At 40.8% G+C, this 122,428-nt stretch overlaps 6 protein-coding genes across 17 annotated transcripts; 5 read left to right on the top strand and 1 right to left on the bottom strand.

Moving 5' to 3' along the window:
• The first annotated feature begins 733 nt into the window (after positions 1 to 733).
• Positions 734 to 22,900, top strand: plcd3a (phospholipase C, delta 3a). Its single transcript, XM_020632646.3, has 15 exons — positions 734 to 1,058; positions 11,766 to 11,933; positions 14,785 to 15,013; positions 16,128 to 16,257; positions 16,736 to 16,961; positions 18,363 to 18,564; positions 18,651 to 18,795; positions 19,057 to 19,209; positions 19,311 to 19,463; positions 19,547 to 19,697; positions 19,849 to 19,965; positions 20,188 to 20,366; positions 20,708 to 20,843; positions 21,130 to 21,279; positions 21,369 to 22,900. Exons 1-15 carry the CDS (start codon positions 968 to 970, stop codon positions 21,509 to 21,511), a joined length of 2,373 nt encoding a protein of 790 aa, XP_020488302.1. The 5' UTR covers positions 734 to 967; the 3' UTR covers positions 21,512 to 22,900.
• Positions 22,901 to 23,826: 926 nt separating this feature from the next.
• nmt1a (N-myristoyltransferase 1a) lies at positions 23,827 to 32,615 on the top strand. Its single transcript, XM_020632651.3, has 12 exons — positions 23,827 to 23,959; positions 26,256 to 26,361; positions 26,540 to 26,684; positions 26,783 to 26,901; positions 27,461 to 27,552; positions 27,703 to 27,819; positions 28,423 to 28,593; positions 28,714 to 28,822; positions 28,914 to 29,084; positions 29,179 to 29,343; positions 29,451 to 29,588; positions 30,859 to 32,615. The coding sequence occupies exons 1-12, from the start codon at positions 23,856 to 23,858 to the stop codon at positions 30,877 to 30,879; spliced, it is 1,458 nt and encodes a 485-aa protein (XP_020488307.1). The 5' UTR covers positions 23,827 to 23,855; the 3' UTR covers positions 30,880 to 32,615.
• A 996-nt stretch (positions 32,616 to 33,611) lies between these two features.
• Positions 33,612 to 39,456, top strand: retsat.2 (retinol saturase, tandem duplicate 2). The gene is made up of 11 exons (XM_020632658.3): positions 33,612 to 33,838; positions 34,738 to 34,920; positions 35,124 to 35,365; positions 36,267 to 36,468; positions 36,547 to 36,744; positions 36,849 to 36,968; positions 37,662 to 37,800; positions 37,886 to 37,995; positions 38,089 to 38,258; positions 38,527 to 38,686; positions 38,772 to 39,456. The coding sequence occupies exons 1-11, from the start codon at positions 33,679 to 33,681 to the stop codon at positions 38,918 to 38,920; spliced, it is 1,833 nt and encodes a 610-aa protein (XP_020488314.2). The 5' UTR covers positions 33,612 to 33,678; the 3' UTR covers positions 38,921 to 39,456.
• Positions 39,457 to 39,608: 152 nt separating this feature from the next.
• On the top strand, positions 39,609 to 43,827 carry cdk21 (cyclin-dependent kinase 21). Of its 2 annotated transcripts, XM_020632659.3 has the most exons (8): positions 39,609 to 40,006; positions 40,289 to 40,521; positions 41,225 to 41,357; positions 41,789 to 41,956; positions 42,186 to 42,295; positions 42,418 to 42,468; positions 42,774 to 42,906; positions 43,114 to 43,827. In XM_020632659.3, exons 2-8 carry the CDS (start codon positions 40,292 to 40,294, stop codon positions 43,189 to 43,191), a joined length of 903 nt encoding a protein of 300 aa, XP_020488315.2. In that variant the 5' UTR covers positions 39,609 to 40,006; positions 40,289 to 40,291; the 3' UTR covers positions 43,192 to 43,827. The 2 variants fall into 2 exon arrangements, with proteins under 2 accessions (XP_020488315.2, XP_020488316.2); XM_020632660.3 differs by lacking the exon at positions 42,418 to 42,468.
• A 322-nt stretch (positions 43,828 to 44,149) lies between these two features.
• Positions 44,150 to 67,086, top strand: svilc (supervillin c). 9 transcript variants are annotated; one of them, XM_065964587.1, is made up of 33 exons: positions 44,150 to 44,288; positions 47,356 to 47,856; positions 48,861 to 49,016; positions 49,129 to 49,293; positions 49,744 to 49,778; positions 51,061 to 51,122; positions 53,417 to 53,562; positions 53,829 to 54,060; positions 54,204 to 54,754; positions 54,904 to 55,030; positions 55,778 to 55,825; positions 55,958 to 56,020; positions 57,382 to 57,465; positions 57,559 to 57,661; positions 57,744 to 57,776; positions 57,865 to 58,063; positions 58,317 to 58,483; positions 58,577 to 58,690; positions 58,776 to 58,912; positions 59,984 to 60,131; positions 60,255 to 60,418; positions 60,534 to 60,709; positions 61,778 to 61,922; positions 62,024 to 62,330; positions 62,428 to 62,573; positions 63,436 to 63,538; positions 63,622 to 63,826; positions 63,904 to 64,037; positions 64,128 to 64,283; positions 64,724 to 64,867; positions 64,954 to 65,057; positions 66,187 to 66,342; positions 66,556 to 67,086. In XM_065964587.1, exons 2-33 carry the CDS (start codon positions 47,579 to 47,581, stop codon positions 66,643 to 66,645), a joined length of 4,878 nt encoding a protein of 1,625 aa, XP_065820659.1. In that variant the 5' UTR covers positions 44,150 to 44,288; positions 47,356 to 47,578; the 3' UTR covers positions 66,646 to 67,086. The 9 variants fall into 9 exon arrangements, with proteins under 9 accessions (XP_065820659.1, XP_065820666.1, XP_065820660.1 ...); XM_065964594.1 differs by lacking the exon at positions 44,150 to 44,288 and adding an exon at positions 44,848 to 44,958 and having other exon boundaries at positions 53,832 to 54,060; positions 57,382 to 57,456; positions 60,273 to 60,418; XM_065964588.1 differs by lacking the exon at positions 44,150 to 44,288 and adding an exon at positions 44,848 to 44,958 and having other exon boundaries at positions 53,832 to 54,060.
• tmem98 (transmembrane protein 98) lies at positions 66,761 to 73,817 on the bottom strand. Of its 3 annotated transcripts, none has more exons than XM_020632663.3 (7): positions 73,704 to 73,817; positions 71,652 to 71,890; positions 70,809 to 70,940; positions 70,655 to 70,688; positions 70,456 to 70,571; positions 70,302 to 70,361; positions 66,761 to 69,950 (listed from the first exon to the last, which is right to left on the bottom strand). In XM_020632663.3, the coding sequence occupies exons 2-7, from the start codon at positions 71,780 to 71,782 to the stop codon at positions 69,749 to 69,751; spliced, it is 675 nt and encodes a 224-aa protein (XP_020488319.2). In that variant the 5' UTR covers positions 71,783 to 71,890; positions 73,704 to 73,817; the 3' UTR covers positions 66,761 to 69,748. The 3 variants fall into 3 exon arrangements, with proteins under 3 accessions (XP_020488319.2, XP_020488317.2, XP_020488318.2); XM_020632661.3 differs by lacking the exon at positions 73,704 to 73,817 and adding an exon at positions 72,327 to 72,538; XM_020632662.3 differs by lacking the exon at positions 73,704 to 73,817 and adding an exon at positions 72,400 to 72,537.
• Positions 73,818 to 122,428: the final 48,611 nt, after the last annotated feature.

The following is a 122,428-nucleotide window of genomic DNA, read 5'->3' as shown; positions in this document are numbered from 1 at the left end:
GCTGCACTCTAACCGATTAATAAAAGAAGACGGATAGGGAGAGTGCTCTATTTATTTATTTATTTGTAGCTTTAAGTAGGCCTACTTGTTTATTCGGAATCCCGAATGAAAACACGCTGTCTTTTTTTTTAACTACGGATTTATAAGATAGTTATTAAGACTTGTGAGTATCAGCGAGTATTTTTTTACAGTCTCTGGTATCACCATTAAAGAAAAAAACAAGGAATCATTTCAGCTTATGTAGGCAGCGATTGTGTGACACTGATTTATTAGACAATATTACCATGCAATAGTTGTCTTCAATTTACACACTGCATTATAGACGCAAATGCATGTTTCCAATAGTGTTTCCAGTTCAATTGATTAGAAATCCAAATGGTAAGAACTGGCCATTATATTAGTTTTTTTTTAGTTTTTTTTTTTTAGATGAGGAAGATAGGTCTCTGCACATTCAAGTGTTTTACCTTCAACTGGAAAGAAGAGACATAAAACGGCCATTGTGTGTGCTGGACCACACTATGAAAAGCGTCATGCTGCTTTCATTAAAAGAAGGATAATTATCAGGAGACATTTGGTCAAAGACCAGTGGTGTTGGGCTGAGTAAACTTAGCAAACATTATTTTGGACTTTCTTTTTAAGTGTGTGTTTATGGCCTTGACCATCCTGAGCCTGGGAGGAGGAGGTGGTGGGGGCTCTTAAAGTGTGGTCCTTGTTTGGAGTCTTATTGCGCACAGGCATGGTGCAACAGCGGCGGGGAGGGACTTTTTACATGTGCTCATAACTAGTGCTCCCGACACTCTCTCTCTCTCTCTCTCTCTCTCTCTCTCTCTCTCTCTCTGCTCGGGTCTCTTCTGGGTCCAACACAAATCGTGCGCTTGCGGAAAGACTCACCTGCACACGCAAACTTCTTGGAAGTTGTCGGGTGAGCCTCCGGTGGTGAAGTCGTGAGTTTTCACAAGTTGCAATAATGTTCGGAAGCGGGAAGTCACCGGCCACCAATCCCAAAGAGCAGAGGAGGAAAGTGGCCGAGAAGACGGTGGATCCCAGCAGGAGGCTCGGTAAGGAAACCTCCACAAAGCAAACTGTCTAATCCTGCTGTAGATAAAGATACCTCGATTTCTTAAAAAAAAAAAAACTTATGTAGCCTATGTACGAAGTGTCCCATTAAAGGCTTATTAGATCATTTAAGTGCTTAGAAGGACAAAGTCGCACTAAGTAGCCATAATGTAGCCTACACCTGTTGAAAAGGTTCGTTTTACACCCAAGCTGCGTGTTAGAGTGATAGCTGGTCTTTTAATGATAGTCATGAGGCTTTTATTTGACATTGTCCTCATTCTTTGCTTGTGTTTCAATAGTTATTCAGGCACTAATAATGTGATATTTGCATCCTCTTAAAATAGATGATTGAAGTCGTAACTTTCCCTGGCGACTAATAAGTCAGTGAACTTACATTTAGCTCATAGTAAATGAAATGTTACCCTAAGTTGTCTGTCAGAACAGAATATTTTGATTTGTTTGCTCAACTCTGCCCACTTCAGCTGTGTTTGAGTTATCAGAGAGCTGTGTTTACTGTCTGGCCATGTGCCTGTTGCCAGGTTGTAGCCCAAGTTCAAAGGTCAAATAATAGGACTACAGTGGATATAATTTGAAAAAAAATAAAAAAATACAAGTTTAATGAAGTTTAAAAAAGTGGAACATAAGTATGTCCAATAAAGAGGCAGAGTTCAGTGTGTAATTCAGAAAGTGACTGACACATCAAACACGTGTGTATGTGGGAGTTATAGTTGAAGTGATCATGAGGTTATGAAGAGCTGATCCATTAGCCAACTTCATGTGTGTGTGTGTGTGTGTGTGCACGCAAGCCATCTCAGCTCATAGTCACAGCCCCCGCCCCCACCCCCAAAAAACAGGCCCCTGCTGAGCACAGACAGAGCACCTGTCAGAATCTGTGGCATGAAAAGACTGTGGATGTCACTAAATCTGGACTGCTGGCTATGCTATTAACCTATTCTTCGATGTTAATGTGATTGCCGCTAACTCATTATAGTGCACAATCAGTGCAGTATATTTCCACATAAAGGTTCTGAAATTCCGATAACTAATAAACCCAGGACCCATTTTACACAAGATGCTTGTACACATGAGCTTCAATGACAGATCGCCGTTGCCTTGATGAGGAAAAATAAACATAAAATTTGTTACAAAGACAAAATTACTGAGTGAAATTATGATATGCATGTACACACATATATACATATAGTATATACACACATACACACACATGCACACAAAATAAAACCTACAGACACATGTTTTGTATCTCGTATACTGATAGGCGATATCTGGTCATTCAGTCTAATTTCCTGAGCCAACGGTTCCAGTGATAACGCAAAAAGGAGTGGAGAAAGCAGGCAACCTTGACGGGTACGTAAGGGAAACGGTGTAGACGTAATGTTATCTGTTTGAACGACTGCATAAGGATTGGTGTCAAGTCATTTTATCATACATGTACATTTTCTACAGAATCCAAACTCCTCAAGAACCGCCCATAGATAATCCCAACCCACCCTATCAAAGGCTTTTTGCGCATCTAGGCTAAAAACCGCAGTCTTCCTTTTAGAAATCCTGTTTGGTCGTAATGAATTAGTTTGCCTACATATGGCTCCAGTCTTTCTACTAAAACTTTAGCAAAGAGCTTTAATTCTGTTTTGATCAATGATATCGGTCTATAACTGCCACATTTGAGAGGGGATTTGCCTTTTTTAAGTAACGCTGAAATAAGAGATGTATTTTGGTCGCGATGAAAAGATCCAATATCAAGGGCATAATTTAAAGAATCTAGGATGAGTGGTCCAATAATATCCCACAGTTCTAGAAGAAGCTCAGGAGGCAGGCCATCAAGGCCTGGCTGTTTTCCTTTCTGCATTGATTTGAAGGCCTCTTTGAGCTCTGAGAGGGTGAGTTGCGAATCGAGGGAGTCAGCCTCCTCAGTAGTTAACTTCGGGAAATGAAGTTTTGACAAACATGATTTAAGGTCAGTCAAATCTGGAGTAGATTCACCCTGACACAGATCTGAGTAAAAGGATCTAAACGTTTCATTTATTTCATCTGGATCATAGGTAAATAGATCCTGATGGAGTTTGAATAGCAGCGATGGTGGAAAATGATTCATTTTGTTTTAATCTGGCAGCTAGAAGTCTGCTTGCGCTTTCACTCTGACTGTAATATGTAAATCTAGTACGATGAATTATAAATCCAGCTTTTGCTTGAAGAAAATTGTTCAAATTTCAGTGTAGAAAGAGTTGATTGTGCCTGTTCCGAAAACCAATGTTTCTGTCTAGTTTCTAACGTATGTATGTCACCCTCTAGTTGTGTGATTCTGCGTTTCCTTGATTTATTCTAATGAGAGGCAAATGAAGAAGATTCTCCTCTCAAAAAGCATTTAGTTGTTTCCCAAAGTATTTGTGGCGAAGTGGTTAGGGTCAGTAAGTCAGTGTTTTGGAGTAATATTGTGTTAAAGCGCCATCTACTGGAGTGTCTAGAGGCACTCTGACCAATATGAAAGCTATACATCACTGGGGCATGATCTGATATTATTATTGGAAGAATATTGGCAGATGTAACACAACGGTTTAGGTAGGGGGAGACAAATATGTAGTCAATTCGAGAGTATGTCTTGTGTCTAGCAGAAAAGAAAGTATAATTTGTAGTTGTCGGATTAGCAGACATAAACTTCTGCTACACTATCGAAGAAGTGCAGCGTCCCATTATGCTTAACCTTCAGGGTTGCCGGATATCTCAGAAACGGGCGTAATCCTCTGTTGGCGATCTGTTTTCCTCACCGCATCAAAGGCTCTTCTCCTCTGGGCTGTCTCTGTGCTGTAGTCCGGGAAAAACATTAGCCTCGACGTTGGAAGGTCCGACCTTCATATGACGCCTGGTGTGTCGGCGCTGATGGAAGAGCCCTGACTCCGTTGAGGATTTTCTCCCTGTCCTGATACCGGAGGAGTTGAAATATGAGCGAAAGTTCGGGGACGGTTGGACTTGTCCTGGGCAGTATATATGCGATGGGCCCGCTGAATCTCAATCTTTTCTAGAGGGGATCCATTCGGTTAATTTATCCTGCAGAAACTGAATAGCGTTTTTTTACCTTCTGCTGACTCCGCTAAGCCCACGAGTCGGATGTTGCATCTCCGTGATCTGTCTTCCATCTCGGCTATTTTCTGGTTAAGTTTTAGCACGTCTTTCTGAAGGCCACCGACATTGTGTTTGACCGTACTAGCAACCGTCCTCCCTTGTAGCTTCCTACCGAGTTCGGCTCGTTGAGTGATATCCTCACCAAGTTTGGCAATGGCAGTGTTCGTGCTTTCAATCATTGACTTGAGAGTTTGAATTTCACCTGAGAGCATATCCTCTACTGCCAGCTTAACTTTTTTGGTCAACCGATCTTCTTGCTCTTGTAATGCTACCAAGATGGCAGCATTAGATGGCTCGTCAGGCTGTGTAGTCCTGAGGCTCTTTCTTTTTCGTCGCAGGTGTATCCTGAGACAATTTATTTCTCGTCGTTTCTGTGCCCGACATGTCGCGGATACATCCACAAATAACGTGAACTATAAAAGTCTCTGAATTGCAGGATGTTTTAATCAATTTTCAGACTTTTGACACGGAGCTCGGACTAAGCGTTCATCACGTCTCGGCTTTATTTAGCCTTATGATAAATGATTCCCTTGGGTGCTTTTATAACACAGATTTTTTTAATGAATGTTGACTTATTCCTCTACGTTATACTCCCAATTGTTTTATGTTTGCGCAGCATTGTGTGTCCAGACTGTTGCATTGACCGTGCAGACCATGTCTAAACTTCAGTGTGCAGACACTTGTTCAAGCATTACTGATGTTTCAGTTGGGAATCTGTGCTGCACACAACCTTCAACTCTTTTTTTGAATGTTCCTCTAATACTTAATGATTAAGCCAAATGAGGTCACAAGCACAACCCCCACTTCATAGCACAGTCATAAATCAGAAGGTCAGGCAAACATATTTGAGCAGCTTTACAATCCTTACGTCGTTAGAGGAAAGCAGCATGTCGTTTCTTTCATTGAGGATTCTTTTTTTTGTGTCACACAGTGTCACAGGACTACTCTTGTTTGTTCAGAGTTTCTCGTTCAGTCTAATCCATCATGTCCTGAACGTTAAACCTTTAACGTTAAACTTGTGTCCTTGAGTTTTGATAGTCTTGAGATAATCTCAGTTTAAAAGTCAGACGATATATGGATAAATCTATTCATTGTGAGGTTGTGGATTTGGTTCCAGACAGAGTCAGAGTTTGTTGATGGTGTTGTTAACCCAGGAGCTTGTGACAGTCACACACAGTAAAGTGCTAAGGCTTGGGAATAGACAAACAAAATCCATGATTTAGCTGTGTTAGTTCAAAGTTTACATATGGTATTCACTGTGCAGTCCATATCAAGTCTATTTGAAAAAAGAAAGTAAATGTGTATACAAGTATTCATACAGTATATAAAAATAATTGTTCTTATGGCTTTTGCTAATTGTATTTACACTGTTTTTTTTATGTTTGGGTGCACAGCACTTTGGTCCGCTTTTGTGTTTTTAAATGTTCATTATAAATACATTTTAATGAGATAAACACAGTTTTAAACGGATGTTATATTTTAGTAGTGAAGTAATGCGTCTCAGATGATGTAAAGAGTCTCACATGCTTTGTGGACGTCTTTTGAGTAAATGTGACCTACTGCGCAATCTCTGGATTCCGTTTGTGTGTGTGTGCCAGTCATATCTTAAAAACAAAGGAACAGCCCAGTTTGTGGATAATAAAGGGCGTATTTTCAACTTAAAAGCTGGGTTTAAATGTAGTCAAAAAAAAAAAAGAAATTGAACTTCTTATCATGTTTCCACCAACAGCAGTTTGTCTAATTTACCTCTAAGACAATGAAGAAGTAAATCAAAGGTCAAGTCAGATCCATGGATATCCGTAATCCAGGAGAAATCCAGGAGAAATCTCAGTAGCCAGAGGAAAGATCACTGCAGCTGAAGAATTTATGGTGTCCCAATGATTCAACCATTTTTCTTTAAACGTGATCGAGGGAGCTAAATGTGAAATCCTGTTATCTTATTAGACAGGGTAAATATTTGACAGGCAGCAGGTATTCAAATGATGAAAACTGGGTGGACAGAATGAAACTATAAACTGCACACAACAACTGTGTGGTCATATCTTGCTTATTAATGAGTATCTGAATGATGCATCACTCATTAGGAAAGACAAAGAGAACGTGTGAACTGGAAGCTGCATATTTCCGGCTGAAAACAAAGAGGCTGCTTTGCTTTCATGTTTAAATGTTGGATCTCAGAAAAAAATCCTGAGCAGAATTGCTGCTGTATTACAAATAAAAATCTGTTCCCAGATCAGGCCATGTCACAAAGCATCACAACTCAAAAGTCTCTTCAAGCTAAGATGGTCTTTCTCCTCGGAGGTTGAGATAATATCCCTTCCATTAAAGACCGCACTTGGTATTAAGAGATACAGAGAGGACTGACCTACATAATGCCTGATCTGTCTTGTGGGAAGACAGAATAGAGAAAATTTAATTGACCCTCCGCCCGTATCATATCGACAACACCCTGATATGCCTATCTATATGCATGTGTAGAATCCTTGCTTGCTGGCTCTCATGACAGTTGTTATGCTGAGAGAAATGTGAACCGTGTCCCAGGAGGAGCTGGTATGTGGGCCTGAGTGAAGAGGACTCATGCAGACACAATCTATTACTGACCAGATGATATGGTTATTTTCTTTCTGATCCTCCTCTCAGTTGGAAGGCAACCCGCTGCTCTGAGTCTCAAAACACCTTCAAGGAAAACATGAGGTTAAGTTTGGAGATTTTCCCCACTTCTGATTCACTGAATCCCTTTTGTAATTGTTGCTTTTAGCCATTTGTTAACTATTAATTGAGAGTTATACAAATCTAATGAAGTATTGGTTCAGATATTCATGGTGCCCAGAGGATGAATACTAGTTACTTGACCAGGTGTCTCATTTATAACCGTTGCGGACGCACAAAACGGGGTCTGAAACTGTGCTTTACGCCTTTTCCCACGCAAAGTTTGTGATCTATAAAAAACAAACCTGCCGTTAAAATGTGCGCACCGGTAAGCAAACTGTGACCCAGGCGTACGTTCATTTTGGAGGGCATGGGAAATTGGCGACACAGACGGTGAAGTAGTGAACTGAAGCCTGCAGACACATATTGATGCCTCTTCCGCATTTTATTTCAGTAACGTTTCCAATAAGTAACTTTCATTATGACAATATATAAACATCAAATAAAAAATGAAAGTCCACCACATACATGTTGCATCAGCGCTGTCTAACCTTCATTATCCCGGACGGACCTCAGAGGACCGGACTTGTACACTAATGTAATCACTGATGTAGAGTTAAACATTAGACTAACACAAAAAACCATAGAGCCACCAGTTTTCATTAATATCTTTCAATGTCGTGCATTTATCATCAAGTGTGGTTTTTAGTTTTAATATAGATGCCTGCGTCAAGACCATAGACTGTAAAAATAGACGCACAGAGCGGTGGCTTCACACATTTCACCTTCTCGTTACTCAACATGTCTTCATCAGCTGCACGTATTTATTCTGTAAATAATTCAAGTGTGGACATAAAGTCGGGTCATCTCTGACAGGATCATTAGGTCTATATGTCCTCATAATTAGTCACAGAGCAGACGGAGTTTCCCACGGGAAAAAAAAGGGCCAACAATCAAACGTTTTTGTTCGTTGATCAAACTTTTGATGAACAACATGATAGAGTGAGGCAGACTGCTGACTGACGTGAGCACTCTGACAATATGAAGAAGTCAGTGTGGGTCCCGTAAACATGTAAACATTGCAGATATTCTCGTGCGTAATGATGAACAGTGGATGTTTTGGCACATAGGACGGCGTGAATGCAGCAGCGACGTGGTGTCGTTCTCTGATTTTTCTTCAGCAGTTTGTCATCCTCCTGCTGCAGTAAACTACCGATATGTCCATTTTATCCTTCGCTTCATTCACAAACTCCTCCGTTCCTGGGTCAGAAAGTCTCGTTTCTTTGTCTAAACTTTCGGGTTTCGGGTTGGAAACCTTCGATCTGCCCCCTCGTTTGTATGCGTTTTCATTCACGAGCGGCTTTGCATTGACTGTTCATGGTTGTTTGTGGGCGTGTAGAGGGCGGAACATGGGACTAATCTAGGTGGATCGTGATTTATAAAGGGAATATTGCGTGCAGGTGTGCGTACGAACTGTTTTATCTGAATCATTTTGTGCGCACGCCATTTCCGGCTTTTTGGCGCACGTACATTTTTAGTATGGATTCTACGCACTCTTTTATAAATGAGACCCTTGCTGGTAGGCCTACTTTTATTCAGTACTACTGATCGGATATCAGCTAGTTTTTTATGCCAAACCTGAAGAAAATGAGGAGTAGGCTATGTGAGCGTGTTTACATGCTGGTTGAAGTGTTCAGCTCAAAGCAAGCAGCTTGCATGGTTTTATACTCTCCATCTTAGAACTGTCTTTTCTTTCCAACACTGCAAACTCTCCTGTTCTTCTAATTTCTCTTCTGAGCCGTGTTGAATGGCTGCATTAGAATACATCAGCACGGTTGCTAGCCAGTCGGCAGGGCCTTGACCGTCTGATGAAGAGGATGTCAACCAGATTTTCAGCAGGAGGCGATGAGGAGAAAACACAATTCAGCTCTGTAGCCTGAAGAATCATGCCCATCCCTGCATTTGCTGCCACATGAATAGGCTTTCAGAGGCACTTAGTGTATCAAAATAAGGCCACATTTTGCAGACTTGTGCAAACTTGTTTTGTTGTGGTTGGATGATATTTCAAAACCATGCAGGTAGGAATTCAAGATTGTGGTTAAGGCTGAGAGGCAACAATAAAAGGGAAAGCAGCGGGTTGAGACAGATAGTTAAGGCTGTTTGGGCAGCTTAGCGTGGTCAATGACCTGCAAGTTAATCGGGTCCATGTGCTCTGCTTGTGAGAATGCTTTGCATGTGGTAACAGCTTGGAAAAACAGGGTTGTTATGGATGGAGGGTTGGTAGTGGGATTTCTTTGTGTTCGACCCTGATGGGGAGAAATGCTCGGCTGTAGTTGGTTTCGAGTAGGGGTGGGTGATCGGGGGGCGGGGGTGGGTAGTGCAGTTTCTGTTGTGTTATAGCTTTGGGGGCCCTCTGAGGAACTTTAGCCATTTGGCACTGACAGTATGAGGAGGGTGATTTAGAGGGAAGAGAAAGACAGTATGCCAAACTGAGTCCAGACAAACCTTCAGTGGTGAACGGAGGAGAAAATCACATGACAAAAGTGAGTGTTTGTTTGGACCTCAATCAGTCCTGACACAGAAAGTGGCTCAGAGAAAGGTCCCGTTCATCCCTGCAGTGAGAGAGCAGAATGTCTTTGATTAACACTTGTTCTTATAAGCGGTATATAGGACTTATTTTGTCATAATACACAGCAGTCTGGATCTTAACTTAACTTGTGTTTCCATTACAATTTAGCCAACAGTATTGTGACAACGTGACACATGGTTTAAGAAACATAAATAGATGTATTCATTAACTTAAGCCAAAACAGGATACAGTTCCTTACATGTTATTTGGAGATATATTTATATAGCCTCAAACTAAGTAACTGGGGAAACATTTTCAGAGGATGAACACACTTTTTATCATTTGAAAATCGAGCCCTGAAAAACGTCCACTCCAGAGTATTAAATTACACCCAGGCTCACCGTGGGTCCGTCATGCTTGAACTTTTGGAATCAGAGTCGGAAAGCTGCTGTGTCAACACTCTCTGCGTGTCCTTTCAACTGCAAACCTGCTAACCCAAATCATCTTTATTGCTCGAGGCTTTTTGTTGACTCCCTGTGTTTGCCAATTCTTTTCCCAAGTGACCTTAAAAGTTTTGGTCTTATCAGTTAGATTATGCGACAGTTATTCAAAGGCAGAGAAGACATCTTCAGGTAGATGCTCCAACACACAGTCATTATCTAAGATATTTCTAGTGTAAAATGTAGAGAAAATCAGCTCTATATATGATGCAATGATTAATCTGCTTTCATACTCCAAAGATTGACTCATCAACCATGAGAGTAATCATGTGGGCTTTAGTTCTTTATTAAACCAAACGAGCTCATGTCGACACAGCCTTGAGCTTGCTAATACAAAATATCATGCACATATTCTTCATTATTATTTTCTAAGAGCTATATCATACAGTACATAAATGGCTCAACTTCAACTTTCATGCAGACCCCTCAGGCTTCCTGCTTTCCTCCTTTATGTTCTCCTACATTCTCTGATACTTTCAGCGCTCTGATCAATTCATATTTCGTCTCAGGCTCTGAGTTTTGTCTTCTTTTTTTGATTGCATTTCCATTGATGTTAACAGCTAGGGAACACTAGTATGACCATTACAGCCAAGCATACGCTTTGCAACTTTCCATACTGTAACGCTTTCCTGCAGTCTGCTGGCCCTCTTCGCCCCCAAAGGAGGAATAAATCTACAAAATATCATGGCTGATTCACATCTCGGCTGTCGATTTCTCTCAGCTTCATCTTGAACTAACAGTACAGAGTTCATTTTTTTTTTTATAACAAAAAGAGAAACATGGCTTTGTTAATACATTTATAATTCACTCAGCACACCACAACCTTCTTTTTGACCAGCATGCACTTTTTGTCAATTCCCTCCAAGGTTTGTATATAAAACACAGCCTTGAGTTTGGGTATAAGCAAAGAAGGGATGACTTAATTATTACCTTCAACTTGATGAATGTGGTCAAATAGGTCAGGTTCATGTAATGACTCTATGAGAATGGGTACATTTAAAAAGGTAGATTATCTGCTTAGGTCTGAAGAAAAACAGAAAGTTTGATGAAGTTGAGTTTAGAGAAATGAAACATGCCTCCCTGTGCCTGACATGTTTATTTGGTCTGACAGGAACAAAACTCTCAGACTACAAAACTCCTGAAGGAACTGATCTGTACATGTTTGTCAAGATAATGAACAACAACTGTTTTTGGAGTTCTATAAACTTTTTCTATAAAAGCTAAAGTTAATAACCAAAACCTGCTGTATGAGGAACAGGTCAATAACATCTTTTAAACAACACAGAAAAAAAAACATTGATGCTTTGATTTCCTCCCTGATGGATTATTGTTGCTTTCTGGGCATGAAAGCATGCTAACGTTAGCCTTTAACCTCAGCTTTAGTTTGTGTCCACGTTCTAATTTAAGACTGTGAACCTTGTACAACATGCTGCAACATGGTTAGCATCCTGATGTTAGCATTTAGCTCAAAGCAAAATCATCCATAAATTCCCGCATTGCTATGCTACCCTAACCAAGTGTGACTGCTTAGTAAAGGCTATATTAGGTGTTAAAATTGCAAAACGATAAACACTGCTGAAAATGAAACTTGTATGAAAGTGTATTATTATGAGTCACATTCAGAGTATATTGTGCTGTAGAATAAGAACAGATAGAAGGCAATAAGGTAGTCACAAACAGACAGTATGCACCTCATTAGTATCGTAACATTAGGCTAGCATGGTGTCAAAATAGAACGACACATAAGCAGGTGTGACTCAATTGGCCAACACATGCTGTCAAAGTGAATCACATTTTACAGTAATAGTTCAAACTTAAAACTGTTTTGTGTGTTTCTGTGTGTTCTCCAGAGATGCAGGACAATGAGGACATCCGGTTGATGATGCAAGGTTCCAACATGGTAAAGGTTCGCTCCTCAAGGTGGCAGAAGAGCAGAAACCTGCGGCTGTTGGAGGACGGCCTCACTGTGTGGTGTGAATCTACCAAGAGCTCCCGCAAAGCCAAAGCCCAGCAGACTTGTGAGTATGGCTTAGGGTTGGCTTTATGGCCATCGATAGAGTTAAGAAGAGCAGTAATAAGAGCCCCGTACGTGAAAAGAGAACACTACTGGGCAGAGGGAGAATTTAAGGTGGAATAACAGCAAAGGCAGTGAGGTAGTTAATTACAAGAAGTAAGGAGGGGCAGGAAGGGCATCGCAAAATCTGGAAGCGAGTGTGCTCATGAATAGGAACTGGCTTTGATGAAAAGAGAGGAAACTTAATTGATATCAGATTAGTAGGAAAAAGCTTATCTACATAGAAGATAATATAGAAACGGCCCATCAGGCCCTCGACCAGCCCAGTACACTCTTGGATGTGAGTCATTGGGCTCATTCAGCCAGCTTATTGTTCCGAGTCGTTCCGCTATTTTATCTTGGCTCCATCTCATGCCCTCTCCTCTACTTTCCTCTGTAGCTTGTTTCCTTAGTGAGTGGGGAAACTAATCAAGGGCTCTGCAACCTGCCTTAATAATCAGTGTAATTTATATCAAAAATAGCCATTACATTTCTGCAATACAATGCACTAACAAAATAATCTAGAATGTTCTTGGTGCCTGGTACTTTTTGGATATTGTTTTCGTTTTATTATTTGACAATTCAAACTACTGTTTTAAAAGTTAACAATGAACCTTGTAACAAGCAGGTAGGGCAGCATGCAGTCACCTGAGAGGCAAAATCCAGGGTATAAAACAGACTCATTAAATGCTGTGAGCACATAGTAAAAACTGAAGGCAACTGAGTTGATGTTTCGATTTTGGTCAGATCAAACCTCCTGGATTTATGTGGCTGTAAGAGGACACATTTCTGGAGATCCTTCAACAGATAAACTAAATCAAAACTTTCATCGCCTTATTTCCATTAGCATATGAAGGGGAAAGAATGAAACTATCAAAGCAAAGTAATTGTGAGAAAAGAAGTGAAAGGAGAACTTAATTCTCATGATGCTGTATTTCTCATTGTTTTTAACTACAAGTCAAGTGTAACCTTTTGTGGGATGTTGTCTCTAAACTGGGTGATGCCTTTGAAGAAGTTGAGAATGTCACTGTGCAGAAAATATATTTTCTTCTTCTACAGAAGAAGATTTAATAAAAAAAAGAAGACACAGATTTAACATCTTATTGGGTTGTTGGAAAAACAGGTTAGGGCAGAAGAGCCTGTGGTTTCAGCTTCCTCATATTTTCCTTTTTGACACAGTAAGGTATTTTAAAAAAAAGATGGCAGTCAAGAGTAGAGCCAAAGTGCAGACTAATTTTAATAAACCTGAAATGTTCTGTACATTTTGGGGATAACTCTTCCCTTAGAATCAGTGCTAAAGATAAAGCCACGTCATATGACTTAACCAAGATCCATTTCTCGCATCCAGTTTGATTTTCTTCTTCGCGGCTTGACCTTTAGCTTCCCCACCTCTGCTCTGTTTTTACTGACCATCCTGATGTTGGAATGCAGTTTAATGCTAACCCCTGCTGGCCTTGCAGAGCGGCTGGGTGGGTGGGTGAGCTGCATTTTGTTGCAGCGGGAGGTGAAGGGTGACTCGATTGTGCTGCAGCCGCACTAGAAATAGACCCTGGAGTGGTGGCGTTGCAGTGTCTGTAACACTCCTTACAATGTGAGTGTGGAGCAGATTCTGATAATGCAAACACTGGCAGGCGGATGAGGAGCATATCTGTGTGTGTTAGTGTGAATACAGAATTCAGACTTGGGTTAGTTCCTCTTTCTGGAGCTCCAGGCGCCTCTCCAGGTCCAGTGTGATCTGGTGCATGCAGCTAAGTTTTCTAATCAAAAGCACTTGGCACAGAATGCAACACTTTACACTCACACACACACACACACACACACACACATATACATGTTGCTTTTGCCATGTCTCTGGGATAACTACAGAACAGGAATGTTGAGTAATTTTGAAGAGGTGGACAGCAGAGGCTTAATGATCTCCAGCAGGAGAATGAGGCTATTGTCAGAGCAGGCACTGCTTTCTACCCAGCTGAGTGATCACCACTCTGCAGGCATCCCACAAAAGAAAAAAGACCAAGCTGTGTGTGCATCAGCTAGTAGACAGTGTGGTTTTGTTTTCGCTGTCTTCTCTGGGGAACAACTTCTCAGCATTTGCGAGATACGCAGAAGTTTTAGATCCTGCATTAGATCAAGTATGCCTGCCGCTTTGGTCCAGACCGAATTACCCTGATCATTATCGCATGGTTTGCAAAGAAGTTCCATACATCATGTTAACAAGAGGATAAACCACACCCTGATTTATCAAGCTTAACCAACAGCTTCTGTGACATATCTCAACATACATCGTAACGTTTCGATTTGATGAAGTCCCAGACGCTGAACCCTAAATATTTGACTGCCTACCCTACCTTTAACCTTTACAGTACAAGCTAGCAATGTTAGTTTGTGAGTGTGTTAGCATCCTGGTGTTAGCATTTAGACAACACTACCTCACAGACTAGCTAGCATGGTTGTAGACTTTTAATTCTGATTCAGTTTTGTCATACATTATAAATCAGCCCCATAAATCTATGAATAAACGAGCCATGTTGAGATGGTAACTGTTGTAAAACCCATAAAAAGCCCTGCTATTTACTGAGAGAGATGTTAAGAGTGATAAAGTTGCGGGTTAAAATTATCCTGTTGAGGACTGCGTGATATATTTTATAATCTCGTTGCTATGAGATTCTGCTCGGTGGAATTTATGAATCCTGCAAAACTCGTGATGTTTGACCTTCAACATTGCTCCAAGTGTTGTTGTGACCTCCTGCTTAAGCTGTATTAACTCAACAACCTTTTCTTTTTTTTCTCTCTGAACTCGTCTGCCCCTCGTCCAGTCGCAGTGACAGAAGTGGAATGTGTGCGTGAAGGCTGCCAGTCCGAGGCGCTGAGGCGTCTCTCAGGGTCGGTGCCGGAGAACCAGTGCTTCACAGTGATCTTTAGAGGCGCCAGGAAGAGCCTGGACCTGCTGTGCCCCTGTGAGGAGGAAGCTCAGCGCTGGGTGCGAGGGCTCCGCACTTTAAAGGAGCATGTGGCCAACATGAGTCAAAACGAAAAACTGGACCAATATCCTGCTCAATTTCCAACACGCGTAAATAATAAATATAGTGTTGCTGAAGCAGCATTGCTAAGGGTACTGACTGTGGTATCAAATGTACCATCCCACGTCCACAGCATAGCTAAGAAGAGCTGTAATGACTTGTTAAAAAAGTCCTGCCTAAATATAGCAGACCATTAGTGAAGATATCAGGTAGTGATCGTCTCTGCCTCATGGTTTATTTCTCTCTCAATAACTGTTTATATTTCAGCATCTGAATCATCAGGATCATGTTTATCCTATCTTGTCACTGTGTTTGTTATGTATCATACTGTCGATTTCCAGCAGCCCGGTGACTCTTAAACAGTGTGATGTCAATGTGTGGGCTTTCTCTGTTCCAGTACTATGAGCAGGTGACAGAGACCTAAAATTAGTGTCTTGTTGCCATCGACTCTTTTTTTTTTTTTTTTTGCAGAAGCATTGCATGAAATTGATGTGGCAGATATCAGCTTAACCCCTCCGTTTTATCACTAGCTACATACTCAAAACTAATTCCATCCAGTTCAACAGTCCTGTCATAAATCTTACCTGCAGGAAGGCAATGTTGAGGTCGTTTTATAATTGTATTGCTTTACACTGACAGGTGTGTGTTTCATTTTGTCCACCCCGTTTATAGCAATGAGGCTTAATAACAGGAACACATCTATGTAATTTACAGTTTAACAGCTTCACAAACAAAGGCCTTCAAAACGATAATGAAAGTGAATCAACACCGCTCTTAAAATAAAACAACAAAACCTTTATAAAGGGAGAATTTATTGAAGGACTTTTGTGTTAGACCAAATTAGTATAGCTCTGTGTACCCTATAAACTGGCACCTAATGTATAAACAATAGATGTTTAATGTGACAGTAAAAGTGTTAAAGGGATTCCAATGGCAAACTAAACGATAGGCTCACATTTTTGGATTCTATCATAATGATGTCTGGCCAAAAACAACAAGTGTTTTATTCAAGTGTTTTGAATGTTCAATTAACTTGAAACTGAAAAAATGGTAGAATTTGACTCATAAAAAAAGAGTGTGGTGCTCCAGGACAAACAATAGGTCCCTTCTGTCTGAATTTATTCCTTAACCCTCCACACTTGGATCCGAGGCTACCTGAAACGAGCAGACCAGAACCAGGACGGCAAGATGAGCTACGACGAGGTCAAGCGCCTGCTCCAAATGATTAACATTGACCTGAGCGAGCAGTACGCCTACTGTTTATTCAAGGTCAGGAGCCTCATGTGTACAATATTCTACCCTCGTGGTCAGTAAATTTACTTAATATGAGCTTGTTTTACTGCGACATGCCGGAGTCTGGAGTCTTTGCTCAATTACCAAACCAGCAGCTAAAGGCAATAAGCAGCCCCCCCTCCACATCTTTATCCCCTCTTACAACAAATCAAGCCAGTTATTTCTTTATTGCAGGGGATTACTGCCTGCCATGTCCCTCAGCACTCTATCACCGCTACATTGTTGGTTTTTATGCGCCTTCCTGATGCAATTTCCAATACTGACCCTCCTCAGAGAGCAATATTTTTCATTTAAGTCTACACAGCTGAGTAAATTATCATGGAGAGTCTTTCCCCATGGGGTTTTTGAACCACCCTCAAAATAAAAGCACAATGTGTTTGATGTGAGAATATCTTTCTCTGTGTGTGTGCAGTTGTTTGTTTTTTTAAACTCCTACTGATCCCCTGTTCCCCAGAGGTGTGACCGATCAGGTGATGGTCGTCTGGATCATATAGAGATTGAAGAGTTCTGCAGAGAGCTGCTGCGGCGGCCAGAGCTCGACTCCGTGTTCAGACACTATTCAAGCAACGGCTGTGTTCTCGCCACTGCTGAGCTGCGAGACTTCCTGGGAGACCAAGGAGAAGACGCCTCACTGAATCATGCTCAGAGCCTCATCCTCACCTATGAGCTCAATGACTGGGGTAGGTCCCTAACGTAGTCATTACAGGCTTTAAAGAGAGAGCCCACTAAATTTTCACTTAAACACAAGGGTTTAGTGCTGCATCTAGACTGACAAAACAGTGATTCATCCGCTACCTGTGAATGCTACCCTGAGTTCAAATGCAAATCAAATGCCTCACAATAATATGGTGCACTTTATGTTGTTAGCAGTTTAAGTGTTTTGTTTAAGTCAACCAAAGTAGTGAGAACGATTAGCAGGAAGCTGATATATTGAAAAGCGGCTTTCACACTCACACAAACTCAAACTGAACATGGTATGTTGGGAAAAAGTAGTCTGGGTGCTTTAAAATTTTACACCTTCATGTCAAACAAGTCATGGTCAATGAGAGACAAAAGTGGGAAATTTGGATGATTATAATTTAGATTAAAAAAAGGGACACACAATGTCATATACTGTATGTGATATCATAAATAAAATGAATCTTACAAAACATGCACTATAAGACATCATAGCAAGACTATTCAACATCATTTATTTGTTTATTTATTTAGGACAATGCATATTTCGCCACCTAACAGCAATATAGCGCTATGTAGACATGCCAAAATTTGAACATAGCTAAATTTAATCTGTAGTCCTAAAACAGACTTACAAAATTAATAAATTCCCGTATTGCAATTACAGGAAACCTCTTAAGACGGTCTACAAGAAAGCAAAAAAAAGCTCACAAACAGTTTTACATTCAACATGGACGCACTTGTTGGATCACAAAAAAAGACCTAGCCTAGGACTAAAAAGGCGGGTAAAACATCCTCTGATGCTAATTGCTAAGCTGCATTTTATCATTTAGCCTACTATAACTCAAATGTAAAGATTTGGTTACAGTGGCGAAATTGGAGTCATAACATTTGGTGAACTGACTCATTTATGATTCTTTGTACAGAAATGTGATTTGCCCAAAGTTAGCTAACATTAGCATACATTATGCTAGCTGTCATATAAGACACATGGGGGCTATTCTCCTTGTGTTTATATGACTAAACAATGCTACATTTGGTATATTATTAAATTAACTGTTATTCATTTTGTATGTTTCCACCCAAAGTTATATAGTATTTCCTAAGGTACACTAAATTACACTTATGACTGATACGTTTCTAAATATAATTGTAAGATGACCTGCCCTAAATTCCATCTTGTACATTAAAGTGCACATTTGTAATCGTTATTTTTAAATATTTATAAAAATAGATGTTTTTGCTAATGTTTTTTAACACTTGGCTAAGTAGATAGTATCTAAAAAAATAACTAGCTAGCTGCTAACTCATTCCCTTTGAGAGAAGGAGGCTGTCAGTAATTGCTATTTATATTTACGTTACCATGTCTTGTGTGACTCAGTTTAAATAATCATTCATTTCAGCTCAGAAGCACCAGTTAATGACCCAGAATGGCTTCACTATGTACATGCTGTCCCGGGAGAATGATGTGGTTAACCCTGACCATGCCAGAGTCTACCAGGACATGAGCCGCCCTTTGGCGCATTACTTCATCTCCTCGTCCCACAACACTTACCTCACCAAGGACCAAGTTACTAGTGCCAGCAGCACTGAGCCATACATCAGGTTTTTAGACGCTGAACATGAACAAACAGCACACATTTCACTTTCCTGTAGTGTTTGATTCTAAATGTGTGTAATGTCACTGACAGGGCTCTGAATCAGGGCTGTCGCTGTGTAGAGCTGGACTGCTGGGATGGAGATAAAGGCGAACCTGTCATCTACCATGGCCACACTCTCACCTCCAAAGTGCCTTTCAAGGAGGTTATTGAAACTATCAACCAGTATGCCTTTAAGGTAATAGGAGCAACACATTTTAGAGTGTAAATCCTCAGCTGTGGCAGAAAGACTGCTGCTTCTCTTTACTGCTAATTAAATAAGTGAGCAGGAAATATATACGGATTGCCTGACTCCTCGCTTTCACGACCTACTTGGCTCTTACACAGCCTGCGTTATTTTGTTTTTACAATGCTAGGTCCTGCATTGCTATTATGTGATATACCGGTAATTGCATTTTAATTACTTGGCATACAAGTGATACTGTGTTTCTCCCTACAGGCGTCCCCATACCCTCTAATCCTGTCCTTGGAGAACCACTGTTCTGTGGAGCAGCAGGCCGTCATGGCCAAACACCTCCGCACCATCCTTGGTAGAAAACTGCTCACCAAGCCCCTCAGTGACCAGCCTCAAAAGGATCTGCCTTCTCCTGAGGTACAACACACACAGACATACACAGCTGTATCTCTTTTTCCAACACCTCAGGCTGTCTGTTTTTCTAATGAGGTAATTTGTCCCCCAAACCTTCTGTGCAGGAGCTTAAGGGGCGTATTCTGGTGAAAGGGAAGAAGCATACTCCTCACCTAGGCCAGCTGGGTAAGAATGGGAGCTGTGCCAGCTTCTCCTCGAGCTCTGAGGACGAACTAGCAGGCAGCAGTAAGAGCACGCCCAAGAAGGATCCTGCAAAGGTCAGCTCAGGGAGACTTGAGAAGCTGTTAAAGAGAACTTTTTAGATAGTTAAGCAATTATTTTATGTGTTTGTCCTTCACAGGTCTGTGCTAAACTGAGCCCCGAGCTGTCAGATCTGGTGGTGTACTGCCGGAGCGTTCCCTTTTGTGGACTTGAAAACATAACTGAAAAACCTCCAAATGAAATGTCCTCCTTCTCTGAGAATGATGCCCTGAAGCTCATCAAAGACTCGGGTACAGCACTGGACATAATTGCATCCTGACATGATAGAGAGAAAGTCAAACAGATTTTGAGGAAATTTTTCTGCTGCAGCTGATTCTTCTAGAAAATGTAATCAGCCTCCAGTGTATCATGACATGTGGTTTTCCATCTTTTCTTTTGCAGGAAAGCTTTTTGTGCGACACAACAGCAGGCAGCTGAGCCGGATCTACCCCTCCGGCCAGCGCCTGCAATCATCCAACTATGATCCTCAGGAAATGTGGAATGGTGGCTGCCAGATGGGTTAGTACTCCAGACTAGAAGCGAGGATGCTGCTCTGATGGCAGCAAATTACGGCAAATCATTTGAAAAACATTATATGGTCAGTTAGTGCCAGAGAAGTGTTATACTGCTTCTCATTTCTGCAGATTGCTCCTGCATTACAGGAAGCTGTAATTCTGAATTTATTGTAAATTGTGTGATAAGTCCTGCCCTTTTACTGACTCCTCTCTCTGGGCTGTGCAGTGGCTCTGAACTTCCAGACCCCTGGGGAGCAGATGGACCTGAACCAGGGACGTTTCCTGCCCAACGGTCGTTGTGGATACATTCTTAAACCCGGCTTTCTGTGCAGCCCAACGTCAAACTTTAACCCGGAGATTACAGGAGGAGGCCCAGGTCACATCCCCACCCAGCTGACCATACGAGTGAGTGATTATCCAATGGCTCCAATCCATTCATCATAAGTCACTGTTTTATGCAGCTTTGACATTATTGTTTATTGAGACCATACTGTAAAATGTATCTGTATTTTCTTTGCCTCCAATCGTTGTCAATGAAATGTATGCACATTGTAAGTAGCTAGCTTAATTTATTTTCACAATTCTACCAATATATGTTTGGGGATCAAAGCTTCAAGTGTCTAGGTGTTATTTTTTATTATAGGCTTTACAAATGGAAACTTATACAGCTCCGAATTTATATTGTTGAGTTGCCCAACAGAATTCAAAAATTCAAATTCAAAATTCACTAATTATATCCTTTTCAGATAATATCCGCACAGCAGCTGCCAAAAATCAACACAGAGAAGGCGAGCTCCATTGTTGACCCACAAGTGTGGGTGGAAATTCATGGTGTGGACATTGATAATGCAAGAAACAAAACCCAGCGCATTGACAACAACGGTAAATCTGAGGCTGCTTAAAAATTAAATTAGCAATAATGCTCAAACATTATGTTAGTAAATGTACCGTTTAAATCACAGAGCCAGTATCATATTTCTTTGCCCACCTATTAATATTGTAAAATCATGTTGTGCTGTATAGCATGTTGCTTGCATGATGCATTTATCAGTGCAGCTCTTTTAAGCTCTTTTATTTTTTGGGAGGAGTATTTTCTGTCAAACGCCATGATTGGCTTCTTTGGAAGGCGCTGGTCTATGTATTTACAGCTCTTGTGCGCCCTCTACAGGTTTTAACCCAAGATGGGACTGCACCCTGAGCTTTCAGCTGCAGGTCCCTGAACTGGCCTTGGTTCGGTTTGTAGTGGAGGATCACGATCACACTGCCAAAAATGACTTTGTGGGGCAGTTCACTGTGCCTCTCACAAGCCTACGAACAGGTGCACATAGAGACCATTGTGCAGATGAAAAAACAGAAATCACTGTGTTGTGTTGTTAGTAAAGTGTGTATTTGACTCTTTCTTCTCAGGTTATCGACATGTTCATTTATTGAAGGCAGACGGTTCCAGTCTGTCCCCTGCCACACTCTTCATCCATGTCAAAGTGAGCCGCAAAGGAGCCCCCATTAAAAGTGTGTCTGAACGGATGGCCATGGCCAAAGGCAAGGCATGACCAGCATCTGAACATGAAGGAAAGCTGCATTGTCACAGACAGAGTTTTGGAAAATGGAGCTCTAAGTGTTGTAGGGGAGAGAAAGCAGCTGCTGCTGCTGCTGCTGCCAGACCTTGAGTGGTACAATTTACACTGATCCACTTCCCAAAGCAGACAGAAAGATGTCATTTATCAGAGAAGAAGAAGCGCACAGCCTCTTAGCAAATGAAATGCCTCAGGCCCAGTAATGAATCCAGAATACACTGTTGGAGTGTCTGGTCCTGTCAGTACTGAGTGCTCTGAAGACAGGGGACTGAGGATAGTGGTTTATAAGAACACTTTTTATGGAAATGTGTTACAAAATTCAATGAATGCTATTTACACTTGAGTATAAATGAATAGATTAACTCTTAATCGGTCAGAAAAAGAGATGTTTAATGTCATCTTTTTTGTTTTGAAAAGTATTGTAGTATTTTTACACTCAATTGTTAGCTTTAACATATAAGATTTATGATATATATGTGATATATTTTTTACAAGAAGCTGCACTTACTTAATAGACAGTCAAAAGTGCTAATAGTAGAAATTGAAGCATGACTGCCTGTAATTAAAAAAAGATTTATATCATGCTAGAAATTATTATTTCAGCACTAACTTTGGTGTCGTAAAGATGTCATGTTCAATGATTATCACAGGAAGTTGTGTCCTTCAACAAAATGAAGGTGGTTAGTATTACTTGATTCTCCTGACTCCTCATGATGATGATTTTTTTTGGGGCTTTTTATGCCTTTAATGGAGAGATAGGACAGTGGATAGAGTCGGAAATCATGGAGAGAGAGTGGGGAACGACATGCGGGATAGAGGCCACAGATGGGATGTGAACCCGGGCCGCCCGCTTGAGACGACAGTAATATACAGTATTGCCAGAATAAACTTGAAATATAAACAGTGTTAACTTTGATAAACGTTTACTAATGATAAATTGTTCAATCATGTCACACATTAGAAAATGTGTTCAGTAAAATTGTGTTTGACATTTTAGATGTTTGCTTGTAGCCTCTTTTTGTTGACAACCTGATACAACTATTTTGTTGCCAATTTCTAAACCTTTAATTCTGACAGAGAAAATAGTGGTTTAACACTTAGTGCACTAATGCTGCTACCTATCCATGTAGAATTTAATATCCATATATCACTCGTATAAGGAGGTTCCCTGACTTTAAATTGATGCATTAATGAAAGGAGATGCACATGAATTACTGTAATTACAGTTTTAATATACTATCAGAATAGGTTTCAGTAGCATGTTACATGTGTTGAGTCTTAAAGGTTAACAGAAATGTTGTGTGATTGGTGGTCAGTATTTTATGTACAAGAGAAAACACTGTTTTCATAAAAGCATTAACAACACATCACTGTGTAAGTCCTTTTGTTTGTGTTGTTGTGGATGTGACAAAGACAGATAGATGCACCATAGTGTGTGTGTGTGTGTGTGTGTGTGTGTGTGTGTATTATACTTCTTTCAAATCCATAAACTGCAGTAGTTCCAGTGAACAGTCTGGGGCCAAGGCCATGAAAAACCCATGTGTGTATTAGTAATAATATTTATATCATCTAAATTGTTAAGGTAAAAATCAAACACATACCACTATACTATTCTTCAGTTACCATACACTTTCAGCTTTCTTGCATTAAAGCTCTCACTGATCTGCAAGGTGTGTGAATGTGTGCTGAAGGTAATAAAATACTTTCAGGTAAGGGACTGCATTAAGTTCATATTATAAAATAGGCTGTAAGTAGGCTTTTAAGAAGCCTAATAACATAAATTGGCAAAAGACCATTGACATGAACAACCAACTCTCTTACCAACTCTGTTTAAGTATTAATGTAGTTATAAACGTTATTCAGTTAAATTTTGATAGTTTTGTCACTCTTTAAATACACAACATTGCAGTTCAGTTTTTAATAAATCGGCTTGCATTTTCTTATCTTTCAGTGTTGGCCAAAAATAATTTGATATGTGCAAATTTTATGTAATTTTTTTTATTTTATCACGCATATCCACCTCTCTATGTGCATCCTGTTCAAAGTACTGCTATAACTTAATGAAGATCACAGTGTCGCAATTATGTCAAGGTGTTATTAACCAGTGTTATTTTCTGGGTCAAAATTAATTCAAAGGCTTGAAGGCAATGCCTCCCATCACCATCCCCTTCTTTACATTATGCTGAATACATTGACTTCTGTGCAGCAGCGACTGGAAGACAACAGCGAAGACATTTCCACGACTGCTCTGAACCAATAGTATCGAGGCAAGTTTAAAGCCGTGGATGACACGCGGTGGCTCCTCACTTCCTGGTTGAAGATGGCGGATGAGAATGAGACAGCACCGATGCCGGAGAAAGAAGATGTAGAGGACCACGGACACTGCAGCGACTGTGAAAACGAAGAGCACCACTTTGAAGATGGGTAAGAAGCCGTGCCTTGCATCGGGGTGGTGTTAAACGTGTCACGCTGCTGTATACACAGTCAAAGCTAATTCAAGTTACAGAATCGGCGAGCAGTCCAGTCGGGGTTAGACAGCCATTGAAGGAAGTTGTCCCGCCCACTTGGGGTTACCTCATTGGTCGAAAGGGGCATTTTCTTGTCAGTGTTCTCGTATGATTGGCCGAGAGTGCGCTCCGTTCCTTGTGTGGGCGGGGCTTATCCCTGCTCTCCTTCAGTTCTCATAGCAAGGCGTAGTATGGGGGTAGAAAACCCCAAGTGAGATTTGAGCTGCTACATTTACTAAGTCTCAACATTTGAGCTCTCTTGTAAAACGTTTATTCATTATAGGGTGTGTATATATATATATATATATATTTGTCACACGTCGATGCCCATCACATGTGTCTGATTCATTTCATGGCAACCACAGCTGCTGTATAGCGAGTTAGCTTGCATGCTAACATAGCTGTCAAACCTCTATTGTCTGTAAGTGGATTTTCGGTGCAGATAGTAGCTAAAGCCAAAGTGAAACTAGCAAGACCTCCATGCCTTAAAACATGCAGTTTGCTGTTAGTACATGACTGAGCTTCTAATCACCCCCCCCCCCTTTTTTTATTGTATTTTTTATCAAGTACATTATGCAGGATCCTCGGAACAACCGAGCTCTGAATTTGAAGATTTGCCTTGCATTGGATTCTGTTAATGTTTACCAAGCGGTGACACACATAAAAAGGGGCACCATGCTTGTTAATTACCAAGGCGTGTCCTGCTTAAGACAACTGGGTGTGATGCATTTAGGTGCAAACGAAGAGAGTAGTTTTGCTTAGTCATTTGGTTTCCATCCCAACATTTTCGACGGCCTGTGACCTCTTAAAAAAGCACTCATACTGAACCCTCTCCACCAATTATGGCTAATGTGTGCAAATTCAAGCTTTCAACTATGTGGCCTAAACCATTCCCCCCCCCACCACACCCCCCCCACACACACACACACACACACACACACACACACACACACACACACACACACACACACACACACACACACACACACACACACACACACACACACCCCTTGTTTTAACTTAATTGTTTAAAAAGGTGTGAGCTTTGAGCACATTAAAATAACAAAAAAAAACACAAATCTGACAGATGAATAAGCATGATTTTGTTTACCTCCCATTGGAAAGTGACTACCCCTTTTTTTTTATTCTTATTATTTGTTGAAATTACTGCAAATGTGAGTTTTGCGTCTCGTTTCGAGCAACACGTGTAACATCCCTGCACCCAGCACACACACAAAAAACCACATGCATAAACAAAGAGAGGTTCTGGCTGTTAGCTGCTTTTACTCTGTTGAAATGGAAGCCGGTGGAACAAACTATTGAATGCTTTGTTTTCTATTGTCCCGGTCGCTCACTGACCTCTTGTACATACATACGTACACACGTGTAGAAACCACTTCCAGAGATCATGTAATTCACCATCTGTGCTGGTGTTACAAATACAGGCCAGTGCTTTGCCTCTCTCCTCTCTGGGGCACTAATGAGATTATCCTCTGTAAGTATGCGGTCTCTGTCAGGCTAGAAAATGGGATAGCTTTGTGGGGGTGTGTGTGTGTCTAGCGTCTTAGTGTTAAATGATCGACAATAGGGGGTTTATGAGGAAAGGGGGCAGCAGGACTATCTGTGTAATATGGTTCTTTCTTATGTCCTATGTCTCCTTTTGCGTCTTCCAAAACGGGACAATCATCTGATACAGGAGATGAAGACTGACATATTTTAATATGTCGACAGTGTTCTGCCTTAACGCGTGTCCTGTTAGTTTCTTGTGGCTTTGTGTTGAGCCTTGTCCTTGCTAAAACAGTTCAATTTTTGTACACAAAAAAACTCTGTATGTGTGTCTACTAGAAATACGTTTAGATCAACTAATTTAGACTTTGTTTCGCTCCTGAAAGATTCAATTATGTGTGGAAAAAAATAAAAGTTTTTCATGCAAAATAAAGCAGGGACTCTAACTTTAACTTTAGGACACTTGTATGTGTATATGGAGCTGAAACACTTCTGCCACAGACAGAATAATAATCTGTTGTTTTGCTAGATGATTGTTACATAAAGTTTCATTTCATGTCATTAATATCTACGATGGTTTATACGTCGTGCTGCAGGCATGTCACAGGAAGAGATTCATATGATTACTTTTCGACTGTGACTGGCGAAAGTTTCCTCGGGGATAGTAGACTAAAATACGGGCGCCTTCTATTTCTGTCCTGTTTCAGTGACAGGGGTCTGGGCGACGACACTGGTGCCAAGAAGAAGAAAAAGAAGCAGAAAAAGAAGAAGAAAGCAGGTGCCCCAGAAGCAGCTCAGGACCCCCTTGCCAAGGTGTGAATTCATTCATTTTTGAATAAAAGTGTGTTTTAGTTTGAAGAGTCACATGACTTAAGTTCAGGTTTCATCCCATACAGCTCACATTATAACTGCTCTGCATATAAAATAATGTATTCATTTTGAAAAGAGTAGATGCATGTCTATAATGAATTCATATTTACTTTCCAAACAGGTGAATTCATTGCCAGCTGATAAGCTCCAGGAGATCCAAAAGGCCATTGAACTGTTCTCTGTAGGCCAGGGTCCTGCCAAAACCATGGAGGAGGCCACTCGGAGGAGTTACCAGTTCTGGGACACACAGCCTGTGCCCAAACTAGGTACCACATTTTTCTCTAAACGTTTACACCCACAAGAAAGAGTATCGTATATTGATTGTTTTGTGCTGTGAGTCAGAAACTGCTTTGTGTTTCTTCAGGGGAGACGGTTACATCACATGGCTCCATTGAACCTGACAAAGACGTCATCCGTGAAGAGCCCTACAGCCTCCCACAGGGATTCAGCTGGGACACCCTCGACTTGGGGGACGCCGCGGTGGTAAGAGAGAAGAACACAGAAACTCATAACAAGAATGCACATGACAAAAACCATATTGACCAGTTTCATGGACTCTCAGTGCTTTTTTGCTTTGTATTATTAAAAAGCTTGTTGATTGATTATTTCTATGCCTCTCAGTCAGTGAAGTCAGTCATCCATCGCTGTCATCTCTCTTCAGATATGTGGTTGATGATGAAACGTTATAAAAATCAAGAGCAATACTTATTCAGAGAAGAGCTGAACTTTTCAACTTCCATCACAGCAGAACTTATCAATGTGTTTGTCAGATTTTGGCAATCTAATTAATAATTAACGGATAAGATAGAATCAGTTTTTTTTTTTTTTTTCATTAACAATTTAAAGCCTGAATGTGCTGAATTTGAATGTTTAGTGAGCTTGTACGATTAGTGAATGATGTACTTTTGAACTGTCAGAAATGTTTAAAAAGTAGAATAACTCCTTTTAAATTGATGCAGAACGGTTAAATAGGCAAAAAAAGAAATTCTACAGTACTCTCTTGTGTTTGTAAAGTCTATTTCTGTCTTTTCTATACAACCAGCTCAAGGAGCTGTACACCCTTCTCAATGAGAATTATGTTGAAGATGACGACAACATGTTCAGATTTGACTACTCCCCTGAGTTCCTGCTCTGGTGAGTCACTTTTGAGCTTCTGACCATGAGGTTAATATTGTGTGCTAGATGTTAAGTGGCATGTCAGGAGAACAACTACACTTAAATAAACCATGAAATATGAATATAGGAGGTTTGTCTGTTGCATTTAGTGACTGATCTCTGTCTTAGGGCCCTGCGGCCCCCTGGCTGGTTGCCCCAGTGGCATTGTGGGGTGAGGGTTAACTCCAACCAGAAGCTGGTCGGCTTCATCAGTGCCATACCTGCCAATATCTCTATCTACGACATGTAAGTGAACACATCTGGACAAGTAATAATATTATTTAACTCCATATATCTCTCGTCTACATAACATACAGTCAGTGGCCGTTACATTATAAACGCCTATTGCAGTGCTCTGCCATAAAGTCCAACTTAATGAAGCCTATGATGTGCTGTTCTGAACTGTGTTTTATTCACAAATGTTTGCTCTGTTGGTCTCTCTGTATTTATAGAAATGAGAAACATTTATCAATAAAATGTAGTCCAGTGCACAAGCTCATTTTAACGCAGACAAATCATTCATAATATTTAGATAGAGGAAAAAAAAAGTGAATGATATAAACCTTATTAAAGAAGAAGTTATGTCAAGGCCATTCCATTCAATTGAAATACATTTAATAGATGATAGAAGTGGCTGCTCAGTGTATTCAGTCTGTATTATTGAGCAGGAAACGCCTCCTGCATGATATGTAATTATAAGTCAGCTTATTTAGTAAGTTAAAAAACAGGGGTAACGTCCTGTGAAAGATGCGTAGTAAAAGTGTAACATTCTATGGATTAGTATATCCATTGTTTAAACATGTTTCTTAAGAGTTACTCACATGACAACTCCTCTTTTTGATCTTTTAGAGAAAAGAAAATGGTTGAGATCAATTTCCTCTGCGTCCACAAGAAGCTTCGCTCCAAACGAGTCGCTCCGGTTCTGATCAGAGAAATCACCAGACGGGTCAACCTGCAGGGTATTTTTCAGGCTGTTTACACTGCTGGAGTGGTCCTGCCCAAACCTGTGGGCACATGCAGGTGGGTCTGACGAAACAGCTGCCAATTAATGTGCACACACACACACACACACACACACACTTCTCCCTGCCTCATTTACTTTTTATTTTTTATTTGACTGTTTGTGTTCTCTTTGCGCAGGTACTGGCATCGCTCTTTGAACCCTCGCAAGCTAATTGAGGTGAAGTTCTCCCACCTGAGCAGGAACATGACAATGCAGCGCACCATGAAGTTGTATCGTCTGCCTGAGGTGAGCAAAAAAAAAAAAAACGCTTACATTTGACAGACACACATTTGAAAAACAAAACGACCTTGCAAAAGCTTAAGTTGTTCTCTCTCAGGCTCCTAAGACTCAAGGTCTACGGCCAATGACTAAGAAGGACGTGCCGGTGGTGCATCGCCTTCTCCGCGAGTACCTGAGCCAGTTCCATCTGGCGCCCGCCATGAACCAGGAAGAAGTAGAACACTGGCTGCTTCCCCAGGAGAACATTATCGACACTTACCTGGTGGAGGTAAGAAAATCTTCAACACATTATTATTATTATTAGACATTCATTTTTCTTATAATACATCTGTCTGAAAACCAATTGTGTACTCTCTTGACAGAACGATGGCAAAGTGACTGATTTCCTGAGTTTCTACACTCTGCCCTCTACCATCATGAACCACCCTGTGCACCGCAGTCTAAAAGCAGCATACTCCTTCTACAACGTCCACACCACCACCCCAATGCTCGACCTCATGTCTGACGCCCTCATTCTGGCCAAATCGGTTTGTTTTCCTTTTTTTTTTTTTTTATTGATGTGCATTTTCCATCGTACGTGTAGTTTCCAGGGAACTCATCTGTTGTCCTTTCTTGTTCTCATCACTTTCTCCAGAAAGGGTTCGATGTCTTCAATGCACTGGATCTAATGGAAAACAAGACTTTCTTGGAGAAGCTTAAGTTCGGCATCGGTGACGGAAATCTACAGTATTATCTGTACAATTGGAAGTGTCCCAGCATGGGCTCAGAAAAGGTACGTTTCATGGGATTATTATAGTGATGATGTCATGACCTCAGAGTATCTTCAGGGCAGCAGTGAGTATACGCTGATTTCCATTGACCTTTAAACACCATAGCATCATGTCTACAGGTCGAAGTGGGACGGTGCTGTGTGTGGGACTGATTGTAATGAGTCACACACTCAACAGTATATTCCTTTAGCCACCATTATTTAGGAATGTGAATCTTACGGATTGATTCTGAATTTGGATTACCGACCTTCTAAATCCCACAAGACTTTAATGATTCATGTAAGTGTTTCCAACACACGTATACCTGGGAGGGTCCCCAGGTATATTTGCCGACCATTTTTTCATTTTCTTAAGGCTTGTATCTAAAATCGATATATTTGTGGACGACCTGAATTCACTCTTCACCGTTCAATTTTGTGTTGTGGGTGGTGTTTTGTGTGCTCTGTCGGCTGTGACGTCTCTCATTGACGTGGTGTGATGTCTCTTGTTAAGTATAAACCCTCTAATGGCGTTGCTTAAATCGTTTCATGGAGCTGATTGCTGCAGATATTATTCTGCACTCTCATGTTCAGCCTCCCTACACAAGGCTCACTTATTTATTTAAATCAATCAAGAGTGAAACTTCTTCAGAAGGAGTCAGGATGTTTGTTCATCCACATTTACTGGTTATTGTCGATGTGCAAGGCAGCCATCTTGTATTTTGGACTTCCAAGTTCAAATAGAGGGCATTAAAAATTAGAGAGTGTAAGGTTTCATTTGCGTACGTTAGTCAGTAAATTTCCTATTCTTGTGCCAATGTTGGTTATGAAATGCTGAGTCACACAGTCGGCAAGTTAGACAAATTGAGGAAAATTGGGACAGAACTCAGGAAGCTCTTCAATCCTCTTTCTGGAGCGCCATCAGCCCTGTAGCAAAACTAATGCTAGCTGCAGCAGCTAGAACGCTCATTATATCATAATGAGAAAGCGTCACATTGAGCCAAAAGTTGTATGAATTAATCATTTTTTAACTAGTTAAACTTTCCATCCATTTTAAATGAATTATAAGAGGAGTAATTATTGATGCATACTGCTGGTCAAAATAAGGAAACATTGATTATAATAACAAATAATGGAAGGCCTTTTCCTCCTGACTGGTTGTTCATCATGTTTATCTTTTTACTTTGAAGAGGTGAAATCTTATTGATGATTAAATTGGTATTAAGTAAACTCTGCAGGAACGATGTTTTTTTAAACTGTTTCCTAATATCCTCATGTTTTTGTTTTGTTCCAGGTTGGGTTGGTTCTTCAGTGACATCCCTTTATGCCGTAAACAAGTGTCACCATCAGGCCAGGAGACGACACCCATCACACTGACCACGTGACGAGATGGACTGATGACTTCCTGCTACAGGAGTGGAAAAAAAAAAAAACCCACCGCCCATTTTTACTTTTTGACCTTCTGAACTTTGACCTGCACTACCGCTGCCAGGTGGGAGGCCGGGAGAGTCTTCCTGCTCTTCCTCCTCCTTTTGATCACAGGGACCTTAAGCCATTGTAGTTATCATCCCTAAACAACTTTATTTCATCTGAGAGTTGTCTGGACTGTACCAAACACACACACACACACACACACACACACACACACACACACAAGAACAGTTTGCACAGATTACTGTAAACCAAACACTCACGGTTGGCGTACCTACAAAAGATTAAAAAAAAATAAAAAAGAAACATGTAAATAATATCAAACATAACTGCCCTAACACACACAGACTAAAATCTATGGTTTCATTTTATTGCTAAATGTTGGAAGTGGTTTTTGCAATTAAAATAACACTGTCATCCTTCAGTTTTAGAGATGAAAAACAACAACAAAAAGATAAAAAAAAATATTTTAAAAGAATAGGCTTAAGAAGTTGAGGTAATAAATACCAAAAGTGGATACAAGATAAGGGCTTCTGTAAAGAATTCTCTTGTCATGTTTGACCCTGTGTCTTCTTTGATTTTTCTCATCAAACCTTAGTTTTCCAACATTTTGACGTTTTTTTTCACCACTGCTTTTTCAAAGACACCCATGCTAGAACTGCATTTGTTTTTTTTCTGGAGTTCTTATGTGTATTAACTGTCATGATGCTCCTCCACAGCTTACTGCACTAACTGAAGAAGCCCTGAAACACTCACTGATGACTCATCAGCTTAGGAGAAACAAAAAAAAAATTAGAATCTTTTTTTTTTTTTTTTTGTGGACGAGGTTGGACTGTCACGCTGCGGTTGAAGGCTTTCTGTCGGAGTTTACTCCACACTTTTATCAGCAGGGATCAGATATGTAATGACACCTTTTGATTTGACTGTGCTGCAGTTTCAATGTCCATCCTGAGGGACTCGTAAAATATGCAAGGACTTTGGATACCTTAAAAGTACTTTATGCAGATGTTCATGAAGGAATCACACAGGAAGTCTTAGAAACATCATGAAAACAGTTCTGAAAACTACCCCAGAAAGAAGAGCTGGAAGTTCTGGTGACTTGTTTACATGCACATATCACATCCGATGTTCTTTGCTATTTGAAGACGGGATCATCGTTAGCTTTAGTCTCACTCGAATTAACATCTCTGATTGTATGTTTTTATAAGCTTTACTTAGGATGTGACATCAGACACAAAAGTATAAATCAATATGGGGAAAAAAAAAAACTTGCAATGCAGCTTGCTTTCCACCTCGATGAGACATTTTCCCCTCTGCACGGATCATGTAGGCAACATCAGTCAGGATTTAGGATGGATTTTGAAACTGACCAAGAGCAGCAGTCTGGATTCTCAGCACGTTTTGGCAGAGCGGGGGATGATGACGATGATGACGATGAGGATGATAACGAATGGAGAAATCCCTTAAAGTGCAACTTATGTAAAATGATGGTTCTATTTGCATACACATGTAAAAAGAATAATGGGTTCCATTGTGTTCTAGTGCAGAAAGACTTTCAACATGCAGGTAATTCTTTTGTTTTCTTTTGAGCAAAGAAATAAAATCTAGAAGTTGCTGTGAGGTTTTTGCATGTTTTCTGTTCAAGAAGGAATTTCAACTTCAGGTTTGCACTGAGTATGCAGAAAACATTTTGTCCAGTCGACATTGCATTTTGCTATGTTCCAGTAAAGCATTGGCATAGAAATGTGGCATCAAAGACTACTTATTTTCTTTTGTTGTGGTGGACTTCCTCCATAGATAGTCCCTTTTCTTCAGAAATCAATGGAAAAAGCTATTAAGTGGACATTGAGCTAAAAAAAAAAAAAAAGTCCTAACACTATCAACAGTTTTCATGCCGCCTGCAGCAAAACTGTTTTTAAATGTTTGGCAAGTAACATATTCAGCTTTTGAGGACATTTTAATTTACTAACATATTCTATCATGAAGATTTGGCGATTCATCTGCGTTTTGAACTGTAGGTTTTACAGTCGAGGTGTTTCTAATAATAGATTACATAAGGGATTGTCTGTCAAATTCCAAGAAACCAGTTTAAAGGTACTCGATGAGCAGGTAGAGTAGGCCTAGAGAAACTACTACTGATGAAGTTATCCAATCTGTGCAGCACTTTCCAGGAAGTGTCTGTGCAGTGATTAGATAAAAACAGCTATCAAAACAGAAAATGCAATAGAATGAGTCAATGACTCACATTAAGGAATAAACATATATTTACTATACAAATCCGACTTAATAGACAATCATTTCAAAGAGGTAGGTTTAAAGAATTTATCAGATGATTGTGAAGGTCATAAGAAAATCATTTTATGTATATATTGCATGACTAGCACATCTTTATTTAAAGTTCACTTATATTTTTCAAGAGGAAAACTGATGTCAAGCGGACCTTTTGTCACGCTTACGTAATTTATTTTCAGCCTAACGGTACTTGCTTGGGGGCGTCGCTCCCTCAGTGAACTTGATGTTGATTGGTCCAATCTGACTGACGAATGCTGTAGAAGGCCCTGATTGGTTAAACTTATCAAGTGTTGATAATGTAGGCGGTATTTGGCGAGTTTCACGCGGAAGTGAAGGCAGTGGACGGAGTGGTCGACAAGCCTGCAGCCCACCTGCCCGATATCCTGCCACAATGTTGCTTGGTCTGGGGACCATTTGTGTCGTCTTGGTCATATATATATTAAAGTATGTCTTCTGGAGCTCCGGGCCTAATCCCTTTGAGATGGATACCCGTGAACCGGTGAGAAAGATGGTTCACGACCAGAAAGAAAAAAAAAAAGTTTTGAAGCAAGGTGAGTTCATTTAACAAGGTCATGAAATAAACTGTTTAATATATATATTTTTTATCTATTAACAACATTACTGTAATTTATTTTTGTCTTCTGCAGGGAAAAAAAAATAAATCGTTTTTTAATTCCTCTGTTTAAACCTAGAGCAAGTGACCAAGTGTCACTTAGGAATATGTCTTACATAATATATTGACATTATTCTAATTTAATAGAAAGTGAACAGTCCTGTCAAACCCACAGGACTATAAGCGGTCGAGTATCAATTTACAGTAAATACTTTTATAAACGTGACATCTGTAAAAACAATTTTTAGAAGAGGAACTTAAAAATATAATCTTATCTTGCTATGAAAATGTGTTAATGTTGTAAATTTTAGTATGTATATATAATGGCCATATTTTCATACAAGTTAATTTAATTGAAAGAATAACAATACACTTTATTTCTTAGGCTAAATAAATGGATTGTTGAATTAATTAAGATGTCATGAGAGTGATCTGCAGACCTATCTGAGATAGTGTCCCAAACTCAAGATCACAATTGTCTTGAGTCATGGTCGTGTTTCGTTTGAATCATGAAGCAACAGACTACATTTTCTCTTGTTATTGAGGGTAACCCTGGGGAAATCTATTCCAGCTTTTTTTTTATTAGTTAAAAAACGAGAGACTACACTTATGCCCTCTTATTTCTGTCTGTCCAGTAGACTTTCCAAAACAACAGATACTTAGTTTAAAAAGAGATAAATCAGGGAAAAGCAGTATATATATATATATATATATTTTTTTTTAAATGCAAACCTTAAACCAGGTAGTTGTACGTAATATTTCTCACTTTATTTTTGCAGGGTCATTTGTACCAGAGACATGTTGATATGTTAATGTTTTGCTGCCTCTTCTCTGTAGGTTTCCTGATCAGTAAAGTACCTAAAGACTTAGACGCTGTTATCATCGGCAGTGGTATCGGCGGTCTTGGGCTTGCAGTCTTGCTGGCTAAAGTTGGCAAGAAGGTCCTGGTCCTGGAGCAGCATGATCGGGCTGGAGGCTGCTGTCACACGTTCACTGAGAAGGGCTTTGAGTTTGATGTTGGTGAGAATGAAAGCTCTTGATTGTTTTTTGGTTTCTTTTTAGAAGACTTGGAAAGAAAATGCTCTCAAGGCTTCATTTAAATTGTCATTTTTTTATAATCCAGAGTGTAGGCAGAAAAAAAGTTGTGCAAACCAGTATTTTTCGGGCATTGGATAATGTTAAAACTCTGCTGTGTTTTTGCATTTTCTAATTTCCTCCCTCAGGAATCCACTACATCGGGGACCTCCAGGACCACAAGCCATTCCGCTGCATGCTGGACAGCATGACTAACGGACAGCTGCAGTGGGAGCCTCTGGAGAATCCTTTTGACCAGGTAGTGCTGGGACCACCAGAAAACCGCCGCCGCTACCCCATCTACAGCGGCAGGACCCGCTTCCCCGACGAGCTGAAAAAGTGCTTCCCTGGAGAGGAGAAAGCCATCGATGAGTACCTGAGGCTGGTCAAGGTGGGATGTTTCTGCATTACAGTGAATGGATCAGAAGGTTTAGATAAAATGTTACCAATGACTTTGTGCAGCTTTAATTCAAAATATTAGCATTCAGTGTTAAAAGTAAAATATTCAATCCGTGATAATGGAGTCCCGGTAGTTATTTAATTGAACACAATTACCAAATAGCCTTTTCTCCAAGTGAACAGTGTGTTTCTAAACTGCACTTTAGCACAAAGACGCAGCATTTTCCTGATTTCTGTTGGTGTTGTCACTGATATTGTTCAAGAGCTCAAGGGTTGGCGATTCAAAGGTTAAAAAAAGTTGGCATGGCAACTTTCCATCTGAGATATTGCGTAATATATTCCAGACTGAGTTGCAACAGAGGGATTTGGCTCCGAATGCCACTTTCTTTATCTTTGAGGAGCCGGTTATATCTCAGAAAAAGAGAACTCTGACATTTAGCACAGATGTCCACTTGGAGTCAAGGCTGAGCTGGTGAGATTGAGGAGGTCCGAGATCATCTGATATGGTTGCTGTAACAAAATTATCTTTTCTATCTTTTATGTATTACATGGGACGACTCCTACTTACACTATTGTTTTGTTTGGAGGAAAAACACATTCTTTCCAAACATTTTTACATACCCTTTCCTTTATTTTTTTTTAAAATGTATGTTTCATTTCAAACAGAAGAATGAAGTTGTGATTGGTTTAACCATCAGGTATGTTTGTCAGTGTAACACACACAGTGTTGCCGTGTTTAAATAAAAATGGCCTTTTTCCCTTTTCCATGCAGTTAGTACATTTTTTGTCCTTCCCCTTTATGCATTTTTCCTGCATGTGTGCACAGTAGTTTTCTCTTTTGTCAGTGTATCACAGCCATAATTTGTTCTTCTCTGTGTGTGTTTCTTCTTCAGAAAGTCGGACGGGGCATTTGGGTTCTCGCTCTCCTGAAGCTCTGTCCCGCTCCCTTAGCCAAGTTCCTGGTCTACACTGGCCTGGTCAGACGTATGTCCGCTTTCTTCGAAATGGCCCCCCGCAGCCTGACAGAAGTTGTCAACGGACTGACCGAGAACAAGGACCTCAGGGCTGTTTTCGCCTACATCTTTGGCACCTATGGTACGCCAAGCAGCTGTTCGATCTATGCATTTCTGTAGCGCTTTTCTCAAAGTCTTGGTTTCTCCCTCTAAACTGCAGGTAACATGCCTAAAGATTCCAGTTTTGCAATGCACAGCCTGCTCACCACTCACTACCTAAATGGTGCCTGGTACCCTAAGGGCGGAGCCAGTGAGATCGCCTATCACATGATCCCCATCATTGAGAAGGCCGGTGGTGCTGTTCTTGTTCGAGCCCCCGTCAACCGCATCCTGTTCAATGAGGCTAATGAAGCTTGTGGTGAGTGGGATTTCTCTGTTTTTCTGAGCACAGAAAGCAGCTCCCACAGAGAAGAAGAGACTCACTGTGTGTCTGTTTTTTTATTTATTTTTTTATGATATCAGGTGTGAGCGTCATGAAGGGTGACGAGGAGTTTCCTATCCACGCCCCCATGGTCATCTCCAATGCTGGCATCTTCAACACCTACCAGAAACTGCTGCCCAAAGAGCTGCAGACCATGCCAGGTAAGCTTTATATTTTTCATTTGTCATCCATATAGATTTTGTAATAAATCAGTTATAAATAAAGGGAAAAATGTCCAGGTGAAAACTTTCATGTAACTTTACAGTCCCATAAAAGTGAGAGATGCAACAAAGGATCATATCTGAGACTCTGATGAACGGTTGTCCTCAACTGATGAGTTTTTCAATTAACAATGATGGAACACCTTGTAGAAAAAAAAAAAAAGATCCCCAAGATAAACCTCGCAAAATAATCACAACATAGTTAAAACATAAAATAGCTTTGATAAAAGTAAGGCTCAAAGATTTGGAATGAAGAATAGTGTTTAATATTAAGAAATTAGAAATAAAATACATTCAAATAAGAGTAGACAACATCCTAGAACAAAGCAGGGGACTCATTGCTTGGAGATTTATTTTTTTCAGCAATAACTTTCTCTAATTTCTGTGTCACAATTTTAAAAACATAACAAAAACACCTCCCAGGTATTCATGAACCTCAAAGAGAAAAGTAAAACGATAAGAACAGTTTGTTATAATGAAAAGTTTAACAAATCATCTTGTCTCCAGAGGAAGTGTTCAAGTGTGTTCATCAATGATTCTCTAAAAGCGTACTTTTTTTTTTTTTCTTTGTGTCTTTGTGTTGTTTTTATTCTGTGATCTGTTGGTAAAGTAAGTGTCCCTCTTGTTATGCAGCCATCCAGAAGCAGCTGAGTATGATGAAGAACGGGGAAGGTGGCCTGAGTGTTTTTGTGGGTCTGAACGGAACCAAGGAGGAGCTTGGCCTGAAAGCAGACAACTACTGGATCTTTACCGAGAACAACTTTGATGAAATGTACGTTGTCTGGCGTCAAAAGAATATACTTTAATTTAGAAATGCACGAGGTTGATTCAACTAATTTACCTGATTACTTGTACAGGGTGGAGAAATACTTAAATGGAGAAAGGGAAGAATCTGCTAAAAGTATCCCTCTCCTGTTTGTGGCCTCGCCTTCAGCCAAAGATTCAACCTGGGAGGAGAGGTCACCAGGTACACAAACTTATTAACATACAAAGGAGGTTTATGCACATATGCATGTCTGTATTTACTTGAAACATTATCACATTTCTACCTTCATTTTAGGAAAGTCCACTCTGAGTCTGGTCAGTTTCGCCAACTATTCCTGGTTTGAAGAGTGGAAGGACGCAAAAGTGACAAACAGAGCGGAGGAGTACAAAGAGCTGAAACAGACGTTCATCGACACGGCTCTGAACGTGGTTCTGGATATCTTCCCTAAGATAACAAGAGACAAGGTAATCTTTTAGATGCGTTTCTGTTTATCATTCGTCTTACTCAGGTCTCTTCTCTGTATTTCCTGTCACTTTTGGCTCATACACTCAACTTCAAAACAATGTGGCTCACAACAATCTGACCTCTGAGTCATCATTTCCACTGTTACTAGAACAGTTTGTTTTTCAGCTTGTTTGGGATAGAAGTAAAGACGGAGACTAGGAATCAAACCGAGACCGCCTCAACTTTGTCTGGCCTCACTGTCACTTCTGTTTTTATGGTTCTGTGTAGATTGAGTACATCGACGCCGGAACTCCCATCACCAACACTTACTACATCGGAGCTCCCAAAGGTGAAATCTACGGAGCAGATCACGGCATCGGCCGCTTCAGCCCTGAACTCAGCGCCTCATTGAGACCTCAGACTCCCCTGAAGAACTTCTATCTGACGGGTAAGTCCGTCTGTCACTCACGCATCACCTTTTAAATTCTCGACAGGATGGAGTACAGTCTTTGAGCGGTGTGTTTGTGTCGCAGGTCAGGACGTGTTTTTGTGCGGATTTGCAGGAGCTCTTGCCGGAGCTCTCACCTGCGGCTCGGCCATTCTCAACCGCAACCTCCACCTGGATGCCATCGGCTTGGCAAAGAAAATGAAATTCATGAATGCCAAATTGAAAAACGAGTAACTACATGACAACATCGAGCAGACTGATCATTATACACTGTAAAATAATCCGTAATCAAGCTAACACCAAAGCTATAACTAGAACCGTGTGCACAGACTCCTAGAGTTCACTAGAAATAAATAATCTTTGCTCAAATAAAGTGGAAAGATGTTTTCCACATCAACTCAACACACTATGTATGACTTTAAATATGCATACCTACAATAACACAAATATGCATACCTACAATAACACATGTTTGAAATCTGATGTTTTGATGAATGATTAGTAATGTAAGACGTGGAATGTTTACGTGTCTGAGTAAGAAGCTGTTGAGCTTTAACAGTAGGCCTACATCTGCAATAATCGAAGCTAATATTACCTCAGTTGTGGATGCAATGCTTTTGTGAACCATTGCTTATGTTGACATTTATGTGCAGCTTGTTGTGTTTTATTGTATTCTCAGTGCCTACGGTTTTTGTTTTGCAGTTTGTAACGAGTTTACAAAGGTTGCTTCCTTTTTAAGATGAAAGGGTATAAACTGTATAAACATTGAACTGGTTGCAGTTTGTTTATTGTTACTAGTGTCTCTTAAACTGAAGCTAGCCGAGCGTGTTGTCAGTAAAGTGCAATAATCATTTATATTGTTTATTCCTTAAATATCCTGTGGGATTATAATAAAACAGACAATTTGACGGTAAAGATTATATTCATAAACAAGCTTTGAAGTTCTACGTTTTGCTATCATTTTGTTCAAATGAAATGCGTCCCTTCCCTTTGATCTTGTAAAAGTCTAAACAACCCACTGTCTTTTCCCAAACGCCACTTTTAATGTTTGTTTGTCTAATTTGATAGTTTATGTTGGCTGCACATGAGTGAATATGATGCACCTGAACGCAGCACGAGTTTACAGTGACATTGGTGGCTGCAGGGGAGCACGTGTACAAGAAGTGGGCTAAACGATGTGAACATTTTGAGCTTTCTGATTAGTTGGCGAATAAAAGGGGTGTGAGTTTTTTTACTTTTTTTTATTACGAGCTTCATTAATGCAGCGACATTTTCCTGCAGTCCGAGGTATGGAGGTGACAATGTGCCCTGCAGTCTGAGGTAAAGTACAAACATCAGAAACTGTTCGAACAATACAAAAACGAAGCATTTGTTGAATAAAACATTAAAGCTGGAATCTCGAGCAGGTGGTTATTACCTTCCTTTTAACATCTACATTTTAAACTTAATCAGAACCTTGTTAGCTAGCTTAATTACTTTATTAAAACCACAGACTAAGTGATTGAAACGTGTGGTCAAAGTCGGAGGTGACGTATTTAAAAACACTTAAAAGTGGTTGAAGTGAAAAGTTAAATTTTAATTTTTGTTGAATTGCATCGTAAGGTCATGGACGTGTGCACTAAACCTTTGTGCTACGAGCTCCTGGCAGAGGTGGGAGAGGGCTCCTACGGTACGGTGTATAAAGCCAGAGAGGTGGGGGGGAAACAGCGCCTCCTGGCGGTCAAGAAGTTCAACATCCGTGGAGACACAACAGAGAGCGGGATCCCTGCTTTCATGATCCGAGAGGTGGCGCTGATGCGCAAAATGAATTACTTCAACCACCCCAACATTGTCAGGTGAGTTTTTGTCGCAGTTTCCAGTTTACAAGTGTTTTTCCAAAAAACTACCAACAGTTATTCCTTCTTTATTGTTCAACTTTATTTAACAGTGCAATTATATAATGTGAAAAATATGTGTGCAATAACCTCAGGTGCAATAAGAGATAATAAGTGCAATAAGAAAACATATTTATATTTTCATTTAATTGTACAGTGTTCCCCTTGTTATTTTTTATTTTTTTGTATCATACAGTGCATAACTTCTGTACTGTTTATTTTAATTTACTTAGCTGTTAATACAACTTATTTATTTTTACTTTTTTGTACTCTTTCTTTTTTTTTTTCTTACAATGCTAGTCTATTTTATATATAATTTAAACTTTTTTGTAGAAGCTGACTCAGGGAAAAAACGCACAAGAATTCCAATGTACCTGTACTGTCCTGTACCTGTGCAAATTGCAATAAACATCTATTCTATTCTATTCTTCTTTTTTTTTTAAATACCTTAAATGTTGAAGGTTAATATTAATGATTTAAATATGTTTGTATTTCAAGTTGCTTTTTGGTGAGTTGCAAAAATCTATGTGCATATGGATAATTCAAAAGTCGAGGAGATACAAGAATAGGTAGAATACAAGAAAAAAAATAAACACCTGAAATGTTCTTTTTTTTTTTAACACAATTTTTCTTTTTTTTTGTTATTTACGATTTAAATCTCCAGGCTGCTGGAGGCGTCCACTGTCCCAGATGGCAGGAGCCTGAACCTCACTCTGGTGTTGGAATACATCGACCAGGACCTGTCCACCTACCTGTCAAACGCTCCTGCTTCTGGACTTAGTCGTGAATGCATCAAGGTGTGATCCCATCCCCTGACTTGTCCTATTTTAGCTCTGCGTGGGTAAAATATATTTAACATGAGACTTCACAGATCTCTTAATCAGATCATGGACTCATTCCAATATATTGGCAACCTGTTTCTCTTTCAAAATAAAATGCTTTGCAAAGGATCATTCACAGACCTATCATCACAAGTATCGAAAATTTAACTCAAATGTCAATCTGTGTTTTCATGTCGTATCTCTTGACTTTATATGCTGATGAAAATCCCCTGACTGCATAAGTTAATATATATTCCAATAAAGAAAAGGTGAATTTAAGGCACATTTTTGTTTTACTGACGAAATGTAACACATTTAGTCCACAAACAGATGTGACTGCTGAGGCCCCTGGTTTGCTTTAGAGACAGAGAAATAATTGCTGTTATTCTCTTGCTGTGTCTGTGCAGGATGTGATGCAGCAGCTGTTGCAAGGATTAGACTACCTCCACACAAACATGGTGCTACACCGTGACCTGAAACCAGAAAACATCCTGGTCAGCAGCTGCGGGGAAGTCAAGATTGCAGACTTCGGACTGGCACGGATCTACACTTTTAATATCGCTCTGACTCCAGGTGTAAGTGAGGCAACACATACTGTCATGTGATAAGATACAGCTATATTTATCCCTGAGGGGGGGGTGGGGGGTGCAAATGAGTACTGAAAATGTTCATTTTTATTGCAGCATTTCGGTCCTAAACCATTTGGAGCTTGTTTTTTTTCTTCTATATTTAACACTGCCTTCTTTCTCCTCTTCTTCTCTCTGAGCTGAAACATTTAGTCTTTTGTTGCTTGTCTGTGTTCAGGTGGTGACGCTGTGGTACAGAGCTCCTGAGGTGCTGCTCAACTCTGTTTACATGTCCTCTGTGGACATGTGGAGCGCCGGCTGCATCTTTGCTGAGCTTTTCCTCTTGAGGTAAAGGCGCTGAGTCTGTGTCTGGCTGGAAGAGATATGTGGCTCTAGAGAGTGTGACTAAACAAACTCTCGAGTTGTCAAAATAAAGATAAAGTTACACTCAGACGTCTGTTCTCCCACAGACCGCTGTTTAAGGGCTACACAGAGGTGCAGCAGCTGCAAAAGATCTTTGAGTGAGTGTTTTTTATTTTGTTCCTTCTGTGATACAGATAGGAGTTATGAGAACCTGCCTGTTTGCTCCAAACAAGCTCAGACGGGGATTATTAATGCACCACTGCTGAATGCAGAAGTTTCCCTACAAGTTTCCACCATGTCAGAATAGCAAGATACAAATACTGCAGTTTAACATAAGCTGAGAGTCACTGGCTCAAAAAGTTAAATAAATATTACCCCCAAGTGTTGAATTTTGTCACACTCATTCTGGCAGATTTTTTTTTCATCTGTTGGTCAGGTCATTGTGTTGCTGTTTGTTTGTCAGGGTGATCGGTTTGCCCAGCGAGGAGGACTGGCCCAAGGACAGTCCAGTCTCATACTCCATCAGCTACGGACCAAAAGGCTCCAACACTATGCTGCTGCACAACCTGGGACCATGCGAGAACAACCTACTAGCTGTAAGCACGCCTGTGTTTTCTTTTCATCTTAAACTTTTTTGAAGACACACCCTTCACATTTCACAACTGAAGAAACTTGTCTTTTAGCACTTTAAATCCTTTTTTTAAAATTGTGCAACTAGTGTTATTTTTATTGAAATAGTTGATCTGTATGTATGCTCACATGTGACAGCTGTTTTGGTAAAGTGTGAATCTTCTTACCTGCAGCAATGTTTGGCATTCAGACCAAGCCATCGCATCTCAGCTGCCAAAGCCCTGGCCCATCCTTTCTTCATGAAGCACTGAGGATTTAAACTGAAGCTGAGTTGGAAGAAGAAAAGCTTTTTTTTCACTTCCTCTGTCTGCTCTACTTGAAGCTTACCAGCCTGAAGCTATGACATCCATCTAAACAGAGAATGAGGGCTGTTAATATAACAGCTTTTAACATCAGATCAGCAGCCTCATGACACACTGTGGTCAGGTTTGAGGGGACAGCTGTTGAAACAATCAGTTAATAAAAATGCATTATGCCTGACTTATAAAAAAAAACTAAACACTTTGACTAACCACAGTAGAATGAAAAGTATGCTGATATAGTCCCATTTGGTAAAAATAAAAAGAAGAGACATGTATGAAGGATTTCTCACTCACTTTTTGAACTGAAAGAAGAGTTTAAAAATGTATTTTTTGTTTCGATTTTTTTTTTTGACAGTGTGTGAATTTCTCCTGAAACATTGCTGCTTTGGTGTTGTTGCATGTTACTTTACAAACTACAGATTTTGTTTTTGCCTTAAACTGCTAACAACACTATGAAGGGCACCTTTGAGTTGATAGGTTTGTTTACGTTGTTTCACCACAGCTTTTTGTATCCACTGGAGGACAAGGGTTTTTTTTATGTGAAGATGTTTATGGTGTAATCAATTGTATAGATTACACCTGTATTTATGTTTGTATTTACAGATTTTTTACAAGAGTTGCACTGTTCTTTCAAAAAACTTTTCTATAAATACTGTCCCTAAAACTGGTCTCTGCATTTTAACTTCTTCAGACAGCAGCTCGATTAGATCTTCTGGATTTGTGCTTGTGTGAAAAGTTACTTTAAAAGCCAAATAAGCAGACACAGTTACTGGATGTATAACCAGAATACCACAAGGTTTTCTCTGCAGGTGCAGAGTGTGAACAGTAGGGGGCAGTGCTGCCCACCCTCCGCCAGAATCTGCCCTCTTTAACTTCCTATTAGCTCATCCAGTTCATCTTTCCCCCTCTCACGCCCTCACCTCAAATGTTTGTTGTCAGTGAGGTTTTTCTTGTCTCTAGATGTGAGTCATGTTTAAGTTAACACAGGAGATAAAAGAATGAAGGAGCTTCACCGGCAGACATGCAACTCTGTGGAAAGGCAACAGGTAACTTTTCAATGTATTTTTATTTATTTATTTAAATTTAGAGTTTAAAGTAAATCTTGATTCTACGGGGTTCTGCGATGAAATATTTGATACTCACATTTAACTTAGAGTTTTATTCATCTATGAATTACATTCAGTACAGAAGCAGTTCAGCTCTATTGAAAGGCTCAGGGACCCAAAAACAAATCAGAGCTGGAATTGGAAACATCGCCAGGTTTTTTTTTCCCTTCTGTTAGTTATTTGATGGCAAATTGATCAAAACCTGCGTAGACAGCATGTTCTGGCTGAGCATACTATTAGATAGAATATGAATCTTCAAGAAGCTTTAAGCCTTAGGGCCACACTTTCAGGTGTTTGTTGATATTTGATTGGTACACATCTCGATGACATGAGACGGAACTTGGAGTTACGATGATGAAGTTTTAGCTCTTGAGACTGCAGCTCGGGTAGAACAGCGTCGGTTCTGCTGCTTCCTGGACTGAGGAAGGGGCTCTCCACGGATTGTCCATCTATTTATACTCCCCGCTTAATTCGGAGCCTTCGTCCTCAGCTGCCAGTGTGACTACATTTGGAGCGACAGTCCGCGTGGGGAGGGACCGCCGGTCTGGGGGTGGGGGGGGGGTAGGACTGCGGGGACTTTCATGTCCACTTCACGCGGCGTACACTGCATGTAAGTACACAATCAACTTTATTCTACACCCTTTGTCTTAAATGTACAGTTAAATAATCCATCCGAAGGTCGACTGGCGCTAAATTGTAAATATTTGATCACCAGTCACTTATTACGGGCACTCTTCTGCTGACCAGCTGAAGCTCGGGCTTCACATTGAACATGGAGGTCATGGTGTTTAGTTACAGTAGCCTACAGAGTTTAATGTTATATTGTAAAGAAAAATGTCCAAAGCGGCAGAACAGGTTTTACGCACAGTTTACGCATGAATTACGCATGCGTAAAGCTGCAGGAACTTTTAATGTTTATAATGTTTATACGTTTATTCACCGTGTTACTCAGATTACTTTGAGTAACACGGCTTTTATTTGGTTGATAACTTTATTTGAGTTCAGTGTGAATTTCTGTAGATACTCCTGCATGGATTGATCCATTATCAATATTTTTGAAGCCCAAACATTTCATTGGTCTCTCTGTATGTGTATGTCAATGTGTTTGAATTAGAAAAGGAATTGTTACTAAATGTTTGTTCCCACATTTCCCTCTTTATCTGTTTGAAATGTTTAGAGATCAAGTAATGCATGAGGGGTTCCACAACTGCAGCTGCTGGTGCCTGTTGCACTCATCCTTATTTCACTCCTGGACAATGCAGGGCTGCTTAACAATAATAATAATAATAATAATAATGTATACTTTAACGTGCATATTCCGGGGAACATACTGGTATAATTGTCATTTGTGTTTATCTATTCGGTTCAAGTTTGAAGGAACGAACTCTTGAGAGTTTGATCTGGAATATTGGAGCTTATTAGAGGCCTTTAGTGCAGGCTGGCCAGCCAGCAGAGGAGTAGTTAGTTAGAGGTTTAGGTCTCAGAAAAACTAACAATCAGAGGGTAAAAAATGTCCAAATACAGTTTTATAGCACAGCACTGGGTATAGAAATAATTTGTAATTCAATTTAATTTGTAAACATTTGTGGAGGACTTGAGTTTATATCCTCAGATCAGCACTTGATCTGTTAAACCCTCTTGGACATTTTGATTCCACTTCCTGTGTGGGTAAAGAAAGGCTCCTGTGTGCTCATCCATCGGCTGTGTTTATGAGCTAGTGTTAACCACTTGTTGCTGGATTAGAAGCTCATGATCTCGAATGAGCCTGGATGGCATTCTCACCTCCGAACAACAAATCCTCCAGCTTGTCACATGGTTTTTTTTTCTCTTTAAGCAAGTGTGGCCAATATCTGCTCTTCCTCGTGTTCCACCAGCAAAAAAGCAGAAGAGCGTGGCGTCAGCGGGACTGAGGATGTTTGCCGTTTGCTCTCTTTCTAGGTTAGGACAGGGAGGGGATTTCTGCTCTGGGTGGCTGAATGTTTCTGTTCAAAGCACCTGCACACATGTTCTGATGTGCAAACACAAAAAAACAGGCTTGTTGAGCCTGTTGTCTCATGTCAGGGATCACTGAGTCTGACATTTACACTTATTAAGATTCTCTGTTATCATTTCGGATCTAAACTCCAAGTGTCAATATTTCTGCATTCCAGTGTAGCAGACTGGCAGCTGTGATGTTTCAATTGAATTTGCTCCATATGCGTTTCCAACACCTTGAAGAGAAGCAGCAGACACAAACTTTAAAGTGGCATCTTTTACTTTGTGACCTGTGTTGCCACCAGCAGCTTTCGGCCCGGCTGCAGATCTCTCCTCAGCACTAAGTCCACGGCTCATGTCTCTTTGTTCTGCCTCCATTGTGCTTCCTGCAGCAGGAATGCTGACAGCCACAGTTTTTGGAAAGAGGACAGACACACATGCAAACAGACTTCTATGTTTGTACCTATTTGTCAGCTCACGCAGTCACTCATTTTTGAGCCTAGCTGATGGCTACTTGCTGTCTTTAAATGCAAATCCTGTCATATCAGTTCTATATTTAAATGCAATTCACAGCCGCTTCAGGCTTTGTTTGTGTTGTTTATTACATCCAGGCAACCTTGTAGCAAACGGGGACTATTTTGGTCAGATCTTGGTGTGTTTATTTAAAGAAATTGGAAGCATACCTAATTTGATTTTTGCCGCTAATCTGACTGACAACATGCTTTTTCTTGACAGTCATGCAAGGCTATGTAGTTTGTTAGATACAATTTGAAAAAGGAAACCGTGACAGTAGAAAAGAGCAGCAGGTCTGCAGACTCAGTGCCACCAAAGCCTGGACCCAGAGAGGATTCTGGCTGCTGAGGTGTTGAGTTTCAGTGCAAGGGGAGATTCCTGCATGGCACTGAAGGCTGGTGAGGGTCATCTTACATTGACTCAAGCCGGAGGAGAGAGGAGACTCGAATGCATGATGCACCTTTTTGAGGAGTAAGTTAATATTCTGTGTATCATACCTGTTGGGTGCTTTCTTTTTCAGGGGGATGTTGTCTCACCTACCAAGGAACCAACTATTCTGCAACCACTGAGAAGTGGACTGCCAGCAAAATCTTCAGCTCCTATGGATCTGAAGTTTACCTGAAGAGTGTTTGGCCCGAGTGTTTTTCCTTAGCGAAAAGTGGATGAAGAACAACATACCTGCCTTGTGTTCCTGAATGTTTTACATTTATTCAAGGAGAATCGATTGAGTCTTTCTGAGGAAGATGGACGCAACAGAGATTCCGGCACTGGAGCCCAGATCGGAGCGGATTGCTCGCTACAAAGCCGAGAGGAGGCGAGAACTGGCTGAACGCTTTGGGAACCTGGAGGAGCTTCCTTCCAAGTGGGTTAGGAGAGATGGGAAGGAGGTCCCTGACCCGTCTACACGAGCCCACAGAGGGACACTGAACTCAGACGGCCTCGGTGAAAGAGTCAACGGCAGGAAACGAGGAGTGACAAATGGACTGGAAGTGGACAGCGCAGAGTCTAACCACTTAAGAAGGTGAGTCATGTCTGCAGTGTTGTTCACCTGAATCAGGAGAGTTATGCAAGTATCACAGGCTTCACTTAGGGCTTCAATTATATCCCACAATGCTGTGTGAACTCGTCTCACTTTACTGACAAAGATGAGTGCCTTCTTTACTATGCTAGGCTACATCAAATTTGTGTTTCAGTCATTCAATCGGTTCAATTGGTTAATATGGCTTCACTAGAGAGACAGTGTGTGGATAGAGCCGGAAATCAGGGACAGTGGGGAGCAACTTAAAGGCAGCCACAGGCTGGACCTGAACCCCTGGAAACAAATCCAACCCATCTAGTATCCGTACAGGCCATACCTGTAGTTTTTTAAGGAGGTCTGGGCCTCTCTGCAGCTCGGGGTCCTTGAGTCACCAAGTTGCTCTGCAGCCTTTTTAACTAAATCAGACTTAAAGCTACTGTGAGGAACCTTTTGTTAAATGTTGCAAACTTTGTGCACAGAGAGCAACATCTTGTGCTTTTCTGATCCTGTCTTGTACATGCATAGGTAATGTTTTCTAAAAATATACTCATGTCTACTTTTAACAGTCAAATCAATCAATAAGCTTGAATCTTTCAATGGAAGATGCAAAGATAGGCACTTCAGGTCAGCACAAAGGTTCCCCACTGATGATCTTGTTGGCTTTTATAGGTCATTTTGTGGCATCAGTATTAATTTCCATCGGTTTCATGGCAAGTTCAGTAAGTTCATAATTCTAAATCAGAGGCCTGACGTTTTCCCCTCATGTGGTCTGAGACTTTTTCTTAGAGCTGATCTGCAACACCTTTACAGAAAAAAAATAAATAAATAAATGCAAATATCTTTGCACCTTTCGCAATCAGAGCTCCACTTTTATTCAGCAGCTCTTGACGGAAAGGTTCAAGTTTTTGAAAACTGTTTTTCCGAGTGGGTGCCACACCCCCTCGTCCCCCCCCCCCCCCGACCTCCTGCATCATCGCCTCCCTTCCCCTCACCCCCACCCCCTCCAGGCAGGGTTCCCGGGACTCTGCCAGCATGCTGAGTGGGGAGGGTTGCCTTGTTCCTCTTGGACCTGATGCCCCGCAGCTCCACACTCGTGTGTCGGTGGGCCAGTTAAGGAGCACCCTCCTGCAGCAGACGGGGAGCGAAGCACAGCCTGACAAAGTGTATGATCACCTGCATGTGTGTGACCCAGCTGTGTACCTCTCTGATAGTATCCTCCCCTCACCTCAAAACCTATTCTCTTTCTACCTTCCGCTCTGTATATGTGAACACTAGTTGCCCTGATGTTGGGCATACCACGTCCTCTCTGGATTTGGCGTCCGAGGGGGGCCGGAGACGCACCCGGCGCTACCTCCCTGGTGGGTCAAGCAGCGGCCGTAAGACCAGCGAGCGTTTCAGGACGCAGCCGATCACCGCCATTGAGATGGAGGAGAGCGGAGGGTAAACGCTGTGTGCTGTGGTGTCTGCACATGAGACACTTTTTTTTCTTTTCCTTGGCGAGCTGCTGTTTGTAGTTTTTTGCTGACAAAGTGTTTTTTTTTTTTTTGTTTCAACTGCTTGTATTCTGAAGAGGAGGCTTTTAAATAGCCGATTGTTTATGTTAGATATTTGCTTTTGCCTCATAAAAGACTAAGTCATACCTCATTCTTACCTTAATGACTGCTGTGGTTTTGCATTTGTTTACCCTCCTTCATGATCTCTACGGTGCTGCTTTACCCAGCATGCAAATAGGACACAGTATCTTGATAGCTTGAAGCACAAAGACATGTACTGTGAGCTGAGAGAAGGATCAAAAGACAGCGTGCGGGAGCCGGGAGTTTAGGTTGACATCACCTCCCTGTTTGTGTTTGACAGATTGAGCTCACACTTTGCTTCTGCTCTCTCCTTCAGGCTGGTGGACGCAGAGGAAGAGGAGAACCGTGAAGGTAAATGACAAACACAACCTGATAACCTTTTGTAAGATATCAACAACAGAGAGAACATTAATACCCAAAATGGGACACACTGAATACAGTTTTTGGGTTTAAGAGCAGACTTCCAAAGCGTGGGATGTTTTATAACGCATCCCATTTTAGATGTTTAGTTTGAACAGGATGTTATTGTAGCTTCTTCAGATCAGAGATACCAATGTTGGTCCCTATGTATGCCATCTGGGAGATAGCTCACAGCCTCACAAAAAGGTCTCTTGTCATGGTGAATACTTTGTGCCTTTACTGTATGCGCTACAGCCTGCTTTCTCTGAACAAAATTCAAATATCAATTCACATAGATAATGGTTGTAAAGGGTGGCTCAGGGATCATGTGTTGGATTGTAATCAGTAGGGAAGCAGCTGTTTTACCACCAGCTTTAATGCTTTCTGTTGGACAGGCAGGTGCCAAACACCGGCGGTTAGCTTGTGCTCGCTTGCTAAATCATCCCCATTTCCATTACAACAAACGTAATATTCTTAGATAGCTTGAAATGTAGGTACAAGGAGGTAGGTATGATGAGTCAAGGAGGAGGGGCCCATTTCTTAAAAGCTGCAACAAACATGGCTACTTTTAAATTAGTGTTCCACTAAAAGTACCAAGACTACCTCTACATTTACCTTACAACACACACAAGTCTTACTTTCAAAATATGACTATAGGACATGTTGTTCTGTTTTCAGTTCTGCTGCTGCTTTTTAAGAAGCGTAGTTAAACTAGCTCATCATGCATAGAGCAAGTTTAGACTACTTTGAATATGGATTGGTGTTTAGTCGAGTGATTCCAAAAATCCACCAAGGCACCCGGCACCCACAAGGTGAAGAGATAAATCCGAGCGCCTTAGGTGATTAATAAGGGAGGGAGAATCCAACTTTGAGAAATGTTTAGACTTTTATTTTCAACATTGTATATTTGTAACATTTGGAAAAGTGACTCAATTGGAGAAGTTCAAGACAAAATAACTAAAACCCGGTATCAATCTAAAACTTCATTAAGGGATCCAAAACACGGTCTTGTATAGTTGTGTTTTAATAAGACTGTCATGTGTCCTGTTAGATACTACCTTTAATATGAAATGACATTGTTCACTTCAGCTGTCAGTAAATATAGTGGCGTTAAAACAGAGTGTTTCCTTCTTCTTCTTATTATAATTATTATTGAGAAGTACAGTTAGAACAAACTGTGAACACGGTTATTTGTAAATCCTGCTGACATGCTGATTTATTTCTTTTCTTACAGCTGACGTGAAAACAGATGACCGAGCCAAAATGAGCGTAGCAGCCAAGATGTCTTTGTTTAAAGTGAGTCTATGTTGGTCTGAGCTATGAAACAGGATCCTTGTTGCTGTTTACGACCTGCTGCTTTTCATTTTGTGTTCTGTTTGTCCCACTGTCTCCTGCAAAAAGTTACCCTGTGTTCAAACCGTAGAAATAAGTCTATTGATGTTCCCCGCGTGTGAAAGTGAAAGTGACAGCTTGGTACTTTATGTTTACTCACGACAAATAATCTGTTATCCGGGTGTCAGATGTGAGGTTAACTCGTCGAACCAGAATTACTCCCATTAGTTACTCCACGACCAGTAACCTTCTTGGGTCAGGTGCTGTCCTGTCATGTAGCAGCCAATCATCTCCAAATATTCACCTATCCATGAGTTCAGAAGAACATCTATGCTTGCAGCTTTAATTTGATTTATTTTCCAACATAGCATTTAGTTTCACTTAAAAAGTAGATTATTCTCAGACCCTAACATGACCCTTATAGTTGAAACGGACGACCTTATCACTTCCCTCCACTCTCATGTTTTCAAGTCGTTGGCCCTGTGGTTGCTAAGACAACAAAGGTTGCTTTCTGTTTTTCTGAGAGCCTGGTAACCACCAATCACACGGGACGGACTACATGCAAACCTGATATCAAGCTCTAATAAAGGCAGAGTAAACCCCCCTGTAGTATTAATAGGCAGGCTTTGTAATAGTCAGTATGGAACCAGGCTGTGTCTCCTCTCAATGAGTTTCTCTCTTGTTTATCTCAGTTTTTTCCTCTTTACCTTCTTTGTGTCCTCCATTAAGGAGTCTTATTTTTTAATCTTTTGCAGGGTACATTTGACAAAACTCCACTAGTTCCACAAATCATCCTAACTGCTGTCCAGAGATGACTAATAGGGGAGGGGAAAGTGTCTTCTACTTCCTGATTTAGTTGCTCAAGCGTGGACATAACTTGCATTTAGAGTTTTAGCTATCGTCGGTTGATCATACCCAATCAAACAACTTTGTTAATCCCATTGGGAGCAATTATTAGTTTTTGGAACAAAGACAAGGACTTGGCAAGGCTTGTACAGAAAAAAAAGCACAGCCACATGGAAATTATACAAGAGATGAATAATAGCAGGGGATGAATACTCGTAAATAAACCATAAATACCTGTTTTGTAGTGAAATAAAAGCTTCATTTTGAGAGACATGGTTTTCACTTGACAGGGACTCATAATGATGTGACAAAATCTGTCAGACAAATGTAGAGTTAGCCTCTAAGATGCAGTGAAATACAAACATAAAGATTGTGCCAGTAGTCTAGTGGTTAGTGGGCGCGCCCCATGTACGGAGGCTACAGTCCTCCGTTTGGCAGCTCAGGTTCAAATTCGACCTGTGGCTCCTTCCCTGCATGTCATTCCCAACTTTCTCTCTCTCTCTCTCTCTCTCTCTCTTTCTCCGATTTCTGACTCTATCCACTGTCCTGTCTCTAAAATAAAGGCTCAAAAAGCCCCAAAAATAGTTCTTCGGTACAGTTCTTGTTAGTGTATTTAGATACATTTCACCACAGAATATGTTCAGTGGTATGTTTCTATACCATTTTAAAATAGTTGACATTATGGACTGAGCAAAGTGTAGTTTGTAAAACAGTATTGAGCAGCGGAGGAGAAAGAGCTCGTTCACCTCAGCCGCTCACCTTTCAGTCTCGAGTCTTATGTTGAGCCAGTGCTGAGCCCGCAGAACACAAACCTGATCTTGTTGAGGGATGTGAATGGTCAAACAGGTGCTGCCCCTGGATCCATGCTGCAGTGTGTCTGCACGTATTAAAAGAAGGACTACATTTATAGTGCCGTTAATACACGTCTAAATCAGTCGTTTTGTCTCTACACAACACAAAGGCATGTTGTAGATTCTCTCTTCAGCTGTAACATTCCTTCATTTTCACCTCATGCGTAGTGTGCAGCATCAGGTGAAAATGTGGCAGCCACTGTTTAATCATTAGCACCCATAGCGGTAGTGTTATAATAAGCCTGCTGCTGCGTGGAGGCAGGCAGAGGTAACTGAAGCCGGCGGAGCTCTGGTTTCACTGTGACCTGTTGAGCTGCCATTTCTATCTGCTTTATTCACCCGCCATACGACCCGCCTCCCCTCCCTCCATCTGTCCATACAAATAGAACAGGAGAGGGACTTTTCACTGCCATTTTTGTGCTCTCCTTTTATTACTAATTTAGGCTGTTGGCTGAGGCTGATGTTTGACCTGGACTGTGGGGTCTCACCTGAATGAAAAAGACCACCGTCAGTCGTCATGTGTCTGATATTGACACAGTTTGTTCGTCTCCTCTTTTACAGGAGCTGGAGAAGTCTGCTGCCCCCGAGGCCTCGGCCTTTCTGAAGCCCCGCACAGGCAGTGTGGGTCATGAGCGCAGGGTGCGCCGTGGCAACGACCATCGCTTTCTGACTCAGCCTATCACCTGTGAGGAAATTGTGGCAATCAGGTGGGGCAGCCTAGAGAAACATCGTGAGGGAGATTATACAATCGGTGCAAGGAATACTCATTAAGCAGCATATTTAATTGCCATTTGGTCACATCCTGAGCACAATATGTTCATCATGGTAATAAAAAAAATAACATTAAACTATATTAACTCAACTTGAATACGAGGTTAGTCTTGGTAATAAAAGAAAATTAAAAAACTGAATATCGCCAGCATTTTCCTGTAATCATAAACTTGTTGAAACATCATGCCACTATGCTTCCCAGCAGTGCCCCTAAACCAGTCCCACCAGTGGAGTCCGAGTGCGTTCAGGCTGAGTCCGTGGAGGACGTCGATGAGAGCTGCAAACTGAGCATGAGTGAGAAGCTGGCCCTCTTCAACAAGCTGTCCCTGCCGGGGAGGCAGGCGGCGACCCCTGACGATGGGCCCTCCGAGAGACGAAGGCAGAAGGGGGCTCGGTACCGCACACAGCCCATCACAGTGGAGGAGGTCAACCTGGTGAGGAGATGAGCCGAAACAGCTTTTGATGAATATCTATACGGCTGTGATTAACAGACTGCAGCCTATATAACAGCACTGTTTCTTTGTGATATCGCTTAAATACCATTTGTTTTTAAAACCGTGTCCCCCCCCCCGTTCAGCTCCAGAAAGGCCCTGTTCAGCTTCCTGTCTTCAGTTTGACTCCTCATCTGCACGACAGACAGCAGGCCTCGTCTGTCAACCTAAAACCCAGTGAGCTCCGCCTCTCCCAGCCGAGACTGGACCCTGGTCCTGTGCACTCGGACCTTAGTAGCCCCACGCGGGAAGGTCTGCCGCGCTACGCATCGGAGCCAGGCCTGAGAGGAATCCTGAAGAAGACCTGCAGGACAGAGGCTGGTCGAATAGATGCGCCGCTCACACATGAACAAAACGGGGGAGGCGTTGAAGAGGCAGGAACACGAGCGAGGATGGAGCGCCAAGAGCTGCAGGAGATTCCTGTACCACCACGGAGAGAGAGAAGAGGGGCTTCAGGCGTAGAGACCGCTGCTCCGTGGAGGCAGAGGGCTCGAAACAGGAGGGAGACCATCGCCTGCACACCGATCAGAGTGCTGTCAGAGCAGGACGGGCCTCAGGACGAGGAGAGGCCCTGCCAGAGCGTGGCGCAGGACGTTTCTATTGTGGGACAAAACTCCACTACAAATGGCAGGGTTCAGTAAGTATCCACAACTGAGTTTGTGCATTGTGGTAATATGTCTGGGGGCTCTCTTAGCTTTTTCAGGATGTAAAATGAACTTAATACGGTTTATTTTCTAGTTTTGTGATGAATTCAGTGGTTTAAAGTATTTGTCATGTGTCCCAAAGGCATCAACTTGAGAAGGAGAGTGATGGGAATATAAATGAAGAAACCAGAGCGATGGGGCGTGTTCAGGTGACACCGGGAGACGACAGCGTGAAAATGCAGGAGATGACAGACACCAGCAGGTGTAAGGTAAGAAAACAATCAGAAATAGTTTAGAATAGTGTCGTCGCTTTGTCTCGGTGATGCGACCACTGCATTCTTCGATGCCTGATTGTTTGTAATTGGCGTCATTACGCCATCCATTTGGTCATGGAAGTCTTGCTTAAATGTTTGTATCGCCTTTATTATGTCCATATTAGAAGGGGTTCTCAATGTCTGAGCATTATCTGAGTTAACTCTTTCTGCTTGGCCTGCTACACCTCCGTCTGCGACATGCCTTAAAAGTATTCTGGAAACCGCATTTTGCTGTAAATGATCATGAGGAGGAGTGTGGTTGCCTGATAGAGAGGTTGTTGAGTTCACTTGGGCTGCCATCCTTAAATCCAGAAGTAGATTTACATTTGTCGTTCCAGTGAAACCAGATATGCCGCGTCTCTTAGCAACAGTGCTGTGGGTTTGTTAGGTGCTAAGTGTCTTGATTTCAGATCAGACATACCAGCTAGTGTTTATGTACTGAGATGGCTTCGACTGTGTGCGAACAACATAAGGAATGTAAACAGACAGATTATTTGTTTCCCTTTTTTATTTCTATTGATTGACCTCAGCTGTGCCACAGTGACAGAACATGTGTGTACAAAAATGTGTGTATTGTCTGAGTCTTCTTTTCCTATTATGTTCATTTTTATTTTATGTACACTTTTTTTTTTAAATATTTGAATGTGTTTCCTGTCATTTTTATGATCTGAACCCCTGTTTGTCCCATACTGCCCCCTGTAGGAGGAGACACAAAATGCTCACGTGGAGAGTGTCAGCGCTGAGTGCTGGGTAAGTCCCAAACTCATGCCATGAAATGCACAACACTCCATTATGTATCTCCATTACTAATTTGACAACAGCTTTAGCCGGCCCCTCTCTCTCTCTCTTTCTCTCTCTCTTCTAACTCCTCTTCTCTCGCAGGAACCCGTCTTTGCCTCTGTCTTTTCTAGCAGTACACCCCAATATATCATGTGTTTCAACCAGGTAATAGTCTGAGCCGCTGCATGGCAGGTTTAACCACTGCTGCTTTTTGGTTTGCAGTGATTTGTATGCAGTGAAAAGTTTTTACAGATGACGTGTGAAGATTCACTAACAAGTGATCCATCACAGCTCACAGTCCCAATCTTCCGTCTGATAATAGTGTTTCTCTTACTCGTGCCAGTCTTTGGTTCTTGTGGTTTCTGAATGTCTTTCATTGACCTTTTTTTAAAACTTGAAAATGTCAGTACCCACCTTTCATTAGGGATTTTAAGATTAAGCTGATATTGGGTATCCTAGTGTAGTACATGAAATCGGTCTCGGTCTCGAGACCGGCCTCGAGACCACTTTCTCTCAGACTGTGCAGGCTCCAGATTTTAAATCAAGACCACCAGTGAGAGTCTGTTTTTCCCAAGGAAAATGCCTCTTTCTAAAACAACAAATAACTTTAATTCACTCGTGGTTTGATTTTTATCCCCTGGTTACGGCCACAACCTTCCCAGTATGACGGTCTAAGTGAGTGACACGCCCCCCCGGCATACAAATTGATGATTTTTCATGGTTATTTACAGTCTTGGTCTTGTCTCAGCCTTGCCCTGTTTTGGTCTTGTCTCAGTCTCGGAGCATTCTGGTCTCGGATATGTCTTGGTCTTGTTTAATGTGGCTAAAACACTCAAGTTCCCTTCTTTGATAAGAGTACTGATAATAATATACATAATATTGGTTGAAAAACACTGATTGCTGACCTAATGCTAGCTTTGACTTGCATTACAAACTCCACTAACACCATGCTGTTGTTAAACTAAACCTGTTGACTTCCTGAGGGGCTAATTGGTTAAAGTATCAGATCAGATTGGTGTACCAATAAAGCATTTTAGTTGGTATCAGGGGGTGACAAAGCAACCAAAATCCTCCTTTTTAATAATGCATTCAGGCAACCTTTCAAAACATTTTATATTCTCAGCTATGTTTTTGTCCCAAAATCAAAAGTGCAATCATTGTTTCTGCAAGACGACATGTTAAAATCAGACATACATTGTCATGCTATGATATCGTCCAGTGACTCATCAGAATGTACTGTTCAAACTTCAATTGAAGCATGCATTTTAAATGGTAAACCCAATCCCTAAATCATTTTGCACTTTCAAACTGAAATGGTCTCGTAAACTTATCTCTGACAATTTTAGCGAACAGTGGACCCTGCTTGTGACCCTGTTTGTCGTTTCCAAATGAATCCCACTTGTAAAACCTTTATTCTGCATCATATGTTTTCCCTTGGTCATGCACGCCTGCCTTCACACCCCATTCTGAAGTATTCACACGTTATCTCACCAACCATGTTTGTCTCCTTTTATTTCCCTCTCAAGACGAGTCTTTCCTTCGAGGCACAGGAAGTCGCCTCTCCTACCAAGAACCCGATCCAGCCCCAGTGGAGACAGAAGGTGACAGAGGCTGGTATTACTTTTAAATCTTTTCATGGTTTTGATATGTAACTACGAAAGAGCTCATCTGTATCTCACTTTAACACATCTGCTTCTGTACAGGCTAACGGAGCTGAGGATGAGCTCCAGGTGGACAAACCCAAAGAAGTGAACGCCTGTAACGACACGAGACCTTCCATAGACGCTTCATTATGCACAGATGGAGGTTAGACCAGGACTTTCTCTACATGATTAAAAATATTTCATTTTTGCTTCTGTCTAAACTGTCTCGTCTGTTCGCCTAACAGAAACCTCCATGCAGACATTGGAGCAGTTTGAAGGTAAAATCCTGTGAAGACTCGTGAATATAAGGTGTTTTAAGTCTGCATTATTTTGAGTTTCTTTTATTTTTCCTGCCCCTCTTATCAGATCCGCAGACCTCACAATCCCCGGTGTCTCCACCCCATGTGAAGGAGGACACCCCTGTGGACGAATCAAATGCTTTTGATGCAGGTTTTTACGGGGATCAGTCACCTCCATCTGCCTGCGCCCTCCCGCCATGTGATGGCATCGCTGCTCCAGAGAGCGAGCAGGACCTGGACGTCCTGTGCCAGACCAACACACCTATGTGAGCCTGTTATTACCACAGCTTCTAGCATTACTAGACCTGTGCTATCAAGTTTTGCATGCAGCAATTATTTTCTTGAAGTTAGCAGACACTTTATATAACTTTAAATGCTTCAGGTACAATTGACCAATCGTACTCGTACTTTTACTTGAGTATCATTTGAAGTGTAGGACTTTGATGTTGAGCATATATCTTGTAACTCCTCCATCAGTGCTGACTCTGTTAAAGCGTGTGTTGTATATCTTCTTCGCAGGCTGACTTCCACTGTAGCGGAGCACCGGCGTTCGGTGCGTCCATCGCGTCGGACCCAGGGCTCCAGAAATCCTCTGAGGGCTCTGGCTGCCAGGGAGGACGTCAGGCAGGACTACATGGGAGAGAGAGCCAACAACGCTTCTGAGGAGAGGATGGAGGCAGAGAACAGTCAGTGGGACTCTTTTGCATGTTTCTTATGTCCTTTCTTTTACTTCGTCTTTCTAGTTTAGCGTATTTTTCTTGTGTTTTAATTCCACACAGGGTCCAAAAACTCCGATTCACATCTGGACAGACCAGGAGACCTCTCTTCCTCGGATGCTGTGACCACAAAGTCTTATCCTCCCTTCAGCAGGCTGATGCTCATCCACACGAAAGGTCTGAAAAGAATTTGGTTTATGCGGTTTATTTAAAGATGTCTTTGTGTCCAGGTCTTTTTTTTAACTGGTGCCTGTGGGGACAGGTAGGCGGCATGTCCAGGTGCGTCTGGTGGAGCCCTTGGTTCATTCACTGAACAGTGGAGACTGCTTCCTGCTGGTCTCTCCAGAGCATTGCATCCTGTGGAGTGGAGAGTTTGCCAATGAACAAGAGAAAGCCAAGGTACCACAGAGAACAACAGTATAACATTTAATGCTTCCTTTTCCAGGATAGCAGGTTGTTTGCATAAAATTACAGGGTGCCACGGTGTAATATGTTTACAGAGTGTAAGACATTTTGCATGAAGCAAAATAGAAAAAGAGAACATGTCCAAGAAGAAATTCATGAAACAGGACACTTTAAACCCCATTTTAGGCTCAACAGACCCCTCTTAAGCCTGGCATAAACCGTACAATTTCAGGTCTATTTTTGAGTTGCATGACTCATTTTGAAATGTGAATTTCAGCCCAATTACCCGGCGTCAGTCGTGCAGTGTACACTGATGCATGAAGGTAGATCACTATTCAAACAGCTGCTCCCAATCAGTCGGATACATTTCTGTCTCGTTTAATCTTTTCCTCGTATGGCTGCACCCAATCTCGCAGTGTGAGCCGAGCCACGAGCTGATTCCCTGACTCTCGGACCTTCCCCTGTTCTACCTGCACAAACTGACAGACAGCGTCTCAAATCACCATGGCAACAGCAGACATGCCCTTTTTCTTCCCCCCCCCCCCCCCCCCCGTCCTATCATGATAGAAGTAGGCCTGTGGCAGAAATAACTGCGGACCTCAAGTTGACAGGGAATATGATGTAGCTGCTAGTTAGCTTGTGTTTATTGGTGATGCAGAGTGTGTGTGTGTCTGTGTGTGAGTGTGAGTGTGTGACAAATGCAACAAAGTAAACTCAAAAAAATATATTGTAACAAAGTATTTAAAATATGCTCCAATAACAACATAAACACGATAAGCAATGGTCCCAAAAATTCTGTCAGGAGCCATGCAGGGCTAAAATAAGAAACTTCAGTTTGATAGCACCATGGTCCTGACAAAATGTTCAGAGATACAGCTACTTATAATTAAAAACATGTTAATAAACAATCAGCCTGTTAAGTCACTCAGCACTCTTTCTCAAAACATTTCTAAAAATGGTCTCCTGAATTTCTTTACCTAGTTGTCAGATGGATAGTTTACATTTTTGTGGTTGAATGCAGCTGTATTAGGTACCTTCTTCTTTTTTTTTTTTTTAACCTTTCAGGGCTCTGAGCTGGCATCGCTCATCCAGAGTCAGGGAGATCTCGGCTGTCAGGCCTCTCAGATCATCCACCTGGAGGAGGGGCTGAACTGTGACAGCAGCCTGGCTTCAGACTTCTGGAGCCTTCTTGGAGGACGAACACATTACAGAGGTTAGAGGTCTTATGTGTCCACTTTCAGGACTACTGTCTCATTCATCTGATCTTTATACAAAAACATACAGATTACACAACAAAACCCGATTTATACATAAAATATTTGGTGCTCAGATGTAGCATCTTCTTTCCCCACAGGAGCCAGTGCAGAAGAGGAGGACGAGCTCTTCGAAAGAGGCATAGCAGATTCTAACTGTGTGTACAGGCTGGTGGAAAACAGACTGGTGCCCCATGAACAGGCCTGGGCTTCCGTCCCAAGTGTGTCCCTGCTGGGCTCCGAGGAGGTCTGACAACTCTTCTGGATTCAACTGTTGCTTTGTCGTTCTGGTTTTGGCTAATATGTTGTTTCTAATTCGATGTTTTGTGTGTGTGTGTGTGTGTGTGTGTGTGTGTGTGCAGGCCCTGGTGTTTGATTTCGGCAGCGAGGTGTACCTGTGGACTGGGCAGAATGTTTCCCCCAGCAGGATGAACGTTGCTCTCCATCTGACTCACCAAGTGTGGGTCGGAGCTTATGACTACAGCAACTGTCGAGTCAATCCACTGGATCCCACACAAAGTAACCCTGGCATACCGCTGTGAGTTCTCTCAGCAGAGAGAAGCTTTTAAGTCCATACTTCACAAAGAAAAATAACAGCACATCAGGACTCATTACTGTAACGTTGGAATACATAGAGAACATTTTGGTGCACATAATAAAAGCAGAGGATGTAATTCCACACTGAAAACACAGCATACATTATGAGTTTACTGTGCATGTAGCAGAACTTCACATGTCAGCAGAAGATATTTATTACACACTATAAAACCAATGCAAATGCCTTGAAACTCCATAAAGCACATGGAGGAACCCAGGCATACAATATTGTGTTCACAAGACATGCAGTGAAATCCAAGCTCCACATGCTGACAGGCTGCAGCTGGCAAAAGACAACATTCAACAAGTGGACATAGATTTTTGAGGCACACAGTGCAAACATCCGTTCACAAGAAGAGCACAGAACAGAAAAGAGTTCTCACCAAGCTCTTGGAAAAGGTTAAAGGAACGCTATTGTCTGAAGTATTGTTGTCTGTAGCATTAAGATTTCCACTGAGTTAATGAACCCCGACCCGTCCATGAAAATCCAACTCCAAATACGAACGAAACAGAAATGTTCACATACTTTTTATCATATATTGAAGGGTACCACCATCACAATCCAAACTGAGACTTTAACTAAGTAGGTTTGCAAATACGAAGAATTTGTCTCTCTGATTGGTTGCATGAAAGCAAGTCAATAGAAGTACAATTCATAAAACTTTAATATTATTCATGTTTTATTTTTTTATTATACAAAATATGTCAAGTATTGATTTTAAAAGTGCAGCTAAGTTCAAACCCACAGTGCAAAAATACGCATATGACTAGGAATGCTAATTTGATTAGCTTTTTCACATATATGCTGAGCATTGTTTACTGAGCAGTAATACAAACTTGTTAGCATCCTTTCCACTTTGGATAATAATTCAAATGGTATTTTACTGCACGTACTCTGGAAAATGGATTCCCTGCTACTGGATGGACCAAATGATTTGTGTCAGGAACTGTATTTTTTAAAACTTTTTAGTAGTGATATGTGTCCTCTTACCTCTAACTCTGTTCACAGGAGTGGGGAGGGGCGTCCCAGCTGGGCCTTATTCGGCTGCGTGTCAGAGCACAACGAGACGGCTCTGTTCAGGGAAAAGTTCCTGGACTGGACTTTCAAGAGCACAGGCAGAGAGGAGGCTGCTCCTGTGAACAAGGAGATGCAGGTTTATCTCATAGAGCGACATTAAAAATCCACACTGCAGCTCACAAAATACCACCAAGGAAAATGTAATTTATCATATCATGACTATATTTATCTTAACAGCCTGTCACAGTTCCATCTGACCCATCGTCAGACCTTCTGAGCGCCTGCGACGCCAAAGCTCTGGTGTCAGGTGAGTCACTAACAGAAGATAGCTTGGTCCATAACGTGTTGGCCGGCGTCGACGTCCAGAGAGGGCACGGGGTCATCACGCTGGAGGAGGGACTTCAGATGGAGCTGAATACCATTGCTGTGGACAGCTGGCATGTCCAGGAGTTTGATGACAGTGAAACCCCCATAGAGAGCACGGGACAGCTTCATGAAGGAGACTCTTACGTCATCCGCTGGACGTACAGCATCAACACTGTCGGTCAGCCACATTGAAAAGAGATTTAACGATACATTTATTTCCCAAGAATGAAGATGTTGAACTATTAATCTTCACTCGTGTTTTTCCTCGGTTGCAGCGGAGATGAACGGTTCTGATGAGTGTGGCAGAGGGGAGAAAGAAAACACTGCCTTGTTCCTCTGGAGGGGCTGTCACTCAAGTGTAAGTGGGCGGGACACAGCAGCTTTCCTGTCCATTGGGATGAATAACCAGGAAGAGTCACAGGTAAAACCTTTGATGACGATAAACATGTATGCTGAACTACAACCCATAGTAATAACACTGCATGTTAAATAAAGGAACTCGAATGACACATCCACTATACTTTAATAGTACCACTTTATCGACTTAGTTTACCTCGTGACTCACAGAATATGCTCAGTCTATGTTAGCGGTTAAAAAGTTTGACTGATGCAACAAAAAAAAAAATCCTGACAGGAATCATAATTAAAGATATTAAGTATGTTTTTAATGGCTTTATGGTCCAAATTAGAACTTTTGGGATTTCTTTGTTTGGACCTTCAATAACTAAATTATGAGTTAAAGAAAGCGGCACCAGTTCATAGGACAGTGGATAGAGTCTGAAATCCGGGAGAGAGAGAGAGAGAGAGAGAGAGAGAGAGAGAGAGTGGGGAATCACATGCAGGGAAAGAATCCACAGGTCGGATTTGATTTGGATTTGGGGCACCCAAACTAACCACTCGGCCAGTGGTGCCCCGTTTTACTGCTTTAATGGGTAGAACTGCAACACCAGAAATGCAGCCTAACTGATTAAAACACTTGGGTTGCAGCTGTTTTTTTCCATTCAGTTGGAGAGGGTAGATGTTTGAGTTTTAAGGCTTATACGTGTGACAACCAAGAAGGTGCGAAAAAGGAATAAGTCAGGAGAAATTGAAGAGAATTGGAACTCTGTAAGGAAACAGAGAAAAGACAATGAAAAACAGGAATCTCGACAAAACGTCATGATTTTCACTGCAAATGTCACAAATCTTCTAACAGAGCTTTTTATTAATACTCTTGCTGTTATCAGTTACATCATAGTGCTTTTTCTAGTTAAGTCATGTGTTTGCTGTGTTGTTTTTCAAAGGTGGTGGTTCCTCAAGGAAAAGAACCTCCCTGTTTCCTGCAACTTTTCCAGGGAGGCCTGGTCATTCACAAAAACAAGAGAGAGGAGGTGTCCACTAAAACAGGTGAGGAAGTCTACAAGTATTTTCCCTTCCTGTTTTTTTTTTTGTTATTTGTTTAAAGTATTCTCCTCTGTCTCTTGTTGCAGAGTGGCGTTTGTTCTGTGTGCGTGGAGAGGTCCCAGAGGAGGGCTCTCTGTTAGAAGTGGACTGCTGTTGTTCAGGTCTAAGATCGAGGGGCTCTGTTGTGCTGCTCAGCAGCCAGCAGGGGGTGCTGTATCTCTGGAATGGCTGTAAAGCTCATGTCAGCACAAGAGAGGTCGGCAAGCGAGTGGTGGAGCGTCTAACTGAAATGTAAGACACATACAATGAGTAAGAAGAAAATGTAGACGTCAGAGACAATTTTAACATTTAAATATGTTTTTCATCAGGTGTCCACCCGAGCTGGGTCTGAGCAAAAGCAGCCCCGTGAAGGTGCAGGTGGTGGAGGAAGGTTCAGAGCCTGCAGACTTCTGGACAGCGCTGGGACAGATGGACAGAAAAGCATACGACTGCATGCTGCAAGGTAGAAGAGCGCTTTAGCTTTTTTTTTAATTCTCTCTGCACAGAAAAAAATCAGTCAGTTCAGCTTATTGCACGTCTTCTTTTGTTTCAGATCCAGGAAAGTATAACTTCACACCTCGCCTCTTCCACCTGAGCGCCACCTTAGGGAGTTTACAGGCTGAAGAACTGCAGAGCCCGACGCGGCTGCCAGGGCTCGTGACGCCGATGCCCTTCACCCAGGAGAGCCTGTACGCTGTCCCACAGCCAGGTGAGAGAACAGCCAACTATTCACATCAGACAAATAAGGATTTTCTCAAGTCATCCGTGATTAAACTCCTAAAGAACATCTTTTAAAAAAAACATGAAGATGATAAAACATATAAACATGAATCAACCTGGAACATTCTTTCATCTGTCTTTTTTTTTAATGCCCTCTGGATGACGCTTTCTTGACCCTCCAAGGAGAACCAACATATACTCATTCTTTTATCGCTTTAGCTGTCAGGCTTTTGAATGCTGAACAATTTTTAAAAAAAATGTAATTGTCTGAATGCTGCTGTGACTGTGTTTGTTTCCTTTATATTGTCTTGGCTTCTTCTATCTGTCTGTCTAACCTTTTCTCTGCTGTGTCCCCTTTTTCTTGCCACAAAAACCCATACTTATGAATCTAATTGTCCAATTTATCTATATTTCTTGTCCTTCCACCAGCCTTGTTTCTTCTCGACAACCGTCTAGAGGTCTACCTGTGGCATTGGGGTCAGCCCGAGCAGACGGAGAGCTCTGCCTCAGCCTGGAGCTGCTGGCACAACGAGCGGAGGTGTGCTATGCAGACGGCTCTGCAGTACTGCAAAGGTAAGAGGACACAGTTCAAAAGAAAGGGCTCAGGATGTAAACGGTTAGTACAGTAGTCATTGATTATTTTTCTCTTGTTATTCAAGAGATGAACCCAAGACGCCCTCCCCAGGCCTACCTCATCCTCGAGGGGGCAGAACCTCTCACCTTCACCAATGTGTTCCCCCGTTGGGAGAGGAGCCACACATGGGTATGAACACCATCAAGTTATAAGATCAGTTTTCATTTAGAATCACAGCCAGACTTAGAAACTTGTTTGGACATGATGTGTCACTCTTTCCTGTGGCAGCTGTAGACTGAGATCACCGGCTTCATAAAGATGGTTGGACAAATATTTAAAAAAAAACCTCTTTTTACAGTTTGTAGCAAAATAAGAGGTAAAGATGGGCAATTGAATAGGGTATTTTAATAACAAGTCTGACATATTACATTTTATATATATATATATATATATATATATGTCTTGTCCACTGTATAAATATTTGACATGTTGATCATATTATAAACTCTTTTATGAGCAGCCACTTTTTTGTCACATCTTTGTTGCTAGCAGCGTAAAGCATTTTAAAGAGATATTGATCCTGAGCCATGAGTTTGTCTCAGGTTGTGACCTTCTACAATGTGAAAATAAATCATTTTCTACCCCTAAACTTTCAATCTTTTATAATGTCAAAAAAAATATGAAAAGGGGAGAAAAAAAAAAGCAAAAGGTGTGCATTCTCTTACCTCAGAGCCTCCAGCATTCATCCTGTCCCTGATCGCCCCTTTGAATGAATTTCAATATCACAAAAATGAACAATAGATCTCTCCACCCAGGACACTGTGGACCTGAATTATTTTTCTCCAAATATCTCTAGCTATATAACAACATCATTTATTTTCTCTGATTTTTGTTTGATATTGACAACGTCGAGGTTTGTGCCTTTTTCTACTACGGTAAAGTTCACTACCTTTCAAAAGTTTGGAATTGCCTGACACAAAAGCGGTCCGCTATTTATTTAATAATATACAGTATACCCACCATATACATAATAAAAATCTTTACAGCTATAAAAAAATTGATCATTAACAATCAGACTTTAAAGGGGAAGAGGCGCCAGGTAAAAAAAGCGTAATCATTACCAATAGTATTTATTTTTTGCATCATAAAAGTGTGAGTAACTGATAATTCATGGTGAGTGAGTCACAGAGTGGAAACAAATTCTTCAAGCAAATTCACAAAACAGGAATATTTCTATTCTTTTGTCCAATCATAACTTCAGTCTCTTGTTTACAGTAATATTCACATCTCCATTTCTTTCCCTGTGTGTTGCTGTCAGGGTGACACAAAGCCGGTGAAGCTGACCTTGGTGCAGGACGCCCTGGCCCAGCTCATGAAGACCCAGTACCCCCTGGATGAGCTGCTGCGGAGCCCCTTACCTGATGGAGTGGATCCCCAGCACCTGGAGGTCTACCTGTCTGATCAAGACTTCCAGGTAACCTGACGGAGGAGCAGCATGTAGTGACGTGTTTCAACCAGCAGCCTGCAGTGTTCACCATTATTTGTATTGAATAAATAATGTTTATAATAAGATGATGAATCCTGAGAGAAGGTGCAGTCTAAGTTAAGAATTCACTTTTCATTCAATATGAATTGATTTTTTACTTTTTTTTCCCTTCAAAAATAAATCACCACGATTATGTTTCAGACTATTTTGGAAATGAAGAGAGATGAATACTTCTCCCTGCCGAGCTGGAAGCAAATTGATCTGAAGAAAAGCAAAGGGCTGCTGTGCTAGACAAGCGGAGGCTGACTGACACTCGTGCAACAGGGACTCCTCCTCCGCAGAGAAAGGAAGATGGCAGGGGGCTATTAGTACCATGTTGCTGCACAAATGACTCCTCGCAACGTCATACAAAGAGGAAAGGAATTCACTTTTATTTATGTCAAATTAGTATGAGTGTGTGGACCTCTTATCAGATGTGGATTTCTCCGTAGCTTTTGTTCAGAGCAACAACAGAATACATTTTTTCCTATGAAACTTCATTTTATCTGTACAAATCAATGAGAATTATAAAGAGAAAGATGTGTGGGAGTGAGGGAAGGAAATCAGTAACAAACTGTGGGATAAGGACGAGAAAAAACAAAGGAGTGCTTGCAAAAAAAAAGAAAAAAGATCAATGCTAATAAACAATGTAAACAAAATAAAAATAAAATGAAAGGCTAACCAGTGTCTAAATGTTTCCTCCTCGATCAATACCTCTTCATCAAACATCTCTGCGTGCTTACAGAGGTTTTGGGTCCCCCTGCTGATTGTCTTAAATTGAGTGTGTTTGACTCAATAACTCACAGCATTGTGTCACTGGCTGTGCTAATGTGTTAATTTTCCAGCCTTGTGTACCCAAAGCTTTGTGCCATGTGAATTGAAGACTAAGCCCATGTGCTTATTGAGGCTCTGGGTAATGCCTTATTAAGACCCTTCTGGGATTCACTATTAGCTATGCATGGAAGAGCAGGTACACATGCTCCAATAACATCCCTCTGGCCAAAAATGACACACTAATTCTGCCTCACCTCCATCAACACACTTTTGAAAACCTCCTCATAAAATAATATAGTTACATGGGGCCTACAGACATACTATATTTCTTCATAGTGTGTAAAAGCTCAATATTCCAGACAGAATAAACAACAGGACTTTACAGTAACACTTTAAACAGTTAATGGTGATACGATTAAAAAGTCTCAGTATACTTTGATATTTGTGTATGATGTTGTTCCTCCCCTGGTGGTCAGAAACCGATGCTGAACTCATTTAGAAAATGTCGCACTTGTAGAACTAAAGAACAGATGTTTTTCAAATCTGAAAAATGTTGACTCGTCATACTAACATGTAAGCAGTTCCATGTGGCTGAAAGCACAGCTGTGCTTTGACCCTAATGCTAACATCAGCATGCTAACATGCTCACCGGAGAATTCAGAAGTCCATTAGGCTTTGAAGCCAATTTGAGATCGTGACAATTTTGAGGTTGGACCACTGGCTCGTAAAAACCAGGAGGCAAGCTCCTGTGTTGAAAATGAAGCCAATGCAGAAGTGCAAAAAAATCTGCAATTCCTTGAGTTTCTGCTGTAAGCTGGCTCCAAAAGACCTGGAAGGCCCATAAAAGCCCCATGTTCAAATGCCCAATTTGAAAGCAGAAATCAACACGTAAATAGCCTGATTAAAAAAAATGAATTTAGTCTTACAGGTTAATGTCTTTATTGACACTATGCCCTTTTGAATTTCTGAAAGATACGAGTGATGCATAATTAAGGGTGTGACCGATCTGGCTGCAAGTGGCTGTGTTTAAGCGGTTTGTAAGGAGGCTTAAGGCCCGCCTCAGTTCCAGCCCTATTCCTGTTAGGATGTTAGAATGTTTAACATGGGCCCCCACCATGGATAGGCTTCCAAAACAGCCCTTCAGACACCAATGGGTGACTTCACTCAGACTTCATCCATTCTTTCATACAGTCTAAGGTAAAATGCTTAAATAGTCCTTAAATTCAAATGACATTTTTAAAGTTCTGTTAAATGCAGAGTCTCATTCCTCAACACAATAAACCCGCAGGAAAAAAATAAAAGAACTAGTAGGATTGTCTCGACCAAACGATGAGGTCTCTATCCGGAGGATCCAGGTAATGATGTCTTCAGACTTTTTATTGCCATGAAGTGCCACTGAGCAGCTTCATATGAATAAATAAAGTAATACCTTAGGAGCTGTATCAAATTCTCCACGAGGCTCTCAGTGACAAAGCTAACATGCAGATGTTTAGCAGAAACAAAGTTTACCATTGAAATGTTCATGTTTTAGCATGCTATCACAAGCTAATAATCCATAAATGCAAAGTTCAGGCTTATGAATGTCCTAGTACAAACAGAAGTATTGGATTTCTAAAACCTAACTTACTACTACATGATTACTGTTTGTTTGATTATCACTACCAGATTCCAGGACAATCTGAAGTCTTGATGAATATGATCCTGCTCATGGTGCCTGAAGAACAGTAAAGTGATCACTGAAGTCAATAGGAAACATCCACTTAGGACCAGTGGTGTACCAGAGTCTTGCATCAATTGATCTGGTGGAGTTTGTGATATTTCAGTGGAGGAGATACTAGTGTCTCTTTTGATACGAGCAATTAAACATAATATGCAGCAATGGCACATAAGGGCATAACTCAACTGGAAAAACATTTACTCGGCTGCTGATGTGGTATAAAAGAATGCTATCTGTGTCTGAAAAACTCCCAGACCGGTGATTCTTAACTAAGAGTAACTGTGGGATTGATTTTTGAGCATCTACAGGTCATGCTGATAACACAGACTGCAATTATGTCAGGTTGGTCTTCTATTAGTCCACTGAGATGGAGCCCTTTTGGGTTCACTGGCTAACTGGGTTTTTTTTTTTCTTTCTCAGAATGGATTAGCTGACTAAGCCTCCATGTGACGGCGAGATTGGATTTAGGCCCACCGCTGGGCGATGGCGCACTTTGGAAGAAATTTTTAAAAGCCCCTCACTTGCAGGCAGCTTACACCTTCAACAGACCAACTATTTAAAGATCTGCTGGAAGGTTACATACAAAATACACCACCTGTATGCAACTGTGTGAAAGCCAGAAAGCACTTTTCATGAAAATATGATTTAAAAAAAAATAAAAAAATCTAGGACAATTTTTGTGTGTTAAATGTCACTACGTCCTTCTGCACAGCCTATTTGCTTGATATTGAGTTAGGGGAAACATGCTTTTTCAACACCATCTTGCAGAATATGTGCCCGTTCATTGGTGTGAAGAGAGGCGGGGCATAATTTTCATGGCCTATTGCTGCCTTTCTGTGTTTATGATTAATATCTGTGTTGGTACTAGATGGCCTGCTCTTTCTGTGCGTCGACTCCAGGTATGTAACGTTCCGGTTCGGAGGCCAGGGCCGCCTCACGCAAAACCACCATGTGATCTTCAGCAGCGTGGAGCGACTGGTCGATCCAGTCCATACTGCCCGACATGTGACAGGCGTTGCGGGTGACAAGCACCAGGTGGCTGACTGAAAGGAGGAGAGCTGTGGCCCTGAGGAGAAGGAAAAGGAGAGAATGATTTTATTTCTCAGTTTTATGCAGGATGAAAAGCTTTTATTTTGAAAGAAAGGGCTTTTTACAACTAAGAACTTCAATTTCAATTCAAGTCGTGATAAAAACAAATAATTTTGAGTTATAATGTTTCCCTGAAAGCAAACATTTGCTGCCACACTTTAGCATTTGTCTTGCTGTCTCTTTCGCTCTCTGTTTCAATGTTATTACATTAAGGATAAGTCAAGTCAAGTGTGTGCTCTTTCCAGCTCAGATGCCAAATCAATCACATTAGTAGGTCCTTGCATTAAGTCATCACAGTCATACAAAAAGAGGCAATAAATGAGATTACCTGGCGTCGAGGAGGATTGGGTCCAGAGGAGGGTACATAGATCTGACAACGTCGTCCACCCTGAGGGAAGAGGCAATGAGGATATGAGGAGGTAGGTGAGCTGGAGTCAGTAATGTGATCATGTTCATTTTTTCTGAATCAAACAGTGTGTTACCTCGGGCTGATCCGTTTGGCTACAGTGATGATGTCACTCAGGCTGGCTGGTGCTTTGACCTTTGCCCCTGAGCCCATGGTCATGGCAACCAGCTTTTCGGTCAAAGTGTGGCAGATCTGTTCGTGGAAGAAAGATATTTTATAGTTTCTGCTGATTGGTGTAAATAAATATATAGACTCAAATGATGAAATCCTCTTACCTTTAAGATAGAAATGCAGTGAGAGACCAATCCACTGTTTAGGACAAAAAACAAAATCACTTAATTTAATTTGATGCATGACAGTAACTATGTATAGTTATTAATATGATTCAAATCTTATATCATGCAACAAAAAAAAGACAGTTAGACATACGAGGCGTCCTCTATCCAGTCCTCGTTCTCCAAGATGGCCTCGATGTGGGGGTTTGTGATGACCACATCGTCCAGCTCCAGCTCTGACAGCTCACTCTGGGTCTCCATGGCTCCGATCAGATCCACTGTGGGCCTGAAATACAGACAAATAAGGATCATTAACCAGAATCCAAATGGCAAGTAAATTCAAACCTAGAAAGCATCCTTCTTTAGATACACATAAAGCGTTGAGTGTGAACTACATCATAGTGTAAACCACGTCATAGGGTAAAGACGCAGTAAGAAGAAAATTCTTAATAGTTGAGGTGAATTTGGTCCAACTGCGATTGAAATGCATAAAAAATGAGGTGCCAATGTGGCTTAAGGATTAAGATGCTGACCATGAAGCATAACATCTCTGATCTGAGGACCTTTGTTGCAGCTTTCTCTGCCTTGCTTTCCAGCATCTTTTCTATTGTAGTTGTTTAAAAAACACCAAACATGCTCCCTAATAGTTTCAAAGTTTCTTCTACAGGTAAAATATTTTAACCATATTATAAAAGAATCACACAGTACATATGTAGACAGTGTAGAGAAACCTAAGACTAAGATTAGGGGCGCCGGTGGCATAGTGGTTGGTGCGCTCAGAGACTAAGGTCTTCACAGCGGGTGGCCCAGGTGTGAGTCCTTTCCTGAATGTCATTCCCCACTCTGTCTCGTCCCAGTTTCTGACTCTATTCACTGTCCTGTACCTAAATAAAGTCATAAAAAGTCCCAAATAATCCTTAAAAAAACCTAAGACTAAGATTATTTTGTTATATAGACTGATCCAGGTTAACAGACTTTGTTTTGATGATTTACTGACTTGGAGTCAAAGTGGTGCAGCAGGTCATGAGGGTGGCAGTAGCGATGTCTGCAAACCACCACCAGGGCAGCGAAGGAGGCCAGGAAAATGGTGGCCAACACCCCTATGGCCACGATCACCACCGTCTCCATGGCGACTCGGGCTCCCACAGCAGCTGTGGGCAGCAACTCGTTTGGAGGGGGAAACAGTCCAATCAGGGTCGGCCGATTGTCCGAGCTAAGTTATGGATGGGTGCTCATCTGTTGAGGAGAAAATAATTGGTGGTTTCAGTGTGATTGTGGGACATCAAACAGGAGAATAGGGACATTATCGCCACACTTCAGGACAATTCTGCAAGAACATTTCCATTTTTGTTGGACTACAATACCCCTCTTAACTGTGGAGAGGAGAACACAATCAGCAGCGGTTCTGTCTGTTTCTAAATGTGGCACACCTACGACATGCACATAAAAATGACCTTTATCTGAGGACATAAAAAGCTGAAGTGCACTTGCCCTTTGTTTGCGCTTCTTACAGCGAAATGACAACAGACAAATTGCTGTAAACTGACTCTTTGCTAACTTAAGGCAGACCACAACCACCAATGACCAACATAATATTTATTCTATTGAAGTTCAACAAGTAAACTACTACTTAAAATGAAAACTGTGTGAAAGAAATCCTGTTTGTACTCACAATATATCCAATCTCACAGTTGAAACCTCAACGAAACCCAAGCACAGAATTCTCATGAACTTTGACCTCCTACCTTCAGGGGTTTTCAGTCCCAGCTGAAGTATTCTTGGATTATCTGAAGTTTAATTCAGGCACCATTTTCCCACATTTAGCCTTCTTCTGAAAGTGTAAAGTAAAAACTGCCCTTCAGCCTGGTCTGGTCACTCATTAACCTTTCCTGCCCCACCTGATCTTATGTGTGTGTGTGTGTGTGTGTGTGTGTAATCTCTCTGGAGGAAAGCTGTCATTGGCTCTTTCGGTACACTTTAATTTATTTGTCATTATAAAGCATAGATACAGTTTCATTTGTAGTTACAAGCACAAATGACCCCAGCAGCAGCTGAACTTTCAACATTACAACATTGTGTAAACCTGCATTTTTGCCTGGATGATTGTGTGAGAGTCTGCCGTGGAATGCTGTAATTCTTTAATCTGATTAATTTGTGTTACACTCGCTGTATCATACAGGGCTTTCTCCTGTCTCTCTCCTGCCCCATAGCTTCTCTTACTGCTTCTCTTTTCACAGCCCGGTGTATCCGAATAGCCTGAAACGGCCTGCAGCTTGATTGAACACAAAGACAACAATGAAAACTGAGCGACTGGTGACATTTTAGTTACAGCAGGGACCACTTAATATTTCCAACATTCCTGAGGGCTGTCAGCAATCAATACCATAGACTTTCCCTTAAAGTCAGATTTGCTCTTTGGCTTTTAAAAACACATTTCACCCATTTTCTTTTATTCTGTGTAAAAGACAAGAGTAGTCCATCTCAACAGAACAACATTTTCTTTAATGCTTAAGATTCGTAGCCTCTCTAATACACAAAAAGTCCCTTGCATAGAGTCACTTGGTGCCTGAATTTAAGCTCTGAATGCAATTGGAACTTTCTTGACTAAATTATCTGTCATTTTTATTTAAAATGCACCACTATAACTGTGAGGTCTCACACAAAAAGACTGATCAATGTTACCCATGATCCCTAAAAAGAGTTTTAGGGATCATGGGTAACATTAGAAAGTCCCAGTTTTCTCTGAATCATTGTTGCCTACATTTTGCCTTAGGCTATAGAAACAAAACAACATGAATACAACTTTGAATAATTATTCAAAGCCATCTCAGTTGCCTTAATATATTCAATTGATAGAAACCAACAGGCAAAGTTTTCCAATGTCGCTGTATTTAACAAATGCAGACACTATGCCTCAACGTCCCCGTTATAGAAGATAGAGTATCCATTTCTCTACATGTCTACAGAAGATTTCCAAAAGTACGGTTAGACTATGTTTTTTTTTTTGCGCCCGAACCTGTCAAAACAATATACATTTCCAGTTACTTACCTCAACATTTTGTCCCTTTACTTTGATTCCTTTTGGAACTCTAAAAAAACTTTTCTACCCTGCACCATGCACGCGGAGACGGCACCGACATCTCCAAATCTGAGGCTGTGAACCATAGACTCTGTGCACGCGCACGAAAGCAGCGGATGGTAACGCACGAGCCTGAGAGTGATTGATGATGAACATACCTTTCTGCGCGCGCACTCTGCATTAGGGCTTGCGATACAGTCACTTTGCAAACGCATTTAGTCACACAAAAATAACAAATAAAAACACGGCAAAAGGTGTAAGTAAAAGTGGCGCCCTGAACACTTGGACGCCGCTTTTTGTCGTGTTTTTTGTTGTTGTTGTTGTTGTTGACAATTGTCGTTTGTAAAGTGTCGATATATCAGGCTCTTGGGGCTGGTAATACGCATATTACCTCGCAGCAATCATCAGTGCGTGCGTAGACTTGGCCACGCGCCTCTTTAGGTATGTTGTCGATGTGAGTATGTGTAAATGTGTTCATGTTTTATCCTGTGGGTTTATCCTGTGGGACTTTTGTCACACTGAAATCAGCACAGTCAACGCCAGGTGGCGTACACGGACCGCTGAACTGTTCGCGTCACACAAGAGGAAAGGAAGAGCCAAAACATTGAAACATTTCTTGCGTTGACTCTCGGTAGGCTTCTCGTGTGGTCGGTTAGGTAGCAAACTAGTGCTTAACGCTAAATGATGTGGGAATATTTTAGACATAGTCCTACTCATTTGTCGCTGTGTTGTTCAGTGTGCTCTGTGAAGGATTTTCAAGCACTCAGTTGGGAGTTAAAGAACAATGCTGGTCAGTTTAAGCAAATAAGAACACAGGTGTAACTAATTTAATTAATTAAGTAGATTTAGGATTGTTGCATTCTACCAAGTGTCACAGTAGCAAATTTATAGCCATATCTGCACCAACCAAAAAAAAAAAATGCAGCCAACCCCAATTTCACCAATTTCTTGTGCTTTTCCTGCTAAACCCAATCGTTTGATTTTAAGTTCTCAAACAGACTCAAATTGGGCCAAATTAACTTTTAAAGTGAACTTCCATGAGAGGCCCTTAAAATGCTCAGAATAAAATTAAAAATGTTTAATACATCAGATAAATTCAGCTAATGGTGATATCTCCAGAACAAAATCCTGTGAACCTGGAAGGCCAAATTATTTAGCCAAATATATCAATCCATAACAGTATGTTCTGAAAATGTGGAGGTATAAATAATAAAGGGATAAATATGAATGAGATAGTTGACATTTCAAGATGTCCTATTAGCCTGGTGTTAACATGATACTCCCTCCACTCTGCAGAGCCATCGGTCCACATGGGGGACGAGGAGCTGACTGCTTCTTTATCTCCACAGATGTTCAGGAATGTTCCACGTGAGTGAGGTATGACCAGCTTTTCGCTCGGCATTATATCAACTCATTCAACATTAAACCTTTTCATAAAGTAAAGTGGCAGAATCCCCATTGTTGCCATAGTTAATCCATCTTGGTTACACACTTCAGCTCGTTGCTTTTTCCTCATAAATTATAGCTCTACCTCCCCTTTTCCCTGCGTGGTTCACTTTGCTTTAAGCAGATCCATGCCACCAGCAGGGATAATTATCCCCTCTACAGCTGAATCCAGCATCCAGCATGAAAGCAGAGTACCTCAGTACAGAGCCGGCAAAAGCTGGTTAATGCTTGAGCCAGCCTTTCAGTCAAGGAAATGCATCATTAGGTGTGTCTGCAGCGTTCTGGTACAGGCATGTGTCTTTGAAATTCAGCAAAAAACAGCATAGTGTAGCACATATATGTTTATTCAACAGCCCCAGCTCGAAGAGAGAGTAGCAATATAGATTGTCGTAGTCTCGTCATCACTCCACTTATAGCGCTTCAACATGCATATCAAGGAAGCTTTACTTTGTCTTTTCTTCTCTGCTCTTTGACATACCGCTTATTGTTCATTGTTGGCTGGTGAGCTTGCAGTAGCACCATGCTCAAAAGCAGGTGAGTGTTATTCAGTAGGTGTATTTAGCAGCAGCAGAGCTTATCAACTGGTAACAGTCGATTCCCCCTGAGATTGAACCTGCCCGGCTGTAATTGAACTATAAACTGTCTTTGATGCTGCTGAGGTGGCAGGAGTCCAGTATAAGGAATAGTAATGTCTTACAAAGACTTCACCAAAGGAAATAAACAGCAGTGGTTATAAGCTCAATTTTTTTTACCAGGTTTGATGAAGGTGTAGATTAATCTATCAAAAAGCTTTTATTTATTCAATACTTGTTGCATAAAATATTTTAGCTTCATGGATTGTTTATTGCCAGCAAAGTGTGCCGAGAAAGTAATGTGTTTTAATTATGCAGAAGTCGTTTCAAGTCAACAAGAACCTATAGAGGGTCTCACTACAGGACCCCCTCCGCTGTCTTCCAGAGATTCATAACAAAACACCAGACGTGATGAGCTGACTGACCTGATATCTTCTCCCTAGAGAAGGGACGTCCACCTGCTATAAAAGCTTGACATAATGTTCTTCAATCACACTTAGCAAGCACATCTCTTTCTCGCTCCAAGGAGAGTGGTCTGGTGGTCTCACTATGGGTTTATTGACTCCCTTATTTCCAGACAAGCTTACCTGGAAGTCTTGTTATTTACAACCCCATTAAAAAACTGGAAGTAAGACAAGGTTACAGACATAGTATAGCTGGCACTTGCACATTAGGCAACACTTTTAGGAGAGTATCTTACACCCTGTCTCATGCAGTAGCTCAAATACCACCCGACGTCTCTGACGGCCAGCCACAACCATCAGTCTGTGTCGTCTCCACAACCACCACCGTCCTCATTCATGCACGGCCTGCTACAACCTCCACCTCAGCTGCAAGGAAGTGTAGACAACAGGAACGCGAGGAATACAAAGGAGAAACCTGCGTCTTATCCCATCTCCCTCTATCCCATTATTCTTTTGTGACATAACAATGAGTAAGGTCTTCCACCATCTCTTTTATAAAGCGTCTCGAGATAACATTTGTTATGGATGGGCACTATACTAATAGTGATTGATTGATTGATTGATTGATTGATTGAAATGTCAAGCATTATTCATGAATCCCATTGGGCCGTTAAGTTCCTTAATACAGGCAGAAGGCTTATAAAGGTTTTAAACATCTGTCATATGAGAGGATGCTGACCTGATATGGCCAGTCGATATATAGATCTATTTTGAATATTTTTTTCAACAAAAGTCTCATTTCCAGTGCTCAGTTGTCACTTTTCTCTTTGTAACCAGAGATAATAAGGCCAAAATTGTCATATTTTGAGTTTGTGATGACTTTTTTTCTCTGATAATTTACATAACAAAGAATTGATTCAGAAATGAATCAACAAATGTGTTCTATATTTTTAGTTGTTGCAATTGTAGGTTCTAAGTATGAAACTTGTGTGCAAAGCCCTGCAACTCTCTCCATCTCTAGTCTTACCCTTGTAGAGAAATAGAGTATCAAGAAACATTCATTTGTAATGAAGAAAAAAGCCGTTTTGAATAGCCCAAAGATAAATCGCAAAGTACTGGTGGATCTTTATGAGGTCGCGTCTTTATGTTTTCATGTGAAGAAAATGTTTGCCGTCTGTTTGCCACCCTTAATTTGAGCAAAAGGATTGTATTATAACAAAAATGTCCGCCTGTTCTCTCCTCCACAGCGTGTGATGGACAAACTGTTGTGCCAGTTGCAGTCGACGGGAGGGAGTAAATGATGCTTTCCCTAAAAACTCCCTCTTCATTAGATTCCTCATTATACCAGCCATGCATGCTACTCACAGCAGTGACGGACTGAACAAGACTGACTGAGTTAGTGAGTGTTTTTCTGCTTTTACTCTCAGACAATAAACAGTCGCACTCAGAAGTGATGATTTTACAGTGCGTCATCTGAGTAAAGGCTCACTGATCACTGCTGCTTTAGACTGTCTGCTGTTAACTGATCAGTGTGTGTACTGTCCCTGTGGCGTTTTATGACATCTGTGGCCTGTTGGAGTTCTGCAGGCAGCAGGGGAGGGGCATAAAGTGTGTGAATGTGTAAGAGGGAGGTCTTTTTTAACAGATGGCCTTAGAGAAGCTGTGTAGCTGGAGCAGCGCTCTGATGATTTATTTATTGCGTTTGCTCTCCCAATCACAGACAGTAAGAAACATTCTTGGCTGTCAGCGCCTGACAACAGTCTTTGTGTGTGATGACTGTTGTTGACAGCGTGGCAGGCGACTCAGATATATTTCCCTCATTCTCCCTAGCAGGTGCGGGCGTTTGAGCGAAAAATCCATCAACTCTGGCAGTTTCTAACTGTGTTATTCCACGTTGGTATGATGACAATGCTTTATTAAACGCAGTGTTTTCTGATGGTATCAACTTTTTCCTATGTTTTCTTCACCTTTTCCTGCATGAGATACTTCATCAGGGCTGGGACTGAGAATTGTTTTTGAAAATAAGAAGGAGAAAGTATTTCAATTTCCTTCAACAATTTATTTGAAGTAATGTCGGCCAGTCTGCTGGGAGAAGTGTTGTAGAAGCACATATACCCCCTATTGTATTCTGTGTGCCCATAGTCTTTGTTTGGCGGAGGTGGTTATGCTTCCCACATTAAAATAAAAAAAGATGTTTCGTTTTTTTCTCTGTCTTATCGGCTCTCTGAAGCTTGAGGCAAACCATGAAAATATCTAGTATCAGAAATGTGAAAGCGACACGGAGTCAACTCATGATGTTGATGAAAAGGCTTCAGTCTAAAAGATGCAATCCAAGGCAAACTCCAGATAAAAAAGAGCAAATGTTAGTATAATTTTTGGTGTTTGCATATGAGAGAGTGTTTTGCTTGTGGCTTGTAATATGAGATGGATTATTTGTGTATTGTGTGTTGTATTAAGTGTTGGCCTGAATGATGACACATGGGAAAACGTGGACAAACCGCATGGTCATCACAGGGTGCTTATCTATGATTTATCAGTTTCTTAATGATCCAGTAAGAGATGATTCAAGAGTTACTACTGTGACTCGAGGGATTCACTTCTGTAATAAGTGGACTGGAGATGCAAACGTTTTAAGGAGAATTTTCTTTGCAGAATTCAAAACAGAAAACAAGTACACTCTCTCATTCATTGGAGAAAAGAAGCCACCAAACCAGTGTGCAAAACAGACTGAACAACTAGACCACCTGGACAACATATATTGGTCGTGGCTAAGAGTGGCACTGCTGATGTTCAATAGAAAGCCGCCTATAGGCATTTCAAACTGGGAGGAGACAGAGAGAAAAGGGGCAATCCATATCAGTGAACCCCTCAGGATCTCCCACAAAAAGCTGAAGAATGAATCTGGGAGAGATGGGATTTTTCTTAGCCTGCTGTCATTTTGACCTGGACCCGTTTAAGCATCAGATGGCAGAAATAATAATAAGAATACAAAGAAGTGCATAATACCTGTTAGTTCTTGACATGAAGAATAATATTCCCAGTTTAATTGCCTATATGCCATTTTTAAATGGTCTAAGCTTTTCTTTTCTTTCTTTTTTTTAAACCTGGAAATGGATATGAAGCGTAATTTTTAAATAGAAACCTCAACACATTTAGTCTGGATGTATCCTGAGACTATGTGGCGCATTTGGGATTGCAGGAGAGCAGTTAAGAAGGCCTCTGAAGTGAAAACAAACAATTGATCTGAAGATCCAGCCTTGGACTATTGAACTGCTAAAACAATGTGTTTTAAAGCTTTATTTCGGAGCAGAGGGGAGACAGTAAAGACATCATTCAATAGAAGGTCGCACAGTTTATCTGATGTAAATGGTGTGTTCATTGTTCATATACTGCATGTGGCAACAATGCAGCAATGACGATTGTTCTGTCAAATAATACCTTTTATATGTATTTTTTTTTCCAAGAATGACGTAAACGCTGAGTCTGAATGTGAATGAACACACAGTATGACACTCTGAAAATGCAGAACATTTCGCCTCAGGGGTGCCACTTGTGACATTTTTAACTTTTAAAGACCCTGTTTTATAAGACCTGCTGGGCTCGCAAAGTTCTCTCAGCATTTCAACTTTTTAAAAAGCCAATTTCCTGTGAAGAGCGACTTAAAAATCTCTTGACTTTCAAAATGGGGCTCAGAAAAAAGAAGTCCAAAAGCCAAACAAGAGAGTTTTTCTAAATGTTCACAGCTTTTACCCCAGGGATCTTCAATCCCCGCAGCTCCACAGGCTTACACGGCTCTCTGTTTTATAAGCAGCTGGTTTGGAAAAGCAGGAAGCTCTCTGCGACTGAGAGCCATACAATGGGGCTGGGTGGGCTGGGCTCATATAAAGGCAGGGGGACTCAGCGGAGTATAGGACGTGGAAATGTCCTTGAGATTCAAAGAATCCTGGAGGCTTTTAGCCAAACAGCTCCAATGCTTTGTTTTTTCTCTATGAAATCTCGTTCTTGGCAGGCGAAAAGAGAAAAATAGCAAACATTTTTTTCTTTTGTGGCTTTTTCTGTGGATTACAGGGTGTTGGAGGCTACAGCATCTGGATGTGTATGCTGGTATTTGTGGATTATGTGTATTATCATTTAGAAAGGAGTTTAACTTTTAGAAAAATCAACATGGAACCAATATGGAAATTGGGGATTGTAATGTCTTATTTAAGAACAGACTATTTGATGACAATGTGATTTCCCCCCCCCCCATTTAACTGAATTGTGATATGTTTTAATCTCTTCTCTTTAATATTTATCTATTTTGTTGATTACTTGAATAAAACTCAATCTATCGTCCATCCTCACAACTTGTGGTTTTATCATCTTTTTAAAGCATTAACTGTCGGGCTAATAGCATCTTTTTTTTTCCTTTTCCTTGCCATATTGCTTATTTTTGCAGAATATATTACTAAGTCAATGACCATGTTGTTCTTCTGCCATGATGTCTGCACTTTTTGTAGAAAGTTGCTCCTTGTTTTCCTCTCAGGATGTTTGTACCACGTTTTCACAGTAGAAAAATTGAAGATGTTATTTTAAGGTACAACAAGTTGTTTCATAATGATCATTTTTGACCAAACCTCCCACTCATGTCTCTTGAGTGTTTGAAGACCATATCTAAAATGCTTTTGCTGCTCATTTCCCGCTCTGCTCCCCTAGAGCTGTACCTCTATAAAGATCCAAAAGGCCAGTAAGAGCTGCAGATTCCTGTGAAAATTCTCTTGTCGCTGAGCGATATGAGTGACCCCTTCACTTTGTAATGTGTTACATCATTTCAAAATAAACATACCTGCTTGAGGGATGTAATTTGTGGTTACAGTAAACATCTTATTCTTTCCTCTAACTGGGCTCACAAAAGTTAAACAAGTTCAAACTCCACAAACCAAGCCATCACTGTGAGACACACAGTATATCCAGAATCAAAATAGCTCTTATTCACGGTTGAGAAAAGTCACTCTCCAGTAACCAGGAAGAGTCTAGCTGAATCACTATCTCCAACAGACACACAGTCTGCCTGTCTTTACTTGAATTCAATAGTAAACTACAAAAAACATTTGAGCTAGTTCATTGATATTACTTTGATTATTATTAATGTGTATGTCCTTTGAGGACACTAAGGGCACTGCCCCAGATATATCACATGTTGAGTAGACAGGATTTATCATCGTTTTTTCAGCTATGTCAATTTAGGCTGCCCTTTAACCCCATTTGGTGTAAATGAGTTTTTCTTTTTCATCTTTATCCTAACCTTATCATCCTCAAGCAAGAAGCAAGTCTGGCAAGACTTGGTTCAGAGATTAACGCGGAATACGAGAGGTTGAGGTCTAGGTTGTCCCACATAGTTTTTTTATTTAAGTCACAGAAATTATAGAATGAAGTCACCCTGAAAATGAACTTTTGTTCAGTGTCACACAGAGCCGCTGGCTGTGTCACGCTGTCCATGTGCTCCAACCCTGTACTTTGTTCCTGCTCACTTCACATGAGCATGCTGGCCTGAAGGCAAAAGTGATATTATCAACAGGACATACTTTTAGTCAATTGTCTTCATTATTCCTCTAAACATTTCAGATGTTTCAACACCTCCAGGATTTTGTCTCTCCTTTAAACAGAATATTAATCTAACTAAGAGATATTCATATATATCAAATCCATCCACTCTTTTTCTGTTTTCTATTAAATTTGAACTGTATTTCTCACTACATCATTACTCATGATATTGCCACTGATTTTGTAAACCTCCCATCATTTCCAGCTAAATGTAATTTAATCAAATTGGATTCATTGGATTTCTCCGCTCTCCATTGCTCATCTCTGCAGCATTGACCTGAGAAATTGCTTCCTCTGTAGATTCTGGGACTGATTTTTAAGTAATTTCTTGCTTCCCAAAAGCTGAACAGGGAGAGAGAAGATGGGGAGAGGACAGTTTTATCTTTGTCACCGGGTAAAATTGATGGATCCACTGCTGTGAAATTTTCATACAGAGGGTTTGAGTGGATGGACACTTCACATGCTGGCTGAATTAGACTGAATTATCACCACAGAGTGAACCAGAAGCTACATTTACACTCTGTGTCTAAAAACAGTGGAATGTAGACTCTTGATATCATACCGACCCTGTGTCCGTTTGAAAAACATTGAGGTTTGCAAGTGTAGGGGCGGTAACAGAGACTTTAAAAACATGATGATGCAGGTATGAACAATTGCTTCCTGTTTGAGTCTAAAGAGTAGCCAAGTGTCTATTCTAAACAAGACATCACAGGTCTGAGTTTTGGTCTTTGCAGCTTTTTGTTGGCAATATTTTCTCTGAAACTTGAAACCCACCTTGGAGTTAGAAATCTGCTTCCTGTCTACAGTTGTCTGCACATTAGTCCGGGTACATAAACGGTCATGTGTCGTGGATTCTCTCTATAGCCACTATTACACAGTCAGATTGTTTTTCTAAAAAAATGTGGTTGAAAAGGATGACATATGGATGTGGACATAGCCCTAGCCTTTTTGAAAGAGATCTCTAGACTAAAGAAGTTCAGATATTTCTTGAGAGCAGACAGAACAGTACTAATAACCAAAACTGTCCCGATATAATGGCTTTAGTGTTGAAAGGGATTCAATCGTGGAACGTTAAGTAGGTAGAAATCAGAAGCACTTATCAGCAAGTCAAATCGATTCAGGGACCTGGTTCTTAAACAACTTCAAATGGCTGATCGTAGTTTAAGTTTATTTATCAATGAAAGAGAAATGTATTTGTTTTTGGGTAAATCTTAAAGGACACAGCAACAGAAACCATTTTACTACCAAAGATAAAAAGCAAAAAGAGTTGGTCAAATACAAAACAGGGTTGTTTGTTCAATGAGTCAGAAAGAAAAGAAAGTGTTTGTTGTTGTGAAAAAGGGGAAAGAGATGCAATACATGTTTTTTTAATATGGTCATATCCCTGCAGGTATTCAGACAACCTGTCAAAGATGGAAAGTACGGTGGCCTTGTCCTAGTCTGCAACATGTAATCGAAATCGGCCCGGGGCCTTTGTCGCATGGCAACTTCCCCCTCTTTCTCTCCTTTATCTTTTCATCACTGGCTGCATAAAGATGAACGTGTTAGTGTGTGTGTTTGTGTGTTTCCTTTCTGAACCTGGTAAGACTGGCATTGTATTGCTGTGATGACCTCAGTCGTTTGTAAAATGATTAAAACGTTGAAGGCCCACTGTGGGGGCTTCATCAAATAATTAGGTCGGTCCGCTCTGCGTAGAGGACACGCTGGCCATCAAAACACTCTCTTATCTCTTTAATCACACTTATTTTCCAACCGGACAGACCTGTTTTAATTCTGTTCCCCTCTTCCTGGTTGATTGCTGTAACTGTTGTGGAGCTCAGTTGAAGCGAAATGCCGCCTGACAAGACGTCCGTTTGGAAGAGATATTTGTACCGAAACCTCACACCGTAGCGCCGATGAAATCCACTCTGTGGTCTATTGATCTGGCCCGTGATTTGATTGATACCATCTTTAAAAATTCATTAGACTGAGGCATGGTGGAGCTGCGGGGTGGCAGGCGCTCCTGTAGAGAACATTTGTCTGTGTTTACAGAAGCAGGAGCGTTCAGTCAGCACTGAGAAAAGAGGCCTGACAGAACACCCAGGGTTCAGTGAGGCACACTGTCACTACGTACCACGCACACAAACACAGTCCCACGAGGTGACTGCTGAAGGTGATGTTTTACACATTCATATGCGCCTACATATCTTCTGTATCTGAGGTTATTATTGATCCCCCGGTGTGAGGCACACATTCATATGCGCCTACATATCTACTGTATCTGAGTTGATTATTGATCCCTCGGTGTGAGGCGCCTCATTCTTTCGTTTTGTTTGTCGCAGGCTGCATCAAGGCCTCTTGTTTTGCAGAATCACAAATCTGTTCTCCTGACATTTGAAATACATACACTTCATTTAGAGGCTTTGCTTGTTCAATTATCTCTATACTTATTTATACAAAGCCATAAATCAGCTGAAGGGGATGTGGCAAAAATGTTACTGTTTATATTTAATCATTTTTATTCACTTAAATTTTCCTAGAATGTTTTCAAAAAGGTGCAGATCAAGCACAATCAAAGTACAATTTTACTTACATCGCTGCCTCTTATCCGAACTCTGTTGTAGCAAAATGCTCCAAGTCACCTCTTGGATGTGACATAAATGCTCACAGTCTGCAAAGCACAAAGCCTTTCTTCAGCCTACATCTTTTTGTGTTCATGATACACCAGGAAGCAACATAAAAATGGATTTAAAAAAAGGGCACGGGTGGCAAAAATTGCTCTTAATGTATCCCTGTGAAGTTCTTCTGCCTTTACTTTCGGAACATTTTAAAACGAAATGAAATTTTTAAAATCTCAGTTTGTCTTCAAAACAAAAGACGGTCGTCAGGAAGTGCAGCCCACTGTTGATCGTCAACTTATCAGCAAGGCCTGACCAATACAATGGTTTACCGATTTGTATACAGATAGTCCTTTATTGAAGCAACTTTTATCTCCCGCTGTAAATTGTAGTGACGTAATTTATCATCTTTTGTCTACATTTTGGACGGCTTGCTGATCTGTGAAAGCTCATTCCTAAAAGGATACACGCTCTCTGAACTCCTGGAAAATTCTTGACATTGTCCGAGTGGCGTATACATGTGTGAATGAAAACAGCCTAATCTGTTCACCCTGACTTTACGCAGACCTTTTCTGTCAGCACACAGGGAAAATGTCTGTGTAAAATCAGGTTGAGCAGATGTGTGAATACAGCAGTAAATCGTATGAAACCTTCACTGTGAGCGTGTGGGCAGGATGATGACTCTGTTCATGTTGAGCAGAGTTTACTGCTTGGCTCAGTTGTCAGTATGTTGTTTTTCACTGTTGGATTTGTCTTGCAGTAATCCCTATCTTCATACTTGTTGTAGTGATATCAAGCCAGAAACATTCACTGTTATGGAATAGTCCTACTACTGCATGCACCTTTTTTTCTCTACTGACGGAATTCGGCTTTCATACAAGTCCTCATTTTCTACCCATGTTCATTTTTATCCATACATTAACTTTTAGTAGCTATCTGCATGTCTCTGTTAGAAAAATCCCTCATATTACAATTGTAAAATCTAGTACAATATTTCTCTACATGTCCATTAGATATATGATCATTGTGAGCATGCAGGGTATCGATCCTTGATGTCCTCGCTGACTGTGCAGCTCTTTACAGTGACCATGAATCATGGAGCTACTACAGGGGATTTGCCCAAATCAATGTATCCCTAAGGGTTTGTACATGTGTGTGTGTGTGTGTGAAAGGGGTGGATTAACAGTGATGGTGAAATAGCAAATAATGAGTTAATCACCTGCAGAACATCACATCCTGCAGAAACTCTGACTTGATAAGCAGGATCATTAGGCCGTGTCAATGAAGACTGGATGTTAATTACAGCTGTATTCTTCAATTAGTGTTGATAGGAGGCAGGTCCACTGCAGGCTTTAAGTGAACGGTAGGTCAGCAGGGTTCAGCTCTTGAGGTGATGAAGAGTGAGGTGAGGAAGGAAGAAATGAATGCCAACAGGGAGAATTAGATGAAAGATAATTAAAAAGGGAAGAAAAAACAGGTCCGGTAGCCTAATTAGGCCGGTGCTTTAATTGCTATTGTATTGCTGGTGGTATTACACTGAAACCCGACACCCGCTCAGCTCCTGCCACAGACTAATGCCCACCTCGCTCGCACTTCCACATGAAAGCAGAGCCTGAACAGAAGGCGATCCCTGCAGTCGGTGCTGGCGGCTCCCCCACAGTGGATTCTGGGTCAGGTTGTGTTCGCCAGCAGAGCAGAGGGAAAGCCTCGGCTGCCAGCACATGAAACACAACAGATCTGCCGGCTTTTTGAAGCAGGGAAATGAGAATTTGCCTCCGCCTGAGCTTGTATCACCTGTGCTCATCGCCCACTCTGACGATGGAGTGGGGGAGAAAGTTCAGACGCAACGTTCTGCTCCGTCTTTGTCAGCACAGACCAGAGCCCACGCTTTGTTCTCCATTTGTGTGTGGATGTATCAGCAGTAGAAGAAGTCATTACACAGATGCTGTGCAGTTTATTTATTTGTATGTTGTTCTGCTGACATGCTATATTGTAGTACGTGTGCGTGTTTAGGTGATGAATAAACTTGCTTGTGCATACATGTGAGAGTGAAAAGCTGCCCTGGGCAATCGTCACCACAATCCTCTTTTTATCCAATGACTCAGTTGAATAAAATAACACCTCTGGCTTCAACTCATTACACAAGAGGCATGTGTGAGAACAGAGGACAGTAATGACTTCTCTCTTCTGCAAATAGAAACATGCACATTACTCTGTCAGAGGTAACACAGCCATCCTCAGGGGAGAAATGTGTGCACTGTTCATGTTGATCACTGATTAGTTGTTAGTGAAAGGCTGGATTTATGGCGGTGTTATCTCACACCTGTCTATGTTGGAATAATGAGATCTGACAATGACTCCAGTCTTCAATAAATAATGTAACTGTAGGCCACGTGAGGGCAAATGACAATTTCTGCCATGGTAAGAAAATTGACAACAGGACACTTTTTCTCCTGTCATATTTTTCTATAGCCCCATTTCACTTTTCTTTAAAACTAGAACAACTCAACTCAAAAGTTGAGTTAAAAATCCAGTTGTATACTTGTATATTATAAGTATATTTTTTTCAATTTTTGTCTGACTACACCCTGTATGCTTGTGATTCAGAGGCCAGACCTTTACATTGTTGAACATAAATAACCAACGCTGTGCTAGACATTAAAGAAGTTGACAGAGTGTCTTAGGGCTCAAATGCTGTTTCAACAACAAATGTCTACATCAATTTATTCAGAAAAAATGGAAATTGCATGTCTGCAGAAGTATAGTTCACACCTCCTTGCAATAGAAGAGCAATAAAGCGAGTATGGTTCTAAGCTTCAACTCGACTTTCCCTTTTAGAGCACTGACATGAAAAGAATCATAACAATGCAATGTTTAAATGATCTTGTCTTTTTGTGTTTAGAGGAACATATTGAAGAACTTCAGAATTTCCCCAACAACAGCAGGGAGAAAAAAAACATGAACCATTTCAGGATTAAAATGATTTAAAATCAGTTTAAGAAATGTTTTATGTGGACGAAAATGTATCAAGATGAGAGATCGGCAGTCAGTTTGTGATGCTACCTGCTTGTGTTTGGGCTTGAAACTAATGTTTTCCCCAAGAGAGTAGAGTTACATGCTATTAAAGGGTCTTAAGTCAAAATGATCCCCTTAGCCAGTTAATGTGGGAATTGAACATGAGGCTGTAGTTGAGTCTAAAACATCATCCTTGATGAGAAATATATGATTATTTTTAATGAAGGATGGCGGAGGTCAATCATTCATTAATCATTGATCAATAATTTAAACCAATAATGAGAGCCTTTTTCCAATCTGTACTCTCTCCCCTTGTGCACATTGTGGAGAGTTCACTCATTGATTCCCAAAGAAACTGATGAAGGCACAAGCGTGAGTGCTGTAAGACTTCTGTCTGCAGGAAATGACTTTAATGTCTCTGTAGTTTTAGCTTTTGTTATTTAATGTTTATTTACATGTTATTAGGTCTTTGTTTTAAACACATTATCAGTTTTTAGGACAGCTGGTATGTTCAAAAACCACAAAAGCTGTCCGTCTTTAACTTAGTCTTTCTCTTCAGTTTATTTTTTAAAGGTTGAGGACATAAAATCAATGATCCTCATGTGACCCCCCGGCGATGCAGGCTGGTTCATTAGCATTAAATATGCTGTCACACCAAGTGGTGGGGGAAACTTCTGTGGGACAGAAGAGGTCCCAAGTTACCTGGTGATGAAGGTTTGTGAACGGTGAGCCCATGTCTAACCCGGAGAGCTACATCTGGTGGGACTGGTTATAAACAGACCTTTATCCCTTTCTGAAGTAGAGGATACCAAAAGCTCATGTTTGCAGTCTGCATCACTCACCATTCAGAGTTCCCTGCTGTACTTTTTTTTACATGGGGGGCACGACAGAACCACGAGGCTATCGGCGCTCCCAGCTAAATAATCTTTAAACATGTTTCTAAAAACTATCTTATGACTGGGATGCAGTCAAGATCAATTATATTAAAAACATAACTCTGGACAAAATCCATTAGGGCAAAACTCAAGTTGACTGGAACACTATAGACACAGTGTGCTGCAGGTGGAAGGTATGTCTGTGGTGTGCTGCAGTATTGCTCAAAGTGGTTTGCTGAAGGTAAGGTCGAGTGCTGAACATCTCTAAACATCACTGTTATTAAGAATACAGCGCCACACTGCTTCGTGTTTGGTCATGGACAGTGTATACGAAAATATAGTATGAAGTGTGTTGTGTTATTGTTTTGGAATGATATGATTTGATGAAGTCACTTTTTTCATCCACCAGACACTTACTGATTGTTCTTAAGCTGTAAAAAATGATGACAGTTACATCTAAAAAAAAAGTGAAAACAAAACAGGAGTAGAGCTTTTACGCTTGTTTTGTGTTTATTTCATTTCACTTCATATTATTTCATAATTCTCCACGTTTTTTTTCTTAATGGATTATTTTCTTTAAAAGTTTTTATAAACCATCCAATATTTTTGTCTGCCCTTGTTTCCTTGCATGTCCTTTAAGCAGCTGACTCGGACAGAGGTGTTGCTGATGGATGGGCTTCTGGAAACACGTGCTCTGATATATCACATCTGCTGTGGAGACATGACGCCTGAACTGAAGCATGACCTCAGGTGAGGGAATAGAGCTGATCAAAAGAGGAAGAGAAGAGAAGAGAGGTTGAAAATTGGGACTGCCTGTTCCTCTTTTTTGTCTCTCTGTATTTGCATTTTTTTCCCAGTCAGGCAGCTACTGAAGCTACCTCTAAGGTGTATGAGTAAACTCCTCTCTTTATAGAAGCTGAGGTGAACATATGGAGGATTACATAACGGCTGTTCTAATGTTGACAAGTAGCCAGATGTGTCTGAGTGTAAAACAGTGAAACCTGAACGCACCTCAGGGATACTGTGAGTGTGTTTTTCACATTTTTTTAACGTATATTCAGCCACTCAAAAATAGACAAGTTGTGAACATGTGCATTATACACCTTTTCAAGACAGTCAAAGCAGGGACACCTTGTGGTTCAATCTAACACCTGTTTAATATCATTTCTGGAGGAGACACCAGGGCTTTTCTTGGTAATCCCATCCTCTTTTGTCACCGCGGATGTAGCAGCGTAACAGCCTTGTCTTAATTACCATACTGCAGGGCTCCCTGGGCCAGAACGCCTCAATCATACCGGAATAACCCGCCTGTGGTGTCACATTAATTGTGAAGTAAACACTTGTCACTATAAAAGATCATTTAAAATAAAAATCTTTGTGAAGATAAAGAGCGTGGGAGGGATAGCATGGATGCAAAAGGGAGCACTGTGTGCCTGAGGTTTTTGCAGACCCATGAGAGTTAAATGTGCCTGAACTGTCTAATGGTACAGCGTGCAGAGAATTTCTCATCAGGCTGCTGACAAAAAGCCTGGCTGCTTTTACTAACAGGTGAGCCACTCTGCTCACTGCTTCACTTTATTTCTTTAATATATTTTGCACAGGGACAATAGACGATCAACATCGCTGTTCATGTGCCAGAAATATGAAACTGTTGTCACTTGGCTGGATGTTGATTCCCCGTTCATATCATTTTGGAGATGTATTGTTTAATCAGTGCAGGAGAGGCACTTTAAGAACCAAGGCAGTTAAACAGTGGATAAGAACCTCAAAGTAGGAGACAAGCAATGACAGGCTGCAACTACATTTACTCTTCTAATCAAAATGTTGTTTTTACAAACAACTCTCAGCTTTTATCTTTTTATCACCATAAAGCTTCCCTAGCAAACACAGCAATGCCCTCAGGTGACAGGTGCTTTACATTACCACACTTATGCTACTCTAAGCAGTATTTTTTTGTGCCTGTTTTTGTAGTTGGTGTTTGTTTGAGGTTTCTGTCTACGGGTTTAAGCTAATAAAAATGTAAATAAAATTAAAGAAAACAAAGAAAAGTGGAGTCTGTAAGGGCAGGGTGAAATAAAGGATATTTCAGTAAAGGAGCTAAGGTAGAGGCAGAAGTACATTTGAAATGCCTTCTGGTTGGTTGCCAGTTTTTGAGAGTAGAACTTTCCACTTAGTTATTTGTAAAGCCAGAGGGATGGATTGGAAAAGACGAAGCAAGCTGGGCCAATAATGAAGATAAGATGCACGACTGTCTCTAATTTACACCTTGGGAGATCTGTTGCCTTAAACCAAAACAAAATGTAGTGGATGTGGGCTTCCAAAGAGTACAGTTTGAAATTTTCGAGGTACAACCCATGTTAGGATGAAGAGTGTGTGCAAGAGAAGGCTCTCAGTATCAGTGGCTGTGATGCGGTTAAGTTCAAACTGCGATACAAGATGTTTGAATAAATCGGGAAAGGGTCAAGCGGCAAGTTGTTTATCAAACTTGTTAATAGAGAGCTCTTGCAGTTTGGCTTTAAAGGGTTTATGCAAATGAACTAATTTGGAGATGATTTGACATAGTGGAATGTATGCAGTGCAAAGAAGTGTGAAAAAACATCAGACACAACAGGAAAAAGGAAGCCAACAACTTAAGAACGGAGGAGGAAAGCATGCATTAACAATCCTTGAGGCTTCTAAAGTTTTCATCTTATATTTTAAAGAATTTGAGTGTTTCTGGTTTATGAAATGCAAATACAGCTTAGAAAAAAACAGCATTCGTGCAGGATATACAGCCATATAGGGAGCAAAGATGTTGGTTGTAAGATTGACTGTTCTGCTTCCTGCATGGTGACTGTGTAGTGCTGCTGTTTGTGCTGCGCGCTCAGCCATGATAATTAAAAGACTCCCTCCCCTCGCCCCCCCCCCCCAGAGTGCTCACTGTTTCCTACACAACAAAAAGGAGAACGTCTCTGCATTAACGAACATCCAGAGTCAGTCAGACACAGAGGAGACGAATACTGAAAAGTCCTGTTAGAAAGCAGTAACAAAATGATTAATTAAAAATAAATGATCATTATTACTATATTCACCCACGGCTGCTGAAGCGAGGCTCATCTGTTCACTGAGTGTACTTTCAAATTTCAACTTATAATTGCAAGTTATTGTCTTTAGAATTTATAATCAGGAAACATAACTTGCCTCAGCGGAGAGAAAAGAAATCAAGGTTTTAAAGGTGGTTTCCGCTCAGCTGCAGCTCAATAATAATATCCATCTCTAAGTGCAGGCTGAAGCTGTGTATTTCTTTTTCTACTACTTTAAACAAGAAACATCCAGTATCTTTGAAATGCAGTTTGTTTACTAAATAAGATATCCGCTATATATTGATTATATAGAAATGTTTGAGTTCAAGTTTGGGAAATCAATTCAATTTATGGAATAGAACTTGTTGACCCTCCGTCCTTCTTTTCCTCATTGACAAAAGAAGACGGCGTACTTTCAGTTTGTTCTGACATGTTGCAGAGGAACACAGTGGAACATGCTGTGATCCGGGATGTTGTTTCTCTTGTGTATTCATCTGGTCACTCACTGATGTCCTTGTTCTTGTCTCCCACATCAGGGGCCTTGACTGGCACAGTTTCCAAATAAGAATTAATTAATTCATTCTTCCTGGAACCGAGATGACGTTGGACGTATCCTGACCTTGTACAGTGACAGATTGAAACCTGATTAGTGTTTACAATGCGGGAAAACATGCTCGTGATTGTGCTCGCCTCTCACAATGCACTGCATTAGGTAGGCAGTTATATCTATAAAAAATCATTTTCCTACATGCCCGAAATGTGTAAATAGATTGTGCCTTAAAACCTAGTAGAAATTGTGCTTTCCTTTGTTTGATTCAGCAGAGATTGGAGGACATTATACCTGAAGTCCTCCATGTCACACTGATATGTTTTTCTTTAATGCTGGTTGGTTCAGTCATTTTTATTCTCTGTTGTTGAAGTACTACATTTATTTGGCTTTACCTCCAAGAACTATTAACAACATGACTGTTTAATTTGCCACCTTCTCGCGTCTCTGTGCTCATGTACATTGAGACCATCTCTTAAAGCATCTCCATAAGATACCTTTAACGCTATGGGGAAGATTATATTTCACTAAACTTCAACTCATAAAACACATTTTTGTCTTCACAAGAGACAATGATCAAAATGAGAAATGTGATTTTTTTTTTGATTTTTTTATTCAATAACACAGAGGTAAAGCAGCTAATCCATGCTGAGTGGATTTAGCTGTTGTGTATTCTGTGCAGGTCTCACGGTTGTCTGAACCTGAAGAGGCAAACTCATGTATTCATGCATACAAAAGGATTTTTCTCATTATGACTTTCTTGAATTATTCCTCTGCTATGATTTAGATCCCCAAATAAATCAATAAACACCACCAGCCTTCCTCTAAAGTCCATTTGTCTTCACTAAATACATCCCCACATGCCTAATAGAGACGTACACAGTGCAACACTTATTCCCACCGTGATTTGAGCTTTTTATGGTGACTCATGCGCGCCACAGTAATCAACAAGATGCTACATAAATTGGAGGAGAAAGCAGGCTGGCCTCTTATTTTGCTCAGCGTGGATATTTCATCACTCAGGTTTAAAGCTTTCGTCTGATGTGGCTTAGTGGCTCTGACACACACCTGACTAGCAAATCTTTGCTTGTTCAGCTTGTGTTTCCTGTCTGAGTTTTGGATGGTAGACTGCCTGTCGGAGTCGCTGTGTGTTGTTTTCCAGAGGTGGGCAGCAAGGTAATAAAAGGGAGATCAGACGTACTTCACCCCACAGGGATTTACGATCTCATCATGCTGTGGCCTTTTTTGTTTAAGTTTCATCTCTCCACTGAAGCATCCAGGCGAGAGGCCACAGACTCAGGTGCACATCTGCGCCCAATGAAGCAGACAGCAGCTCTGCCTGTGTGTCACTTTTACAGGATGTCTCTGTTACTCCCTGTGTGTTTTGAGTGTATTTGTTGCTTCGTGTGTAGTTGAGCAGTTTTACCCATGTTGTATTGTTTATTGCAGAGCAATGCTGCTGCATAGTCTGTAAACAAAAGCCCCCTGCTGAGTATGTAGCAGTGCTGTATAAAAGGTCATACATGTTCAGTTTGGCAGTGCTCAATTTACCGAGGAGAAACTGTCCAAGTGAGCAGGAGGTTTCCCAGAGGATTCCTGCTCCTGCAAGCTGAGCCCACGGGCTCATGGGGAAATAGAGAGGAAGTCTCCCAGGGGTCCATGACATAAAGTTGTGTTGAGCACAGATCAGAGAGGAAGCGGTATCTTCATATTTCTGTGGTCCCTGGTAGTTTGATGTCGCTGAAGAGGAAGGACAGCTTTTTTTCCCGCATACAAAATAAAAGAGGAAGCAGGGCATAAACAACTTAACCAGCATTGTTTTTTTTGTGTATAAGTAGTAAAATATTTCCTAGGTTGTGTGCCTCCTCGCTGTGTAGGTCATTAAAGTTTATCATTGCATTGTTGGCTTTGTCTTCCTCCCTATCTAATTGTAACACTGACACTTGTCTGTGCAGTCTGAACGGGCTCCTGATCAAAATTCCCGATTTGCGTGCCGAATAAATCCTGTGATAATCACTGCACAAACAGTGCTCAGATCTGCCAGGCCTGTCACTCTGTTTAAACAGGGATTCTGTTTATGAGGGGGAGAAATTCAACACAGTGCGGGACTAATTAGACTTGGGACATGTTTGCCTATAGCTTTGTCAGCTGTTGAACTATAAATACTTCAATGGATTGAATCCGCTAACTAACTGCTTACTGTCTTGACTCCTCAGAAGGGATGAAGGACACTCTCCCGTCCAACTGTGGCACAAATGACTCTCTGTGGGACGCTGCTGCCGCCGTTAAACTGAGATTCACAAATGTTTCCGAGCAGATTCTTGTCACAATCAAAGATCACTGACTGAGCTGGCAGCGCAGACAAGCACTGCTCTCTGTCTCAATTTTCTCAGTAATTATCTCGTATTTTTCCCAGAGTCGGAGCCAGATTGTTACAACACAGACTCTTCACTGGCAGACGATGCACGTATGTGTGTCGAAACTCAGAAACCGCTTAAATGTTTAAGATACATTTGAAGCTTGCACACAAAATAATGTCAATTTATTTTCTTTTAATTCCTTTGTTTTGTGAGTTGGTCATTTACAAGCTTCAAATCCCCTTCTGGCCTTTGATTGCTGAAATCTCTTTGTGGCATGATATTAAAAGGAATTCATATTTTGTTCGTCATTATAATCATGAGAATGGAGGCTGTCCTGCGGTGCTACCTGGAGACAAAGCTTCCCTCAGAGGATGCCACAGTGTGACAGGCCTGAAAGTCTCCTCAGAGATGAACTGTGGCTTTGCTCGCTGCTGTGACGGAGAAAAATAGAGGCAGTGAGTTTTTGTGGCAGACGCCGCACTGTGTCATTGTCTCACATGAGACACGTTTAGGACCCTGAGGGACTCCTTAAACAAACACCTTCTCCACAAGCTTATCCATCAGCTTCTCAACAGGCAGCGTTTTTATTTTTAGCGTTTTGTATTCTGGATATTTTAAGATGGATTCCTAGCGTGCCCTCTCTGAGCTACCTGAGGCTGATTGTTCACCACCGAGTGCTTCCTGCTGGTTCTCTGGACACAGCAAGCCTGCAGGGGCCTGTGAGCCATGCCTGTTCCGGTCTTTTCCATCCCCTCGCCGTGGTAAAGCTGCCCCGACCAGCTGGTGGAGCTGGCTAGCTGCAGGCTGCCTTGGACCCTGATCAAGTATTGATGTCTGGCTCTCTATGCTGGCTGAGTCACCAGAGACAGAGCTCTGAGGCAGAGGGAGACAGAGACAGAGAGCGAGGATAGTAGATTCAAAGGAAGCGTTCTTAAAAATTGAAGAGCTAATTGCACAGTGTTGTGCCAAGACTTCTTACATCCCACATTTTTAAAGAGAATCTTAACTTTAAAACCCTTCTTTCTGTGCATTGCTCTACATTTGTTCTTCGCTGTATTTCCTGCAAACAAAAGATCAATTCTGTCTGCTTGGGAGAGACTGAACAACAGAAAGAAACAGCAGGACTTGATGCTTCTGTGTGCAAACTGTTCAGCCTCATCAGTGGCAGGTGCTTCTGCAGGTCAGTGTGAGAAACTAATCATAGTTGCTGACCTTTCCTGGTGCCATCATGCTGTGCATGGATTATCTCCATGCAGGCTGTTGTCAGTATACATGGGGCACACCAGGCACTCAGTCGTCCAGAACTCTCTGCGATGGGGTCGGATCAGTTCAGTCCAGATTTCAGTCTCTTCAGCTTTTTTGCTGCTTTCGTCCGTGTGAAGTGAAGCAAAGCTGCTGTTCCTCTTCTCTCAGGTCCAATACCTCCTCAAAGTCAATACCCTTTACCAGTTCTGTTGTTTAATCAGTTGATGCTTACTGGTTTTTACAGTTGACTGACAGGCACACAAATCAGATAACTGTTCGCCCCTTTCGGGCCAAAAAAATTGGATTTGTTTTGCTTAGTGATAATGGAACTTTTACTGTATGCGTCCAGCTTCATCCTTGTTAAATCTGACAATTGGTGGGCAGCTGTGGCTCAGTTGGTAGAGTCGTTGCCTCTCAACCAGAAGGTCAAGGGTTCAATCTCCAGCTGAGCAACAACAAGACACTTAACCCTGCATTGCTCCCACTGCTTTAGTGGCGGTGTATGAATGGATTAGTGTTGTACTTACTCTCTGATGTACGCCGCTTTGGATAAAAGTGTCTGCTAAGTGAATTGTAACATTGTAACAATTATGTCTGAGGATGAGACCAGAAGGGCTGACAAATGTGCCTAACAATGCTGTTGTGTAGTAAGTAAAATCTATCACGTAGTCATTTAAGTCATTGCAACATACACAGGGTGCAAGTAGTGATCTAAAATGGTTTTATCTGATTGTGGCATTGTGTGAGAAGTTAATGGATTACTAAAATTGTCTTTAAGAAGTTGAAGATGAATACTTGGGCCAGTTTTCATGGTGCTTCATTAAGTATTGAAGACATTCCAGTTTGTGCCTTGTCTCCCTACAGTAACTATGCTGCTAGAGTGACTAATTGCTGTATTTAAATTATCAGCACAAAACCAGGTAAATTATCAGATAGGTTTCTTTTAGTCTTTTAATACACCTTCTTATTTGTTTTCCATAAAAAAGCACCTTATTCTACAGCTTCTGGTTTTGTTTGTAAGTATGCAAATCTTTTTTTAATGTGATTCTCATCCCTCTCATCAACGTGTTCGAAATACCTTGATTTGTTTTTTACTTTACTCCAGCATCAAACAAGTATTTCTGCTTTAGTAAAGAGTGTTTTGTCAAAGCATACTTTAATCCAGTTTTTTATCATGTTTTGTCTTTGCTGTGCTTAGATTTTAATTGCATTTTATTCTCATCCCCATTCAATCAGTTCTTATTTATACATAACATAATACTGTAGCTGTTTTTTTGTGATCATTTGCTGCAGCTAAAGCCCGGTTTTCCCAAAGGGTAGTCATTAAATATGCATATAAATGTGACACATAAAAAAAAACCTGAACATTTTTTTCCTGCTCTTTTACAACCATCTAAACCTTTTAAACAAACTAAATTGGCTTAATATTTGAGTGCAAAACTTTGCTTGTAATTCTAAAAACTCTTGAGGGCTGCCAGTTTGGTTCATTGTATCCTGTATGCTTTGAAATAAGTGATTTCTTGATGACTAATTTGAACAAGTTTCAAATCTGTTTTAAGGCCTCTGATGTGATACTTCCTTGAAACAAAGGACATAAATAAGTATTGACAAGTAGCACTATTATGAAACTGTGGATTTAGAAGCGAACAGCAGCCTTTAACAGAGCTGACTCAGAAAGGTGGAATATTTATGAACTGAACAGAGAGCAGTGAGGGAATTAGATAAACCACAAAAAACAGGGAGAGAGATGGATGCTACATTCCAGGAATAAATGATTTGATCGTGTTCTGAGCAAAGAGGCGACGTTGACAAATGAAGACATGGCTTAAAAGCTTAACCACGGCTTCATTGTTCTCAGCTCCATTCACATCGGTGCATAAATTAGATGCTCTTCCTTTCAGTGGCTGGAGTGTGTGTGTGTGTGTGTGTGTGTGTGTGTGTGTGTGTGTGTGTGTGTGTGTGTGTGTGTGTGTGTGTGTGTGTGTGTGTGTGTGTGTGTGTGTGTGTGTGTGTGTGTGTGTGTGTGTGTGTACGTGTGTGCACATGGTGATGAAGTAGGCTCTTATACTCCAGGTGATAAGACAAGGCACTAAAAGCCATGATTAAGGGAAGTTGATATATGCACAACCACTATTTAGCCTCAGTCACCCGTCACCTCCTAAGGTTCTAGTGACAAACACACATGCAAAGACAAACACACAGACACACAGACACACAGACACACAGACACGCACACGCACACACACAAAGAAAACAGAGGATAGGGTACTTAAACTGTGTGCTTAAAGTGTAAATTATAGTAAGGGAATGTTTATCTCTATGCTTTTAACTTACTTTATAGCCGGGATTATAATACATTTATTTAGACTGTTATGTCTTCGAATTCACTTTGCTGCAAGTTTAAGTTTCCCAACTAAAGAAATTGGTGATTTTCTTTTCCTTAAATGATCATTTCATGAAGTCCAAAAAAGGAGGACCGAAAATGAGAAAGTTATTTTAAAAAAAGTTCCTTATAATCCAGGATTTTATATTTTTTGACAGAACAGTAAATGAGGCCGTTTTGTGGGCCGTCGACGGGTTAAACTGTAAGGTAAAACTGAGAGTCATCAGTATAGAGGTACAGAGAATAGATTTTTTAATCTAAGGATTCTAAGGCCGCGTTCACACTTGACTTCTTTTTCAGAAAAAAACGCTGCTTTCAGCGCCTTTTGAGCGCTTATGCACGAGTGTTCTGTAACCTTAACAGGATCTAGTCTGCGGTGCAACCGCGCCGGAGCCGGCCAGGGCCGGCCGGAGCACAACGCATCAATTTAGCACAGAAAAGAACAAGCGGGACGGGAAGTCAGACACCGACACAACATTAAAACATCCGGTTTATTTTCAGAATAACTCCCTCCGTTTTGACGGTTCAGAAAAACAACCGTTTGTGTGTTTGTTTATGTGTTTATAAGGATTTTATTGAGTTTTATACCACGTACATCGTATTATCGCCTGCTGTCGCGAGTGAATCTGTTAAATTCCCGCGGAAATTGCTTTGTCTTCATACTCCAGCTGTCCGGCTGTGCTCTCCGTGCTGCAGACTGAGAACACAGCCGGTGGGTGTTGACAGATGAGGATTCACAGAGCCGTAACAGACCGAAGCGGACACGCAATGCACACATATCTGGTGGAAGTTTGCCGTTTTTGGGCACAGGTAACTAGGGACGTAGGTTACTACTCGTCCTGATTGGTCAGTTGTCAGAAAGGCGCTTGACGTCATCCAGCGCTTTTTCTGAAAAGTTGAAATAATTCAACTGAAAAAGGCGTCGGGCGCAGCGCTTTTTAAAAAGGCGTCATACTTTTTCCATTTTCCATAGGCTTGTATGTAAAAAAGGCACTGGGAGTTGAAAAAAGAAGACAAGTGAGAACACGGCAGGAGAGTGTGTATATTGAGAATAAAAAGAGGCCCTGAAATTGACCCTTGTAAACTGAAGCAAGGCCCAGAAAACCAATTTTTGCACATCAGAGCCTTCTACTGTTCAAAAAGCTGTAATCTCCTCAGTTTGCTGGAAGGCTTTTATTGTGAAATATTTTTGACATATATCAGTTAACTTCAGTGAAACACGCCAAAGTTGATTTCTACATTTGGTATGAGAAAATAATCTTCTTTAGGAGTCAAGTCAGATGTTTCCCTTGGTTTTCTGTATGCAATGCTAAGCTAACATGCTACTGGTTGAGTCCTTATAATTACTGTAAAGGGGTGAAAGTGGTGTAAATATACTACTTGAATTCTGTCTATTTCCCAGAAGCTTGCCTTTTATCTACACTATCTTGAATGCATTTTAGAGTGTATGCTACCTGAGAACAAACAGCTAACTACTTGCGTCCTCATTGCACTCCCCCACTTCAGTCTCTGTATATCAAAACATCCTCAGAGTTGTTGTTCTCACATTTTCTTGAATACTACTATCTCATTGAAATGGCTGGATGAAACATTTACGCCTGGTGATGTTTCTGCTAATAGAGGAGTAGCGGTGACTGGAAGAGCTGAGTGACTTGAATCTTAAAGTCACTGTCAGAATCTCTTTCATGTGGCCTGCTGGCATAGGGTGAATGTGCTTTAATGGCCATCACATGTGAAGTCTACTTGACTGCTGAATATTCCATATGTATAAACCCGGTTTAATGACCCAAATGATAACAGCTGAGCTAACTCGACAGATGTTTGACATGTCATGTATTTAAAGAGAACGTTAAACATTCCTTCTATACTGTAGGTGGTGAGTCTCACTGTGCATCAGGATCAGAAAAGTTCCTTTAATCTCTTTCAAACACTTCTACATCAGACTGATTCAGAGGGGCTCAGAGTTTAATCTTGTTCCGTTGTCCTGCTGAGTGTAAGTTTTTCACTAATACATATAATCTCTGTGGTTGGACCTCATCCACAGTGGATGAGTGTAAGTGGCTTTTTAAAAATATTGGGGAATCAAAAAATCAATCCCTTAATTTCCACAAAGAAGGAATAGACTTCAACAGCCGTCGATGGCAGTACATGCTAAACATATAACATAAATTAAGTAAATATTTATCATGAGAGAAAAAATAATCAACTCTTGATCACAAGGGAGCCACAAACAAACTCTACAGCAACATTAAACATATTATTATGGTTACAACTGACTTGCTTGATAAAATAGATCTTAAGGGAAACATACAGGCAAACGGTAAGTTGGCATCTTTTGCAACCAACATAACAATAAAATGCTTTTATGACATTGATCTAGCCACAGACTGGGGCACCAATGTGTTTTTCTCACAGCCATTAATTCCAAGATCCCCACCAAAATTGAAAGATTAAAAGCTTATTTCCCAGTCTTATATCTAGAACAAAAAAAAATTGATCCGAAAGCTCAATTGTCCAAAAAATGCATGAAATGAAACAAAGCTTCAATGCTTCAACAATCCTACAGGGGCTGTCCATGGTGCTGAATCAGTAAAACGATTTAACTGGGGGACTAGGGAATGCAGTCCCCGGTGCTTTGTCCTATCCTTAAACGTTACAGCTGAATAGCAAAACAATCCAATGGGACATCTTCCTGACCATTGGCCTTTCAGAATAATTGGTTATTGGGCAACTATTGAGATTTTGGAATAATGGACTGTTTGAAATTGGACCATTCTCCCATGATCCCCCTCTCCCACTCATAGTCAATAGTTGATACAACTTTTAACACTGAATCAACAAATTAAAAGAAAAAATAAATCTACTAACACAACCAAGCCAGCATCATATTTAAGCTTGGGACAATTTAGAAAATAGTCACACACACACACACAAAAAAACAAAAAAACAATAGACAAATGTGGTGCTTTATTTTACTTGGCTCAAGAGGATAGTTTTTTTTGGAGTTGTGTAGGTAGCCTGATAAATGTGTCAAAAATCCCTCGCTTTTAGCTCTGTTTTTGTTCTCCAACAACTACAGAAGCGTATATTTAGCTTTTTAACTGCTAAATACTAAACAATGCTAATAACTTGGTTTGCTGATGCTGCTGAGCAGATAAAGTAGAGTGGATGAATCAATGCGTTTTAACTGAAAATCAGCTGCATGTTAGTTAATTGGAAACACAGAAGGACATAGTGTGGGTGAAAGTATTGGTTTCAAATAAGAAGCTCTACTTGAATTTCCTTCTCAACTAAATCTAGATTATGAGAATCCGTGTGTGCACTGAGACATTATGTAAAGGGATAATACTTGTATCAAGTTTTTCTTTTCCTCCTCATTTTTCCTTCTTCCCTTCATGGCTTACAAAACACTCAATTTCTCCCTTTTCCTCAGAAGTTTTCAAAGCCCTTGAAATAGACCTCCCCTCCCGTCAAACGGAACAAAAAGCAAATGTCTTGTGGTTCATAAAATGAAGTTGAACTTTGAATGTAACCCGCCACTGCTGAACTCTGCTGATGAGTGTTGCTCTGATAGCGCTAAGCTCTGCTCCAGCTTCTCTGTTAGCGTCTTATGAGGTTTTTTTTTTCTCCTGTTCCCCTCGATTATCAACTCACAGATGATCCTGCAGGCTTTGTGTGTTGCTGTGTGTAAAGTCACATGTGTGTGTTTGTTGTTACTGTTACCATAAATACATATATTATATTCAGGCACCAATTTGTCATAGGTTGCAGCACATAAAGGAGATTCCTCTCAGCATGCAAATGGTCTATTTGAATGGACCTCACATAGTAATGTGCTGATCCCTTCTGGTTGGTTTATTGACATTTTGAACAAACAGCTGGCTGAGTAACTAGCAAAGGTCTCCTTTACATATTTAACACCTTTTCTTCATTTCCTTACACTTAACTGAAATGCTCTTTTTATCCAGATGATAGACTGAATTGCCTTTTTATTTCACTTTATTTTTCAGTTTGACATTTTGTATATGATGCTTTGGAAATTGGGTTGGTACCAACCAACAGCAAGCAATATAAGGAAAACCTATTAAGTGGTTGAGGATAACAAGACAGAGATGTTTTGTAAAATGTGATGCTTACAGTTCAACTGTCCACACAATCTTCCCAATTGAGGTTGCAATACAGAGACGGATGTAATGTGAAAGTGAGAGCTGGGTTTCTTGGGCTCAGATGGCAGAAGAGAAGGAAACAAACCAGTCTGACAAAACAAGAAGCAAAGAGAACATGGAAAGGCAGCCATAGCTTGAAGTCATGTTGTTGTCACCATAAACACAGTTTGAGATGTTTTGCTTTTGCTGCTGCATGAAACCGCCAGAGGTATGCGCTGTCCTCTTTTTCATCAATGTCAAGGGTTGTACCTGTTCCTTAATGACAAGCATACAACCAGATATCAGGAGATCCTTCCTTAGTTATACACAAGACTTCAAAGACAGGCTTTCAACATTAATCAATTCTGTGTATTCCTAAACTAAAAGAAGCCCTTCGTTTTCTTCATGGATAATAAACCTATCATACATTCGCTGAGTGAAATCTTGCATTAGTGTCATTTTGCCGTCAATCCAGTTGACTTTGGTGAATCACAGGACCCCAGGTTTCTGACTGAAACCTTGTATAACATAAGCTTAAATCTTTTATCACACAGCCTCAAGTTTTAAGGATGTAAACTACACACACAGAGTCACATGTTACATGCCCACTCTACAAAGTCTCACAAGGTGTCATGATGCAGAATCAGGGGCTGGATGAGCTGTAATGACTCTCTGTAATTTGAAAAAGTCAGAATGGTCCAACGGCGAGGTGACTTATCTAGGCCTCCATTAACCTGCGACTTCATGTCTCCATGTCATCCCGTCATCGACGTCCTGACGTGCCCGGCGACTCCAGGCCCGGTGGGAAGCCTAGAAAGTACACATACCCCCACATCCAATTCCCTCCTTTCTTACACACCCCTGGATCCCCATGCATGCAGCTGCTGAATCACAGAGGCGCAGTGGCTGATGGGAGCTGACAGCCTGTCTGACTGACTGCCTGTGGACACGCTAAATGCACTGACTTTCACATACTAATGTTGAGGTCAGGGGTCATGTGAAAGCACACAACACGTGACCGCTGTGGCAAGCAGAGCAGGGAAGGAGTCTGTGCAAGTGTGCGTCTGGATGCTGGGCTTTATGATTCAGAAGAAATGTGCTCCTATTGGACGGTTCTGCAGCACGCGCTTTACATCCAATGCTCACTGGTGAAAGTTTGTTTACTGTTACTCCAGTATATTTAAGGCAATAGTTCTTAGTTGATTTAAAAAATGATTTATTTTGTCACTTTTACCTTTAAATAGGTATGTGACATACATTAAAGATCCGCAGCTGGTGAAATGCCTTTTCACAGCACCGTACATGGAATTAAACATTATAATAATGTGGCATTGGTGGCTTTGTTTGGCTTCTTTGCAGATTAAGATGAGAGAAAATAAAATATATTTTATAATTTCACTAAAAAGTATGCTAAATGAATTGCTGTCCACCTTGACCAGTTACATTATTCAAATGCTGAATACATAATCACACATCAGTAATAATTATTCAAGATTAAAAATGCATTTAAGATTAAAAACAGGGCAATATGTGTAAAATATATCAAATGTCTTTTGGGATGATCATAAAGTTAAAGATGAAGTAGATAAAATTACATACAAAGGCACAATAAGAGTTCATGGTTTAGAATACAAAATATTAAAACATGTCTGCCTGCAGAGCTGGGCTTGGTACTTTGCTTAAACAATGATTTGTCTATAATTTATAGAGAATGTTTCTAAAGAAAATTCAAATGGACTTATGCATTCACAAACACTCAATTCAGCTAAATAATATAGATCACTCAAGTAATATTTTGAAAGCATCTTTTCAAACCCTTTCTGTAATATTGTTGTCTTTGTTTATCTGAGTGTATGCAGTATACAGAGGTGTAAACAGAGACATCTTCACTCTGTACTCTAAACAAACCTGTGTGAAAGGAGAACATCATATATTCAAAATTAATTATATGAAAGGTATATATAAAATGAAGCTTAATGATTACTTTGACTTTCCTCAAGAAAATGTAGCTTTTAGTAATTCTTCCTTTTGCCATCAGTACCACTGAAATACAGGATTTTTACCTATGGTGGAAGTCTTCCTCATATTTTCTGCCCCGTCATGTGCATTGTGTGCAAACCTCTTGCGTGCTGATCTCTCCTTGACATGGCCATAAACTGAGTGACGTTGGTGTGCTGTCATTTTGAGTCAGATTCAGGCCTTCAGCAACCGAATGTCACATTACTCCCAACCCTAAGTCACAGAACAAGTTTTAAACATGGATGACTGTTTCTTTGCTATATGCTTTCTTTTACTGAGAAACAGTGGAGTTCTTGGTGTTAGATGGGGAGATGTGATGAAAACTCCCTCCACACAGCAGCCCTACAAAGCTGAAAACCTTAAAGACGATATTTTCACAGTGGAAGTGTGAGTCCGTCGCTGTTTAAACGCCAACACTTTGCTCATACTTTGGTTTCCACATTTTGCAAAAAATAAACAAAAACGGTCAATGTTTAAAATGAGCTTGAACCTGTGTGTTCAAACACTGAAGGAATGGTCAGAGCAGAAAGAGGAACAGGTTGTGTGGTCAAGCAGAGAGAGAGAGAGAGAGAGAGGGGGGCTTCCAGCAGAGACAAGGATCTGATTCATGATGTGGAGTGACACTTATCTATTGTGTGATAGCTGCTACAGTGGCAGCAACCATGGGTGGGCACGGCACCCTGCTAAATATGAGACGCCTTTGAGGTGCTGAAATGAATCAGGCTGGCAGAGTAGGGTGATGATGAGGGCTTGTAACATTACACTCAAATATCTCTCCAGCTGCCCCTCAATGGAAACATTTTTCAAACAGCAGTTTATAGAATGAGGCTGTGAAACACGATCCAGTACATATCTATGCCTGTTGTTTATATGTCCATTCCTACCATGTGGATCAATAAGCTAATTTATTTCTGTAAATTGTTAAGAAGATCACTCGTAACCCCCCCCCCCCCATTTTAAGGGAAACACGGACTATTACTTATTTTTTCCTTTCTTTGGAGCTTACACATTTAGGTGTTTTTTTTTTTGACCATCACATAATATACAGTTGTGTACATCGTTCATTTTAACAGCTTACAATGATGTATAGCTGAGGCCTCTGGTTGCTGTATTGAATATGAATTGAGCAATGGAGGAGGTTGGGGGGGGGGAGAAAAGAAGAAAGGAGAGCTCAGTTTATAGAAAGTCTGTATTGATGGGACAAACACAAGACTTTCTCCCCTGAGGTGTCCTTAGGGTTTTCTTTTACCATGTGCTAAACCAAAGTTTACACAGCCCTAGTTTAAAGGTTAGAAAAAAATGTATGCTCCTACATTAAAGACAGATTTATGAGTAATAAAGATGTGTGTGTTGGTGTGTGTGCGCGTGTGTGTGTGTGTGATCCCCAAACGTCTTGTCAGTGAAACATTTCACTGCAAGCTATTCATTCGGTCAGATTGCCAGTCTTCCTCTGTTCCCACCCCTGACATTTTTTTTAACAAAATCTTATGTTAAGATAAGGTCAGCAATCTGACATGTGTTGCTATTCACATTTAGTTGTGACATACCTTTTTTAAATTATTGTGGTAAACTAAATAAACTATATTTAAACCAGTATGAGTTTAAAAAAGTTTGAGTTAAGAGTGCTAAAAGTTCAAAAGAGTCAAGTTGAGCATTATCAGGAGACTAAATGTAGACAACTTAAGTTCATTTCCAGACAGACAGTTGACTTTTCAGCTGTGGTTTGTTTTGAGCTACTTTTACAATTTCCTCGCCTCTTATTTTTGTAATATTTCTTTGGAGCACACTGTGTAGAAAAGTCTGAATGAGCTCCTCACACATCCTTTCATGCTCTGGTTTGTTTTGTTTTGATGACGACATTAGGGGATGATAGCCGGTTTCTGTTAGGATCTAAAATTGCATCCAAAAGCTGTTGATCTCTGAATGTCAGCAGAAATTGGCACTGGCTCTCTTAAATGCTCCTGCTGTCAGTGTGACGGGGACAGGAAATGTTAAATGTGAAATCTAAATGTCTCTGGTGGATTGGTCGTCACATGTGAGGAACATGTGCGTCTCTGAGAGGAGAGCTGAAGGTCAGAGTTTCAGTTTTGTTTGGGTGTGTTTGTGATCAACCCCCCGTTTATTTTGCCAGCTAAGTGCTCTTCCTGTGTCTGTCTCTCCTCCTTGACTAAGAGGATCTCTGGCTGTGACTTCAACACAGATCAATTTGTCGCTAACATTTTAGAGTCTTAAAAAGGTCAGAGAAACACAAAGATGCTAACATTCTCTTACCTGCCTTAAGAGCCTTTTAAGTCCTATTTTTTTCCCACTCTACACATGTAGAAACATCCAGAACTCATTTATCTTATCCCATGTTTGAGAACAGATGCTCACTTTCTCCATCATGTCCACTCACCTGTCGTGGCGATTTATCTCGCTGCCTTTCTGCCTGACGGCTTGCTGTTGTCGTGTCGTAATTAAAAATTACACCTGCCGGAGATTTGTACACATCCTGCTGATCTAGTTTGGGTTGCTTGTCAACCTCCTGTGCTTGATGCAAAGACACATTAGACGCGCCGCCTCGGCCTGGCTCAGATGCTCATTTGCATCAGCCTTCAAGTCGCTTTTAGCGGCCACAGGATTTCCTCATGAATGAAAATCCTATCAAGCTTACTGAATCTTTTTCAACCACTAACCAAGAACCAGCTCTATCTTTCACATGTGTCCATTTGTGACTTGACCGACTGCAAATTGTCTCAAGCTTCTAGAAAAAAGGTTCTGCTCCTAATTCCACGAATGTGAGGCAGTAAATTGTATCGTATTAAAAGCATGATCTTTACGTCTAATGATGTCAGTGGGGCTGGGGAGATGAGATCTGACCTCTGCAGTAATATAGGTGACCAACTAAATTAAAGTAGTGCTGGTTCTGAAGTGCTGATGGAGGGCAGATAGATGGCTCAGCTGTAGTATCCAAGTGTAATGAACAAAAATGTTTGACGATAAGAGTGATGGGTTACGTGGATTTTTGCTCCTTTGTGGTCTTTATGAAGCTGAACCTGAGTGACAGCATAGGGATGTAAATGCAGCTCAGTGTTTTTCTTGTTTAATTATTTCTTTTTGGTCTTTTATGTCTTTATTAGAGAGTCAGGACTGTGGATAGAGTCAGAAACCGGAGAGAGGAGAAAGGCAACAGTGTTTTTCTTTTTTTAATTCAAGAAACGTATAAATGTATTTCAACATAGTTTACTTACTAATAGTGATCCAACGTTGTGAAATTTGCTCTGCTTTTTAATTGATTTCCTTTTTTTTTTTGACCAATCAATGTGTCATATTCCTCATTGATCAGAAAAATGAAAAGTCAATGGATAGTGAAAAATCTAATGAATTGGGCTATATGTCAAGACAGAGTAAGACTTCTGAATTACACGTTACCTATCGTAAGACAACAGCTGATGTTTGATCGTCTTAGGGGATGAGGCAGGAAAGCTGTGAGAAGAACTAGCTTACGGAAATGCGATCTTGCTAACGGGAATTAAATCTAGTTAAGAACGTTTGCTTGCTCACAGTAATGTCAGCAAGGAATTGGGCCAATGCTAATTTAGCTGTGATTTAGCTGTCAGCAGCTAATGACTTCCAAGAATGTGTTTTTACCTGTAAGTGTGGCCAGATTCTAACTATCCAGTCGTCTTAATGTTGCTGTACAGCATTGTAACCACCTTTAAGCTTGCAGCCCTGCATAAGCATGACGTAAGAGCAGAATGGCTGTCATTTAAATACATTGAATTGGCACGGGGGGGTGTCAGATGCAGGGAGCGTCTTAATCAAAGAATTACCTTTTTCTTCGTTAAAGTGCACTTTGTATTTTCATTTCAGTTTTGACAGCACAGGCGTTTAAAACACGTTTTGAATTTCTGTGAGATTTCTCTGGTGACTGGGGTCTACCTCCAGCTTAGTTTACTGTGTGTGTGTCGGTTGGGGGCATGCACATTAAGTGGGTTTGGTTGGTCTTTTTGCTGACGTGGATTGTGTGCTTCCAGGAAAACTGCATTCGAGGAACAACAAAGACCAGAGTGTACAGTATGTGAGCAGCCAGATCATGACATGGACAAAAACACTCTCCTCCTCTGCCATCTGGGAACAACCCTGGTTCATTCTTTATCCCCAGAGTGTGCTCAAAGAACACACTTTATCCTCTTGAGACCATTTTGATTAAATGAAAAAAGACATTTTTTTCTGACAACACCCAACCTCCTGTCTTCTGTAAAGCCAAGACAAAGACAAACGACCCTACAAAATGCTTTGACTGCAGTGAAAAGTTGCTTCATCTCAACTTGCTTCATTTCGCTTTTGACACTTTTTCCATTATCTTCCATGAGATTGAGAATTGAAGGATTTTGTGTAACAGAGGAAGTTTTTATGAATTTTGTTGTGAGTCTGAGCTTCTTTAATAACACTTTATCAGCTGATGTGAGACAAGCCTACAGTCACACATCTTCCGTTCTCTGTTTTGAAGAATGATATTGCATTATCAACTCGCCCGAGACACAGTCTCGACTTGTCTGTGGTGTTGACTGTAACTTTCATTATTTGTAGGAAAGTAAGCGTCCGTCGCTTCAGTCGTTTTGAACATTTAGAGTGTATAGGTGAATATAATGGGGACTTTGCTGATGTGACAATGTTTCCATAACATTCACACTCCAGCACATTGTTCAGTATTTTGTTGTTGTTCCCCACTGCTCTTACTGGTTGCCTGGAAACTGTATCAGATGAATGCTGGGTCTTATCTTGCCACACTCCTAATTTCCTGTGGACCTGCTCTCCCCTGTGGCTGATGGCGACGGAGAAGAGAAGGAGGGGTGGAGGAGGGGGTTGTAATGACAATACGGCTCCCGCTAAGACAACAGTGTAGTCACACAGGGTGGAGAGCCCTGTAATGACTGGGTAAACAAATGTGGAACATATGGAGCCCTCCATTGCCAGGGACAACACCTCCTCAGCAAACATATCTCATGTTTTCAAACTGGCAGGACAAAGGATGTGTTCGGATGTTTGCATTCAAAAGGCCCCTGAGCTGGACTATGCACAGCGCTGAATAGTCCCACTCCTCTCATCGGTGCAGCCAGCGCAGCAGGTGTTTTGTTATTGTCAGGGATTTTTTGCAAAGGGTGGCTGAGGGATGTTTTATTCTCTCTCACTGGAGCTGTGCGCTGAATACTATTTACAGCACAGAATTAGATGGATAAACCAGGCAATTTTGAAACCAGCCAGCTATAGATGGATGGATAACAGAAGATGGAGTGAGTGAGGTGTTTGTAATAAAAGCAGAGTAATGGTGTCCCCACTTCCAGGCCTCCCTTGGACCAGCAGCAGGGTCCAGGACTGAATTAAATCCATCTACTTAGTCAGATATTCTCCCATTTCCTGAAGAAAATCTAGTTAAGTGTCAGACCGGGGAAGTATTCAAATACTGAATTCTTAAAGTATATAAATATATTTGGCATTTCTTATATTTGGTTCTCTTAATATATTCACCTTAATCAAAATATGTTTTGGATAATGCATTTCTTCTCCTTTGTAACTTTTCTACAGATGACGTGTACTGATGAATTACTTTTAAATTACTTTAATGCCCTTTTATCTGGTTATGAAACAGACTGAAATGAATACTGCCTCCTCTATATAACCTACTAAAGTAAGCTGCTATTTCTATGTGGTTATATATTAAATGTCTGAAACCATCTGCAGGGTAGGTATCACACAAAGTGATAACAACATGCTGCCAAGACACTCTTTAAAAACACAAGATTCTCGAGGAGTGACACACTTTGACGATTGTGACGACCCTGTCACCAGGCCGCTGGGAGTCTTTGGTTTGCTGTTGTCTGTCTGTGTGATTGCAGCAGGAGGTGTGTCCTGGCTGGAGGCTCATCATCAGGATCAGCTGCACCCGGGCCTGGTGCATTCTCTGGCTCTCCCTCAGCCCGATCAACATTTGCACGTTTGTTTCTTTAGTTATTTATGTTAGTGCACTCTTGAATACCTCACACCACGTAAGTCTCTCACACACATCCACACTATCATCACGATTGCCATGACCCACGAGCCGGGAAATGAGACGATAACTAAACATGTTTTAAATTGCATTTGCACATTCAGTCATCAAAATGCATAAACAGTAACACACATTATGTACATTCATTCTCAAGCATTGGCCTTTAGCATGACTCTCCTTGTGACCAGACTTTAGCTGTGCTCTCTGTGAAACAACATCTATATGCAGATGATCTTCCCGTTAATGGTCTGAATATCAGGTCAACACTTAACTCTTTTGTTTTTCTTGTACTGCGCCACATCTTGATTTCGAGGGCCTCTATAACTGCTTAAACGTTAATCGGCAGATTAAGATTGCAAATGAGCAGGAAACAAGAAATCTTGAAAGCTAAGAGGGCATCATTATTCATCAGCTCACTCTTTTTTTTATACAGACTCTTGTAAACGGGTGCAGCAGTCCAGTGCATTGGTTTGTAATTATTCTTCCGGCGATCAGATGTCAGGCCTGGAGAGGCATGAGCCTGCTGTCTGTGTGCCGATGCTCTCGCCTGATTAAGATCTGTTACAGCACACAACACAGCAATTCAATTAGTCAGGCTCTATTCCCAGGTAAAGCACTGAACTGTGCATGAAAGCAGGCTGGCCTATGCATCTCAAAGCACCATGTAACAGTGATTAAATATGGACAATGTATCCCTTTTTCACAATGATTAATTACAAATATTGCCTTCCTCTCTCTGTATGCAAATTAATGACAAATTACAACACTTGCATAATTAGAGAAATTATCCAGGGTGCACATTTCCAAGTTGTTTTTCTATGTATGTGTGTGTCCATTTGCAGAAGCATATTAATAGCTCTCTGTCAAAATGTAAACAACTTCTGATTTATGTTTCTCCATCCTCTTATATTTTCAGTACTGATGGAACAGGTTCTTAATGCATGTCCCGCCCAGCACATCAGGAAATAGCTTCCATCACTAAACACGTTCATTAAATCATGGCTTTCGTTGTGCATTCTTCTCGCTCACTCCTGCTTTCAAAGCACGTCAGCAGTGTTGGGCGCTTCGTGTGTGTGTGTGTGTGTGTGTGTGTGTTTAAACATTGCCCCTCTGATGACCCTTATTGGCTCTTCCCCTTATAGCTCCCATCGGCATCTTAGCACCACGTACCTTGTTATTGTGTGTGTAAGGGAAGCTCTGCCCTGGGGATTTTTTATAGCGCTAAAACTGTTCAGGTATAGCATGAAACACAAATCACTTCAATGTATAACTGACGTATATGCAGAGAGAGAGCTTCAGTTGTCTTTCATCTTTGGATTTCAGGTTAAGAATAGCCTGTAATGCATTGTGTAGAGGTTAGAAGTGTAATTATTGAGGACACTTCTGATACAAGATCATTTCACAAAATTGGCTATTTACACCCTTATTTTATTTGAAATAATCTATGGTTAAATATACTTATTTTCCGCACTATAAGGACAGAATAGTGAAACACAGCAGACATAGAAACACACACGATTAAAATAAAAACAGTCTACATAGTAATAACCAATTAATCTGATTTCTGTTATCATTGCAATATAAAGTTGCTTCCTAAAACAATCATATACAGTATGTCAACATGAAGCTGAAACTGCTTGATGCAGACACATCATACATTTGTCCTCATCAGGAGCATTTGACCAATCAGATGAGTCTGCGTTTATCATGCAGGTGTCAGCTGGTGGTTACGTTTGACAGCAGCTGTGGATTTGTTATGTGTATACTGGTTGTGAAATTATGCAGCTTTTTATAGTAAGGATTTTTGTACTCAGATTTTTCAGTCATTGATTTTATGGTTTGTTCATAGAATTCCATATCGATAAGTGCAAACACAAAGAGTCGATGTTAAAGAAACAATGGACGAGGTCTGTGTGACTTTTACTCAAATACTGAACATGCAAACGAAAAGAAAAGTGTTGCAGGAAACATTTGACAGATGCTTTGAGTGAGGTTGAAATACATTTAAAAGACATTAAACATTTATACTGTGCCAATTGCATCTTCTAACATGAGGCATAATTAAATGTTCAACTTGTCCAAGGATGTTTTTTTTTTATTCTGAGGATTTCCTTTGTTTTTCTTGGTATATTCAAACAGAAATTAAATGATAAATGACTTGGTTATTTTTGTAGTCACAGGGCACCGTGTAGTTTCAGCGGGGCCTTAAATGGAGCAGAGTGATTCCACAGACATCCTCTCCCTCTTCCCCCTGCTGCCTGTGTGACAGGCCTTTTAATTGTCTCATTCAGATAACATGTCATCGCAGGGCTGAGACCGCACACTGACACCTGCTTATCATCTGTCCACTGTCTGTTCACAGATCTGTCCATCCAGTGTGAGGATCTGATTACCTCTTGCTGCCCTCTGCCCGCTCCCGATTCATTCTCACCTCCTGACTGTGCCTGTCTCTTTTATTCGCGGCCTCTTTTCACACTCCTGTTCTTCTCCGGTGGCACTCACGCACACACCTCCCACCTATTTCAATTTCAATCTCAATCCCTCAACATTGCTTTTTATCTCTGCTCCACATTCACCATGTCTCCGATTGTGAGGCTGCAATCCTGTAAATTCACCTCACTCGCTCTTCTTTTGATTTCTGACTCTTTGATCATTCTGTGTGAGTGTGCTTTGTTCTGAACAACACAACGTGAATCTATTGGTTCACAATATGGCTTCTAAAAGGATTATTTTCGTCATAAATTGGCCCTTATTTCCAAAGTTCAATCAGTCGTCCTTTTTTGTCAGTTATTGTTGCAGAAATGCTCAACATGTCAAAAAGTCAACAATTTGTCCAGAGCGTGCAACAATTTACTGTAGAGGTATAACTCTGGTTGTCATGTGAGTAATAACCTGTCGTGGTAGTGGATGCTCCTTGTGTGCAGAATGTTTAAAAGTGTTAACCTTTCCTAGAGCTGTTATCACAGCCTGTCCAATCGTTTGACTGCTCGTGTTTGCAGCTTTTTAGCTTTATGACTTCACTTAGTTTGTATGCTGGTATTATCTAGTTATTACATCTCTCATAACATCAGCTGTGACCTGTCTGGATTGTGTCTATTTTTGTTTCTCCCTTCTGATTATAATACCTGTGGGCATTGATGGACACTGTACTGTTACACAATACAAGAAGCCAAAAGCGTCCCTTTAATTTAAACATTTGGTACCCCTCAAGAATAAAGTTTATTCACTTCTAAACCGTTAGGCATTTTAGCTTTTACACTCTTATTGGCAAGAGACAGATTTCTACTCTATTGCAAATTTATTCAAGTCCCCGATATCCCTCATTGGCTTCAAGATGTTTTTTTATTTTTTCTAAAACTGGAAAATCTGTGAGACGAGCTGAAGGGCAAACCAGAGAGGTTTTTTCAAAAATGGCAACTCTTCCAAACATATTTCAATTTATTACTGACAAAACCACCGGACGCGACTTCTCTAACGACTATTCACTTTATTATTATGACTCTTTTTTTCGGTTTCATTGTTCCTCTTCCTGTGATATATTGCACCAACCATCTAACTGTATATCAAAGCGTTATGAACAGAACTTTTAAACCGACAGTGAATATGCTTGGTAAACTTGCTCTCACTAATAAAGACAATAATACACAGAAATGAAGAAGCCACCCATGGACGTCAACATAAAAGGTTATTGTGGGCAGTGGTGAGACTTAACAAGGAAACAGTAAGGGATGATATCTTTGGACAAACATGTTCCTCCTCTTTGCCAGTCTCTCCAGCACACTTTGAACTGATTGTAGTAAAGGCAGACCTGAAGCACAGCTCTGTTTTGTTGTGAATACTAAATCAGCTGTTACTCTTTAATATTTGAGTGTGTGTAGGTCCTGAGCTGCGCCGAGGTTTTTCTGATCTTTTCATCCATACAAACTGCCTTCATTACTTTTCCTGGGGCTGTCTCCTTTTTTTAGGCACCTGGATGAACTTCATTCAAGCGCTGCATATATGTGATTGAATGTGTAATGCTCCTCTGCAAACTGACTGCAGAGGAATGGGATAAGGAAGAAATAATGATGGTGGTGGTGGTTGGTGTGAAATCTGCTTCATCTTCCTGCATCAATGTATTGGGTTTTTATCTCAGCTGAGTCTGTTTGTGTGCTTATCTTATGGATGTGCTTGCATTTTTGTGTGCAGTGATGCATGTAGGCGTGCACCGTAAAGGCTAGTGAACCAACACTGTGATAGTCAGGCTGTGGTTAAGAGTGCGCTTAGCCCAGCAGAGAGATAAGAAAGGAGCGTCTTTACTTGATCGCACTGGTGGGATGGTGAAGTGGTCGGAAAACGTTGCACTCAAGGCTCATTGACCAGAGAGTTGCACTGCTCTTTCCTCAGAGGTGTCCTTCTCTCCTCCACAGTATTTCCAAGCCCCATGTGGCATTGCAGCAGAACAGAATGGATGTATTATTTATTCGCCTTGTGTGTGATTCTGTGTGTGTGCAAGACTCAAATGAGGTCAAACGATTGGACCGGCAAAGCATGAGAGACCACAACTGTGCATTTCATGCTGTGGTAGTAGCTCATAGCTCATATTTCCCATGAATACAGAGAAGGTGCGTTTGCACTAAAGCACAGTCAGACTGGTATATATTGTTTCAGGGTCAGGGTCACTCAGCTTTCTTTTCTCTACAAATCTCTAATCTTCAATGGGCTGTTTCCCCTCACCTCCATTTTTCATCAGGTCCCATTCTTTTCTGCCCACTGACACATCCAGTGATATATTGCACTCCCCACAGTGGAACATGCAGCATGAATCACCTCTACTGTACTCTAACATGACAATAAATGGGCAGGAGAGAGTGTGTTTGTCACTGCAGAGGTGAAGAACCTTGATATTATAGGATGCAGTGTTTCCCCTAGGTTTACAGCTTTGGGGGGGTGGGGAGGTTTGGGCAGACGGACGCCGACACAAACACTTGAAGGAATCTTGGTGTTGATGCGTTACTTTTAATGATAGCTGTCCTGTTCTATCGGAAATGTATCCTTAAATGACTTCATTCCCTGATTTCTGACTCTATCCACTATCCCATCTCTACAATAAAGGCACAAAAAGCCCAAAAATAAATCTTAAAAAACAAACAAATTAAATTAACTTGACCTTCAAGTTAATATAATGGTAGGGGAAACACTGGGATGGTTAATATAATTGTACATTTTAATAACAAAATGTATCATCAGCATGGCTGCAAGTGCAATGTTAGGTTAGATGATGTAAATATTTCATCTGTAAGAGACTATTTTTTATATTAGGGTAAGTAAAGACAACTTCCCTTCTTTGAGGGTTTTCCTCTTAATGTTGAACTGCTTTGTGGGTTCTGGTTCTAACAAGCTGCTGAAAGGTAAGGGTCTTGGCAGCTCGCCGTCTTGCTCCAAATATCATCATGGTACCAAAAAGCTGTGGCTTTGTTATGTTTTAAATTTCTGAAAGAGAGCGTTTTTCTCTCAAAGTTCAGTGACAAGTTGGTGCAGGTTATGCCTTTATTTTACTGCTCATGTGGCCCATTAAAAAATGTACTCCTTTAACCGTTAATGGTTACAAATTAACATCAGTTATCAGTTAAATCCGTTAATATATTTAACAGATGTTAAAATTGACCTCAACATTAACAGTCTTATCATTAAACAACAAAAATGACTGACACCTCATTTTAGCAAGCAGGACCTTCCATTCATTGCTCCTATAGGCTACATATAGCCAACTAGAGCGTAAGAAGATACATGACTTCCTTTCGCTCCTCTCCATGGCTGCATCACACATGATGCCGATGTGACAGTTATGAGAAGAGATATCGACACGGTCGGCAGTCTCGTCTCTTCAGAGAGTCGGGAGCAAATGAGGTCAGCTGACTGGAGATGGCAAAAGTGAATTCAAGTAACAAAAATAACGTCAACGGAAACCGAATTTAACGAGTTAAATGTTCCATTAATCATTTTTCAAATTAACTTCGGCAAAAAAAAAAAAATAGAGAATAAGGAGAGTAGATAATTAATGGATTAACAGACGTGTTCCCAGCTCTGGTGATTAGTGGATATATCGCCGTGGAGACCTGGCATTGTATGGTTGATGTTAAGTTTTGCGGCTATATCGGCCTTTTGCAGGTCGTCAAAAAACGCTGTGACGCGCTGTCGTTATAAATGACTTCCAGATCCAAGATGCTTTAGTCATTTATTCTTCCAAAACAAAACAAGATACTACAAACGCTGTTTTCGGATCATCAAATAAACTTGCGATCGCAGTGCAGTGTAATGTGGCGGTCAACAGAAATTGTCTCTTCCCACGCTCAACCCCTCTCTCCATCCAAGCCAAAAACCAGGTGAACAGGTGAGTGCGGCCCATATAATCACTGCCATCACCACGAGCTTTCCGGTGAACACTCCCACCACCAGTAACAAGCAGACCGTAAACAATAAACAAATCAGTAAACGACCCATGACACCAAATACACAATCAACTTACATTAATGGCTCCTACATTAAGTATTGTAGAATATAAGGGTGGTGTGGAAATTCCCCCTCTCAGCTAACCTGTGATGTCTACTAACTGATACCTGCTGCTAGCTTCTTCACCTGTACCAGTGATGTGACAGTGACATTAAAGGGTGGTCCACCTTGTCTGGAGTGCAGGCAAGTTGGCATGCAGTTTTTTTTGCTAAGGATCATCTGGGAGAACTTGAAGGGAACTACAGGCTATATGAAATAAAAGCTGCATGCCTTTATAGCTCTAGGTGAATTTAATGTTGTATTTTCGTTGAAGATCCTGGGTTGCTGTATTTATATTGAATAATTGAATAGTTTTGAATGCATGTTAGTAGAGTAAATATGCATTAGATTAATCTATCTGTTGAGTTTGTTTGCATCTCTTTTGACTCTTTTGTCTATTTATATCGCTGTCCGTTAACGGTGCACTTTTAGATTCCCACTTCTCACTCCCATGTGTTGACACTTAATGTTTTATTCATCATATTCCGATCAGGCTCTCAACTAATCACGATCATCCCGGAAGGAAGAGTCTTTTTCATTATTAGCTTCACCTGCGTCTGGGCCTCCTCGGCTACAGATGCTAATATGGCGGTGATGATGTTAGACACACAACAGCCAGTGTGCATCTGTAAGAGCAGGTTGAAGGATGAGACCCAATGACCAAAGCATGTCAGCTCTTGCTAAACATGCGGAAGCATCAGAAGCTCCTAATTGCCAATCAGGGATAGTACAAGTGCTGTGGCAAGAAATAGGTCAGCATTAAGACAGTGAAGTACTAAGTAGACTAAACAAGGTCCAGACAAATTCAGTCTCCCATAGAGACGTGAGATGAGATGATTTTTGTTGTTTTCTACTTTGTAGAGCAACACTGTGTCCCTTTTGAAGTACACTGTGTACTGAGACCCTGACAGGAACAGTTAAGTTTCTCCCTGTAACCATCAGACTACATTTGATTTCATTTTTTGTGCAGCAGACTCTGAACTATCATTACTGTGACGCAATCATTTCAGAGTGTAGTTTTTTTCTCTAAATTTATGTCTGTGTGTTACATCACTACAGTCATGAAAATAAAAACTTTATAAAGGAAGCTATAATGAATCTTTTATTTTTTTTAACATTGTATAGACAAAAAAAAAAAGATGTATTTTGCCAAATAATCAAAATTACAAATGTTTGGCAGTGTCCTCCACCGCATCCAAACGGTCCTCATGCCGTTGTGCAGCCACTGCACAAACGTTCTGATTAAATGTTACTATGATACATTATGATAAGTTATTACAGCACTAGTATACCTCAAAGTTAAGATAATAATTGCTTCACGGCAATGTGCTAAAAAAAACAGTTTAGATCAGATATTGCCTGTGAAATGTTTTCATTGATTTATAAGGGATTGTATTTTTTCTTGCTAAACAAATACTTATCCAACTCTACTGTTGGCACAGCCACCAGCAGATGCAAACTCTGTAGCATTCGTAATATTGTCCAGCTGCTGAAAATGTCCAATAATGGTGTAATAAGACAATATTAAACATTATTATTATTATTATTATTGTTATTATTATTATTATTATTATTATAACTGCACAAAAAACTGCAACATTTTCTACCTCTTAAGTTTCAAATCAGGCTACTATTTTCTTTTCCAAAAACCAGTCTTTAAAACTGTCACAGGCAAATTATTCTGGCTCGCAGCTCCTGTGACGTCTAACCTCTCTTGCTCTTTCTGCAATGTTTGCTTTTCTTTTTCTTTTCTTATTTTTCACAGTGTTAGTGGTTAAAATGCATTTTACTATGAATGGCTGAAGTTGATAGACGTGTTCCTGCAGTATGATTGTTCATGGCTCTGAGATCAGACTGGATCAGAACTGCTCCTACAGCAAAGCCCTTTTTTGTTATGGTAGCTGTAATTCACCTATCAGAAACAAGTAATCAACAAGGCTGTGTTATGTTTAAGTGTTGTGTTGTGTTTATTATTATTAAAAGCCAAAATGCTACAAACACGCTCAGTGTGACATGGACCACAAGAGCTCAGACGATGAAAGGTTGTTAACAAATTCACACCACATCCTTATTTTGTAAACCAAATTATTTGGAATTAGCGTTGGCTTTATTCCTGGAACTCTGCAGTTAAATTGGCAAGCAGAATATGTAATTAACAAGCATTATGCAAAACCCATGAAAATGGCTCATGTTGAATGAAGACAGAATTTGTCCAAGGAGAGTAACAACCATATTACTCCTTTTTTCTGTTAGATTTCACAAGTCAAAACCAAGTGATGTTTTAGTCTGTCTCCCAATATTGTGGCACCACACAAGATGACAATTTCCCTAAAAACAACAACAAAGGGATTTGGCACCAGAGAAGGAGAACAATGGGCTGAGACTGTTTGAGATGGAAGAAGGCAGTTCTGGTTATATAACTGACTGGTATTTGAATGAGAGTTGGCTGTCGGTCGAAATTGAATCCAAGGCTGTCTATGTGGAGTGATGGAAACAGAGTGGAGTTATCAATGGTGAGACAGACATTTTGGGGTGATTTGGGACAGATAATTATTATATCTGATTTTGTCACAGTTTAGTTGGCTTGCATCCAGGTTCTTATTTCGATGAGACAGTAGGTCAGAGTAGAGTAGGTTGCTGTGGTGATGCATTCTGTGGATATGTAGATATGGATGTCATCGACGTAACAGCCGAAATGGAAAACAGGCACTTTTAGCTGGGACTTCCCTTAAATTTCCCCAAATTGCTAACTAGCTAGCATACTATTTTTATGAACAGCAGCGTTTACACCACAAGGTATGTGTACTTAAGATGTTATAGACTAGGATACATTTTATAGTGTTAGGCAGACTCTGATTTTCAGCATCTTTCTTTATTTAAGCCCAAATATTAGACTGAAGAAAAGGGGAAGAGATTCAAAGGCTGCAGCTTGCAGCGTGATGCACCCTGGTACCTTTTCATGTAAAACAGCTCAATGGACAGGAGTTGTAAACGTCCTTAGCAGCTATAGTATTCCCAGTGGATGTTATTTATGTAATGGTCTAGACTTTAGCACAATATAAAATGGACAGTGAATTATAATTTGACCTTGACAAAGTGTGAACATATATTCATTTGAAACAAAGCAGATTACAGAAAGCAGCATAGAGTGATTCAACAGGTTTATTATTTATGCAAACTGACTCCTCTCTGCTAATCACATTGTGTTCCCCCTCCTGATACTAGAGCTGATGAAGCTAATGTCAGACTGGGATTATTATCCAGGTCTCCTATTAGACGAGAAATGGTGCTGCTGGTGACGAGTGGGTGGAAGGAGATCGTGGAAAAATTGCAATGTTGATGGTTAACTGTATTTAGTCATATTGGGCACAGGGATTATGGGAATTATGGGTATCCACGTACTGCCCGGAGAGCTTATATAGCACTCATTATCTGTTCTGTCAAGAAGAGAGATGCACAAAGAGCTTTCTCCTCCTCAGCTTTGTCTCTTATTTTAACCACACTCATACCATGCTTACATAGGTTTCATGTTAGCGTTAAAGTATTTTATTGAAATTTACTAAGGGGCTGGCAGTAGAAAGTTTGGTGAAGAAATTGGCTGTTTGTGTTCACAACTTCAGGAAGTTTACAGGACTTTTGCCCCAATGTAAAAGCACTATAGCAAATGTTTTATGTAAGTTTGGGTAGAAAAAGCAAAACAGCAATACTACTACAAAGCTGCTGAGAAATGTAAACTAATAATGCTGCTTGTTGCTGATCCGTTACTGCCTAACACTATAAATAAGTACAATAATTAAAGGCTATATCCAGATTCAACTTATAGCCTTTAATTATTGTTCAAGCAATTCAGCACCAAGATGATGCCAAACTGATTGCTCTAACTGTATTTTTTTTTTTGTGTCTGTGGAACTTTAGTCTATAAACTCAGCAAAGTTTTTGGTCAGTTTTTCAGAAGGACCTTTGGATTAAACAATTGTTGACTGTTAATCCTTAAAGCCATTTTTTTCTACAATTTAGTCAATATTGAATTGGTAACGCTCCCCGGGGTCCGTATCAAAAGAAACATTGAGACGTAATTGAACACAACAGAGCTGTGGTGCTTTACACTTCAAAGGCTTTCATAGATTGTCTGTCAGTCTGCTGACAGCCGGCAGCTGAGAGCCACTTCAACCCCTCTGTGACAGCGTTCATGACATCCAGGAAACGCTGTCTTTGGCAGGATTTCACACAAATCACCCAGAAATAAGCTTTACTGCAAAGCTGTTGAATTAATGCATGTCTCTCTGTATTTTTTGAACTGTGAATTACAAGCAGAAAGCATGCAATGACGCCAGCGAGCTGAAGAAATACAGCTGTGATATCAATACACAAACGCCGCTATTATTTCAAGGACCAATAAATTAGGCGGGACCGGTCGATTTCCCACTGTTAATTAAGGCCTATAACATAATGCTGTGGCACAGTTGGCTGTAATTGAGTTAATTACCGCTGCTAGCTTGACTGTTCTCATGCCTCCCACACAGAGAGAGGGGCTGAGAGGTCAAACACACCTACATGGATGTCATAGAGGGCTCCCTGGAGAGGGCTGCTTAGGCGTCAGAGGAGATTGCTTCGGCTGAGTGTATTGAACAGCTTTTTAGTTTCAGATGAAAGAATGGCAATAAACCTACAGTGTCATATTTTATATACAGGCTACAGTGATTGTAGTGGCAATTTCTTCTTGTGTGTCATATAAAAATTGTCACTTGTGTCATAGGAGCCAACCTGTTCGTTCCTGATGCGTGTCCACTTTAATATACTCACAGATCCGTTGTTTCACTTGATTTCTTATTTTATTCGTAATTCCACTTGTATCCAGAACAGATCCAAAATGAATATATCAAAACTCAAAACAAAAGGTCACGATCAAAAAACATTTGCTGCTTGGCTCCTAAACCTCCACCACAGTCCACAAACAAAACGAGCTACCTTTTTTCTCTCCACCTGTGCATCGCAACCAAATTAATTACCTCGGCTCCACCCATAACACAAAATACCTGCCAAAATATGCCCAAATAAATCCATTATTCACCATCAAGGTTTCCATGTCAAATCAAGTACTTCTCATAAATTAATACTTATTTCTTACAACACAAAAAATGTACTCTATTAACACAAACTTAAACCATACTTGTGAAACTAAAGTTATCATGATTAAAATGGCCTCCACAGTGATAATTAAGGCAAAATTGGACCAATGCCATGTTGAAAATATTGGATATCTATACCAAATTAGATTACTGCAGTCTCCCTGAATGCAGCAATAAGGAATAAACCCAACTTTTCTTTCTCATGCTTTGTAATTTTTGGCTCAAATCGTATCTTTTCTTGTCCTCACCACTTTTCCATTCCCCCTTTCCTTTCTCTCCTGTTCTCACTTGGGACTCACAGAGCTCCAGGATTAGATTAGCTATCATTTATAGCAAGCCTGGGAGGCTGTGAAGAGCAGACTCCATCAGATGGAGAGATAATGGTGCTTTATGATAGATCCTGGCTAATGAAATGCCACTGTCTGTAATGAGATCAGTGAAAAGTGAGCTTTTGACCTCCTGAAAAGGGCAGGCAGTATGTCGAGAATATCCACTGAGGATGATCTTGACGTCTCAGATTTCTCGTCTCTTGTTCGTGACACATTTGTTTCAAAACTCATGGCAGAAAGTTATTTGGGGAGGATAATAACGACAAAAAAGTCTGAGTGCAACAAAAATGCAGAGCCTCTTGAGCTGAAGCACAACTTGAATCAGAGATGCAAAAAGCACAAACACAGCAAATGCCAAAATGCTAATAGCAACATTTACCAGAGGCTAAGAGACAGGGCTGTTCAAACAGTGGGAATTGTGT

This window comes from Labrus bergylta, chromosome 16, assembly GCF_963930695.1.
Source record: "Labrus bergylta chromosome 16, fLabBer1.1, whole genome shotgun sequence".
NCBI lineage: Eukaryota > Metazoa > Chordata > Actinopteri > Labriformes > Labridae > Labrus > Labrus bergylta.
The sequence above is the reverse complement of the archived record's forward strand: the minus strand, read 5'-3'. Positions and strand labels throughout refer to the sequence as shown.

Excerpts from the sequence above, each read along its gene's own strand:
- tmem98 (XM_020632663.3), bottom strand. The coding sequence starts at position 71,782 with ATGGAGACGGTGGTGATCGTGGCCATAGGGGTGTTGGCCACCATTTTC. Across the intron at positions 70,689-70,808 it reads GACTGGATAGAGGACGCCTC|TGGATTGGTCTCTCACTGCA; the intron begins GTATGTCTAACT and ends TGTCCTAAACAG. Across the intron at positions 70,362-70,455 it reads GCCAAACGGATCAGCCCGAG|GGTGGACGACGTTGTCAGAT; the intron begins GTAACACACTGT and ends CTCTTCCCTCAG.
- cdk21 (XM_020632659.3), top strand. The coding sequence starts at position 40,292 with ATGGACGTGTGCACTAAACCTTTGTGCTACGAGCTCCTGGCAGAGGTG. Across the intron at positions 41,358-41,788 it reads TTAGTCGTGAATGCATCAAG|GATGTGATGCAGCAGCTGTT; the intron begins GTGTGATCCCAT and ends GTGTCTGTGCAG. Across the intron at positions 41,957-42,185 it reads ATATCGCTCTGACTCCAGGT|GTGGTGACGCTGTGGTACAG; the intron begins GTAAGTGAGGCA and ends GTCTGTGTTCAG.
- plcd3a (XM_020632646.3), top strand. The coding sequence starts at position 968 with ATGTTCGGAAGCGGGAAGTCACCGGCCACCAATCCCAAAGAGCAGAGG. Across the intron at positions 16,258-16,735 it reads ACGCCTACTGTTTATTCAAG|AGGTGTGACCGATCAGGTGA; the intron begins GTCAGGAGCCTC and ends CCTGTTCCCCAG. Across the intron at positions 21,280-21,368 it reads TCTCACAAGCCTACGAACAG|GTTATCGACATGTTCATTTA; the intron begins GTGCACATAGAG and ends CTTTCTTCTCAG.
- retsat.2 (XM_020632658.3), top strand. The coding sequence starts at position 33,679 with ATGTTGCTTGGTCTGGGGACCATTTGTGTCGTCTTGGTCATATATATA. Across the intron at positions 33,839-34,737 it reads AAAAAAAGTTTTGAAGCAAG|GTTTCCTGATCAGTAAAGTA; the intron begins GTGAGTTCATTT and ends TCTTCTCTGTAG. Across the intron at positions 37,996-38,088 it reads CTGGGAGGAGAGGTCACCAG|GAAAGTCCACTCTGAGTCTG; the intron begins GTACACAAACTT and ends CCTTCATTTTAG.
- nmt1a (XM_020632651.3), top strand. The coding sequence starts at position 23,856 with ATGGCGGATGAGAATGAGACAGCACCGATGCCGGAGAAAGAAGATGTA. Across the intron at positions 28,823-28,913 it reads AGTTGTATCGTCTGCCTGAG|GCTCCTAAGACTCAAGGTCT; the intron begins GTGAGCAAAAAA and ends GTTCTCTCTCAG. Across the intron at positions 29,085-29,178 it reads TCGACACTTACCTGGTGGAG|AACGATGGCAAAGTGACTGA; the intron begins GTAAGAAAATCT and ends CTCTCTTGACAG.
- svilc (XM_065964587.1), top strand. The coding sequence starts at position 47,579 with ATGGACGCAACAGAGATTCCGGCACTGGAGCCCAGATCGGAGCGGATT. Across the intron at positions 57,777-57,864 it reads GACATTGGAGCAGTTTGAAG|ATCCGCAGACCTCACAATCC; the intron begins GTAAAATCCTGT and ends CCCTCTTATCAG. Across the intron at positions 61,923-62,023 it reads CTGTGAACAAGGAGATGCAG|CCTGTCACAGTTCCATCTGA; the intron begins GTTTATCTCATA and ends TTATCTTAACAG.